Source organism: Bacillus rossius, chromosome 11 (genome assembly GCF_032445375.1).
Source record: "Bacillus rossius redtenbacheri isolate Brsri chromosome 11, Brsri_v3, whole genome shotgun sequence".
NCBI classification, from domain to species: domain Eukaryota; kingdom Metazoa; phylum Arthropoda; class Insecta; order Phasmatodea; family Bacillidae; genus Bacillus; species Bacillus rossius.
The window spans coordinates 32,335,523-32,479,701 of record NC_086338.1 but is presented as its reverse complement, the minus strand read 5'-3'; the positions used below and the strand labels follow the sequence as shown (position 1 = coordinate 32,479,701).

Below are 144,179 nucleotides of genomic sequence, written 5' to 3'. Positions count from 1 at the left end.
ACGTTCCGTTTTCTGTGTGTACTGTGTGTATACGTTCCGTTTCCTGTGTGTACTGTGTGTACGTTTAGTTTCCTGTGTGTACTGTGTGTACGTTCCGTTTCCTGTGTGTACTGTGTGTACGTTCCGTTTCCTGTGTGTACTGTGTGTATACGTTCCGTTTCCTGTGTGTACTGTGTGTACGTTCCGTTTCCTGTGTGTACTGTGTGTACGTTCCGTTTCCTGTGTGTACTGTGTGTATACGTTCCGTTTCCTGTGTGTACTGTGTGTACGTTCCGTTTCTTGTGTGTACTGTGTGTACGTACCGTTTCCTGTGTGTACTGTGTGTACGTTCCGTTTTCTGTGTGTACTGTGTGTACATTCCGTTTTCTTGTGTTTACTGTGTGTACATTCCGGTTTCTTGTGTTTACTGTGTGTACATTCCGTTTTCCTGTGTGTACTGTGTGTTCATTCCGTTTTCCTGTGTGTACTGTGTGTATATTCCGTTTTCCTGTGTGTAAATTACGTTTTCCTGTGTGTACTGGGTGTACATTTCGTTTTTCTGTGTGTACTGTGTTCATGGACTATATGACTGACATTGTTCATGGCCCGGTCTTGCGGTCCGTGCCTTTTCGTTGACGATGCTTCCAAATGTGCTGTCTTTTCGAAAGCGGTACTTCCAAATGAGCTGCCTTTTCGTTGGCGGTGCTGACTTTTCGTGGTCGGTGCTTCCAAAATGTGGTGCCTTTTCGTTGTCGGTGCTTCCAAATGTTCTGTCTTTTCGTTGTCGCTGCTGTCTTTTCGTTGTCGGTGCTTCCAAATGTGCTGTATTTTCGTTGGCTGTGCTGCCTTTTCGTTGTCGTTGCTTCCAAATGTGCTGCCTTTTCGTTGGCGGAGCTGCCTTTTCGTTGGTGGTGCTGTCTTTTCGTTGATGGTGCTTCCTTTTTGTTGATTGCGCGTAGTACAAAATGTAGTGATTGAATATTTACTAGTTTATCACCTCTTGGTGTTACTAAAATATTTTTCAAGGTTACTTGCTCCTTTAGAATGTATAAAAATGTCACGATGGATTAATTGAATATAATTAGCTAACGACGAAGGTCATGTGGTCCTGAAATGACTAGCCTATACGTCTGATAATGACATGACTCGGTCTCATGGACTGAAGACAATTGTTCTTTATGTGCGGTTTTGTACATGAACGGCTTATAGGTTATTCAGATTATTCAAAAATTAGACTTTCATGATAGGCTTATCGTCACTGTATTAATTCTTTGGTTAGGTATATTGACTTATGATTAATAAACTCCGCGAAAGGTAACGGAAAAAAGAATTTAAAATTTATTTAATAATTAGTTACAACTGTCACTGGTCAAGAATCGAACCTTGGACATGGATCCATCGATTCAATTTGTAAATTAATAATTGATTTTTTCGGAGACTATTGGAATTTTTCCCGCATTTCTAACTAAATAATTACATGATTTCAACATGGCGGTCAAATTTCAAGATGGTGGGCACCTCAGCAATAATAAATTATTACTGCACTGTAGCATGTTATAATAGAATTTGCATGATGGTAAGACAAGTACACACAATATGGTGACCTCCAGCAGACGAAAACATGATGGTGGCAATGACCACTAGCATGTACTGAACATAAAATGACGGATCCGTGATGGACATCAAGGTCAAAGTCAAAGATCAATGTCGAGGTCAAATTTCAAGGTTAAGGTTAAATTTCAAGGTCAAGGTCAAATTTCAAGGTCAAGGTCAAATTTCAAGGTTAAGGTCAAAGGTCAAGGTCAAGGTCAAAGGTGTGGTGACGTCATACCAGCTGATGGTAAATACCTTGTTATTGGTGGAGGTAGGTCAGTCTGAAGGTGGCTTCTGTGGAGGAAGGATCTGTTGATTTTATATTTTTTGCCCTCGCCGGTTTCGAATCAAGGACGGGAATCGATATAAACAGAATTCTATTAAGTTAATTTTTTGATGAATTTTGAACTTTTTTTTCATTAAAATCGGATAATAAATAAAGATTTTCAAGATGGCGTCTAAATTTAAAGATGGCGACCATAACGATAATTGTAACATTAATAGGACCCAATATGGCGGTCTTAACGAAAAGTGTAAGAATGATATGGTACTCAACCAAGATGGCGGGTGTAACGAAATATGCAACATTTATATAATCCAAGATGTCGACCGTAACAATAACTGCAACAGTGGTTTTTAAGATTTTTATTTAATTCGATTATTTAATTTTTTTAATGATTTTTAAAATTTTTCCCGATTTTCTAACATAAAAAATTGCGGATTTTCAAGATGGCGATCGTAACGAAAATTGCAACGGTGACGTCACGATTCGAAGTTGGTGGAAATTACTAGAAATACAAAATGGCAAATGGATTAGCATTGATTAACATATGGATTAGCATAGATTGGCATATGGATTAGCATAGATTGGCATACAGGTTAGCATAGATTGGTATACGAATAAGCATAGATTGGCATACGGATTGGCATAGATTGACATGGATTAGCATAGATTGGCATGGATTAGGTTAGGTTAGCATAGATTAGCATATGGATTAGGTTAGGTTAGGTTAGCATAGATTAGCATATGGATTAGCATAGATTGGCATGGATTAGGTTAGGTTAGCATAGATTAGCATATGGATTAGGTTAGGTTAGGTTAGGTTAGCATAGATTAGCATATGGATTAGGTTAGGTTAGGTTAGGTTAGGTTTGGGTAGGGTAGGTTAGGTTAGGGTAGGTTTAGTTTAGTTTAGTTTAGTTTAGGTTAGGTTAGGTTAGCATAGATTAGCATATGGATTAGGTTAGGTTAGTTTAGTTTAGTTTAGTTTAGGTTAGGTTAGGTTAGGGTAGGTTAGGTTAGGTTAGGTTAGGTTAGGTTAGGTTAGGTTAGGTTAGGTTAGGTTATGTTAGGTTAGGTTTGGTTTAGTTTAGTTTAGTTTAGTTTAGTTTAGGTAAGGTTAGCATAGATTAGCATATGGATTAGGTTAAGGTTAGTTTAGTTTAGGTTAGGTTAGGTTAGGTTTGCATAGATTAGCATATGGATTAGGTTAGGTTAGGTTAGGTTAGGTTAGCATAGATTAGCATATGGATTAGGTTAGGTGTGGTTAGTTTAGTTTAGTTTAGTTTAGTTTAGGTTAGGTTAGGTTAGGTTAGCATAGATTAGCATATGGATTAGGTTAGGTGAGGGTAGTTTAGGTTAGGTTAGGTTAGGTTTGCATAGATTAGCATATGGATTAGGTTAGGTTAGGTTAGGTTAGGTTAGCATAGATTAGCATATGGATTAGGTTAGGTGTGGTGAGTTTAGTTTAGTTTAGTTTAGTTTAGGTTAGGTTAGGTTAGCATAGATTAGCATATGGATTAGGTTAGGTGAGGGTAGTTTAGGTTAGGTTAGGTTAGGTTAGGCGTGCGAAGGAAGTACCTACGGGCTCCGACCAACAGCGCTTCTCTGCTGTGAAGTATTAGGAGATCAGAACTTGAGAGGAGGTAGTAATAAAAACTTGCCGGTGCCGTTGCGCGTCGTGGAAGTAGAGCGCGCCAAAACACACGGTTGCCTGGCCGTATGTATCCGGCGTTCATAACACGTGTTGAAGTAGGCTTATATTCGTTACCTCCTGGCTGTTTATTACCGCCTAATACTTTTCATAGCGAGACGTCCTGGCGAGCTGGTCTGTCCGTCCTCCTCCGTTCGTTCGTTACGTAACGGGACATTTTTTCGTGCGTAGATGGCTGATGAACGTAACGGGACACTTTTTCATGTGTGTATGGTCGAAGGAAGTGACATAATCCAACATGGCTGATGAAGCGAAGCGTTAAGGTGGCTGGATCGGATCCCCGATCCCCCTCCCTCCTCCCCTGCCCCCATATGAACTATATATACCTACTGCACTACTCAAGCCACAGAGCCATCAAAAAGTTGCAATATTTAGTACCTACCTTAAAAGCCGCTATTAACTACAATGATTAGAGCACAATAATAAGAACAAGGAAAAGAGAACAGAAATGAGTAAGCTGTAAGACTGCACCATACAATCAAAACAACAACTCGCCTCACAATAAAGCTGTTCAGAGCAGTCCTCTACTCGGCGCTCACACTGTCTGGTGGTGGCCGACACGATGCCTCGTTCCAGCCCAAGTCCAGAACGGGCAACACACAGCTAACAGTGATTGGGTCACCCGGAGTTCCACCCACGGTAATCTTCCACTTTGTCGGCTAAGCCTAAGCGAAAAATAAGTGCCTTACAGCTCTTACGAAGCAATTAACACAAAGCAGAACACATATAGTTTATTTCCAGGACACCCAGATTTGCTGAACTGAATAAACAATCTGTCAATCTTTAATGGTAGCCTCTACGAAACATTTTCATAGAAAAAACTGCTCGGAAGCGAAAAGAAAGTCCCCTTACGTACACCTGACGTAAGCAATTATAAACATCTAAGTAAACTTTGAGGTACAGTTCTGGAATTTAAGAAAGTAGTTGGCACAGATGAAAGAACCTCAAATAATCATAGGCGAATTCCTTGCGTCACATAATGTAACCATCAAACGTAATTTATCTTATGTACCTTCCTTGTCCAATGTCACTGTATTTATTTTCCCGACTCCTCACCAACTCCAGCTCAACCCAGCGAATAAGGATTCTAGGTTTAAGTCCTTAGAACACTCGTCTGTCAGTCACTTCAACTAGAGATTACTTCACAGAAATCCTATCCCTCCACATTAACATAGTGACGGTAGCATACCAAGGGTCTTCGGCGGCGGTCTCGGCGGAAGCACGACGACGGACATAGTGATGCGGCGGTCTTCTGGTCGACGAGTCTCTCCGATGGCTTCCCTCCTCTCTCTCTTCTCGACAGCTCGCCAAAAAGCTCCTTCTTTCTTCCAGAACAATATAGAGACAGAACCATTTACGGGTCACATTTGTTGAGGTCTTGTAGGTGATCTACCTCCCAAGTATGACACTTAGCACAAAGCACTTTACAATTGATCGAGGGCACAGCAAAAGACAGAGATTACGTAAAATTAGGGGGAAGTTGTGCCCAAGAGGTCGAAATGCATTGGTGAATACAACGTTCTGGGGATTTGGAAGAAAATAATGCTGGTTCCAGATCATGCGACGGGACTCGAAACAGTGCAATGAACAGACATTAGAATAAGAGAAGAATGAACTCGTGATATAATTACAAAGAATATAAAATAAAACAGATAGTCAGGATCTCAATATAAAATCTTGACTGCTGGATACACTAAAAAATGATGCTAGAATGTTATACTTAATGCCTACTTGGATTAGATGCATGATGGCAAACAAAAGCGATACGAATAAATTAATAAAGGATCAACCAGAGAAAACTCACTGGTTCACCGAAACGTCCTCCGTGTTTCCCACTTTCCAAGAATACGGGTTAAGCCCTTATCACAAATTAGACGTTTCCTTCCATGACAGCACGTATGGATGGTTCTGTGGAAGAATTAGCAGAGTGCTGGCCGTTTTACTGGAAGTTTTTATAATCAGTGGTAGGCTATTCGAATTTCTGTGGAAGGTTTCGTAGAAAATGAAAATTTTATCCAATCAGAAAAAAATGGTATTGTGCCCCTAATGTTAAAAATTCTCATTTATTTTGAAGGAATTGAAGTTATCTCGATTATTGATTTGTACCTCGGTGAACTTGTGGTCTGCTGAAGAAGTTACAGCATTATGTTACAATTATGAGAAACATATACAATGCAAACTGTTGTATTTCGTAACGCACGAGTTCATAGGACATGCTAGAAGCAACAGAGAAAACCTAGAACCTAAAGTCAGTGGCGTAGCGTGGGTGGGGCGGAGAGGGCGGCCCGCCCCGGGCGGCAGCCCGTGGAGGCGGGTCGCCGGTGAAGCGGGTTGAGATCTGATCTATGATTCATTCATAACATGTGTCAGACACACTATAATGTTCCATTTTTATCTAAAATATTGCGCACCAACTATTTTTTAATATTTATTTAAAAGAAAAACTGCGAAATCACTGACAGAGCTCTTTATAACGTTTGTTTGTTTGTTTACATAAGAACGGCAACATCGCATCACGCCGCGCCGCCCGGCGCGCGCGAGCCGAGTTGAGCGGCACTCCTTATTATGTTAATTACTCATACAAAATCTTATGTTTCACGCGTCGGCCCGTGTCGATGCCTTTCTTTCGCACTCATTGAATTTAGTACTACGCATTGTACTGTAAAGTTTGACCTTAACCCAGGGCAAACCAAACAACTTCCGCAAACCGGGACACAGTAAAACTCCTATATTGCCCCGTACCGCGAGCGCAGGTAAACCCAAAAAAATATTAAAACCCAAACTAATAGCAGGCTTAAAAAATACTAATAAGGTTGCGAACAGTGAGAGGAGGCAGCAAGTTAAAAAGACACAAAATTTATATGACAACATTTAATAAATATATATATATATATATAATAAAATCGTTTCATCACAAATCGGCGCATCCATCATAAAATACATACCCTATTACTATTTATAAAAAATAGCTATATAATAATACTAAAAAAATACTTTAACAATTTCCCCAAAAAATTATAATTTGATCATATACTTCGGAGCTCCGAAAATTAAATATAATTACCAAAAAGGCATTAAAATATATAAGAACATATTAATACTAATACAAATATAGATACGCACCGGGCGTATCACCGCTGTAAATACCAATTAACTTAGGCGAAATCTAGCAAAAAATTGACACACCTTAACATGCAAATAAATATACCAAAAATTTAGCAAATTACAAATTATGGGTTTACAAGCCCTTCTCAGTTAAGTCATTTTCTAACGGTCGACGCCTTTTTTCTTCTAGGTCTGGCAGGGATTGGGTGAAACACGCTGAACGTAAAATCCCAGTTTCAGTTTTATTAGTCCGTTGATTTAAATCCCAAAAATCCACAAATTATAGTTTCGCACCAGGGGTCAACGGGGCAGTGGCACGGCTGGCACTTCCTTTTTGACGTCGTGATGTCCGGTCACCAAATACACTCGTTTGCTCACGAGTGTTTTTAATGGCAAACCCTTGCCATTATACGTTACCGTAGCTGCAGGTAATTGTACGGATATGACGAATCCTTCGCCATACCGTCTTGGAGTTTATTTCGGCGCACATAATTCATCCTTGGAAAATCCTCGCGATATTCACACACGCCTCACCAACCACTCGCGTTCATCGTACCAAAGCGTTCTAAATTATATAAATGAACCCCGTTCATATTCAAAAAGGAACACTCGTATACAGTTACTTCGTGGTGGAACCATCACCATGGCCAACCCGCGTTTTACTTCACGTGCGCGCCCGCCTGGGCCTACCAGGCGACTCCGCTCGCCCGTCTCACCTGACGTCACACAATCAGCTGTTCTGCTCGCGCGCCGTCTAGCGCAGCGATTACCAACATATTCGGTAGTGTCCTCGAACTTTCCAGACCAATTTAATAACTTAAAATCTTAAACTTAAAAATAATAAGACTAAACAAGAATTACAAATTTCTTTTTTAAAACAACATATAACAAACTGAAATCCAAAATAACTCGTATTACCAGGGCATCTGAAAGATTAATAAAATACGTTAACCATTTCTGCCAACATAAACATTATCAAAGGTAGCAGCTGTAGCACACATGCTACAGTACTGATCTTTGTTTTAGTGCATCGTGAAGTACCGTTACGCAATCACGCTTTACTCGTATGTTTGTTTCACGAGAGTTTCGAATACGGAACGAAAGTCATTTTGATTGTGTTTCGATCTTTTAAATACTGTTGAATCTTCTAAAACTAAACATTTAGAACTTGAGTCAAAGAAAGCGGCGCGGAATTCCGCAAAAAAAAAAAAAAAAAAAAGCTAAGAACGAAGCAGATGTGAAGAAGTCTCAAAGTGCATTACTGAAATATTTTAGTTCCAGTTCTGGTTTGAAAGCCATGTTAAGGTCTTCGGTGGCATCCTGCAGCAGCGGAAGTGATTCCAGTGTAAGTAGGTATATGATTCCTCCATCTAGAATCATGCATGGCCTAGAATTACTCCAGTTATTTATTATTATTATTTATTTATTGTTTACAAAAGTTACAATATTTCTTACATTAGTCTCGCAAAACCTATTCACCTAGGTTTGTCTGCGAGTACGGAGTCACACTCGTTCATTAAATCTTATTTTTTAATACACTTAAAATTGCTCTAATAGCTGTTTGAACATTGATTATTGTTTAAAAAGTATGGAGTATATTAACATAACTTACATTGAGTTAAGGTACATCTTTTTAAGTTTACGACTGAATTTTGTCCTGCTACTTGAATTTAAAACTTCAATAGGGGATGTTTTGTAAATCTAGTAGTAGTCAAGGAATATATATTTTTTTTGGATAACTTGATTATTTATGGTACCTGTCATACAAAGAAAACATAATTTTTCATTTAGCTCAAAAATGGCGCCAACGATTTTTATAAAATTTCTCGTCATTTTATCTTTTAATAACATCTATAACATGGCTTACTCAGTCAGTTTTTACCGGGAAACTCTAAAAAAGGTAGCTGCCATACAAAATCAGTTTTGTTTGTAAATTTTCCTATAAGCCCGGCAAACCGCGCGGTCACCAAAACCACTTTTGTTTTGTGATAGATAAAATACTTATTTGAAATTCGAACGTGTCCTCCGGCCAATATTCATGGGAATACATAACTTATTTAACAGGTACAAGAAGAAGACGTACCTGCCGTCGCAGTTGGAAGTAGTTCTGGTCCCACTACAGAGCAGGGTCAAGACGAAGTCGACTCATCAAAAGTACCTCAAGAATCTAGTCATAAGCCTGCAGAAAAAGTGATTGTTGCCAAAGAAGAAATAATTGAAATCGTGCATTCTGCTCCTGCCGAAATCGAAGATGTGAATCTCGACGATGTAGGTTGCTGGCCTTCTCCTATGACCGACGAAGTAAGAACGCTTCTAGTACGTCGCGGATCTGACTCAGTACAGCACATCGATTCCAAATTTGCCGATGTTGTTCGCTCAGGGACTTCAACGAAAGGTGGTACCCGAAAACTAACCAAAGAGTGGTTCTACAAACCATTATCTAATGGCGAAAAGGTTCTCCGAACATGGATGGTGTACTCGCCTTTGAAGCAATCCTTGTATTGTTTTTCTTGCAAGCTGTTTGGCAATTCCGGCTCTAACTTCGCATCTGAAGAAGGATTCAACAAATGGTGGAAGCTAAATCCAAGAATAGGAGACCATGAAAATCGCCTGGGCCATGAACAGAGCTTCTTGAAATGGAAGGAGTTGGAAGTTCGCCTGAACTGTAAAGCAACCATCGATCAGAAACAACAAGAAGTTTTCGAAAGTGAGGAGAAGAAGTGGAGGGATGTACTGTACAGGTTGCTGAATATTATCCAGTTCTTAGCCAAACAGAATCTGGCCTTCAGAGGACATCGAGAAGACATTCGAGGAGATGATAGTGCCAATCGCGGGAACTTTCTGGAGTTAGTGCACCTCCTAGCTAAATACGACCCTCTTCTAATGGAATACCTGACAAAGATAAAGCTGGGAACAAGAGTCTCAGTTTCGTATCTATCTCCAGAAACCCAGAATGAATTTATAAACTTACTGGGACAGCAAGTTCGATCCACCATCATCCGTCGTATTCAAGAAGCTAAATATTATTGCGTAATCTTCGACAGTACACCAGACATCTCCCACAATGACCAAATGAGCCAAGTTCTGCGATACATACACATCGAAGGAGAAAAAGTCGCCGTGGTAGAATCTTTCATTGACTTCTTCGAACCAAAAGGAAAAAAATGCAGAAGATCTCAGCAACGATATAATCGCGAAGATAACATCAGACGGACTGGACATACAGAATCTGAGAGGACAGGCTTATGACAATGCTGCCACAATGTCAGGGATCCACAATGGAGTTCAAGCCTGGATTAAAGCACTGAATTCGAAAGCTATATTCGTTGCATGCACAAACCACTCACTAAACTTGGCTGGGGTACACGCTGCTTCTGAATCAGTGGATTCCGTGACGGTTTTTGGAACTCTGGAGAAGCTGTTTGCCTTCTTTTCCGCATCAACTGTTCGATGGAACGCTTTGGTTGCCCTCACAGGTCGAGCAGTAAAACGAGTCACTGAAACGCGCTGGAGCGCTAGACATGTAGCTGTCAAGATGCTTAAAAATAAGTTTGAGGTAGTTCTTGAGGTACTGGAACAATTAACAGATTCATCTCAAACTTCCGAAACAAGATCGGAAGCCAGTCTTCTCCTGACAGCCATGCAGTCATTTAACTTCCTAACTTTTCTTGGCTTTTGGGCTGCAGTGCTACCTGAAGTAGATGATGCACAGATTTACCTGCAGCAACGAGGACTAAGTGTGGATAAGTGTGCTCAGAAACTCTGCGCTTAGAAACCCCTCTTATTGGAAAGTAGAGACCGTTTCGTGCAAGAAGCAATTGACTTTGCTAAGACTCTCTGCGAAAAACTCGGAATCGAACTCAAAACGAGAAGAATTCGCAGGAAAAAACGCATGCATGGCGATGAATCTTCTGAAGATGCAGCTTTGTCTCACGAACAGGAAATCCGTCGAGAGATTATCGCATCATTCGACAAGATCATTCAATAAATGACGACTCGATTCCAGCAAATTCAAGAAATATCGGACAAGTTCGGATTTTTGATGCCAGCGAAACTTTTGGACAGCAAGTTCGAGTGTGATCTTTCCCATGTATTTGAAGACATCGACAAGGACGAGTTTCAGATGGAGCGGAAGCGTCTTCAGCAGTTTGTTGTTGTTGCCTGTTCTGAATCAGAGGAAGATATAAGTGGTAAAGGACCACTGGAGCTCCTCCAGTTCATTCAAAAACTGAATCTCGGTTCCTAATATAGTCATCTTGATTCGTATATATTTGACTTTGGCGATTAGTGATGCAAGTTGTGAGAGAAGTTTTTCGAAGTTGAAGCTAATAAAAAATTACCTCAGATCTACTATGAGCTCCGCTAGACTATCAAACTTGGCTATATTGTCGATTGAACAAGAATTGGCTGCTAATATTGATTTTGACAAAGTTATTTCTGACTTCGCTGCTCATAAGGCCCGTAGAATCCGCTTGTAAAACCGCTCATCCTATTTTAACTTCAATAAAAGGTACCTCATTGCATGTGAAATTTAATTTTAACTAAGCACCTATAGAATGGGGGCGGCAAAATGGGTCTCCCGCCCCAGGCGCCGAGATGGCACGCTACGCCACTGCCTAAGGTTTAACAATGGTCAGTGCCAGTTCGAGCACAAGTTGGCACATTTCTTAAAATAATGTCAAGGCAGTGGCCACATTGACAGTTGAGTCCACAGTATGAGTGGGAATATACAAATTATGACTATGAAGAAATCACAGAATCTGTATGCCATTAATTTAAGTTTTAAGTTTAAACATATGAAGTACATACCCTGAAAATATGGATGATGAAAATGATGTCCAATATTGAAAGTGCATTTAAATACTCGTAAATGTCTGTATTATCATGCATGACAATTTATGTAGAATGGTTAACACAAAAGCATATCGACCCATTGGAATCATAGAAAAGGGATTGGAATGACCAGTTTTCAACTGGCAAAACCGAAAAAAAAAGAGTTGTTAGTGCGACAACGTTCCATCTGAATTCTGCTACAAGTAGAAGGTACTCGTGCTGCAATCTGTGGAGAAGTAGCCGAGTTACACGAACGCTGAAGTTCCAACTGATATCACATTGTTTGATTCGTTGGAAATACAAGGGTCTATTTGACAGATATAACTTTGTTTCTACACATCAATTTTAGTTATGAATGACAGTTTTCTAAGTAGTACTCAGTTCGAACCTTGTCATACGAACGTGCTCTAGTGAAAGATTTTAGAGCTATCGTTTCGGCCACTCGACATTGTTGTTATTATTCGTGAATTATTAAAGGCACTGCTGTTCTGGTTTATTGTTTGTGCAGTGAACATAGTAAATAATTATGGATTCGAATAATGATTGTATAGCAGAAAAATTGGAAGATTCCAGTTCCCATACAATTGAGAAAATTAAGAGTTCGAACAGCAAAAAAAAATTGAATTAGGTTTATATCTTTTTAAAATGTACTCTCTTTATCAAGATAAGTGTTCAGAAGAAGTTAAATCACTACCGAATTCCCACCGAATTCAATTTAGGATTCAATAAGAAAAATTCTGATCGGCATGACCTCTGTATTCTTCACAAAGTTTCTAAAACCTACAACTGACTCACTAAAAATTTGGAAGAAAAAAAGTACTGTAAACATATTAAAGAAAAAGAAGCAATGAGAAAATTGAGAGATGAGCACAGGAAACAGAAGTCTGTTCCTGTGCTTTGATTTGACCTGCAGAGTGTAATCTCATGTCCAAGAGCAGAAGTTAGTACATTTTTTTACTAAAGATGAATTAAATTTATATAATTTGACAGCTCATTTTTCAAGCAGTAATACTGTATATCGTGCTTTGTGGACAGAAGCATTGTCTGGCACATCTAGAAGTGAACTTTATAGTGCCACTAACTACCCGACCCGGCTTCGCACAGCTATACTAATAGAAAAAAATTAAGCCACATCTCCCATTTACAGTAATGGTAAATAAAAAAAATTCAGTGAAAATTTATTACAATGCTGTATAATGTACCGGAGAGAAAATGACTAGCACCGATGGTTTCCCGACTCGTGCACGCAACGCACAACTGATGTACCCGTACTTCGCTACGGCAGTCTACAGGCAGATCACTCTTGCGCCGCTCATTATACATACCCCTCCTTGTGGGTACGCCACTGCCGCGCGATGCCCGTTGCCATGGAGACGCAGAAGGCATAAACAATGCAAAATCCTGTTCTCATGCAGACAAAGTACCCACTGTTGCCTGGTTTCAACCACCCATGGGATCTAATTTTTGGAAAATGTCATCCTGCGTAACATAAGGAACATTACTGTGAAGTTTCAAGTCTGTAATATATATATATATACTTGAAAAAAGGGCAATTTTTGATATTTAAAGTACCCGCAAAATTTCAACGGTGATGAGGACTGCACTAACAATGAAATAGTCGTTGCCATAGAGACGAATGAAGCATCAACAAAGCAACAGCCATTGCCATGGTGATTTCCTATCAAAAACTGTAAATTTTGATATATTACGCCCCCGAAACTCCCCTTTAGATCGGCTTTCCGCATAATCCATTCTTAGTGAGCGTCTACATCACAAAATGAGTAACTATGCTAAATTTCAAGTCAATCGGGTGTATAGTTTTAGAGATCTCGTGATGAGTGAGTCAGTGAGTGGTATTTCGCTTATATATATTGACGCCTTCTGCCTTCTGCCAAGGTGATGTTGAGGGTGTGGAGTTGCTTCTGGGCGCCAACTAGCAATAATAGCTACGTTCTAGTGCGTAGCCGAGACTCTTGGCTCAGGGCGTGACGTCGCCACGTGGCCGGCAGGCTGTAAGGGTCGTTCCGTCAGAGTTACCCCCGGCTGTTTTAGCCACCAGGGACGCTATACTAAGGGCGTTGTAACAATACGCAGGGCTCAATTCAAAGTGATTTATTGTCAGGCACGCTATACATGCGCTGCGTCGTGCATGACCCGCTTACTGGGAGCCGCGCTCTACAGGACACGTTTCTGATGTGCTGAAAACTCACGCAATTCCGGGAGAGATGGCAAGGGCGGAGGTCGAGAGGCTCCGCGGGCGACTCGCGTCTCGTCTCCTTGGAGGGCGGTGATTAACTGGCGATGGCTGTGACGTCCGCACGACTCCCCAGCCTCGCTCCCGCGAAAACGTGTCGTGTGCAAAAGTAATCCCGGGCCATGCACGCCGCCTGATCGCGCTAAAGTCCAGAATTACAATTAATATTTAAGCATAGTCATTACTTAATTAATATTGTTTTTTAGAGTGCTGGATGTTAATTTCAAAGTCCAGGTAATCAGGTCACCTAACAGTACCCCCGTGGTCGACTTTCGCGCGGGCGACATTCGATTAGGCAGGGCGGCTTACGTTCAAAGCGTTGCACCACCCTGCACCCAGGTGCGTTCACGTCGCACACGCTCGGGGCGAGGCGGCGATGCGCCATAGCGGTCTGTGCGGATTCGAGGAGCACTAATGTTTGGCATAAATATATATATATATATATATATATATATATATATATATATATACAAGTCCTTGTCAGAATTGTAACAGGAGAGGAAAATTATTGATGGTCCGAAAAATGAAAATTAATTAAAAATAATAAAAATAATTCTAGTAAAAGAAAAAAACAAATCAAACGCAGAGAGAGGGAAAAAGACAATAGTTTAGGTTTGCGATTTAAAGTGATAAAAAGTATTTAAATACTAATTGAACTCTTATGAGTGTACTGATTGCTTCGTTGTTAATATCACACGGATGTTTTTTAAATGTATGGGAAAATTAAGAATGATAAGGCATCTAGTGTGTGGCAACAATGTTAATAGGCAATAGGAAATAAACTTCTAGCACCTGCGGCATTGTCAACACACACTTCGTATGTGTACTGCATGTTGTATCTAACCCCCTCAAACGCATTTGATTCTAAATTGGACTTTTAGTAAGGATCCCTAATGTTATTGATAAAATAATATAGCCTATAGCCTTCCTTGATAAATGTACTATCCAACACTGAAAGAATTTTTCAAATCGGACCAGTGGTTCCTGAGATTAGCGCTTTCAAACAAACAAACAAACAAACTCTTTAGCTTTATAATATTAGTATAGATTAGATCCATTATTAACAAGGTAAATGGTGAACATCATTATTTTACCATGCTGATAACAACAGCGATTTTTGCGTTCTGCAGAGCCGGAATTATTTTATTTTCTGTACTGTTGACGTCGTCCGACCGAAGGCCACCCTAAAGCCCGACCTGCAACCGCCAGTATTCAACCCTGCTAACGGAACGCGCCCCTAGCCATGGCCCACCCGAGTCAGGCGAGCCACCAGCAACCAAGGTAGAACCCGGCCCCCTAGTAAACAGACCGACATTACAGCCGACCACGTTGCAAAAACAAACACAGAATATTAAACAATATAACGTATAAATGTTAAGTTGATTAACGAAAGTGCGACGTAGGAGTGCCCGGGCACTCACATGTGTAAATACGTCGATACGTGTGTGAGTGTCCCCCTTGCGGCCTTCTGCCTAGATTAGTTAATTAACCATGTGACATAATTATTAACCCCTTGTGTTCGTTATTAACCCCCACCAGAGCAGTCCGGCAAGAGACGAACAGTCGCTGGTGTGACGTATAATTTAAAGGACATAATTCGTAAACATACTAACTCCAATTTGTAGAAGGGACGAGTGATGTTAATTTAACCTTTAATAATTAATGTAGGAATTTAGCGCCCTTAAAATCTCTTATTAACGTGTCACATTAGAAACTAACATAATGAGGTCAACCCTGGCGCGAGGACCACCGAGCCTCAGTGGGGCGCCATGACATCACGCCAGTACAGCGCGACTCGTGGACCGGGGCGGACGCACGTCCCACGGAGAGACATCATCCATTGTCTGCATTGAACTCACTTCTGGTAATTATAGTCACTTCCTCGAAACTTCTTTTATTAATCTCTCCGTGCGTACCCGGTCCAATTTTCGGTCCAGGACTTAATCCGGCCGCATAACTTTTAAAACCCCCTGCACCACACTTGGTCTGCGGGGTAGTTTCAGCATATGGCACGGGCCGCCTCCCGAATTACAGAACTTGAACTAAAACCAGTCGCTCCGGCGCTGACACCACCCCGTAAGGGAACTCGGACGAATTTAGCTGCGGCCCGCGCTCCACTACAGTGGACGCGAACACCGCCTCGAGACATTGATATACGGGATTGGCCGCCTCCAATCGCCCTCACCCCTCTTTTGAGTAACCAGGCTCAGAACCGCCTAGTGCCACGTTAACACATAACATTTAGTAATCTTTTGCGACGCCTTGAACCTGGAACGTTTTGTAGTAAACTTGTGCGACGCGCCGCCACGTAACATTCAGTAACTTGTGCAACACACCATCATTAACATTTTGTAAACTTGTGCCACGCTTTATTACGTAACTTTCCGGACTAACCTAGTGTAATTGTGTAACTTCTGTATTGTATGACGTCACCCTCTGTACGACGTGGTGTGTAATCGACGGTATTACACCAAACCCACAGTCGCATGAATAAACGACGCACGTCATTTGTTGCCTTACTTCGGTGCCTAATTAATTAGCCATACGACCCAATCACCACCAAGTAGGGAATTCCTCATATCCCACGCAACAACACCGACGGTCCTAGTGGGCCACGCAGGGCAACCGACCCCACGACCCACCTATCGACTAGGAACAGAGCTAGTCTGGCGCCCACCCGGAAACACTACACCGACAACAGCCATTCCCGCTAGGAGCCGCACCGGGACTCGAGCCCGAGACCCCAGGCGACGGCACTGTTTTGAATTTCCTAAATGAAAATCCTCACGAGAATAAAATTGCAATGGTTTATTTGGTGTCTGAACATTAATGCATTCAGGAAGTTGAAAGTGCACACAGTGCCATTGAAAAAGCCATTTTAAATATGAGTTCTTCTCTGCTGTTGGATTTGTAAGATTATTTAAAAGTATGAATCGAAATGGTTCAACCAATACATCTCTGGAACTCAGATTTTTATGGTTTTAGATTGGTGTCGAAGAATTTTAATTTTAAAGTTATCCAAATTTCACAAATAACAGCACTGAAATTTCCAAAAAACCTGGCACATACTTAATACCAAACAGTCCTCCCTCTCTTTTCTATGGTCTTCACTCAAAACAATGTGGAAAAGGTCAACTTGAAATTTCGCCGAGGATGTAAAAGATCAGAGGGCTCAACTTTCCCTTCTGAAGATAATGAATGTACAGAATTGGATGGACAGTTAATTAAACCAAAACATTGAATAATATTAAAACATTCCTATCAAAAGAAAAGAAGAAATATACAATTGACATGTTGAAGTACATGCCTCCTGTGGATCAAGAATATTATAAAACTAGCATGGGGATAAATTTCCATATGAAAAAAAAAAATGATACACAGGCTGACTTTATTGTATTGAAATATAAATGGACTTAAAGTGTTTTATTTTTCTTGTGGGTAACGATAAATCAAGTTGAATATTTCCATAACTATTTGTTTTCATTAATCAGATCTTATCATCATAACTTATTTAAACAAGGAAAATGTCTGCCATGTAAATTGTTTATTTTTGGAAGAAAAAATAATAAAATGACTGATGAAACAAGCCTAGAGATAAGTGACATACGAAAATAAGTAAACAAGGGTTCATTTCTTGAATATGTTACATTTGTACCCTAAGGGCCGTGTTCCAAAACACAAAAATAAGGGTTTAGGTGTTGAATATGCAATACCTGTACCCTAACCATATTCCAAATGCACGATAGGACACGGCCAGTCCCTTATTTTTAGGGCACTGATTTTTGGTGTCCTATCTGTTGCCGATTTGTTCCATAACTGTATGTATGTATGTATATATATATATATATATATATATATATATATATATATATATATATATATATATATATATATATATATATATATATATTCCTTTTTAATAAACTTTAACGGAATTTTTACGATTACAATTCCCCCCCCTCCTAATATTTTAAAAAACAGCAAACATAAATACAGCAAAAAATTCATGGTTTATTCTTGTACAACCAAAATTAAATATTTTATTTCACATTATAATTCCATAGTTTTAAAAAATAAGCTAAAATTACGATGGATTCCATGAAGTACAACTGTTTATAGCCTCGCACAAGTCCTCGTTTATTAAAACGGCTGCCGATCAGATACCTTACAGGGGTTCAGTTAGGACACGTTTTGGAATATGACCCGAGAATTAGGGTACGGCAGTTCCCCAACAAGGCAGTGCATATTCGCTACCTTACTCAAATGTCTTGGAATACCGCCCTAAGGGGCCGTATTCCAAAACACAAAAATAAGGGTTTAGGTGTTGAATATACGATACCTGTACCCTAACCATATTCCAAGTGCACGATAGGACACGGCGAGTACCTTATTTAGGGCACTGATTTTTGGTGTCCTATCTGTTGCCGTTTCGTTGCCAAAATCACGCGCATGCGCAGAGCTCACTTTTTCGTTGATTTCTCCCAGATGGCTGAATCGCATCTGGCGCCATCAACTCATATATAGTCATTTTAATTATAATCAGGGGATGTATAATGTGTTTTAGTGTGTCAAATAAAACTTTATAATAGCAAAAACTATTCTGAAATATATTTGATTACTTTAATGGTCATAAAAACAAATAATCAACAACTTTAAAATTACCTAGTGTGTCAAATAAAACTTTATAATAGCAAAACCTATTCTGGAATATATTTGAATAGTTAAATGGTCATAAAAACAAATAATCAACAACTTTAAAATTACCTGAGAAAATTAAAATTACGCCAATTAATTCGCACGATAGTGCTGCTATCTGTAGGATTTTGGCGTAGCAAATCCATTGATGGTTGCCAAACATCCGCTAGAATGCATTGAAATCAGTTTCTAGCCTCGTACAGGGCACAGTTTATTAAAACAGTTGCTTTTTCGTTTCCTAACAGGAATTGGGTTGGGACGCGTTCTGGAATACAGTCTGCGAGATAGGTTACACTTGTATCCCAACAAGGTAGTGCTTATTCGCTACCTTACCTGAATGTTTTGGAATACCGCCCTAGATGCGGTTCATTCATCTGGACGAAATAAAAAAAAAATGAGAACTCTGCGTTTACACGTGATAGGACACAAAAATTCTTTGCCTAAAAATTAGGGACTGTCTGAGTCCTATCTTGCACTAGTAATATGGTTAGAGAACATTTCTATCATATTTATCAATAATTATCCCCTTACTTTTTGTCTTGGAATACCGATCTAAGCTCTTTTATGTTTTCCAGTACTTTCACTAATTACTAACGTCTTTTACTTATGTATCTATGGTCTTTACATTTTTACCGTAGAGTAAATCACTGAACAACATGTTACCCAGCGGGGTGTAACTCAAATGGGAGAATTGTGTAGGACATTGTGATCGATTATGATTCCTTGAGTGACAACTTGGAGCGCTAGCGATGAAGACAAACGAAGTGAAATGTTGATAGTTTTTTTTTATTTTGCAAAATGGAAAACTGGAATTCAGATTTTGATTTATGGCAGTGAGCGACTAAAATAAAATATTATTATTGCTTCTCATGGTCGTGTAAAAATTCTCATAATATTTAGCAAAAATGAATCGTAATTATTTAACGGGGAAGAAATGTGCAGCCTTATGGTGCTCGTCAAATTCGAAGGAGGTGAAATTTTTTCGTTTTCCGAGGAATTCAAAAGAAAGGTAAGTTATGTAAAAACTATTTGTGTGCACATATTTTTTTATCACTTGAATACAATAAATATATGCGATCGTGTCCCTTAAAAATTTTCGTGGACCCTGAGAATATGTTGCGAAGGCTCTCTCATAACGTGATGCAAGGTTAGCAACGAACGCACGACACGTTCTTATTTAACTGATCTGATTTCTTCGGGTTTCTTGTTTGCTTATTGCAAAATTTTGTTGGTATCGCGAAACAAAATAGACAGGGTGGGCTCATTTTAGCTTCGTGATACCATTAAAATACATTTCCGAAACAACACATGTTATAAACATTTTACTACGTGAAAAACAAAATATAACTATAATGCTACTTATCATCCACTCACCATTCGTCTTTTAATTTTCCCTTCCCACGTTAATTCATACTCCGACCATAGTTTCTCTTGTTACTACCTCACTTATTTAGTTGCTTTTACATTCATTCTTCTACACAATATTATCTTTCCTAAAGTATGGGAGCTATACTAACCTAACAAACGAACCATAAATTTTTGTTTTTTTTACTGTAGCTGTTGCTACACTGACCTAACAAACCATTAGTAATCTCTTTACGTTTTTTTAATTAAGCTATACTAACATAACAAACCATCCTTTAAGTTTTTAGTTTTTTACTTTAGCTATACTAACCTAACAAACTATTCATAAAGTTTTTTACCACACGAGCTAGTCATATGAAGCCACACATACCCACTAACCTTTCTTAACTTAACAGAACTCAAAATATACTGATATCAATTCCTCTTATAAAACAAAAACTTTGTGTCTTTTCACTTATTATAAATCGCAATACACGTAACGTCGATTTCCTATTCACCACTACGAATGCAAAATTTTTTTCTCTATTCAACAAAATGTCCTCATCACAACACATTTCTTTATTTACTTGTTAATACACGTTAACTTCACATTCACTGAAAGTAATTTATTCAGTTCTCTCCGTTTTTCAACCGCCGCCACGTCTCCTACTTACACCACAATCGTATTTTTCTATACTAATTAATTTCATTGGCTTACGTCCATGACGTCATACATTTCCCCTCCATTTAAATTAAATTATTTACAGGACTGTTGTCTTGGAATCTGATTTAGTATTATTACGGTAGTGTAATTGATTCTGCTGGTCTCCTGTTTAAACTCCACTCTTAGTCCGTATTACAATTTATTGGCCTACTATGAATTCACAAAAATTAATGGAATGTTCTTTTTTTTTTTTTTTTTTTTCAGATACAAGAAATGGTCTGATATAGCAAAAAACCCAAAGTTAGATGTTGACCTGATGACGTCTTCTTATCTATGTGCAAATCACTTTGAAAGTAACCAGTTTCGTGACAGTAGCAAGACTACCTTAATTTTTGGAGCGGTTCCAGTAGCAGAGCCCAGTTCTGATCAGCAAATAGAAGAGCCACTACCAACAGGAAATGACAGTGTTATTTCTGAAACATTTGTTCATTCTACTCCCAAATATAGACACAGTTGTGCAACAAAACTTGTATTTACAGAGAACATTGAAGAAACATCAATTAGTGAAACATTGTGTAGTAGTCTTCAAATGCAAATTTCAGACACTTTGCCAAATGTGGATAGTCTCTTAGAGTCTCCTAATGTAAGTGAAGATGCAGATTCCATTAAGAAGAAGAAGAAAACAGTAATGAAAGACATTAATTGTTCACGTTTTAAATACTTGACACCCAGGAAAAAACTGTTGGTTCGAAGATGCCAGAAAAAGGAAAGGTCATTGAAATTGCTGCAAAAGAAGTACAAGGATAAGAAAATTACTTTGGAACAGATGTGTGCTGTAGATAGTGATACAGTTAAACTTGCTGAATATCTTTCAAAATCAGTTTCATTGACAACAGCCCGGTTTATTGCATCTCAGGTTCGGTGTTCCAATGTTAAGTCGCAGGGCAGAAGATGGAGTGACAATGATAAATTACTAGCATTGGTCATTTACAAGAGGTCACCTAAAGCATATGCCTTTTTGAGAACGATATTTGTACTTCCTAGCAAGAGAACGTTGATCAAATTGTTGAATAAAATTCCTTTTTGTGCTGGTATTGATCAACGCATATTTGCATCACTCAAAAGTAAACTGTGCACTGCTGATGCCAGTGATCGTACAGTTGTGTTGACATTTGATGAGATTTCTATTCGAGAACATCTTCAGTACGATGCCACTACAGATAGGATAATCGGATATGAAGATTTAGGGAGTTTGGGCCGAACAGAAAGAGTGGCAAACCATGCTCTTGTGTTTATGTTGAAAGGGTTGAAAGGTAATTGGAAACAACCAGTGGCATATTTTTTCACAAGAGATGGAATGCCAGCTGCAAAGTTAGTAGTGATGATTAAGGATGTTATCGCAGCATGTCATGAAGTTGGTCTGCTTGTTGCAGCAACTGTTTGCGATATGGCTAGTAGCAATGTCAGTGCCCTGAAAAGTATGGGTGTTACAACTGAAAGGCCATATTTTATTTTTAATGACTTAAAAATTGTGACAATTTTTGACCCTCCACACCTGCTGAAATGTCTTCGTAACATGTTGTTCAAACATAATGTTCAAGTTAAAGTGAGAATTGGTGGACAGATGTCAAGTGGGACTGCAAAGTGGCAGCATATTTTAAATGCTTACGAGATTGATAAAAAGCAGACATTCTTCAATCTCCTATACAAATTGACGAAAGAACATTTAAATCCTACTGGCTTCAAAGCGATGAAAGTTTCACTAGCTGCACAACTTTTAAGCCATACAGTTGCTGCGACTATAGAGTGCTTGGTTGCAAATGGTAAGTGCTTTTCATGTTTTCACTGTGTTAGCTGTTGATATCAGTATGTTATGCAGGACATTAAGTTGTAAAGCTGGTAGGCCTTTTAAATAAATAGCATGTGTTGACGTCGCTGCTGCATTAGCAACTTTCAGCTTGAAAATTAGTGCTGATTAAATTACCATACATATTGTGGATAGGCCACTGTTTAGGACAGTTAAATGAACACAATAGTTACCTAAGTGAGTAAATTATTCTTCACCATGTAAGATTTAAAAAAAAAGTTCAGCATATCTAGAAAATGCTGTGTTTTATTTTCAATATATGCATAAATGTGTGATGGCCATTGCATATGCACAGCTAGTATGTTATACATTATGTTTGTGAATATATATGTCTAAATATAAATATTTTTGTGTTGTAGGTGCTATGTCTTCTGAAGCAATCTTTACTGCACATTTTGTCGGCTTCACAAACAAGTTGTTTGATAGTGTAAATGGAAGCAGTATGAAACCATCAGGAGCCCAGGGTTTGAAGTGTCAGTTGAGAAAAGAAAGGGAAAATCTTCATCTCAGTTTTTGGGATGCTGCAGTTGAAGAGGTAGACAGTTGGCAATTTGAAAGATTGAATGCCTACAAGCGTTCATGTAGTAATGACTCCAAATCTGCACAGTATTTTCGTCCGCCTTGTCAAGATGGCTGGATTATCACTCTTCGTGGTTTGAAGGAACTGTGGAGTAACCTTAACGAACAAAACTTTCTGTCTCTTAAGGTAAGATCTGTTAATCAAGATTCTCTTGAACATTTGTTTGGGTTAGTTCGTCTCCAGTGTGGGTCAAACAATAACCCAACAGTGCCACAGTTTGAAGCTGCCCTCAAATCTTGTATTGTAAATGGTTTGGCAACTGAAAAGTTGAAAGGTCACAACTGTGAAGCAAGTGTCACTTCATTTGAAGTTCTTTTAGATAATTTGCATAGCTTTCTTTCCGATACGTGCAGTACGTCGGATGTACCTGTACAAATAGCTGAATCTAATTCCAAACTAGTTGTCCCGAGTAAAGATGTTGATAATGGTATGAGTGTTTTATCAGTTTCATATGTTAGTGGTTTTGTTGCCAGTAAAGTTTTGGATGGAAACACCTGTTGTAACTGTAGGAATGCTCTCTCCACAACAGACCCTCAGGAATACATACACTCAGCAATAATGTTTAGGGAATATTCTGTACAGAAACATGGTTTAACATACCCAACCGAGAAATTTGTTACAACTATTGGCAAAGTAGCAAATTTGTTTGATGATGTTTTGCCATCTGTAGCTTCTAAAGATGGTGTGAGAGAGACCTTTACTAAGGTCATTAAAGAGTGTGTAAACTTCAGGTGGCTGCAGGAAATATGTGAAGTCCACTATGAAGAACTGTGTGAGAAAATATGTTATTCAGTGTGTAGAGTATCACTGCCCTGGTGGTGCAAAAAGAAGAATAGAGAAATTGCAAGAAGAGTAAGTGACAGGAAAACTAAAGATAGGAAACTCAAAATATTACAGCACACATGAACCTTGTTGACACATAGGAGTAGAACATTTCCTAATTGTAAGTATTGGAAGTTGTTTGGAAAAAAAAGGTTCTGTTTATAAAGTGTCCATATTTTTTGCCAAACATCACTTGTCACATTACCAAAATTTGTTGTGGTAGCTTCAGTTCTATCAGAATTACTAACAATTTTTGCAAAACCTTGTGTTCTGAATAAAGGTGCTACTGCAATATTTTTAAAGCAGCTTAAATCTATAAATGTCTAAAATCCGAGATAATTACAGTACACAAGTCAGACTACTGACAGTAATTGATAATACGAGGTTAAACTTCTGAAAACATTTAGTTTATTTAAATACCTACTACGTATTTTTGTCTATCATTAGAGGTTGTTATGACCATTTTCAATCCAGTTAAATATTAAAACAAGATATTCAAATAGTGAAGCATCAAGTGAGAAGATAGTGTACAGGCTGTATATTTATACAATTTAGTGGGTAGTGCCACATATCTGTTATCTGGAGATCAGGATTTTTTTTAACATAAATATTATGTCAATAATATATTTAGCCTGTATTTGAGTGCTTTAACTAGCTGAACTAATGAAGATACTTCGGTGATATAATGAAGTGTAAGTGTTAAATAGGCCTATATCATATTAAACAATTTATTGTTTTTTTTTATGTGTGTGTGTGTGTATGTGTGTATAAGTAATTAGGCCCTGCTGATATTTTTCTTTGGATTATATTAACAAGTAACATAATGCCACTTGTAACTGATTGTCGTCACCTGGGCTGCCTCTGCTTCTGTAGATGATGATGATGATGATACTGGAAGTGATGTGCCTGGCGCCAAATAGCGTTGCAAACGTGCGCTAGTTCACGTAGCTCAGGGGTGTCCGTGCCACGTGGCACAGAGGCAGAGTGTGAATTAAGTTTGACTGAGAGAAATGAGAAGTCCGGCAAATGCGTTTTCGGTTGTTTATTGAAAATTCAGACAAAAACGTAGTCAGACCCGCAGCAGAATCGTTCTGGAGCGGAACTCGCCTGTACCCATGTACTTGATACGGTGGGGTGTGGGGCCCTTTTACGATCTTACACTGAAGTCTGTGTGTCCAGCGTGCGCATACATAACTACCCTAACAATTACACTACACAAACAGTTACCCTATACAGATGTACTTCGTCACAGTAGCGCGGACAACCCGCCACGGTTACGTCGGGGCTGAAGGCCCCTACAGTCCCGGTCAAGGTCTGGACAGAGTCCACCTCCAGACGCGGAAGAAAGTTTAATTGAGAGAGTTTACATGTTTAGCTCGTAAGCAACCCAGTGCGGGGTTAGCTGTGATGCACTGAGGCGCCGCGTGGTCAAGATGTTAGCAAAGAAACACAATTTACGTATTACGTGAAACGTCCCACGAGGGGCGCAACATTATTAGGTTACGAGGTCCCCGGGTTATGATGTACTCGGATGGGGTCAGCCACGGAGCCGATGAAAAGCGATTCAGAAGTACTTACACTATTGCAGCTACATGGAAGGTGATAAAATGCGGGAAGACTCCGTGCTGTGCGAGCGGCATCCGACCCCTTGATCCGCTGCCCGACACTACACCCGGCGCGTTTCTTACGCACACTCAGCATCCATGGCCATAACGGGCTATGCGAGCAAGGGGGAGCACCGGCTGCGGCGTCATGATATCACACCTTTTGCCAATGTAATCTTCCAGTTTTAAAAAATTCAATGGAATAACTTAACAAAATTGGTATGGAAAACTCGAAAAGTTAAAAAATATAGTTTCTGTGCCAACCAAAATGATTATTTCCTTTTTATAGGAAGGAACAGTATGTGATGCAGTTATTTGGGAAGGGTAAACACAAGTACTCAAAGATATGTACTACTTGTATAAAGTAAACGCACACACAATTTGGATGACACATATTTCCAAACTGTGTGTGTGTATTTACTTCCTACAAGTACAAATCTGTGAGTACTTGTGTTTCTGTCTTTTTATTATGTAATAAGTTGCCTAGCGGCCTTTGTCACGCCATGATATGAAAATGTAATCATCATTTCATTTGCTACCTGATTATGTATATACTATGACTAAATTGTACTCTTGTACATTCTTGTACATTCTTGTACACAACACTAAATTAAGGTGCAGTAACAATTAACATTTAATTTGAGAAGTGAACACAGCAAAGTTGCATTTTTCATGGATGTTTTACTATGTAACTTAGTTGTATGGTTGAATACTGTATAACTATTATTCATCATAACTAGTTATACAAAATTGAATTTACTTACATATCTTAATTTCATTTGTAAGTAATGGGTGAAAAAAATATGACCACAGATATAGTCCATGGATTGCATATATATAAAATAAATGTAATTAATCATTAAATGTGAACGATAAGAACACACTATTAATTGAAGTAATAATATAGTGTTACATGACAAATAGGCGTAAAACATGAAGCTGTGGAAATGTTTCTTCCTTGTTACCTACCAGACATCATACATAAAATAAAGGACAGCAATTATTTACAAGTTTGTTTTAAAGGTCTAATGTATGCTCAAATTATTGTACATATGTAATTAAATAATAAACTTAAGAAAGTAGTGTGATGTTTTTATCCTTGCAGCAAAATTGATATTGCCAGACTTCGAGTGCTTGCAGATATGGCAAAACTCTACAAATACATCCTATGTCACTATTTAATGTAAATAGACTCTATTGAATTTACTTTGACATTGCCTTTTCTTTTACATGCCAATTTACTTGTGTAATCACAATGCAAATTAATTATATTTTTGTGATCATGATGCTTAAATATGTTGGTAGGAAAATTGTACAGTGTAAGGCATATTTTCATTGCATTTTGAGGTATAAGAAATGTGCTGAACTTATTTTAATATCAAATTGTGTACTGGTTAGTGCTACACGTCCACATTTATAGGCCAAACAAAAGTGTAAGGACTGTCAAAACATTTTCTTATTTTTCATAAAATTCATGAAGAACAATGTAAGTGTAAGTTAGGCTATGTAGGTTATATTAAGGTTTACTTTTTATTATATCTGTCCATCTGTTCTGTTAAATTGGATTTAGCAATTCTTGTGTATGGTTGTATCAAAAGATATGAATATATTCATAGAAGTACTGTCTGAAAATTAAATGATGACAATTGTGTACTCTATTTGTTTAATTATTTTTGTTATATACTCCCTGCATTTTGTTTGATATAATTTTGCAACATTTTTTCTTATGTGTTTCGAAATACATTTGTGCACTGGAACCCAACGAAGGTAGTCAGAATTTCTAATTATAATGGCCGAATGACAATATAAAAACAATTAGGTTAACTTAAAACTCGACATGGCTATGATCACCAACGTTAAATTTTCTATCCCGCAATTCTCCTACATATTTGGCGAGAAGCCACCGATTGCGCCCTCGTGGTGCAGTGATCGACAGACTGGTGAATTCATGCCACTGTTTCCTCCACGCAGAGAGGAGAAGTCACATGACCTCACCGACCAATCACACGCACGCTTTATTCACACTACACATCACAAGCCAATAAGAATACACGACACAGCTTGAAAACAGTTTTCTACACATAGAGCCAGGGACTTTACATTCTCTCTCTCACACACACCGTGAGACAGTAGCTATCACTCAGTTCCAACGACCAGTGGGGAATCCCAGCTTTTGTCTCTGTTGGCAGGGAATCACAGTTTCTATCTCACTTGCACTTACAGGCCTCTTATGACTCTTTCTTTCTTCACATCACCTCAGACACAGTGCCTTGTTCTAGAACCTTATGTAACAGCAATCATAATACAAAATTAAACTTATTTAGAAAAACCTGAAAAAGTAGGCCAAAATAGGTAAAATTCCAGTACAACGACTTATTTGTGAATAATTACATAAAAAACAGTAATGATTAAAAATGTCTGTTAAAATACAAAGCACATTCTTAAAACACATAGCATGTGTAATATCAACCATTAAATATATAAAAATGGGAAAAGTATTTTTATTGAGACTTTTTAAGAATTGTTTACATTCATGAAAATAGTTAGAAGAATATTTAGCTAGGAGGGCAGAGGCAATGTTACATACTTCAGACAGTGGTATGGTGAAATTTCCTTAAAGTCGTGACTCGAGGAACTCCGCAATAGGTAGATTAGTATAAATCTACCTAAAATTAGATAAGTGTGTTTAAAAATTCAATTGGTAATGAGTAATCACAAATGACTGCATGAACCCCAAGAAAAACTGTTTACATCAATAAAATGTATATTCGAGTAATGGTACTTCAGCCATAAAATACTACAGTGTAATTAAATTTTCAGAATATATATTTAATATAAAAAATATATAATAATTATATATATAATATAATAAATATATATAATATAATAAAAATATATATTATTTACAAGCACTTGTATGCTTGTAATTTTTATGTATATATAAAAAAAGATTCACTTAAATATAGATATAAATATATATATGTATATATATATGTGTATATATATATATAAATTTGTAAGTTAATCTGTTTTACATATACATAAAAATTTAAAGTATATGAGAGTTTGTAAATAATTAATATGTTACATTTAAATTTATGAATAAAGCATAATTTGGAATAAATAGTAATTTGAATTTCCCGCCGCCAGTGCCGTTTTTTTTTGTTAGTAGCGCGAGTGACAACTTGGAGCGCTAGTGTCGAACATAGCGCACAGAAAATAGCATTGAGTTTCCCATCTTTCCGTATAGGTGGATAATCCTTGATGTTACCTATGGTTAGCCATTCGGGTGTTTTGAGTGATGTGTCAGTTCAACTCGTGTCGTTAGGTATCAAATAACTGACAATGATAAATGTTTATGTGACTATTGTAACGTTATAAAATATCGTATTTCTACTTTATGACAATTTAGGTACGTTTTTGTAATCAACCAAAGCAGGTTCAACTTTTTAGGTTAACTTATACTGTTTGGATTTACTTCTTGGTCAGTAGAATGTGTTGGCAAAGTAACTTAGTGTAGTTTTAGAACGAGAAGGGTTGGGTTTTATTATTCTGTGAGCTTTTACATACCTTTATTTTATTTTATTTATTTTATTTTTTTCATGATTCTGTTCAAAGACCCTTTAGCTATTTTTGGTTTTGTTTATTTCAGGCAATTGTCAACTGTTTTCCACATGAGGTGCTGGATATCATGGGTTTTTGCTGTGGTATTGTTGTCTGGTGGTGCACATTCGTGGGACAATGATGACTTAGAAATATTTGATTTAGTAGAAGAAATCAATACCAATTTCTACAGTCTTCTGGGTGTAGAGCAGGTTAGTGCCCCATCTAATATACAATTAATAGAAGGCAGTTTTGCATAATCATGAGCCTTTTTTATTTAATATGTTACAATACAATTTGGTTAATAGTAAATTTTTTTCATAAAAATATTTGGTAGCCCTAATTGTTTTTGCAAGGGTGCTACTCTAAACAAAAGAAAACACCCAAAAATGGATTCATGGTAAAATTCGTACATTGCTGCTTTTTTTGATAATAAACTAATATTCTGAAAATATTGTTTCTCAGTTCTACAGATGTTTCTTTAGTTTTTAATTTTCTTTTTCTTTTGTTGTGGCTTTTCCATATAAAAATTATAAAATCCCCACTGGTTTTTTATAAATTGCCTTTTGTAGGTCACATAGATAGCCTATGCAGTGAAGCGGCCGTTGCCATGTTGTGCTTTAATTGCTTTGCTGGATCTGTGGTTTTCCATGTGTAAGAATGTGTATATTTTGCATTTGTATATCGTAATGCAATGGAACATAAATAAGAACTTAAAAAAAAAAAAAATACATGTTTCTCTACTGTGCATCCAGTTCCAAACATCAACTCTTGACAGGGATTTTTTAGCAGTATGGAGGCTGAAGCGCCGACTTGTTACATGTAATAGCACATAACCTCACGTGTGAAAAGGAATTCTTACATTTGATGCACATAATGACATATACTACTAAAATAAATCCCTGTGAAGGGTTGACGCTTGGATTTAAATGGACAGTAGGGATACAGGGAATTTTTTTTTTCAAAGTTATTATTTACATTCTATTGCGTTACAATATCCAAATGCAAATATGCACATTCTTACCCATGGAAACCACAGGATTGGCAACACAAGCATAACATGGTGATGGCCGCTTAACTGCATAGGCTATTTAATGTGACCTATAAACTGTTAATTTCTCATAAACCAGTAAGAATTAAGAAACGTTTACAGGGTAAATAAAGGAGCGCCCTTAGTAATCAAAAAAAGTATTTTCGGGATTTTGTTGTTAATTTGTGGAAAAGCAGTGACGTAAAAATATTACTGGTAGCCGGTACAGTGACGCGGCCACGCTTTTGCTTTTGCATAGCTCCTTGGGAAACCTAAGATTTACAAGTCCATTCTGAGATCCGAACAGTTTTGAAGCTCAGCGAAGTTTGCCGCTCACTAAAATATTTGTGAAATATTATTTTTAATTTTCTGAGTAGTTCTGTTATATAGACATGCTTAATAATAATGACTTAATAAATTGTATAAGTGCATTTTATGTCAGTCCAAATAAGATTATATTAGCGAAATGAGTATTGAGAAATATTTTATATATTATACAATATTTTTATGAACAAAGTTCATGTATAAAAATAAAGATAATAACACAGAAATCTCGTATTTTAAAAACCTAATTGGCCTAATACTAAAACCATTAAATCTTATCCCTAGTTATTAGCCTAGAGCTATCCTAGTGTATTTGCCACCCACACCTCACCGCTGGAGCTGTGGTTTTCTCGATGCCTCTCGGGGCCTGCTTCAGCATGCAAATTACAGTCGGCGATCAGAATAAGACTTCATGTTGTGTGCGTGCCATTCACTGCCTTGCTTCTTTCTTCTCTTCCAGGATGCTGATGCTTCAGAAATCCGCCGAGCGTACAGACGCTTGTCTCTCGTCATACATCCAGATAAAAGTGATGCTCCAGATGCGGACGTTAAGTTTAGACAGGTAAAACTATGATATTATTGATGGTTTTAATGTGTTTTTAATTTCCTGGTTTTGGGTCTTCCATATATCCAGATCCTTGCATTAAGTGTTTTAATAAATTACTGCGTGTTGGTATTTCACATGTAATGGTTTTAAATAATCAAACCAACTATGAAAAAAAAATTAGCTTTCAAATTTTGGGAGATTACTTTTTTTTATTCAGTGGTTACAAACAGTATGTTGTTTGCTTGTTTGAAAGTTTGTTTTAACTTATCCAAAAATGTCCACTGTTTATCTCCCAGTCTAATTTCATCAGTTTTGCTGTTCACTGTGTAAGTGTCGAAATAAACTCTCAGTATTTATATCACGCCAATTAATATATATTTAAATTGGGATTATACATTTATTTTGTTCAGCAATTAAGCTTATCCTCAAATTTATATGAAACAGTTTCACTGAACTGTGAATACAAACAAATATTCACTGAACTGTGAATACAAACAAATAATTGTTATTTCAAAGTATGAGGATCTGAAATTGAATCAAAGACAAATAATTCATTTGATTTGATATTTGTAGTTAGAATAGCCTATTCACATTGGCCAATTTTCTAATACTTGGTTGGTCCTATTTCTTCTTGAATGTGCATTGTTCTTACTTCAGAAAACTGACTATATCAGGTTTGAATGTATGATTGTATATGATGTTTGTGTTTGTTTCATGTTGGTAATACAAACTTGTTAAAATGTACTTTGGCCAAAGTGTTGTCTAGTAAGCAGCAGGGACATAGCCAGGGGGAATGTCTGTGGGGCAGAACCCCTTCCTTCCTGGATTGAAAAAAAAAAGCAGACAGAATAATAAAATTTACAGCAACTTAGCCACATAAGGTTACAGAGAGATAATTTTGAAAGGACTATAATCCTTAGTGGGCTGCAGTAATGTATTTCCTCTCCATTAAAGACCAACATGCCTTGTACACGAAAGCCACAGGAATTGTTTTCCCACGTAGTTTGTATTTAATGCCGATTTGCACACGTTTTACTGAAAGCATGCTCTTCATACAAATTTGACATGCATGTTTGATGTATTTAATAACATTAATATATGTATTTATTACTTATTTTGAACAAAATCATCAAACATTTCACTTAAGGACAAAATATTAAAAATAATTAAATACAAAACAAATTTAAAATGTTCAGTTTTCCTTTTTCAAGCAAAATCATTACTTAAATTTTTATGTGTAAATGTAGGAATTCTAAAAGTATACTATTCCCTGTGATTTTAGTGTTATATACAATTTTCTTTGAAAATTCAGTTACAAAGAACACTTACTTATAAAAAATTATATAATGGATATACTGGACTCCCTCCTTCACAAAATCCTGGCTAGGTACCTGTGGGATGTAGGTTAAATTAAAATAAAATAAAGACTTGTTTATTATTTAAAAAAAACTTTAACAAACAATTAAATAGGGTTGAAATATGAATTTATTTTAAATTATGTGCAAAAACACAAAACATTAAAAGCATAATCATTTAGAATATTACCACCTTAAAAGAGCATTCACACTTTACACTTACTCATCAAACCTTAGAATTTCACAATTAATAAGTTGACATTGAAATATTTCTTGTAACAATTGAAGAGTGACAATTGGAAAGGTTTCACAGTTGAAGTCAATCCTGGAAGTTATGATCGGATCCTGAAACACCAATGGCTCCACAAGGAAATCAATTTGCTGAATGATTTGTCAACTTCAGGAAATTTGTTAAATTGTGTTCAATGCCTTAAAAAGGGAAAATATTTTTGTAAACAAACCGCATTGAATTGTTTTAACAAAAGGTTTTTGATCCGAAATGGTATTTATTTTTAGTGTCCCGTGTTAATGCTGAGTTGTGTATTGAAGGTTAACTGTGATCAAAATATTTTTAGTAGAATTTTAAGGTCTCACGAAGATGCACTGTGGGAGGTAACAGAATTCCTCTGTTGGTGGCAGCCGAGTTAGATTCCCGGAAGGTTACAAGTCCAATATGGATTTTCCTTCAAGTGGGAAATGTGTTGGATGTTGTCATGAACCAATGGGTTTTCTCGGGGTATAACGGTTTCCTCCACCCATCCATTCTCATACCACCACCTCTGGTGACCTGGTCGTCGAGATGCTAACCTCAGACTGACTCGCTCGCCCAGCTGGCTGCCGTGTACGACGTCCTGCGAGATGGCACCAAGCGCATGCGCTACAACGAGGTGCTCAGGAACGGCCTGCCCGACTGGCGGCAGGCCGTGTTCTACTACCGGCGCGTCCGCAAGATGGGGCTGGCCGAGATGCTGGTCATCCTCAGCGTCCTGCTGACCGTGGGCCAGTACGGGGTGGCCTGGGCGTCCTACGTCGAGAAGAAGTACAACGCCGTGAGTGTTCTGCTGCACTGGCACCGCTTCCGTCTGCCTCATTTCAGTTTTAAATGGTTTCCTGATTGCTTCCACCCTGATCCCTGATTAGCATTTTGTTTTCATTCACGCAATTGGGGGTGGCCATGTCTGCATGATTACATTGTAACTGACTGAAGCCTGTTTTTCTCTCCAGGTAATCTCCTGCATATTGCAATTTTTTGCATTTTGGAAACAAGTTTCAAATTACTGTAGGCTTGTGACTGTGTTTTATGACTTGAGATTCCAATTCAAACTTACTTACTCCAATCAGACGTTGTCGAGCACTATTTCCGCAACGTTGCGGGTTGAACAATATCTATGTATTTCTTTTATTTGTACGTGCCTACAGATGTTTTAAAACTTAATAAGTGAGTAGGCATAACATAAAGGCAAAAAAAAACAACATAAAACAGCTAGAAGGTACCTTAGTTGCATTTAAGTGGCATCATGCTGGACATGTGATCCTTACCCAGCCGGTAATGATCAAATATATTTCAAGTATTGGATTCAAAAAAAAATTACTTGACTTTAATAAAAATCTGTGTGCCAGTTGATTACCAATGAAGCTACTAGGGAATCTTTTTTTATTTTATAGTTTGTTTGACAAAACATTTTTTTGTATATTAAATTAATTAAAGTGAAGAAAATAGCAGAATAATACAGTTTAAATAAAATATTTCGTATATTACTTTTTGATGTGGCTGTTGAAACAAAGTTTTAAAATAGCTCTGGGCTGAAAATCCGTTTAATTTGTGGTTGGTTTCTAGGCAGTTTTTTTTGCAAGTGTAGTTAAGTTTGTGAGGTATTTACCCAACTGTGGTTTTTTTATTGAGTAATTGTGTTTTTCGTAGCAGAGACAGTTTATGGTGTTTTGGTCTATCAAGTACAGCTTGTAAATTAGTGCATACCCGAACACTTAGGAATTATATGTGATAATGATTTGTTAATGAAACTAATCGTTGTTTTCCAAGATGAGGTGACGGTGAATAATTTAGGTTATGAATATGTTAGAGCTATAAATAAATAAAAATGTTTATTAGTATAATTAAAATATACTTAATGGTAATATGAATGAGCATGGTTTTGTTTTTGTGATTTAAGTTCAACTACAATTATGGTTTGAAAACAGTTGAGCACGACGTGTTTCAACATTCACATTAAGACGTAATGATTATAATTCAGTTTCACAAAATACTGAAAATTTCTACTTTTTTTTAAAATCAGGTGAACATGGAAAAGGCAGGGAATTTTGAAGTTGAAGTTGTTTATCAACTGTTGAAAAGGAGCAATAAACTTTCTTACTGGGGATAGACTGTCAATATAAGTAGTGTATGTTAATATTTAATGAAAAGTTATGTAGTATGACAGATCCAGGAAGTTGAGTATTTCTCTCCGTAATACCCTTGTGATTTGATCATGTATATTGTCGGAGGAGCTTCGCCATTGTAACAAGAGGTTGTATTCACAACTAGGAAATCCTGTGAAAGGGAGCTTTTGCTTTGCTTCGCTAGTTTCTGTTTTTGTGGAATTGTGCAGGTGAAAACTGTTCATCTCTGCTGAAGTTGGTTGTTCTGCTCCGATTCATCCGACTGTGAAATTGATTGAAAGAGAAAGTTGCGGTGTCTGCATTCGCATTCGAAAGATGTTTACCTTTCCTCCGTGGTTTGATGCTTTACTTCCTTTAAAAAAAAGAACATTGCTTCGTTTTAGACCTGTCATTTCTGTGCGTACATTGAATTCTATGATTTCCTCATAGGTGGGCTCTGGGTGTGGACTAAACCAGGGTGTCTGGGAAGTTGGAATTGGTCAGGGAAGTTTAGCAAATTTACTTGAAATTCTGGAAAAGTAGTGGAAATTCTCCAGGGATAGTAGTTTGAGGGGAAAATGCCGTGCCCCAGTTGCCTTACCTAAACTGTGAAATCATATTATTTCAGATGGTGTTTTTATTGCATAGTTGTACACACTATAAAATGATTTACACTAGGTCCTATTTGAACTAGGCAGCTATGAAAATGATGAAGTCGGGATTTTCTTTAATTGTTTCAGAAAATTCCACACTAATTTATTATTGAAAAAAAAAAAATTAACTAGCCAATGATATTGTAAATTTGGTTCAGGTAATGTCACAGAATTTGTATTAAAGATATGTGTATACACCATGTTAGTGTGTCTGTCAAAAAGTCCTTTAATACTTCAACTATTTAATGAATTATAAAAACATTGTAATTATCACTTAGAGTATATTTTATCGCTTTGCCATATTTTGTTTTCAAATGATTTGTGATGGTGATTGTTAGTGTATTTAGAACATTTATGATAAGGTTATGTAACTTATATAAAGTGATGTACAGTAAGCCTTTCAAAGAATGGGCTGTGGAATAAAAGAAAATAAACACGTGCATGCCTAAACACAAATGCAAACAATATTTGACCAAAGATAAAATATTCCTCACAGAGAGACATGGTAATTAAATAAGGTAATAATTTTAATTAATATTATTAAAATGTCATTTTGGTATCTACCTCAAGTAGAATGGAATTAGGATTTGCATGAGGTGAAAATAACGTACAAAATACATTTTCATGGTTACAATTATAAAAATTGGTACTAAGTTCATTTAGTTGTGTGGTTGAATTGCCTGGCTCTCTTGCAAGAAGTTGCAGGTCCAATCCCATTAAGCTGTGTTAGTATTGGTCGTATGGGTTATCCTATCCCCATGACAGGCTGACGTTTGTATTTTTCACGTGTTCCCAAGTATCAAGTTGATTTTTTGCAATTTGGGATTTTTTACACTCACATCATTGTTTTAGTTTTTTTTTTTCCAGGCCTTTTGATACCAGTACAGTGGCGTGAGTTATTACTTATTACAGGTCCTTATTTTTTTCCTTTACTTTTTGTTCTGGCAGGAGCAGTATTTAAGCATGAAGTTAAAGAGATTACAGAAGAAAGTTAAGAAAGGCAAATACGATGGACCACCTCTTCCAGAGACCATCGAATTGGATATTCCTTCACCCAGGTAAAGCTTAATGTGCAGTTTTTTTTGTTAACGTAAATTTATTATTAATGGGTCATATCCCAATTTTCTCGAATCTGAATCTCGAATTTGAATCCCAGAGATTACCTCGAGTATACCCTTCTATTAGGTTTTGAGGGTCAAAAATAAAATAATCAAGAAATGAAAAATATAGACTATGGTGTAGAGACATTTAACCCCTAAATGCTCTCCTGTAATGCAGCGTCTAGGAGGCCGGTTGAGGCAGATGAATGGTAGGTATATTAAAAGTGTTGTCACTCTTCGGTGAAGTCGATGCTTGGAGTTCAGGGTTCTGTGTTTCGGAAATACCGGCATTGATTCCCAAATACTAAGGCCCTGACAATACCCCAGGGGTTCAGTTCCCGAGGGATTAAATGTTTGTTTCAAAAACTGAGTTTTCATAATCAAAACATATTGTAATTATAATTTATATAATTACAGTTGACTCCAGATTATCTGGGGTTTTACTGGAAAGGGGTCAATGGAAAACAGAAAAACACAGTTAAAACAATGTAAAAAAAAATTGATTAAAATCTTTTATCTCGGCTATATAGGCAAACACTGTAACACCCGCCCCTTCAAGTAACACCCTAATTTGTTCCAGTTAAACAGAGCGCTAATCAAAACAGAGCTAGTCAAACAAGTTGTTTTTCCCATAAGAGAGTATTTAATCAAAATAATTTGTTTTCCTATCGAGTAAGTGTCTTGCTAACTACCATTTTAATCAAGACACTACTCCCATTAAAATTAATTTACAGTACTTATATACATATTTCTAAATACATTTGAAGTACATTTAAATAAATATTGAATAACATTTTGAGATTAAAAAACCTAAAATTTAATTTAAAAATTCACGCATCACATTGTTTACATAATAGGGCCTTGGCATAACATTCCTATGTAGGTGCTACCAACATTTCTGAGTTAAAAAATAATGTTTCTGATATAGGAGATACATTTCAGTTATGATAATAATTTAAAAAGCAGAAACTTAATGTTTTCCATTATTAGAAATATTATTTAACCTGTTACTGTAATTCCTGACTTTGTTGTTTAATAAATGCGTGTCTGCCATGGTTTGTCACTAGCGTATCCTAGTACGCATGAGGTAAACTAGCCCTGAAAGCTTCTAGCTTTACTCTCCAGAGCTGCTGCTGACATGCTTGAAATATAAACTTTGACTGAACACTTGCATCATCAGAAATAAATAGGTATCCAATGAAGGAAGCGAGCTATTGAGAAAACAGCAAATTATTGTTCGTTTATTCGTCACATAATTAGTTCTTTGCATTACTAATTCATTGCTTTGTATTTAATGCTGCACAAGTGCCGTTGCCATTGTGCGCACACGGAAATCAAAAATTATTTTTGTGTTTATAGTTCATGGAAGTGAAATATGGCACGTTTAACCCGCAAACCGGATAACCTGTACCCGGGTAGTTGGGAGTCTACTGTACATGTTAAAAGTACACTATCTTGGGGAATGGTAAAAGTATAAGTATGAAGGAAAAAATTGACCTAGTAAACTTCAGAGGTTATCAGTGTTGAATTTTTAAATTTATTTCATTTCCTGTGGTACTTTTCTTTGAATCTTATTCCTTGAATCTTTTTTCTCTAATATCAAATCCCTCGAATATTAAAAATTTGATGGTATTTTAAGTATTTGATTGGTCCGTCCCTATAATTTATTCTTTAGACCTGTGCAGATGTTCGAATTTTACAACAAATAATTAATTATTTGTATTTGCTTCAGATTCTTACTCTTCAGAATAATGAATATTCGTTTGTATTTGAAGTGTAGTGAAGCAATTGCTTGATGGTCTATTGTAACAACTATCCAGAGATTATCTCACCATGGGCTCAGTAAAAACAGAACACCCGAATTTCCGACTGAAGGAAAATCTGTAGTCCAGAAATTTTTTAACTGTGTGAAATATTTGTAACCGTGCAAGAATTTTTTAAAACTGTAACTTGAAAACTATTACAAAGAATGATGGGAAAAGAATTTCCCCTATTTTTGTATTAAAATATTATTTTAATGCATTTAAGAATATTTGACATTTGTATTCAAATTAAATTTTAACTAAAATACTATTGTAGCCATGTTTGCCATTCCAGTTCCAACCTACATTTATGTTGGCAGCTGTACACCATGTTATATTATGGTTCCAGCCATTGAGGTTTCAAGCCCAGGCAAGACTTGGTGATAAAGTTCCTGTGGGTAGGTCAAGCCTAGCTTAGTACATATTTTAGTTTTACACTCCAGTTAATAAAATATATTAAAGTAGAGATGTTGATGAGCACTAATAATAATAATAATAATTCTAATGAAAGTTTGATAGTTAACAACAACTGGAACTCTGTCGCATGCTTACATTGCAGTGCAGAGCAAATGGGACCCACTGTGGCCAGAATGATAGCACCTGATTTGTTATTATTGTAAATATTATTTTGTATGCTATAAATAATTGTAATAAGTTTTCAAATATTTTTAGTTTTTCATTTTGTTTAATTTATGTAAGACCATAAAAAAGTGTCTTTTATTGATAGTATTACCATATTCACCCGAAAAATTATGCAACTCTGGGTGTGATGCCACCCCAAACTTTTTAATAATGAGTTTATGGAAATTACTTTATGGGATAAAAATCACAATTCAAAAAACACAAAAATTAAAAATGATTTAAATTAATGAATTTATACCATATTTACCAACAGCTTTCTGGGTGCCTCATTCTGTCAATAGAGTGATTTACATGGCATTTTTTGAAACAGCAATTGGCAATTAGAAGGAAAAAAAAAGAGCTTTATGGCTGTAGTTCATAAGCCATTCATCAGAAAGCAAAGAATGCTGGATGGGTTGAAGTGGGGGGAAGGGGGCAGGCACCCCTCCCTGGTTAGCATTTAAAAGTGTTATCCTGTCTCATCTGTCATGCTTACTGATATCCACCCCCCACCCCCACCCAGATATATTACGTATATAATTATGAGTTAAAAGTACACTACCTTGGGGAATAGTAACATAATAAAAATCCAGAAAAAAAATTGACCTTGTATACTTAAGAGGTTATCACCGTTATCAGTGTTGACTTTTTAAATTGGTTTTATTTCCTCTAATATTTTTCTTCGAATCTTTTCCCTCAAATATAAAATCCTTCAAATACTAAGGATTTGATGGTATTTGAGGATTGGATTTGCCCGTCCCTAATCAAAAGTTATGAATTCTTTTCCTTTGTGGAAATATTGATTGCAACTGCTTTCAGTGTGTGGAACACGTTGCCGTTCCAGCTGCCTCGCTTTGCGTGGTTCTGCATCACCATGTTCCCGCAGAGCGTCCGACTGTTGCGCCAGTATCTGGCCGAGAGGAACCAGCGGAGAGAGGAGGAGACGTGAGTCCACTCTTGCATAATAGTCGTGGTTAGAGTATCAGTCGTGGGAATGGTACTGACACAGTTCAGGTTTTTTTTAAAAATAAGTTTTAGAAGGGGCTGGGTGGCCACTACCATTAAAGTGTGACTTGCGGCATCAAAGTTTTTCGAAGGTGGGTCGTGTGACTTATCGCTAGGGACTGGAAAAATTTGCGGATTCAATGACCTCCAGGATAGACTACACGATCCTGTGCATACTCTGGCAAACTTCACCTGTTCATTGGCTACTGACTTGTGAGGCGTCTCAATTGGGGGGACTCGTGATTCGATATTGCTTTGACTGAGGCTCTATAATTGGCCCACAGTCCTCCATATTAACAGTGAACCAATAGCAGAAGTTGCATAAAATTATAATTATTTGCATTTTAGCATATCGCGAAATGAATCCGCGAATTCTTCCGGTCTCTACTAATCACTCACCTCTCACCAAGGTGACCCGGAGTAAATCCCAGATTTTTGTTCATCTGTTCAGTAGTGCACTGATAGATGACGAATATAAGAATATAAGGTTGAATCCCAAATTAAATAACGAGTCAATTTGACAGTATAATGTTTCTGTTGGTTAGAGCATCGACACAAGATGTACTGCCTTCAAATCTGTCAGAACTAGAATCTTGCAGTTTAGGTTAAATCTAATTTGATAAGTGTTTTATGGCTGAATGCTAGTTGAGTTGAATAGACTCAACTGTAATTTTTAGTACACTGAGCAGTTTATCTTGGGAGATTATTTTTAATGTATCATTTTCAAGTTCAGTATAAATAAATAAGAAAAAAAAATTGTTGAACATGGTTATTTATCTGCTGATTATCACCTTTTATCACCTCACAATGACTGGGGATTTTTTTAAATGTAATATGAGAGTTGACTGGTGTTACTTCACAAAACTGGTTTTATATATGCTAATCTACCTTATGACTATTGAGACCTGAAAAAAAATTGTGACTCATGGATTTGCAAAAAAATTATTTAACACTATAAACAGTGGGGAATAATGCCGGCGTATCGCTGTTCTATGGCAGAAGCCGTCCTTCGAGCAAGAAGGAAAGATAACCAAGTATCTTGGAGGCCCATACTGATACAGCTCTCAAAACAAACCTTCCTTTGTTCTGTCCACTTGCCTTCGCTCCCAAGCCTTCAAGGGCACGGCAAAGTCCGAGTTGATGATAGTTAGTTCCCTCTGCTCTCTCATTCCTCCAGTCTGGCCAGTGGAGTTTTATGATCCCTTCCTGCGCCCTTCTTGACTCATATTGTTCAAGCTAGTCTCTGCAGTTCTACCGCAGTGAACTACATTTTCCAGCCACAGATTTCTAAACAAAACAATCCTATGACAATAATAATTTCAGGATTCCAATGGGTAAGGGAAGAGAGAGGGGAAGGTTTGCAAAACCAAAAACCTTTCATAATCTCTTGGATGTAAATAAAAATATCTACTTGCTTTTATGAAATAAGTATTAAATTTAGCTTCCCTGATAATATTTAGTTGTAAGTAGAATATAAGTGAGATTAATATAGTTCAATTTTATTTATTACGTTAAATTCACACGGATCTTGGTTTGGTGTTCATGTCTTTTCCAATAAGAAATTTACTATTTACTCAAGACTGTTTCCAATTTTACCCAATAGTTTTGGTCCCTGCCACTCTAGAAATTTCCGGGTCTCTGCTTTGTGTGTGGCTAGGATGGTTGTGTGACTAGATCACTCACCTTTCACCAAGGCGACCCAGGGTCAATCCCAGATTTTTGGCAAGTGTGAAATGTGTGTTTCTAACGCTGGACTTACAGTGGTCCATCTCATCTGTCCATCAGTCACGTGACCTACAGCAAATCAAATGGCCCAGAAAATTCAGTCCTTCAAAACCTGACCAAGCTTCAACGTTCGACGGGCGAATGAAATTATATCTCCAAAATGTCTGAAATGCATTGCCTTTATTTTAGGAAGTTTTAAAATTTATTTATTTAGCTGCTTCCATATTATGTTTTTAGCTTGCATTTGAACATATTTAGAACTTTGATATTTGAAAAATGAATTTGCACAAATTAGATTGAAAAAAAATGTAGTTTAATGAATTTGGAAAGCATGGAAACTCAGTGGATTGATAAAAAGGTGTATTCAGAACCTGGATAACTCAGGAAATCTGATGATATCCTAGTTACAAAACAGTGTCAGTAATTTTTCATATCATGTAGTATCTTAATGTCTTAAAACCTTGTATGAATTTTGATCCTAAATTTGTGTGCCCCTAATAATCCATATCTGATTTTTAATATAATTAAATAAAATAAGGGATAGAAACCAGAGAAGCCCAATCAAATATCTAGTCTTTCGCAGCCAATAATGTATTGTTTCAAAGTTTGATCAACAGTTTTATTTGTTTTCTTTTTTCAAATGGCAGCGATGGTTATAATTTGTTGATGGAAATTATAATGGTGGAAACAGTATAATTTTATGGAAAGCTTTTTACAGACCTTTCTGCGTGTTATGTATGTTTGTTAAAATGTGTTAAGGTGATAATGTTTATTGTAATATGTTTGTTATATTGCTAGATAAACCGATGGATGAGATGGAAAAATGTATGTTAGGTGGGAAATTGGCTGATGCTATTTGTTTGCATGCAAAACCAGTACATTTAATAGATATAGACATGCAAAATTCGCGTATTCATTTCGCGATAGACTAGCATCAAAACAACCACATATACCTTCGTACCGCTTCTGCGATCGGCCCACATTTTATCCGGGGGAACTGTGAGCCAATGGGAAACGCTAAACCAAGAAAGTGGCGAATTACGGACAGCCTAGTTGAGACGTCTCAAGCGTCAGTAGCCAATGGACAGGTGTCGTTTCCGAAAGTATTTAAAGGACCGTGGAGTCCATCCTAGAGGTGAATGAATCCGCGAATTTTGCAGGTCTCTGTTAATAGATGGTATAGTTTAGTCGTCAACCCTGCCGGGTGTGCAGATCCTCGGAGGAGGAAGTGGAGGTGGAAGTGCGGCCCGCCCGCCGTCGCAAGGGCAAGTTTGCCCCCCCCGAGCTGGGCGCAGCAGCCCCGGACCCGGCCAGCAGCCCCCCGGGCCCCGGTAGGCGGGACCAGGCGGCCGAGGACGAGCCCCCGCCCGTCGTCTCCGGGGGCCTGTGGACCGACGACGACATCGTGGAGCTGATTCGGCTGGTGAAGAAGTTCCCCCAGGGGATAGCCGGCCGCTGGGAGAAAATCGCAGCTGCCATGTGCAGGTGACAGCTCCGCGCACTCTGGTGCTGGGGGGAGGGTTCGAGACAGAATGCTACCGTTTTGGATTTTATTTTATTTATTTATTTATAATTGTAACATGCCAACTAACAGGACAAAGCCTTTAATGGTAGGCACACAATTAGACACAAATACACACATCGTAATTACAATTTCATGTTCCTTTTAATGAAAGTTTCTTTTCATATTAAGGCATTGCACTTTAATTTAATTTAATGCTACAAATTGACAGTAATTAACATTGACTGCATCATTAAATATTTCCTTCAGTATATTCGTTGGCTTTCTGAACTGAATTTTTTTTAAGAATGACTGCAAAACTGTTGAATGCTACATGGCGTCTTTCAGAGTGTTCTTCCTCGCTCCTTCTTACAAAATTAACCCCGCTTGCCCCGATGGAAGGTTACTTGAAAGCTTGCACGGCTATTAGTATGGAATGCTCTGTGAAATGTTGATCACATCCTCCCCGGGTCTTTTCGTGGTTTCGTAATCATGGTTATTTTCTGTTAAATGCTTTCTTCAAGGGGGGAAATCTTAGCCAGTTAACTGGAGGGGGTTGTAGGATGCCATACAGTGGTACAAAGCTGAGGCTAGAGTGGTCATCAGTATGTTTTCTATTACCACCCAAATGTTATGTTGAAAAGTGAAAACTAGGCCTTTGCGAATGTTCAAAAAAAAAGTTATTCTGTCATTTACGAATATGGCTGTGTGTGATCTTGAAAGTCTGGTAAATATTTTGGAATCACAAGATTTTCTCATCAGGTGGGATGACAATATTTTCACAGAATATTCGTAGTGTTTTAGGGTTATTTAGGTGGAATTTTTTTTCTACATCTATAATCACGTAAATTTTGAGAACACTAATACAGTAAAGCCAGATTTAACACAGTAATTCAGAACCATTGCCAACATCCATATCATCAGCTAAAGTACTTTACAGAGAATAGTGTCTTGGCAGGTTGTTAAAAATAGATTACAACTGACAGCATACTGAGAAGGATAAATATGTACCCACAAAAATCCAAAACACTGTGCGGGTGAAAGTTGGCAGTTTATAGATCAGAGAGTAGAAACATGGCTCTGTTATTAGTTTCGTTCAGAATTTTTGTAAAAGACACCACTGTGATATCTTAATAAACAGTTTTTAATCAGGTGGTTTTTTCTGAAGCTCTGCATACCATGTGGGCAGGTATGTAGGGCCCTTAATTACAGACTTCCTCCGGTGACCCTTCTGTGTGTTGGTGACATGCTGACGTGTGAGGGGGTGTTTCGCTAGACCGAGGTGATATACGTAAATAACCAGGAAGGTTAAGTAGGACGGCTCCCGCGTGTTCTGTCAAAGCCTGTGTGAATATCAGTTTTTTATTTTGAATCAAATCCTGAATATGAATACCAAATTATTCTCGAATAGAAATATTGAATTAAAATAATAAGAATGAGATATTTGGACTCCCATAAATTTGTTTTTCTTTTCTTTTTGTCACACCACATTACAACTAAACTTATTATTATATATTTAGTGATACAATTGATGTAGAATTATAACATTTTTAGCATTAAAAATTTAAAGGTTATTCAATTTTTTTATTATTTATATATAATTAAAAATGTCTGTCATCACTTCATATCAGCTAATTATAATTTTTGTGGAGTAACACACGCCGCTCTACATTTTTGGGGGTGGAGACACTTCTGCAAGTCACATACTTGTTCGGCAGGTATAGGCAAGTTATTTCTTGCTACCCAGTGTGTGTGTGCTTGGGTAAAAGAGACTTTTTTCACCCTGCCTAGATGGACTTTTTTTTTGGGTCATACAGGACAAGCCTCAGCTGTAATTATGCTAGGAGAGTGAGTGTAGGCCTGTATCCGGTCGTCTTTGCTTTGAATATGTGGCTAGATGTTTTCCATTATATCTATATACAAGTTTCTTTCTATTCTCTTCCATGTTCTGAACGAAATTTATCACAGAGCTGGCATGTTGTGTTTCTACCCTCTGATCTTCTTAAAACCTCTCAAATTTAACACCCTCGTTGTGTGATTTTTAGTGACATGTATTTATCCTTATCAGTTGCGTGATAGTGATAGTTTTAATCCATTTTTAACAACCTGGCGAACTCTCTTCTCTGTAAAATATGTTAGCTGATAACATGGGTTTTTAGTAATGGTTCCAAATTACTGTGTTAAATCCAGCTTTACTGTATTAGTCTTCTCAAAATGTACGTGGCCGAATGTAGTCCTTAAAACATTACGAAAATACATTGGAAATTTTTTTTACCTGCTCGACGAGAAAAAACCTCCGTGCTCCAGAAATTTTTCTCGATTCTCGAGATTCTTCTGCACAGCCCAATTCGTGAACGACTGAATATTCGTTTTTTTTTTTCGAGATGTTAGTATTCGAAATCAAATCTAATATGAATAATAAGTAGAGACCGGAAAAGTTCGCGGATTCATTTCGCGGTAGGCAAGACTCCAAACTCGTTCACCTTCATTCTGAGTCGGTGATTGGACCACCGTTTACCCGAAGGACTCTTTAAACCAGTGAAAAACCTTCAACAAAAGAAGTATCAAATTACAAGCGCATCCCAGGCAACACGTGTGTCACGAGTCATTGTCCAATGAGCAGGTGCAATTTGTCCCAGTACATAAGAGGATCTTGGAGTCTGTCCCAGAGGTAATTGAAACCGCGAATTTTTCCCGGTCTCTAGTAATAAAGTATTGGTTTTGGTGGTGGAAAAGGGGAATGCGCGTGATGCACCGGCAGGCCGGTGGGCGAGGTGACGCACATGGCCCGGAAGGTGAAGGAGGACGGCTACCGCGTGGGGCGGCCCGAGGACCCGGCGGGGGAACAGCCCCCCGAGGAGCCGCGCAAGGTGAAGACGAAGGGGGGCAAGCTGGGGGTGGCGGGGGGCGGCGGCGGACGAGGACGCCGGCTGGACGCAGCAGCAGCAGAAGGCTCTGGAGGCGGCCCTGGTCAGGTTCCCCAAGGGAGGCGCGCTCGACCGCTGGGAGAAGATAGCCAAGTGCGTGCCGGGGAAGACCAGGGTGAGCTCAAGCTACACGCCGCAGCATCTCTCGTCCTTACTTCCAGATGTGTCTGTGAATGGGCATTTACCGTATATACCCGAATCTAAGACGACCCCCAAACTACAGCCTCATGTTTTCAGGAAAAAAAAAATTTTATTGTATTAAACACATGCCAACAAATTAGATATAAAATTGAAAATATGAATGTTACAAAGGATTTCAACCACCACTTTTGAAATACTGTTTAACAGTTTATGTACAAACAGAAATAAATACCTATATGGCTGGCAGGGGCGCAACAACTAAATTTCCAAAGGGGGGGGGGGGGGGGGGGGGGCAATATACCTTTTTATAAAGAATCATCGATCCCCCCTATTGAACCGGGGGGTCCGGGGGTCCTCCCCCGGGAAAATTTGTTTTTCAAGGTGGAAAATGGTGCTATTTAAGCAGTTTTATTATCGAAAAATCGATCACACAGCACTTTCTTTGCCCCGTTTGCCCCCACTTAAAGGTTTCAGAGGGGTGGCAAAATACCCTTGCCCCCCCCCCCCCCCTCCGTTTGTTGCACCCCTGATGGCTGGTACTGTAACTGTTGGAAACTTTTAAGAGTTTCATTAAACTGAAGAAGAAACTAGTCGATAAGATGGGCGCCATCATGTGCTATAGAACATTCCAAAAACATCGGTCGTAACATTTGCAGCCAGTAACTACTGCACAACCCAAAAATATTGACCCAAAATGGGTATATTTACCTTAAAATCAGTGTATCTGAATCTAAGGTGACCCCTTTGTTTTGAATTATAAATTATGGTAAAAAAATGTCATCTTAGATTCGGGTATATACGGTACTTTCTCTTTTCAATGCACCATTCTGCCATTAGCGCTGTCCTTATCTTGGTATATGCCATAGAGCACAACATATTTAGACTCAACTTTATAGTCTAAGGATAATTTTTTTTAATGTGTCTGAAAAATTGTATTTTGTAAACGAAAATTTGGAATCAAAAATTTGAAAATGCATTTTCTTGTTGTATTTCATCAAGAGCATCATCTAATTATATTCAACTTTTAATTCTAATAATATTCTAAAAGCTGCCTTCTTAGTTTCAACTGTTACTGTCGACAAATTTTTTTAAAATCATTAAATATTAAAAATTGTGCCTCACTTAAAGCATAGCACATAATTTACTGGCATATCTTGTTATTAATGGTAGTTACCGACTGCTACATAGAGTTTCTGCTGTAAAATGCTAATCGATTTGAGTTGAGACGCTATGAGAAAACATTTGGAGAATTGAAACAAAGTTCAAACTTTGGATTATTAGTAATGGTTCGACTGTGAGTAAAGATAATTCAAGCAAGATTCTTGAATGATGAATATGGAAATGAATTGTGATTTTAACCATCCAATATTAGGATACAGGGTGTGGGTGGATTGTGGGGGAAGTGTGTGGGTGGGGGGTAGGGTAAGTTTATGGGGAGGGTGGGGGGTGGGTGGGTGGATATCATAGCATCAGTACCCAACCACATATTATAGTTATACAGGATTTTTTCACTGTACACTATTTATACTTTTGTTTATAAATAGGGGTGTGCGAATAGTGGATTTTGATGGTCGAATATTTTCGAAATGGATAGTAAAATTTTCTAATAGAATGCGAATAGTTTAGAAGTCAAATAGTTGTAATATATATTTTTTTTAATATGTTACCACACTGAACAATGGCGGATTTTCATATATTTAGTTTATACAAGATATTTTCTGTGAATGAAACCACAAAAAAAAATTTCACTTAGTATTTTTAAGAGTTATTGAGGACATGAATTCTTATTTCATTAAACATAATAATATTTAATAATTGTTATCTATTGTTTTTCCTTTTGGTTACCACAATGGAAAAATTTGGATTAAAAAAATGAGTAGCATGGGAAATTAATTTCATCGTACTTCAAACATATATGACCGGAAAAACTCAGTGATTAACGTCAATACTCAAAATGAGTATGTATATAAAAAGGTTATCATTGAATAATATATTTGAAACAGTTAATTTTAACGGTTTTGTAAACAATTGCAACCGTTCATCAAAAATACGGTAGTCGTTGGCATTCCTGCTAACTATATTTGTATGAAAAGGTTTAGTGTTTACGTTTACCGACTGTCTTTTGAAACAAGTTGGTTTAATGTAGGATGATTTTGGTTTAGTTTTTTTCTTGAAATAATCCTTTTAAAAATACATTGCGGTTATGTAAGTAAGAATGTATAAATACTTTGGAAATTACTTTAGAAACTGGTAAAAACAGAAGCTCTTGGAACCACGAGAAATAAAGAACAGCCATGTAAATACCGTAGTGGTCCGAATATAAGGCGACCATTTTTACATAAATGAGAGATGAGAAAATAGGAAGTCGCCTTATTTTCGCACCCAAGACATCAGCACAGCAAACATTAGTTCCAAGCTGAAAGCTACAGTAGAAACATTGTTAAACAATGTTCACGACTTTTTATATTAACTAAAACTTTGTTACCTCACACGGGGAAAACGATAAATCCACCCAATATTGCAGTAATTCACAATTGTTTAGTTAAATAATTTGTTCTTAAGTAAAAATGTGAATGTTGAAGCATCTCAAAATGGCAACCTTTTATTACACAATTCATATGTGTACTTTGTGTACAATCGCGTGTTAACATTGACAGTAATTTAATTTCTGAATTTTAACGGAAATATTTGTACTAAAATATCACAGCTATTTTCAGATCGATTGTTTACGTTTACAAACAGAAAATGTTAAGAACATTTTGGATGTAATGTTTGGAAATTCACAGCTGCCAACTGTCTTTCCACAATATTTCTTTGTTGTAAAACGAACATTGCCGAACACACACGAAGACGCCATATTTACAGAAATTTGGTACGTTGCTTCAAAAGCTATTTTAATAATTTCACAGTAATCCACTCATTATTTATGTAAAAACCTTTCAAACAACACAATTATCATAGATTATTCTTTAAAATTCATAGGACTGAGACACTCTTGTCAGAGAGTAATATGGATAAATATTCGCATTCACGTCACCGAAGTTATTCATGGCCGTATGCTTTACCATGGCAGCTAGCCACTTGTTTTGTTCTGGCAAGCTGCATTCTTTGTTTTCTTTGTTATGTTTAGCACACTACTAAATAGTAATATGTAGCTTAAGTGAAACGGAAAGTTAAATGCGCTATACATAAATGCAAAAAGGATTTATCAACACAAAATGTATGTCTAATGAATTTTTATGTTAATTTATACCAAAATTATTTTTACATTTGTTTGGCCTCCTGAAACTGCAGGTCGCCTTATATTTGGGCCAATACAGTATTCACAATTTTAAATTTTGCTATTCGACTTACGAATGTGAATAGTTTGTCAGTTACTATTCGCAACTATTCGTATTTACGAATATTTGCACACCCCTATTTATAAAGTAACAAACAACTACACATGTGTGTGTATTAGAATAATACTTAATAAACATACACACATTTTTATGCATGCACCACAGACAACACTCTGCTAATTGTGTGGTTTAAATACTAGTATAGCAACATCAACCAGTTCAATATAGAAGCAAGGTTTTTATGATTATAATTTTTAAGCCAATTTCATTTTCCAAACAGGAGGTTTTGGTGTTATTGTTTTTACTTTCATAAATTCTTTTTGTTCATAAAAGTATAGATTTAAAGACAGTGAGTATGACACGTAAATATTTCTTGATACTCATTTTACCAAGCAGTGCCTTAATATTTGATACAGTACTTTTACAACAAGATAATGTTTAATAAGCATGTGTAAAGTAGTAGTACTTTTCAGGATTTAAAAAAAATCACCAAATGTCTGTGTCAGAAAAATGTAGCAATGCCAGGAATGTAAAAATAAGTTACCAATAACAATAAGAGATGCAAATTGAAGCAAAGTAAAAATTTTTTCCCCAATACATTTAGATAGTTAGATGTTACAGTTTGGTACAAACTTCATGCTAATAATTTACAGTTAATTCAATATATTACAAGAATACAATTTTTGTGATTTGAGTTAAGTCTTGTTAAATTGCTGATTGATTTGGTAATTTTATTTGCATTTCGGTTGTTTGATAGTAATATAGTGTTTTGACATGCTTCTTGGCTTAATTAATTTTTTGTAGCAATTCTTACAAGTCCCGGCAGAGTAAAAACTCAGTAATAGTGTAATTGAAGCACAGTGACAGTTGCTGTTGTCGTGACCAGGAGGAGTGCATCTTGAGGTACAAGCACCTGGCAGACGTGGTCAAGAAGAGGAAAGAGAACGGCGACGCGACGGAGACGGCGAGCCTCTAGAGATGTGTGCCTGCAAGCGACTACTTAACGGTACGAGCGCCGACGTGTGCCGTGCGCACGGGACTCATCCCTGCCCACTTTTTTAAATATACTATTTATGAAAAAAAAAAAATATATGTTGTTTTATTTTATTCTCTGTACAATGTGAGTTGGCCAATAAAGAACAAAGTTTATTACTAACTTGGGATTTTTTTATTGCAAAACTTATTTTTTGATGGTTTAAGCATCACCATTATTTTATCTTGAGTGAAGGAAAATGTACATAATTACAGTGGAGTGCCGCTAATCCAAACCAATTGCTGTAATGCGACAGTGTGTAGTAAAATAAATATCTATAAGCATTACATTATTTTTGAACACAGCCTATAAAAAATTTTACAAGCACAAAATCACTAAAAATGTTGATAAAGTGGGTAATATAACAAAAATAGTTTTGAAAGCAAAAAAAAAGAATTATTTTTGAAACACTTATTTTACCAAAAGCTTGTTTGAATTAGTGGTAAAGTAAAAAATCACTGCTATAAAATATTGAGTTTCTTTTACTAACTGTGACTAGACTGGCTTGTTTGACCACAGCAACAGGAAAATTCCATATTCTTAGTCCTGCTTGTATTTATGTCATTCATACTCAAAAGTGATCAACATTACAAAAAAACATATATTCAGGAACATGGGATTAGTTTTTGTTTGCAGCCAGTTCACACTATCACCTGCATATAAATGCACAATGCATGAAATTGTGTACTTCTGAAGTAATTAAATATTACCCTGGAAGTTCTGTGACTATTACATTATAAGTCCCGTAAACGTTTTCTTAACCCAAGCCATCTTTGTGTTGTTTAATACTTATCTGTGGTCATTGAGGTCATAAGAGATGAAAAAGTGGTGGAAACATGACATGGAATGCAATTTGTTGGATATTGCCAAGTTTTACTCATAGTAATAGTATTTTCTGTTCATGCACTAATGCTCAAATTTTTCTTGACCGCAGTCATATTTGACTGCAGTAAAACTTGATTGGATCATGAAAAATGGTGTTTTTCCTGGAGTTAAATATTAATAATAAATAGAGGTATGTATGTAAAAATAGCGGTTGTTGTAAATTCTAAGTTAATGATAATATTTTGTTAAATGATAAAATAATAATAATAATAATAAATATATGCTTAATTTGGACACACAAAATTCACAGAAATGTTAGATTTCTTCAGTATTATATAGAACCTCATCCAAAACCACTTCATTCCAGAACATTGGAAATGTTGCTAAGCTCAAGTATTTAGTTTCATATGTAGCCAAATAGTGGATATACATTATAGATTTATTATATTACTAGCTGCCCGGCCCAACTTTGCACAGCTATACTAATGGAAAAAAATTAAACCACATCTCCCGTTTACAGTATGTAATGGTAAATAAAAAAAAATTCAGTGAAAATTTATTACAATGCTGTATAATGTACCGGAGAGAAAATGAATAGCTCCGATGGTTTCCCGACTCGTGCATGCAACGTACAACTGATGTACCCGTACTTCGCTACGGCAGTCTACAGGCAGATCACTCTTGCGCCGCTCATTATACATGCCCCTCCTTGTGGGTACGCCACTGCCGCGCGATGCCCATTGCCATGGAGACGCAGATGGCATGAACAATGCAAAATCCTGTTCTCATGCAGACAAAGTACCCACTGTTGCCTGGTTATAACCAACCATGGGATCTCATTTTCGGAAAATGTCATCCTGTGTAACATAAGGAACATTACTGTGAAGTTTCAAGTCTGTAAAATATATATTGTCGCGGGTTGAAATTTTGCAGGGTTGTTGAAATCAAATTTAGGGACTTTACTGACGGGACTCTGGGCTGGCTGCTCTGTTCACTCGTCAGCGCAAGTGGCGTGACCATGTAATTGGGGCACGGGGCCGGCGCGGCGCGCTGCGGGCTTGCAGAATTTTGTTTGTTTGTTTGGCCGCGCGCTGGCGCAGCCACGGGCCGCAGTTACTGGGGCGCGCTGTCGTAACAAGCCGCGCGGTGTGGCCTGCACATTGGGGTAGAGGGGGGGTAGTCTTCCCAGATGTTCTAGTTAGTTGTTTAGTAAATTTGACTTCAATAACGAGCTTTTGTTATGGTAGGCGCGGCAGGGCGCGCGAATTTAAGCGCAAGTGATTGGTGACTCGGGGCTCACTCAGGCGGAGGCTATGCGTCTCACCTGTGGTCACGAGTTGTTAGTTCGTTCGTGATGTAGGAATTCAAGCTTTCGGGCGGAAGCTATGGCCGACGCCAGAGGCCACGAGTCGTTTAATTTAAGTTAGGTCATAATGTAGTCGTCAAGCTTTCGGGCGGAGGCTATGGCCCTCGTCAGGGGTCACGCGTCATAGTTTTTAAAATGTAATGTTCGTTCGGGATTTCAAGGGCAGGAGAGGCCCCTACGTTATTTTTTTAAAGTAATCGATCAAGAAAGGCTTTTCGGAAAATGTGAGTATGGACTTATCTTTGTTTTAATTTTAAGTATTAATTATGATTTGAGGTATTCGGAAGGACTAGGGAAGTGTTTAGTGAAGTTCTCTCATTCTCTCTCTTGTAAGGTCGTTCAATCGTTAAGGAAGTAAAGAGATTATTGTTTTAAATTGTAATCCCGCTATTTAAATGTTCTTTAAAATGATGTTGAGTATTTGACTTTAAGAATAAAATAATTTTAATTAAGTATTATGTTATTTTGCAAAATCTCCTTAGTTCAGCTCTCACCAGACATCCTGTACGGGATGACGAACCTATGATCCTAGGTACAGTAAAGTATTTTATGAAGTTAAGACTAGTTGATGCCAAGCGAGTTGTTTCTATGTAAAGAGCTACGATTCTCTCCCCCCTCTGAAAGTGAGACGTGACAGAAATGGCGGTGGCACCGGCTAGGTGCACGTGACAGAAATGGTAGAGTTCGCCGGATAGGTTCTATTTCTGGAGAGAGAGAGAGGTAGATTTTTATGTTTATTATTAAGTTAGTTTCAGCTTCTGATAGCAGGTTATTAAGAGTTTACTTGAGGAGAGGATTACGGAATTTTAGTCTATAATGGAGGAAGTCTTTGAGATTTTTTTTTTTGACGTAACAGATGTTTATTTGAGGATACTTGTAAGGATAAAGTTTATAGTGATAAGTTGTTTTAAGTCGTTGAATTTATTGTAGATTTATATCGGGGATTATTACGTGAGGAGAATACGTTATAAGTTAAATGCTTATTAGAGATAATGCAAGTGGTTTAATTTAATTGAAGTTCATTTTAAGATTGTAGGTTAAGAGAATTATAATTTAAAATAAAGTTTTTTGTCGTAAATAGGAATTATTTTCAAGTGAAGTTTGTTTTGCTGTCGTGCGCGTAGGAGACGAGACGTACGAATTAAATCAGTCGAGGGAAGGATAAACGTTAGAAAGGAATTAAAGAGAAAACGAGAGTTTATGTAAAAGAGAGTTATAGAATTTATAGTGATGTTTTGTTTTAATTAGAAAAATGTTGAGAGTTGTTTCAGAACGACACGTCAGTGGACGTGGCAGAGTGAACACGTGACGGGGAGGTGCTGAGACCTAGCGGAGAACGGAGGAACCGCAAGCGAGGGTTGGCGCACCTGATGGAATTCGGTGACGTCACGGGCTCATACGGAGACGTGGACGGCCGTGACCTTGTTTTGATCAGCTGTACGGTAACTTAGCGATAAGAAAATAGACTATTGGTTAAATAAATTTAAATTTAAGTGTGTTTTAGAAGAAGAGGAACTTTCAGTATGTAAGTAATTTATTTTAAGAAGTGTATGATGTATAGGCTAGAAGTGTTTCGTTGTAAGTTGTTTATGTTTTTGTTAGTTAAATTCTACCTCGGTTTTAAAAATATTTTTTTGGGATTTGTAAACATTATTAAGGAGGTACACTATAAAATCGATAAGCATTGAGAAAACTGGGAAGGCTAGATTTTGTGTGTAGAGGGAATTTACTCCAAAAGAACAGAGAGACAAAATTAATGTTTTCATTAGGGCGAGGGACCCTAAGGTGAGGCGTTGTGTCCCTGGGAAGAAAGGGAATTGTAGCGCAGACCATAGGAGATGGGCTGACTACGGAATTAAGGGTCAGGAGAATCCTGAGAGTTGTGAGTAGTTTGGGTCAGGAGTTCCCCATGGTAGTACCGAAGTGGCTATCCTGTATGGGATAGGGTACCATTTCAATGAAGTTTGTTGGTGGGGTTAGAGCCCCCTGTGTAGTGGGCCTATAGCAGATAGGCACTACAGTGAAATTTTTGGTTATTTTGTGAGGTAAATTCCCTGGAGGTTAAGTAAGATTGGATTCAGTTAGGAAGGAGGGAAATGAGAAACATTGCTGTAGAGAGTTAGTGTACTTGCCTAATGTGAAATTGAATTTTACTAAATTAATTTAGGAGAAAGTTTTGTTCGGTAAATAAATAATAATGGAAGATAGCTAGATAATTAATTAATTTTTTTGAGTAAGGTGTTTTAAGTAATGAAATAAAATAAGGTGAAGTAATTTGAATAATTGGGGAGGAGTTTCTTTAAGAGTTTAGATAATTGTTTTTGAATTTATTGAGATATTCAGCCAGTGGAGTTTGAGTATGAGAGATACAGTGAGATTTCAAGGAAATTGGTTGTTTATTAATTAGGACGAATGAGATTTTATGATTTAGAGTCAGTAAGCATAGTTAAATTTACGACATAATATTTGTTGACAGTTTACAGTTATTAAGGAGAAAACAGAGTAATCTATTTATTTTTATTTTAAGGGTTTGAAGATAAGATTATGAATTTTTTTTTGAAAGTTTCTTGGGCATGTTTGAATAATTTTTATTTGGATTTTAAGAAATTACAGAGAAAATTTAATTGATTTACATTAGTTTGGAAGTATGGAGGTTTAGTGTTCGATTAGCCCTAACTTGATGGTCGGATCCCAAAAGAATGCCGTAAAACCGATAGCCAATTGAGAGGAATGCGGTAGGCGCTTGTGTAGAGAGGGGTTGTGGGAAAGCTCCTTGGGACTGATGGCAGATCAGGGGCCCTAAATAGTGTGTGATGCTGTAAAACCAGTGCAGAGAAAGCCTGGTATGCTTAAATTTTTGGGCACAGGTTATGTAAACCTGGGGTTCCATGGGATTTAGTCATGTTAGCTGCTGTGAGACATTAAGATTTCCAGGCTCCATAGTAAATTCAATGTAAATTTTTGTTTTCTTAAAATAATAAATTTGTTTTTAATTTTTTTGAGATATTTGATTTGTAACAGTGAATACAGACCCCGAGGAATAAGAGTTGTCATGATGTGAGAGGAGAAGGTGGTAGGCCTAAAAGGGTACAGGCACCACAGAGGTTATGTGCATTGCATAATTTAAATATAAGGAAACTTGAGAATTTGAAATTTTGTTGTTGGTTTGTACACCCATAAGAAGAGTATAGGCAGAATTTTTATTGTTATGAGATGTCTAATTTAATTGAAAAGAAGAAAGTTTAAAGATGCAAGGTAACATTATTATTGTAATAATTGAAAGAGATTAAGAGGTAGAGAGAAATAGGCAGTTTTTGTTTGTAAGTACTAAAGTTTACATATAGAAATTTAGTAACTAAGAATGAATAATAAGTTAAGTCTAGTGTAAAAGTTTTTTTTAAGTTTGTTAAGTTAAGAGTCACAAGTAAATTTTTTTTTTAGAGAGAATGTCTTTGATAGGAAGTATTAGAAACTTATGGGAATTTTAGGGTAACATAAATAATGTAGGTAATGAATAATAAATAGATGGTAGGTCTTAAGTTAGGATTAACATTTGAAGCAGAATTTAATTAAGAAGAAGGAAAATAAATAGGCCTAATGAAAAGAACAAAAAAGGATTTTATGGTAAAGCATTTTTTTTAAGTAATAAACAATGAATAATAATGTTGTTTCAGGGTAATGTGTACTAATAATACAATTTTTTTTTAGGACCAAAGAACAGGAATTATGTAATTTAAATTAACATGTATTTTTGAAACTGTTACAGATTCCTTAAGATGAGCTGAGCAGCAGTCCAGTTTACAAGATGACAAGAGTTCGAGAGACAAGATACAAGATCACTGAAACAAGAGCCAAGACTGAAGATTCAAGAGAAGAGAAAGCTGGCAGCCATGGACTTACAAGTGGAGATTAATAAGGTCATGTAAAGTTTTATTTTTTTTTATGGAAGACAGTAACTGGAGTTTTTTTTTGTTATAAACATTATTTACAGAACTTTTTAGGTTATAGTAATGTAATGGAACTAGTGAGTTGTGGTAGCTGTCAAAAAGAACTAATACCTTAAGTTTAATTTTTAAAGTTAATTTTCTTAATTTACAGAGGGATTAGTAGTTTTTTTTAAAACCTTATTTAGGTTGGAATTTCAATACAATAGCTTATTATAAATGTGTACGAACAGTTCAAGTTCACAGTACTGATAGGTAGGTCAGATGATCTTATTGATTTTGATGATTTGTTGTTTTGAGTTGATTTTTAAGTGTTGTGAATTAGACAATGAAATAGTTCTGAAAACTTAAATTATTTCAAGCTAAGAAATAGTAAATTTAATTGTAACTCAAAGGACACCAGAATTTAATTTTTTTTTGAATTAGTAATGTTTGAAAATTTTATACTTTACAAGAAAGGTTATAAACAAACAGATCGGATGGAACAAGGATGCAGTAAATCACAATTTCATTTAGAATTATTGATTAGCTTTTGAGGTTATGAAGTAAAAGTAATTATAGTTTAAAAGTTTGAATAAAAAAAAAAATGTTTTTTTATTATTTGTTTGAAATAGAAAGTTTAAAAGTTAATTAGTCATGATCTAGGTGGGTGATGGGGTGGGAATTGGCCACTCTTTTTCCCTATAACCTCCCTAACATGGCCTTCTATTACAACTAACAGAAATAAAGAAGAAGAAAAATGAAGAATTATTAGTTAGAATGTTTCTTTCATGAAGATACCTGATGAACTTTTACTGTTTGGAAGAATAGAAGCAAGGTTAGTCAGATATTTTTACTCAGAAGAAGAAGAAGATAAAGCAGTTTTATGACTCGACAAGCCAGAGATTGGTGTTTCCCCTCTGCGCTTCTATTGACTACGTTGTTTACTCTCATGGGATAGCTGGTTCGGCACCATGGAGAGAGATTGGTGGGCATTGTGGTTGCCCCAGAAGAAAAGAAGAGTAGAAGAGGTTATGGGTGGGTCATGTGAACTGACCTTCAACCCAGTTACTTCGTGGGGACTATTTGCTGTATAGAGAAGATCAAGACTCAAGAGTTAGGGAAAATCATTGGAGGTCATGTTTCCCTTCCTTAAGTTTTTCCTATCAAATTATTTGCCTGATTAGATTATGCTAAGGGTGGGATACTTTATGTTAGCAGTTGAATTAATTAATTTTATTTTTTGTGTGTTTGCATCCTTGCCCATCGATTGCAGTTTAGTAGTTAGTTTTGTATTTGTCAGGCGTGATGGTAATGCCTGTTGATGATGTTTCAGAATTGTAATCTGTTCGTGATGAGGATGGCACAACTCCGAAGCAGATGTGGGGAGAAGTTGTGAGCTGCCCTGGAAGCCAGTCCAGTAGCTGTTGGAGTTGAGTGGTGTTTGCTGATGGCCAGCCCAGGGAGCTACTCTTCTCGACAACACTGACTTCGAGGAGTTGCACCAACCTTCACGAGATAAGAGTTTAATTAATTTGAAACACTGATAATTTTGTAAGGACACTTAATTTTTTTTGAAGAACGAAAGAAGTATGGTAATAAACGGAAACCGAAAAAAAAATAATAATAATAATTATCAAGAATTTGCACATTGTTTAACGAATACTGAGAAACTAAGAACAGTAATTTAATTTGTAAAGAGAGCTTCACTAACAGAACAATTTTTTTAGAATTGAGAACTCGAGCCTCTGAAGGTTCCTGTGAGAACAAACCAGATAAAAGTTTTACATTTAATTTTATGAATACTTGTTGTTTTAAAATAAATCTTATGCAGAATCTAGATGTATGTTCAGACAGCAAGGAACTAAGAAAATTATTATTTTTGTGAAATGAGGAATTTATAGTTATGGTTTAATGGAAAAAGACAATTTGTAATTTTGAGGTAGCTCGATGGGGCTCGAGCTCTGTGAGGGGAGGGTTATGTCGCGGGTTGAAATTTTGCAGGGTTGTTGAAATCAAATTTAGGGACTTTACTGACGGGACTCTGGGCTGGCTGCTCTGTTCACTCGTCAGCGCAAGTGGCGTGACCATGTAATTGGGGCACGGGGCCGGCGCGGCGCGCTGCGGGCTTGCAGAATTTTGTTTGTTTGTTTGGCCGCGCGCTGGCGCAGCCACGGGCCGCAGTTACTGGGGCGCGCTGTCGTAACAAGCCGCGCGGTGTGGCCTGCACATTGGGGTAGAGGGGGGGTAGTCTTCCCAGATGTTCTAGTTAGTTGTTTAGTAAATTTGACTTCAATAACGAGCTTTTGTTATGGTAGGCGCGGCAGGGCGCGCGAATTTAAGCGCAAGTGATTGGTGACTCGGGGCTCACTCAGGCGGAGGCTATGCGTCTCACCTGTGGTCACGAGTTGTTAGTTCGTTCGTGATGTAGGAATTCAGGCTCACTCAGGCGGAGGCTATGCGTCTCACCTGTGGTCACGAGTTGTTAGTTCGTTCGTGATGTAGGAATTCAAGCTTTCGGGCGGAAGCTATGGCCGACGCCAGAGGCCACGAGTCGTTTAATTTAAGTTAGGTCATAATGTAGTCGTCAAGCTTTCGGGCGGAGGCTATGGCCCTCGTCAGGGGTCACGCGTCATAGTTTTTAAAATGTAATGTTCGTTCGGGATTTCAAGGGCAGGAGAGGCCCCTACGTTATTTTTTTAAAGTAATCGATCAAGAAAGGCTTTTCGGAAAATGTGAGTATGGACTTATCTTTGTTTTAATTTTAAGTATTAATTATGATTTGAGGTATTCGGAAGGACTAGGGAAGTGTTTAGTGAAGTTCTCTCATTCTCTCTCTTGTAAGGTCGTTCAATCGTTAAGGAAGTAAAGAGATTATTGTTTTAAATTGTAATCCCGCTATTTAAATGTTCTTTAAAATGATGTTGAGTATTTGACTTTAAGAATAAAATAATTTTAATTAAGTATTATGTTATTTTGCAAAATCTCCTTAGTTCAGCTCTCACCAGACATCCTGTACGGGATGACGAACCTATGATCCTAGGTACAGTAAAGTATTTTATGAAGTTAAGACTAGTTGATGCCAAGCGAGTTGTTTCTATGTAAAGAGCTACGATTCTCGCCCCCCCCTCTGAAGGTGGATCGTGACAATATACTTGAAAAAAAGGGCAATAAAAAAACAAATTAAACACAGAGAGAGGAAAAAAAAACAATATTTTAGGTTTGCGATTTAAAGTGATAAAAAGTATTTAAATACTAATTGAACTCTTATGAGGGAACTGATTGCTTCGTTGTTAATATCACATGGGTGTTTTTTACTTGTATGGGAAAATTAAGAATGATAAGGCATCTAGTGCGTGGCAACAATGTTAATAAGCAATAGGAAATAAACTTCTAGTGCCTGCGGCATTTTCAACACACACTTTGTACGTGTATTGCATGTTGTATCTAACCCCCTCCAACGCATTTGATTCTAAATTGGACTTTTGGTAAGGATCCCTAATGTTATTGATAATATAATATAGCCTATAGCCTTCCTCGATAAATGTACTATCCAACACTGAAAGAATTTTTCAAATCAGACCAGTGGTTCCTGAGGTTAGCGTGTTCAAACAAACAAACAAACTCTTCAGCTTTATAATATTAGTATAGATAGTAGGAGGATGCAAAATAACTGTCGGATCCAGTGCAATTAATTCAAACTTCCAAAATGTTGTGTGCTCAAGTATGACCTACCAATGTTTATGTCGCTCGTAGTATCGCTCACCAAGGTGTCACTCACCCTCTTCACTTCACTGTGCTCGCAGGTCAGCCTGTCCGTCAATATACCAGCCAAGTCCTGGCCTGTAAAGGTCTCGTAGTTCTCCGAAGTGTCATATTTTCAGAATCCATAAGCTGCGAGAACAATGGCATGAATACCTTAGAAAAGAGTCACTACCAACATCCTGGCCAAAGGAACAGTTGTTTATTATTATTATTATTATTTTATTTTTTTGCATTTTAATACATGAGCAAACACATTCCCCAACAAATTACAGTAAATTAGAAATTAGAGCGTGCAACGAATGTCGAGATAAGGAAAAGTAACTGAATTACTTCAGGTAAGAATTTTCAACTTTTACGTACGGTTACGCACAGTCTGAATTTGTTTCGTTAGAGGCCCTTTAGTCTCATCCAACCTAAACAGGTTGGCAAAGTTGTTTCACAATGACATCTCTTCTACATTAGTCTCCGATTGGCTGTTAAGAGTATAAAGATTCCTTTGCGAAAAACGTAAGATCGAGAATGTTGTTGGCACAAGTTTGTGTAACATTTTACCGACTGCAAAAAACAAAAAAGATTAACTGGTTGATATTTTATGGTTTTAAAATTGGTGTCGACGGTAATTCTCTAAATGAGAAAAAAAAAGGATCCATAACACAATCATTTTGGTGACCATATAATCGATCTCGGAGTTGAGCATACTTTATACCTACCAACTGACGTGTGACCGTACACATTCGCGTTTGTTCACCTGATGTAGTTCCGTGAAATCGCTCCAAGGGGCCCGCCTCGTCAGGGGTGTATGTGTGTGTGTGTTCGTGAGGTGGGATGATAAGCGCGATGCTCGCCGGTGCTTCTAGCAACGGGCGCGCGGGCTTAACGTCGTCACATGAAGCGGTGACCGTAACATTATAATTACAGAGGTGCCCCCCCCCCCCCCCCAAACACTATGACTCACCCCCCCCCCCCCAACATAATGATGCGCCCCCCCCCCCTCGAAACTTTTTTTGCCATTTTCTCAATGATTTACTCAATTATTTTATAATATTATACTTTTTTGGTAGTATTATATTTTATCATATTTGGAATTAATTAAAACTGATATTCTAATAATAATTTTGGTCATATCAGGTAATATTTCCATCCTGAACCGACAGATGCCAAACTGCTTTTGTTGAGGAAAGTGCGGGGTTGCCAATTTGATTTACAAGATCCCTTTCAATTATCAAAGCACCAGAAACGTATTTTCACATTAGAAGCTATAATTATGTAAATAATATATACATTTTTCTCGTCTTTTAACCCCCCCCCCCCCTGAAATTTTAATGACGCAGTCTGCGTCGTTATCCCCCTTGTGGGCACCCCTGATAATTATGTCATGGAAATGAAGATAAAAAAGGTGCAGTGCAAGTCACTTAAGTGCTTTCAAGGATCTGTTACTTGTCTTACTCCGAACCATTTTCACTCTTCTGGAAACTTAATACGAAATCAAAAGTACTTTTCGGTCCTCGACGAATTCTGAAATGCTTTTCCGCAAACGGACACCCCGACTAAGACATATAGAGTAGTTTTGGAATCACGTTGTTTTCCCTGAAGCTCTGCGCGCCGTGTTTGTGGGGAAGCCTAAAGATGCCCATCAAGTTCTGTCCCTGCCCGAACACACCCGAATATTCACCTTCGGCCAACCTCGGGTTTATTTATATATATTTATATTTCTCTGTTTATTTTAATGTAGCTATACTAACATAACTAACCGTCCATAGTGTTTTAATGTAGCTAACCTAACCGACCACTTTTAATATTTGAATTCATTTTTCCTGCGCAAAAAATAAAACAAATCCCGAAGTTGGCCGAAGGTGAATTGTTCGGGTGTAATAGGGAATGGCAGAACTTGTACATCTTAGGTCTCCGGTGTTTGCGTGGGGAAGCCTACAACTCACGTAGTTTCGGTTCCCTGCAAGAATTTCCGAAGTTTTGCTTTTTTGGTATTAACGCCACTTCGGCCGCTCAATCAGAAGTTTCCAATGAAAACAAGCATGTTGTAACTGACCTAACCTAACCTAACCCTTCGATATTTTTTTTTAAATTTCAATTTTTGAGAGAAATACGAACTTGCACGAACGTGGTAGCTTTGAATATATATACTGTATAGAAGTCGCCAGCCCAGGTTAAAATTTTTAATACGGTTTTGAGGTAGTTGGTTAATTCACCGCCGCAATCGCCACCATCTCTAGGGCATCGACTTGTGGTGGTCCCTAGCGGACAAGTGTCCAACTCTTCAGACACCCCTTCCCCCTCCTGTTGAACGACGTTGAGCTGCAGTGAATGATTTATGAGGGGTGCGGGGAATGACAGCGGGCGACAGTGCTGCGCTCTAACGTATAAATAACAACTAAGACGATACAGGGCGTCACGGCAGCGCACTGCAGCGGTGAAGTTCCCAAGCTGCTCATCATACGCTTCTGAAAAACGTAGAGTAAATCCTATCCACTCGCGACTTCTATACAGTATATATATTCAAAGGTGGTAGGGAACCGAAACAATGCGAGTTGTAGGCTTCCCGTTTGCGTGCCAGGGCGGGCGGGGGACCTTGAAGCCGACGCGCGGATGACCTTTGGCGCGAGTGTCCCCGCCGTCTCGGCGGTTCGAAGCATCGGTCACGGCAGGGCCGCCTCCGGGCGCGGGAGAGGACATTGCGTGATCGCGCTCCTGCTCTCCCACGGCCAGGTAACGCAGTAACGAGGTAATGGGAGTGGGCGATCTCGCGTTGCAGCCGGCGCACAAGGCCGGCGCACCCTGTGTCGCGGGCTGCGAGGAGAATGCGCGGTCGGAGCAGACCGCCATAAACCTTAAAACAGTTTTTTTTTTACAGAGAAGTCAGCGTAGTCTGTATAAATAAAAAAAAGTTGGCTGTCTGTAAAGTCGGTTTACGGACGATAGTTTAACGTGACAACGTCATAATAAAACATTGATGAAATTATTGCATACTTTTATGAATACAATTGAATCATTTTTATTGAATGATCACTATTTTTAATAGATACAAAGGAGTGAAATGAAATCTACAATTTAATTGATAAACTTACTTTTATTTGCACTCATTAATTAAAATATGTTTATTACTTTAACGAAGAGATTATTTTAACAATAACTTTTATACATGTTTGCTATTCAACTTCTTCCAATCTGTGTTATTCTGTTAAGGATAGGACGATGAAAGTAGGAAAAGTAGGAAACAAATGGGAATGTTTCAAGTTTAATGTGCCTCGAAAAAGTCAAATCGATGGTTGTTCCAATCGAGTGGAAGAGAGATATATGCGGCGCAAGCGTACAATGAGTGTAACGGGACAAAGCGTAACGGGACAGTGAGTCATCCTTTTTTCGTGCGTGCAGCCGGCGTTCATCGATTTATTAGACGTCGTCACGTCAATAAAAATTGCCAAATATATAATTAAAATAAAGCATAATAGGAGCCCCGCCACATTGTTTAAACGATTGTTGTGAAGGGGAATTTTGATTCAATACAATTTTTTGGATATACACCATTACAGTTTTGCATTTTTTTTATCGTTGAAAAAATTACGCAATAAAAATGAAACATAAACCCACAAAAGACAAGCCCAAATCAGCTGTTTCAAACAGATGAACCCAACCATGTACCTAAACAAGTATTATGGACAACACAATGAATACAGCACAGACGAGCACATTCAAACTAAAATATCAGACATCACAAGGATTCCGTGGAAGTATTTTAGCCATGAAAGAAATAACAGCACAGGCGAACACAGTGGGCTAACAACTAAAATTTTGACGTGACAACGTCCAATAAATCGATGAACGCCGGCTGCACGAAAAAAGTGTCCCGTTACGCACCTTGTCCCGTTACGCTAATTGTACGCTTGCGCCGCACCTATCTCTCTTCTACTCGATTGGAACAACCATCGATTTGACTTTTTCGAGGCACATTAAACTTCAAACACTCCCATTCGTTTCCTACTTTTCCTATCATCGTCCTATCCTTAACAGAATAACACAGATTGGAAGTAGTTAAATAGTAAACATGTATAAAAGGTATAGTTAAAATAATCTCTTCGTTAAAGTAATAAATATATATGAATTAATGAGTGCAAATTAAAGTAAATTTATCAATTAAAATGTATATTTCATTTCACTCCTTCTTTGTATCCATACAAAATAGTGATAATTCAAAAATATGATTCAATTTTATTCATAAAATTATGCAATCATTTCATCAATGTTTTGTTATGACGTTGTCACGTTAAATTATCGTCCGTAAACCGACTTTACAGGCAATCAATTTTTTATTTGTTTAAAAAAAAGTATTTAGATCATTGATATTAGACTACCATCGCGAGTCGGATACAACCAGCAGTAATTTTTATGATCTTCACCTTTCAAATACGGTAACTCAAAATTCCTAAAAATGTTTTATAATTTACCATTTTCAAAAGAAATATTACCGTTTAGAAGGAAATTTTTTTTAAATTTTGTTTCCCAAAACTATCGGTGGCTCAAAAAGTCCGTAATGCAGCTTTCTCCATCCGCTCAACCTTGGCGTCAGCTGATATTTGACACACCAGGCGAAATTTAACATCTCTATTATACTAAAACAAATTATTTAAAAGTTATTAAAAGATTTAATGAAAAACGCACTTAAACCATATAATTCGTAGTTCACTATTCGAACCAGTTGAGAGCAAAATTTAATTATTTAATAACAATTTTACGTAATATCCGAGAAATTTTATTATAATTTTTAAAATGTCCATGAAAATTACGTCTAGGACTTCGTAATACTCAGTTCGAATCCTGCATAAGAAGTTGGAGTCCTAGGTTAGAAACCCATACAAAAACAAAATAAGTGTTAATATTTAGCAAAAATTGTACATTATCGTTTTGACGAGCATAGTAATATAGTTTGGTTCCTCCTGGCACACGGGTTCTGGGTGTGGTGCCGGGTGCCGACCGCCATCTTGGATATGTGACGTCACGGCGGCCATCTTGGATGACGACCTTGGCGGCCATCTTGGATGACCTTAACCTTTGACGTTCAAAGTTTGCAAAAAAAATCCTTAAAATTTGCCATTTTTTAAAAGAAAATCTAAAAAAAAAAACCTCAATTCAAAAATTAGTATTTTGAAAACGTCAAATATTTTTTTTTGCCTTAGAAAAAACCCAAATTCCTAAAAACGGCTTAAGCATCCATGTCTAAAGCCTCCGATAAGACATTTCTAGGAATTAGGATACCATGACCGCCATTTTTAATTATGACATCACCTTTGCATTTTCCGTTACAGCTGCCATCTTGAAAATCCGTAATTTTTATGTTATAAAATCGGGAAAATTTTTAAAAATTATAAAAAAAAATTAAATAATCTAATTTAATAATAAAAATTTAATAAAAAATTATTTAAAAAAAATTATATGTACACTTACCGCCATGGAGCTCGGAGTCCTCGGTTCAAACCCGGCGAGGTAAAAAAAAAAAAAAGAATGGTTCTTCCTCCACGGAAGCCACCGGCAGACTAACCTCCAACCACTAATACCAAGGTATATATATATATACATATGTATCGTCAGCGAGTATGACGTCATGTCCGCCATCTTGGAAATCTTTATTTATTATCCGATTTTAATGGAAAAAGTTTTAAAATGTATAAAATAAATAAATAATTTTTAATAAAAAATATTTTAAAAAACCATTGCATGTTTCATTACGACCACCATCTTGAAAATCCGTAATTCTAATGCTAGAAATTCCAAAAATATTCCAAAAATTATTTAAAAAATTGCCTACTTCAAATGTTTAGTTTTTTAAACGATTTCGGTCCTCGGTTCGATTCCCGACGAGAGTAAACCAGTAATTTATTAATATATTTAAAAAATTCTCAATAAAAAGTAATAAAAACGTCCTATGGCACACTCGAATTTTGAATTATGCCACCACTGTATCAATTATCGTTATGGATGCCATCTTGAAAATCTTTATTTATTATCCGATTTTAATGAAAAAAGTTAAAAATTCATTAAAAATTAACTTATTAAAATACTGATTGATTAGATCGATTCACATCATTGGTTCGAAACCGGTAAGAGCAAAAAATAAAAAATCGACAGATCATACATCCACGGAAGCCACTTAGACTGACCTACCACCACCAATAACAAGGTATATATCGTCAGGTGGTATAATGTCATGTCCGCCATCTTGCCTTCGTATACTGGAGGCCACCATCTTGTTTTCGTCTGCTAGAGTGTGCTGATGCCATGTTAGTATGATTTTCTGTTCACCATACCTTTGACTTCGACTGTTGGCATTTAACTTTGACCTTAAACCTTGACCTTTAAATTTAACTTTGACCTTGAAATTTGAGCTTGGCCTTGAAATTTGACCTTGACCTTTGAAATTTGAACTTGACCTTGGATTTTGTCCTTGACCCTGAAATTTAACCATGACCTTAACATCCATCTTAATTACGTCATTTTGTGTTCAGTACATGCTACCAGTAGCTACCACCTGCTAGAGGACATTGCCACCATCTTGCTTTCGTCTGCTGGAGTACCCCATCTTGTTTGTGTACTCGTCTTATAGAGTGCATTATCATCATGCTAGTTTTATTCTAACCTGCTAGAGTGCAGTAATCATTTATTATTACTGAGGTGTCCACTATCTGGATATTTGGGCGCCATATTGGAATCGTGTAATTATTTAGCTAGAGATTCGGGAAAAAATCCAAAATTCATCAAAAAATTCACTAATTAAAGTAATGATTGATTCGAAACTTGGTTCGATCCCTGGACGATATAAAATTAATGTAATATAACACATATTTCGCTTAATAGTGGCAGGTTCGATAAATATACACATCAATTTCTTTTACAAACATAATATGTATTACTTAATTTCTATTCTACTATAGGATCACCCTGTGAAGGTTAGCAATCTTATAAAAATTTAGGTCTACATACTGTGAAATGACTAATTCTTAGCTCCAATCGGTTTATACTAGACAGAGACCAGCCAGAACGTTTACTGACATAGTCCTCTTCTTGACAGAGTTTCTGGACACCAGTAGCGTAGCTAGGATTTGTGTATGGGGGGGGGGTGGTTTAAGAAGCATGCCCCCCCCCCCTATTAAAGCGGGGGGTCGGAAAATTTTGGATTTTAAGGTGTAAAATAGTGCTATTTGAGCAGTTTTCGGTACTTAACTTTAAATATTGTAATGGTAAAAATATTATTAATTTTTTAATAAAAAAATTGTTTGAGTGATGAAGCAAGAAATTAATTAAAGATGTTTTAATCAATCCAATTGCCTTGTCCACGTCCACTCAAAATCATAAATCATGCTCGAAGCTCGACAATACAAAAAAAAAAGGAATAAAAATTGTTGGGTTTCAGCAGAACTGGCCTATTCCAGAAAACAATTAACTTTAGCTTGAAGAGTTACCCAGTCACCACCAGCTTATAGTTGCCGCGCTGGTTAAATACAATAGGTGTAAGATATTTGAAAACTTGGGACCCGTCACTGCGTCACAACCTTATAGCTTCTGCTCGTGACAGGGGTAGGGGAAGGGAAGGAGAATCGGTAGGGATCGCTTACTCTTCCCCTCCAGTGCAGTGGCCGGTGATAGCAGGAAGACACCCAGGCTTTTAGCTAACCTGCTTTCAGATAAGAAAACAAAATGGTACTAATGGGGGAAGGGGGTTAGAACCCCTAACCACCCCCGCATGGCTACGCCCCTGCTGGACACCATGTTTAACAGTCTGCTTCACGACGTCAGAACTGTAAATTACTGCAGCCAATGTCTTGAATGCACACTTCTTCACTTTTTCATCGAACATATATGACTTTCCATAAATAGAGTCCAGCCACATGTTATACTTTAAAGGAACGTTTGTTGCTACATCATCAGTAAGCTGATTTAATATATTCCGCCTGATAACTCCAAGGAAAATAAAAAGCTCCAAAGCTCCAACAGCTCCATAGCTCCAACGGCTCCAAAGCTCCAACAGCTCCAAAGATCCAACAGCTCCAAAGATCCAACAGCTCCAAAGCTCCAACAGCTCCATAGCTCCAACGGCTCCAAAGCTCCATAGCTCCAACAACTCTATAGCTCCAACGGCTCCAAAGCTCCAACAGCTCCAAAGATCCAACAGCTCCAAAGATCCAACAGCTCCATAGCTCCAACGGCTCCAAAGCTCCAACAGCTCCATAGCTCCAAGGGCTCCAAAGCTCCAATAGCTCCATAGCTCCAACGGCTCCAAAGCTCCAACAGCTCCATAGCTCCAACGGCTCCAAATCTCCAACAGCTCCATAGCTCCAACAGCTCCAAAGCTCCAACAGCTCCAAAGATCTAACAGCTCCATAGCTCCAACGGCTCCAAAGCTCCAACAGCTCCATAGCTCAAACGGCTCCAAAGCTCCAACAGCTCCATAGCTCCAATGGCTCCAAAGCTCCAACAGCTCCATAGCTCCAACTGCTCCAAAGCTCCAACAGCTCCAAAGCTCCAACAGCTCCATAGCTCAAACGGCTCCAAAGCTCCAACAGCTCCATAGCTCCAACGGCTCCAAAGCTCCAATAGCTCCATAGCTCCAACGGCTCCAAAGCTCCAATAGCTCCATAGCTCCAACGGCTCCAAATCTCCAACAGCTCCATAGCTCCAACAGCTCCAAATCTCCAACAGCTTTAAAGCTCCAAAGCTCCAACAGCTCCAAAGCTCCAACACGTAATGTTCACGCAATTGACACGCGATGTACGTGCAATAAACGGAATGAACACACAGTACACTCAGGGAACGGAATGAACACAAAGTACACACCGTAAACGGAAGGAACACGCAATGTTCACGCAGTTGACGCACAATACACGCAATGTAAACGCAATTTACATAGTGTACACGCAATGACTACGCAACGTTCACGTAGGTCAAGCATTTAATGAAAAGGAAGCACATTTTGGCGGACATTCTACAAAACGGAAGCGCATTTAACGTAAAGGAGGTGCATTCTCACGTACATTTAACTCGGTAGGATGCGATCGTCAATGTTAATTTAGGATATAATGTCTCCAACAGTTTATGAATCCAACAGTTTTTTGTTACAAAAGTCATTGGCTTCAATAGTCATTGGCTCCATTAGTCTATAAATCCAACAGTCATTTGGCTCCATCAGTCATTTGCTTCAACAGTCAAAATAATAAAGTAGAAAAATTAAACAATTAAAAAAATTGATAAAAAATTACAAAAAAAATCTGTCAGCTTGTGAACTTCTCATTTGTAGAACAAGGATAGAGTTCTAGTACAAGCCAGAACTTTTTTGTAATTTTTTTATCATTTATTCAATTTTTTTACTTTATTATTTTTAATGATATTTTTTCCTCTCATTTTTCTGACATCAAAGAAAATGTGTGACGGTTTTCTCCGTGTGCTTCTGATTATTCTCGTCAATATTATGATGGTTTTTCTGTGTGCTCCTGATTATTTCTGAGAAACTGATCTCTGCATGAACTCTTGTTTACTTAATGAGTCATATAATTTTATTCAAGGTTACATTTAATAAGTGAATTTCTGCTACTAAATCAGCACTTGCAATATTTTTATCAGATGGAATTGAAACAAAATAACAGGAAGGACAAACTTCCTTCTCCTTGGTGTGTAGCGAAGCCATCCTTCTTTTGCGATCGTTAGTGAGCATCCCGCATCCCACATAAAAGATCTAATAATTATTAATTGCAAGCAGCACGTGGCGTCATCTGTTGACAAGAATCGGGACTACTTACAACAGGTTATTTTGCATGAGATAAATTAACTCTCACCACTGAATGGTGCTATTGTAGTCAGTAAGAGCCATGCAGTCTCTTAGCCACGTAACCTTGTGTCCTAGATGCCTCGTAGTCCTGTAACCACGCAATCATGTAACCTTGTGTTCTGGAAGCTTCGTAGTCATGTAGCCTCGCAGTCTCGTAACTTGTAGACGCGTAATCTCGTAGGTTCGTAACGTAATGGCTGGTAGTCGCGTAACCTTGTAGACTCGTAGTCTCGTAACCTTATGAGTCTTAGTCGCGTAGTCTTGATGCCTTGGAGCCTCGTAGACTTGTAGCTACGTAACAAAGTAGCCTTGTAACCTTATAACATAACGCTTAATATAACTTATTACAAGCATATCGACCAACAAACTAAGCATTTTTACACTTAATATCGGACCAAGAATCCTTGAAATGTGTTTTACTCTTACTACAAGACCAAAAGGTACTGAACCATTAAATCTTCAGTCCTGACTACAAAATTGACTACACACATTCATCTAGGACATACATTTGGGCGCATTTTCAACAAGTAGGACGTATATTTGTCATATAGGACACACATTCGTCATTTAGGACAAACATTTGGACGCTAATTCATAATCTAGTACACACATTTGGACACATATTCGTCATCTAGGACACACATTTTGACACACATTCGTCATCTAGGACACACATTTTGACACACATTCGTCATCTAGGACACACATTTTGACACACATTCGTCACCTGTTAAACACATTTGGCCGAAGACGTCGTCGCCTATGTCTCAACGAAGTAGCCATATCGTCGAGAATAACGCCGATAAGATCAGTTGGATCTCTGTGTTCCTGAGTCTCAGGCCATCAGGCCACAGAACCAGTGACATCAGAAGGCGATGAAGCCGTAACTGGAGTCGATGAGGCAGTCCGTGCAGCGTTGAAGACTCTGCTTACCAAAGTTTTAAATGTCTTAACTTAGTGTGTAGTGAAAGTTCCGCTTATTTTTAAATCCTTACGATTGGCAAACCAAAACTGAGCACGCCACTAAACAGTAGTCCGGTACGAAATGCTAATGCATGGTCCCAGAATCGGCCAATACCTACTATGTACTTCCTTCAATCCGAGTTTTTGTTCTACCGTGGGGATCATTGCCAGCTGCCAAAACCTGCACGAAAGAAGTTAGGAGCGAATGCCAAAATTCATTTCGTTTTTAAAAGGTGTTGGGGGGGGGGGGGGGGGGGGTATATAACCACTTTGCCCCAGATTTACTTTCATATTATTTCAATTTGTTGGTGGAAATTATAAAATGTGTAGGATTCCCGGTTGCACGTATAAACCTCCTTATCCCCTCCCCCCTTCCTTGTACGCCTTTTAAATAAAGTGTGGAATGCGAAAACTTATGTTAATCAGAGACATCTCATTTCAACTTTAAACTTAAAGCAGCTAATTAATTTTTTTTAATATGTTTGGAGCAGGTACAACACTTTTCAATTGAAATGCTACTTATTTTAGTTGTTTCCAATAGTTTATTTTTTGTAATTTACAAGCCTGCACGTCCAGAAGATGAGTTAAAGGGTTTAAACTTATTTTCTGCTTCTTGCGCATTGTTATACATAATATTTCCGTCAGTAGCCTAAATGTGAATGAACTCTCTCCAAAATGAATGTATTTTGGGAGTACCTATTATAAAGCAAAATTATAACTACAGGAAGTGAATCAAATTTTCATTAGTTTTGTTATTTTCATCAAAGAAAAGTTACAAGTTTATGCTGCTGTGCTTAAGATCTTGGAGTTACGTCTGACTATAGCATATTTCACATTTCCGCAACAAAACTATAAAAGTTGTTGCACACCATTTTAAGCAAATTATATTCCGATCAACCTTGCCTGTGGAGAATTAGTTTTAAGTTCGATTAGTTAAACAACAAAAAAAATTGCGTAAGACGTTCGACGTTATAATTGAGGCGAAAACACGCTCATTGCATTTCCTCTTTGTGTGTTGTAAGTGTTACGCAGTTTCGCACTGCGTAACTATACGACTACCAGACAGCGCCCCTGGCTATCTGATGGATACCACCCGCAGCACAGGGGCGCGCAATGTTCGATTTCTGCGCGCCGGACGGCAATACATCGGGGCCGCTCGGGCCGCTTCGACTCCGCCCGGCTTCGCGGGCTTCGTCCGGAACAACCAATATCTTTTTTCTGTTTTAGTTTCTTAGTTTTTTAGGTGCTGACTGGCGGCGGAGTGAGTGGTCAGTGCAACCACTCACCACCAGGGGCGCTTGCGTCCCTGGTCACTAAATCCAGTCCTGGATAAAAAGCAAAGCGGACTACGAGTCCAAGTTCCCAACCCCCGCATGGTAGACTCTTTTCTACTCTGTCCAACACTTCATCCAGACCATCCTCTGTCTCCTGTAAACTCCTACACGTAATGCATGCCAATTTGCATCCCGCATGAATGTGCCCAGGGTTTTCCCTGTGTCTATGCAGGTTTTACCTGGGCCCAACCTATCTCTAGTTATAGTCTAGATTTAAAAGTGAGGGGAGTTAAGTCATGGCGCCAATCGCTGCCATGGCTGGCCAATCCCCTTCTAGCACATGATGCATGCGACCCTCTCCTTGCATGGCTAATCCCAGCATGACTAGGCGTATAGGCTTCGGCCTGAGACGCACCTAGGTCCCTCCCTAACCCGGACCCCTCCAAAATACACTTAGTTTTAGTTAGGTTAGAAAAAAAAAATCGGAACAACCAACGATGACGTACTTCCGCCGGCGGGTATCCAGACTGTTCCTCGGTCGGGCCCCGGCGGACAATATAAACCGGCCCAGCCAACGCTAGAGCCGTCGTCAGAATCTGAGTCCCTAAGGGACTCTGAAAAATTTTCAACCCAGTAGAAATATTACAAGTCCACGAGGGACTTAGAATAAATTCAAGCCGCAGTAGTTTGGACTTAGAATTTTCGCAGAGTGAGGAAATAGAAAATTTGCCTCGTCTGTAGAATGAAGGGAACTGTCTCGTAAAGGTTACGGGATAAGTAAAGTAAATGTTTGACTGGTGTTGAAAGTAAAACGGCAGTGGGGCAGCGTGGCAAGAGACGGAGGAGAGGTCAAATACCGCATAACGTAAAGTGTACCAACTTGCAATACGTTGAGGCTTACCGTAACGTAACCAACGTAGTTTTACGTAACGGATTCGACTGAACTGTTATAAGTTCCCGGACTACACGATCAATATAACGAGCACTCCTGATAGAACCTCAAAACGCAGCTACTTTGAGAAAAATGTAAACGACTGACGAGCCGAGTAATGATAAAGACTGTTCGCCGCAATATTGGCGGGGCGTCACGGCATACCGCTGTCAGTAACCAGGATACTTTTGAATACGACTCGCTGAGTGTAAGAACGTGTGTGTAAGAACGTGAAAATTTTAAGTATCATAAATTTGGTATTGATACTTACACCAGAAACACAGTTGAACTTTAAAGAATCAGACCACGATGAATGAGAATGTAAACTAGTTACGTATAATATAAACTGTACTATAAGAGATTTCATGTCAGTTCTCCTTAATTATTTTCTTTCACCTGTCTTATTCTCAAATCGTAATTTGATATGTTTGGCAAATGTTAAAGTCATGTTAGTACAGTTACTTAACGTAATATTGAATGACTTGATGTAAGTTTTTGGACATACGCCATTGCTAAGAACTTTTTCTGTTTGAAGAAAAACTAATAAATAAAATAAATAAATAAAAATACTCAAAAAAAGACAAAAAACACACAAAATTAAGCAAACAATTGCTGTTGTCAACAAGGATATGAACACCACAAAATATTCCGAAACAGGAATATGGTCAGCAAACAAACAAAGAAAAACAAAGAAAAATGTACTAAGAGAACGAAAAAATCCCCACAAATGATGACAACACAAAAATATTGAAACCCAAAATAATTCAGCACAACAGTTGAAACGACGTTTCGGGAACTGCTATCTGCTCCCGTCCTCAGGCAGAGACGCACATGGTACGGAAACACAGGTGCGACTCAACCTGTGTTTCCGTACCATGTGCGTCTCTGCCTGAGGACGGGAGCAGATAGCAGTTCCCGAAACGTCGCTTGTTTCTGTTTAGGTAAAACTATTGTATTTGTTTGTCTTTTCGTTTTGTCATGTTTTTTGTCTCGTTTCAACTGTTGTGCTGAATTATTTTGGGTTTCAATATTTTTGTGTTGTCATCATTTGTGGGGATTTTTTCGTTCTCTTAGTACATTTTTCTTTGTTTTTCTTTGTTTGTTTGCTGACCATATTCCTGTTTCGGAATATTTTGTGGTGTTCATATCCTTGTTGACAACAGCAATTGTTTGCTTAATTTTGTGTGTTTTTTGTCTTTTTTTGAGTATTTTTATTTATTTATTTTATTTATTAGTTTTTCTTCAAACAGAAAAAGTTCTTAGCAATGGCGTATGTCCAAAAACTTACATCAAGTCATGCACTCCCATTGCACAAATCTTTTAAAGATAACGTAATATTGAATGTGCCAAAAACCAGTTGATTTGATGTTCATATTTTCTGCTAACGTAAATTGCTGTTTGCTTTATAATAAGGCGTTAATTTAATGTGTGTGAAATATAGATGTGATCCAATATTGTTAATTATATTTTTCTATTCACAGACATCGTGGGCACTTGCTGTAATCGTCAAAATAAGAAATCAGAAGGTTGTCATATCTGAGCATGCGTGTATTGAAGGATGTTATGTTGTTATTACAAGTTTTATTAATAAAAGCACTTTTGTTTCACGAACTTTAGAACCACTTTCTGAGATTCTAACCCTTGTCCTCCCGCCCTTCCGGACTGGAGGTAACATAAGAAAACGGGTTGAGTTATTATTTCCTAGCAGAATAATTATGCATAAAAATAGAATAGTAGAATAATCATCCTGAAAAAAAATCCTTATTATGCACTTCGTGAGAATGACAGCCAGCACCTTGGAAGTTAATGATACTCGTTTGCGCCTGTAAACGCGTGTTTAAAAAATGAATAAATAAAACAATAGAAGGACACAAAAAGTTGGAAGAAGAAACTAGGAACATCATGTCTTCTAGAACTTTCCGTGACCAACAGCCATAAGATCCGTAGGTGTCTGCTTCAACCATCATCTTAAGAACACAATGCCACTAAAGGAATTTGAAAACCAGCCTTTAAAATGTGCAACAGGTTTCTTTTGTTTTTATTTTTCTACTCTTCGACAAAAGGTCACTACAAACGCTGTGAAAATCACGAGAGTTTGTGTAAGTAATCGAATCGGTATTGGACCACTTAAGGAACCGTCCCTCCATTTACCTGGAGTGATTTCGGTAAACTAAGAAAGACAGAAATCAGGACGAGCAATGACCCGGGTACACACACGGTGTGCAGAAATTCAGAAAAAACTACGCGATTTTAAAACTGTTCAACATATCCGAGTGGTTTCTGTTCACGAAACGCCGAAGACGAATGATTAGATCTGTTTCTGTATTTCGTTTTTAAAAACTGTATTTTTAGAAGTTGGAAAATGGTTGTAATGCATGTTTTCAAAGAAAATATATATATTTAGGCATGAAACACAAATTACAGATTTTGAAAGCACTCGAAGGACTTGAATTACGCCTTCATATTCATTTCTCCGACGTATAATGTTATGTTTTGCCGCTCCAATGTCTTAGTTGCCCTACGCACGACGAGAAGACTGCGCGCCAGTCCACAGCATTGCGCTTAAAGGCGATATCTCTGCTAGAATCACCAGCAGGCGTCGCACTTATCATCCCGCTTCACCAACACAAATACACCCCTCGCTAGGTGGACTCCTGAAGAACAATGCAGAACTCGGCACAAAACCTCGCGAAGTCTCAAGGCTAGCAGGAATCCGTCCTGTTCTGCAGGCGAGACGCCAACTGAAACACGCGGCCAAAAATGTGGAGTTTGTGCGACTGTGGAACACGCCCTCGGGCGCACTGAAAAGGGAGAGTATTTTTGTTGTGTTGCGCCGAGAAGACGAAACAACTTCCAGCCCCAAAGGAAGATTTCCCGACGCGTAAAACATCCCCTACCCGAGCGAGAGTCGCTACCAAGCACCCTCGACTCAGGTGCCATCAGCTCTGACCGCCGCGGCGTCGACTGAGTGTCTGCTTGTGCGCAGAGGCGGGCTTGGCTTGTTTGTGGCGGAGACGCTGTTTCCTCCCCCACTCTTCTGCACAAGCCCACATGCCACCTTGAGCACTCCAGTGTGGGGGAGCCATTGGTCACTCGCATCGCCCTCCCATTGGACGGACCGCGAGCTGCCGACGCGACGCCCTTCTCGACTGTTCGGGCGTCGGGTCGGCCCGGGATGACGTGACTGGCCCCAACTACGCTCGTCGGTTCTGGAAAGGGCGCCGGACCCTATTTAAGCCTCGACGCCGACCTCCGCAGCAGTTCCGGGCGAGGCGTCGAGCGGGAAACCTCGGCGAAGGGAAGTGCGACGGCGGCGGCGGAGTCCCGCGGCGGAGGTCCACGAGGGGTGCTGCGGCGAGAGTTGCGCCAGAGGTGCGGCCCTGCGAGGGGTGCGGTGTGTAGAAACCGAGTGACTGGGGAGTAAACATTTTTTTTAATTGCGAGAAATTGGTGATTAAGCATTTTTTTAGCAAGATTACTTATTAGTGTTGTAAATATTAGTAATCAATAAAACTGTGTAATAAAAACTTAATTTGGCTATCCATTACGAACCCAGTTCTCGCCACATTAATAAAATCGTAATAATATTTTAGAAAACAAATAAAATATACAATTAAAGATTAATTTATTATGACTTTTATTTAATAGGATTCTTACACACCTACATTAAATGTTTTTGTGTCTAAAACATCCATGGACTCTACATATAACTAGCACACCTGGTTCTTCGAGTTAAAAAAAAGTATATATACATATATATTACAGATTAAACCTGATTCTGCAAAATGAATACTCGAAAAAATAAATGCTGGTCATGTTATCAAATATATGTCCTGCTTGAAATTGTTGTGAAATAAAGATTGTAAGATTTTGAGGATACTGTGAACTATGAGATTTGGTTATGGAAGTTTGTGTTGGTTGGATACTCTGCTCGGAAGAGATTAGTGGGATGCAATGATAGACTTACTGTTGGGATACACTTCTTGGCGACGAGAGAAGATAGGATTGGTTTGGTTCAGTGTGACGTGTAGAGGAAAGGAACTTGGGATATTCTGCTTGGTCGGGATCTGCAGGCTACAGTGATGGAAGGATCGGCGAGGTAATGACGGGGTATGGATAGGTGGAGCATTATGGGATACGATTGATGAGACGCGACTGATTGGCTACGACGGTGCGTGATGACAGATTCAGTGGCATTCTGACTAATGTGGTTGGTGAATGCTTTAAGGTTCGGAGACTCTTGGTCCTATAAGTAACTCCGCACGGCAGGCCGTCCGCTTCGGAAACTCTCCATCTAGGTGTTCTACCGTTTGACAGGGATGGAAAGTGGGGAGGGGCTGCCCTGGGTGATGGGTTAGAGGGATGTGCAGATTAATTTTTTGTAGACTACACAAAAGTGTGAGATATAAGGTATACAATATGTACTATACATACTTTTTTTTCTTCACTATCAATAAAAGCTTTTTAAATAGAGATCTTTATTACTCAGTTTCTAGAGAATGTGACTTAAAATTGAGTCGTGTATTTCCAAAAGGTTTTGTTCTAGAAAATAAAATTGCATGGTAACCCACAGTGAATAAGGAGCAGTTTATTACAAAAGTTGCCATATTCATTTTAATAAACCGTCTTGGAACGCCACATCGTAGAATTTGAGCAAACCGTTTTCCTCGATTTCTCGCAAAACTGTTCTGAGGGAGATGGCCAGTTTTTGGAAAATACACGACCCGATTGTGGGTACAACGTGCACGTATGAAACGCAGACTTTTCCTCGTACGATTAGTGTTTTTTTTTTTTTTTTTTTTTTAAATTTCTTTCCCGCCCGTGGCGAAGAAAAGCCGGTGTGACCTCGGCCCGGTGGAACTCCGCAGACCGGGACTGCAGGGAGGGAGGAGGGAGAGTGTGTTTCTGCGGCGGCGACCGGCTAGGCGTCACACGGCGTCATGACGCCGCTGCTGCTGCTGCTGCTGTTCGCCGGGACGCGAGGCCTACTGCAGCGCGCCGTGCGGGCGTCCAGGGAACTAGCCGACCCGCGCTGCCGGGCAGACGTGCTGGAGTACCTCGCCGAGCTGCAAGACTTCCGCCTGTGGGCCGTGCGCAGTGAGTCCGTCGCCAATCAACACCCTCCACTGCTTCCTCTGACGACCTACATAAACAATTTTTAGTCAAATCGTGAAAGTGATACTAAAATTTTGAGATTTTCCGGTCTTTTTTAGGCACCCAACCAATTTGGGTCATTCTCCATTTACTGGACTTTAGTTAATTGGTACAAGTTGATGCATATAACTACAAAGGAGCATTGTAGCAACCTTTATTTGACTTAGAAAATGGTTAATTACGAGAAAGGAAACTTTTTTTTATATGAACCTGTCCATATAGGCGAACTAGGCAACCGCCTAGGGCGCCAAGTAGCTGGGGGCGGCGCAGCACGACACACAACAGCTGATATAATATGTTTAACGATTATTGAAACTAGATGAAAATGGATTTTTGTAACAGTTTGGAATGTTTATATTGATATAAGTAATTATTTAAAGTCCACGGTGACCTGTTTATGATTTGTAATAAGTAAGTAAAAAAGTAAAAAAAGTAAAAAAACACAAGCCTGCTTACATTTGATTGTTGACAAAATCTTAGGCTTACATGATGTATTTTGAGGCATGGAAAAAATTTTTTTGGGGTGTCCGGTGGGGGGGGGGGGGGGGGGAGGTACATTAAGGTTTTTCGCCTAGGGCGCCAATTTACCTTGCCCCGGCCTTGCCTGACGAGATGGGGCTGCAGTTTTCAAAACTTCGATCGCACGAGGGGAATATTTAGGCACGTGGTGGAGGAACCGTGAACTTCCGAGTAACAGATAATGATAAAGTCTGTGGAAGAAGGAAAAAAAAAAAAAAGGAATGGCAAAGATACGGTATACCTCAAACATGCTGTCCTTATTAGCCAGAGGCACATTAATAATAACATTACAGCTTGGAGCGAGCTGAGACCGTAGAACATTATATAGAGTGCGTCAGCGGCGACGCCACTCCAACGCATGCGCTAGCTGTCGAATGGGATGACGGAAAGGGTGGGGGAATAGGTACCTACATAGCGGAGCACGCTATATGCTAGTTGTAAATACCAGAAGGAGAGACGGCAAAGGAGAGGTAAGAAATGACGCAGCAGTGATGCTATGGAATTATCGTAACTCTGCTTGCGTTTTTCTACGCCAATTTTTTTAAATTTTTTTTTAATTTGATATCATAACCGCATCCTTAATATTCTCAATAATTATTTCTTGTTCATTAAAAAAAATACTAATAATTTACCTGTATCTGTACCTAATAAGCTAGAAGTTTCACTTCCGTCATTCGTGGACTGCACTCACTCTTTTTTTATATATATAATGTTTTAGTGTTCTTTTACGTTCACACACCAATATAGTATGTTAAAACAAAATACTATAGTAGAGATCTCCTATTTTAACAAAGTTAGTCAAAGCTGTTGTGTGCCTTTTTAAAATCACTATCAACTAAAACCACACAATTTCAGCAGTGACATTCAATTGAAGTAAATTATATAAAAAAAAAAAACACTAAACTCTTTTTGGTGAAGATATTTATGAGCTACAGATTTGACTATTTCAGAAGAACTCATTAATTTAACAAGCTGAGCTTTAAAAAATAAGTGTTTTCCCTGTGCGTTAGAACACTGCGAAAGTATAAATAAAAAATTCAATTACTGATATAAAAGTATTATTTTAAATAGTAAATTTCACATAGTAAAACAATAAATGTGTCAAGTGTAAAAATTGCAATTCTGATATTTGTTGTCTTCTAGACTGCAAAGAGGATGCCTAAAATCAAAGACGTTTTCAACACCTAAGTAGAGTTTTGCCTTTTTTTTTTCTTTTAATTTTTTTTTTTGTTAGTTCAGTGTTTATATTTTGAGTTCATTTATGTATGCGTGGACATATAGAAAAATTGTCTAAATAATGTCATAGGAAATAACAATCTGTAGTACTTTATTTTTCTTCAGATCTAGTACTATTTTCCTGCCTGAATTGTTAAAAAATATTTTTTGCTTAGTGAAGACCCATGACGCCAATAGCTGGTCAGTAGGGGCGTAGCAAGGGATTGCTGGGAAATATCTGGTACAGTTTGCGCTCTTTAATCCGGCATTGGTCGGTTCGGCACATCGAACCGCTCGCTTTCGGATTTTTTTTTTTCGCGTGGCATCGGGCGTTTGTTGGTCAGAAACTTAAAAAAAAAAAAAAAAATTAAAAAAAGTGACGCTAATAAGAAAGTTTTCTTGTCAAAGAGCAGCTTATTAGGCTACAACTTGTTTTAAACGCCATTGAATACGTTGAGATAGCTACGTCTGCACGAGTAGATGATAACTGCGTTAGCTCGTGGTCTGAGCCATGTTGGTCAGACGCTCCGAACATTCGCTGAAGCGTTGCGCCTACGTCGTGAAAACAGTTTTAAATAACTGTGTTTTATTGAAGTAATTGTGTTTTAACGACAGAGATTCGAATTCATGCTGTTACGAGTGGGAAAACCGGTAGAAAAGAAAAGCCAAATTAATTAAATACAGGTTCGTTCATTAACTACTACTTACTATTAAATAAATTACAACAATTAAAATGTATGTCAACTAATAAATCACTTGTTCGTTTAGTCCACAGTCTACTCTTCTCACTGGAGCTTCACTTGACAGATGCTCTTTCTATTGCTCGACTCTTACCGCGGATATCTATCCCATAACATTGCCTCGTCCCGATGCACCAGTCTCCGCACAACCAAGCTCGTCGCTCGTCGTTTGTTTCCGCTCATCAAGGGATCGCCTTTCTGCCTTGTAGGCTGGCGTCACCGTGGTTATACTCCTCAGCCTCCTTCTGGAATGGTTTCACATCCCTTTGACGTGTGGCGTCATTAGGGTCGACTTGACACCCGAAGCTCCCAGAACATCGGCGTCCTAGTTACGTCACATCACGCAGGTGGGGCTCTGGAAACGTGCCGAACCCTCCAGAGCCGCTGAGAGTTCTCTGGGAAAGCGGCGAGAGGGGTTGTGGCGGGGAGAGGGGTTGCTAATCCGATTAGGCGTGTCGCACTGATGGACCGCTCCGCACCCGTTGGCTAGCCGGCCCTCCGGCCTGCCTTGTGGTCCCGCCTCTAGTATGCTCGGATCAATACTTAACCAATCATCATCAGCCGTGGTCGAGCACCATTTACGCAATGATATGGGCATTACAATATGGCGATGGAAAGTAAAAAAAAAAAAAATAAGCGACTTCAACTACGTCACGGCATGCCGTCTCCTTAGAGTTCCTAACTCTATGATTGCATGTTAATTTTTTTTTGTTTTGAAATATTCTCGTTATAACAATACTGACGTTCGGTAATTCGGGGGGGAAAAAAAATATCGCTTAAACCGGGTCGACCGTGGTCCGCGAACGTTGCGGTTTAAGAGAGCTTTTGACCGCAGCAATGCACACGCGCGCGATGCCCGGAGACAGAGGGCCTACGCCGAGGTCACAGAGGTCCTCGAGCAACTCCGGAGCTCCGCAGACGCCAGACAGCGCCGCGGTGGTGGCAGCCAATAGCTGCCGAGAGTTCCCGAACGTCCTTGTGGCCAGGGCCGCCACGAGGGAGGAAAAAAAAAATCGGTTGTCTGTGAAGTCGGTTTACGGACGGTAGTTTAACGTGACAACGTCATAACGAAACATTGATGAAATGATTGCATACTTTTATAAATAAAATTGAATCATTTTTATTTTAATAAAAAATAATAAATACTTGAAATTATTCTAGTAATCAGATTTTTAAAATGCGAGAATAATTAACCTTTATTGCCGAAATTGTTGTTGTAATAAGCAATGAGAACCACATTAACTTTTCGTTTAAATATAATTATGAACAAGTTTTCATATAAATAAACTGTAATCAAATATCTAACATAACCTATTATTACTGCACTCGCAGACAGATGCTACTTTTATTTAATAATAAAAGAATTAATACATCGTAACGGGACAATGTGCGTAACGGGACACAGCGCAACGGAATAATGTGCGTAACGGGACGTCTTTTCGTGCGTGCAGCCGGCGTTCATCGATTTATTAGACTTTGTCACGTCAAAAAATATGTTTTTGGGGGGGGGGGGGGAGGGGAACCTTGGCACAAGGAGGAAAAGGCACCCGCTTGAGCTTCAAAGATTTGGTTTACGATGATAAGATAGAAAATCACAAGTTATGGCCATAATAGTTAGTTGTCGTTAGAGAAGTTGCGCAATAGATAATAGGCAGGAGGTTCGACAGAGTTATTTATTAGCGTCGCGGATGGCCCTGCTCTTGGCAGGGTGATCCCGCAGTGGTTCGTCGTTGCCTTCCCGCACCACGCGGGAGCTAGGGAGTCAAACATAATAGATGATAAATAACTTCTCTATTCAAGATTTTCTTTTTTTTCTTCTCTCAATTAAATAGTGCTCACATTCACCAACCAGCAAGGCGTTTTTCGCTACTTCAGAACAAACGCTTCCAGGACAAACGACGCGCCCCCCCCCCCTTTTTTTTCTTCTCCCGTGGGCGAGTACACACTTCTCGCTGCAAGACAAGGAGACTTTGCGGTCCTGGGCCATTTGCTTTTAAGGGGGCGTCAGTTATTTTTTTCCCAACAGGGACCTTACCTTGGTCCTCCTCTGAAATAAATGATAAATAATGTCTTACATTTTTTTATTTTTAGCCAACCAGGAACTTAAATTCAACCGATGTTTTTGCTGATTTATTTTAAGAAATTGTATTATTATTAAAAGTTGAATAAATTACGTTTACATTAAATATTGAAAAAAGGTATTGAAAAAGGGTATAAGTACGATTGAATGACGAACTGTTTAGGCATGTTGCCTGGCCTTTGGTTCCTTTCTTGGCCACTAGATTCCAAAGGGAATATTTTGTGAAAGAACAGATGTGTTTATTGTCCCCCGCTCGGGCGATGAGACGACCGGGCCCCGAGTGAGTGTTGACGAGGAATGACGTCATCCCGTCGTTTCCCGTCGTTTCCCGTCGTTTCCCGTCCCCTCGAGACGCCACGCTTCCCTACGTCGAGAAATCGACACCACTTACTTCCTTAAAAGCGGTCCGTTTCGACATCGACTGCACGCACGGTCGTCTCTCTCTTCCCGTCGTCGGTACTGTTTTATTGTTGACGTGTGAACGTCTTAGCTCTCGGTATGAGGACACGGCATTTGGTAGAAGTAATTTCGCGAACATGGAACGGAAGTCGATGAAACGGAAATGTGGATAAAAAATGGTGGACCCACGTGTAGCAACGTAAACCCGTACACAGTAGCCATAGTAAAATAAAAGTAGTCCCAATTTTGAAAATACATTATAAAAATTAAATTACACGTAGATAATAAATATTCTCAATTTTGATGCTTAAGAAGTTTCAGTAGCTAGAGATAACCTTAAGGTTATCGAATCGTGTCAATGGCCAATTCTTCTCATTGAATGTCTATGATTTTAATTTAAAAAGATTTTTATGGACATAATGCCATTGCTGGTTTTAACTGTATGTCACATAGTAACCTCAAGAATGAACACGAAAGATAAATACACAAACACAAGCCAAAATCAGCCGATGTGAAATGTCAAACACATTTATACAGCACAGAGATGATTCCGTGGAATCAGTCAGAAAAATAAAATTGTCACATCACAGATAAACAGTGTGCTGACAACAACGAGGCAGTTACGACAAGGACAAAAAAATGTAGACAAGCCAACATCAGTTATCAGGGCACACCGATCTTTGGGCCGGGGAAGGTGGGGGGGGGGGAGGGGTGTTTTGCCCATTGTTCTTTCCCCTCACCCTCCTCCGTTATCCCACCTGTTGTCCCGGCGCGGGAAACAAGCGAGAGTAGAAGAGATTTCCCCGACAAGCAACACACGTGGGAGGACGACGTAACCTAGCAGATGACCGGAGAGAAGTGCAGATAACATAATCTACAATTAAGGCTCAGTCCTACACACGGAATGTTCGTTATTTCATTTCATTGTCATCGCTGTTTCTGAGGGATCTATTTACCTGTAAATTCACTACGGAAGCTCTCTTGCTTTTTAAGTTTCTTCTCAAAATTTCTCAACAGATACACTCAGCAGCAAATAAAAACGGTCTCTCTGATTTTCCCCCTCCCCTCATAATTCTAGTAAAATCAATTTTTTTTTTAAATTATGGTAGGAATTAGTTTCTTTATAGGCTATTTAAACAAATACTATCATAAATAAAAAATGATAATACTCTACAGAAAATTAAAAAAGGATAAAAATAGGATTAATCTTTCATTAAAAACTTATAATTCTTCATTTTCTGACAAGGGATGGCCTCCTAATGAGGGGAGTTAGCTCCTGTTGCACGGTGAAGGGTCCTAGCCCTGTCAGGCTTAGAAGAAATTACATTTCGAACGTACTCCACCGGCACAGCAACACATTCTTCACGAAAAGCTATTCGAAGCTGATTTAAGTGACTAGGAGAGAGGATTGCGATGCCTAGCACGTCTCATCACATTATTCCACCAATGAGAACGTGCAGGCCGGTCCGAAGCTGTAGTCCTCACGTGCGACAATTCTCGCGTGCGATAAACTCTTGCGGTATGCGGGTCGTCTCCACACACACACCCACACACACACACACACACACACACTCTCTCTCTCTCTCTCTCTCTCTCTCTCTCTCTCTCTCTCTCTCTCTCTCTCTCTCTCTCGATCGTCTGAACGGCACAGACCGAGCCGAGACTCTGTGAACTCACCCGCGCCTTCCTAAAGGCAATCAGTTCGGCTCTCAATGAGCTTGTTTCCATCGACTACGAGGCTCTGACCGCCCAGAAGTGCATTGGGTGTCTAGTGATCCCATCTGCTCCATTTAGGTATTGGTGAACGGTTCATTTTGATTCAAGGCAAGGGCGTCGCCAGCCGATGGCCTGGGGGGGGGGGGGCAAGTTATGGGAAAAGTATGTTTTTATTTTTGCATTTGGCTACACTCTAGGGCTCTAGGGGGGGCAACTGCCACCCCTAACCCCCCCCCCCTCTGGCAACGCCCTTGATGCAAGATAATGACCACCCGCATACCGCAAGAATGACCAGTTTCAAAAATGGTAAATTTCTTATTTTTACCCTTTATAATTTATTTGTACAGTAGTATTAATAAATTGAATTTTTATGTTAAACTGTGTTTAAATAACCTATAAAACCCACAAATTAAAAAAAAATAGCTTTTACTAGAATTATGGGAAAAATCAAATTTTACGTTTCTTTTTTTGCTGCTAAGTGTATTTACGATATATTATCTAATAGCATTAAAAAAAATCACGCCTGTGTTCATAATTATGATCGTTTGTGCGACATTTAACAGTTCGAAAACAACGTTTAATGGAATGTCTGGCAAGAAAATCGGTTATCCAACAACAAATGTAAGAGCATTATGGGGATAAATTAACATAAACATCCTTTAATTTATGTTAATGGCAGGAAAATGACATAACGAACTCGGCGTGTGGCCCAAGCCTCAACAGCACTAGCATATCTCTCGGTTTGTCCTAACAACACTGTCCTTGAAATGGTATTCTCAAAACACTGTTGTTGACGAAATACAAGCCAGAGCGAGAAGACTTGGGTGGCACAGCATTTTGGCCACCTTGACACACAACTTTTGCATGTAAACAACTGAAGTTTTTCAAACATGCCGGTATCAAACAAATAATTAGTTTTTTTTTTCTCCATTCTCGGGAACATTGGATCACACGCATTTATAATTTTATTTTTCCTTAGCTCAATTAAAAACCACTAATGCTTTGAAACACTGCCGCGAACTTTTGTAATGCTGGTCACTAGGTAATGAGTAAAAGAGAAGAATTCGGAGGTTTTTTCAAGTCCTGAAATCACTAAGCATTGGACTTTACAGTTTTCTTGCTAGAAATCTTGTAAATGAATAAATACAAACTACATTATTGACACACAAAAAATAAAATAATCGTATTTATAAATATAGTTTAATACACAATAATGCATCAGTTAAAATTAACCATATTTTAAAGTATAAATATTTCTGGGAAATGTCCCAATAGTTACTGTATAATGTAACCTAGGTGAGCTTAAAAGTGATTATATGTAATAAAACCATATGATTAATTTTTTATAATTTTTAACTTATTATTTTAATAATCTGTTTTGAAATTTAAACTGTTCGAAAAATATTTTCAACTCATTAAATTTGTTTTAGAATTATTTTCTCTTGAAGTTTGTATTTCGCGTCTTATTTCTTCATAATTTTTGTGCATTTTATTTCTCCTTTCCACCATTTAAACTCTGTAGTAAATGTCAGTAATGATCTAACGCCACCTTTGCCCAGCTATTAGATTATGACAGTAGGAAGCGCAATGACAAGGTGACCAGAGCACAGTGAATCGCTCAGAAAACACTTGACAACGGTAGCACGTCTACTGACCTTAACTTCGAAATGAGTGCACCTTAAAAGGTTAGTGAACAGACTCCCAGACATGTGACAGCTTTCAGTTCGCGCGCTCTTTGCAAAAAAAAAAAATCAGCCAAGCAGCGGCCGACTTCCATTAAAGTGATGAGTTGTCGTTCGTCCAGGATTTTTTTTTTTTATCATTTCGTACATCACTTTGCAGATGAAATATTAAAACCAGAAGCTAAGCGCGGCGTACAGGATTCTCCGACGCAGGAATGACAATGAAATACAGTGAAAATACTGTCGTTTTGATGGTCCTACACGTGATCATACGCATCAGGGTCTGCGCAAGGGGGGGATGGGTAGTACATAATCCCCCCCTCCCTTAGAAATCCTAAAAATTCTATCATCCCCCACCAACAAATGGAAAGAATTTGAAATCAAACAGCTGGCAAAGTGGTTTTATTCCCTTTCCCCCCCCCCCCCCCCAAACCCTTTTTTATACATCTCACCAGAATTAAATTCAGCATACGCTCCTGGGCATACCTGAGTTGCCGACATGATTACAGATACGAGTGGGAAAAAAAAATTGGTTGTCTGTAAAGTCGGTTTACGGACGATAGTTTAACGTGACAACGTCATAACAAAACATTGATGAAATGATTGATCCAGAAGAAAAGGAAATATCATATTCGGCCTGAGACTGAGCCGTAATAAGTTATTGCAACCAAACCATTTAGGCATTAAAAATATTATATTCTTTGAGGAAGAATTTTTTTTTAAATTTTTCAATCTTTTGCATGATAAAATCTACCTCTGCATACTTTTATGAATAAAATTGAATCATTTTTATTGAATTATCACTATTTTGTATGGATACAAAGGAGTGAAATGAAATGTGCAATTGAATTAATAAATTTACTTTTATTTGCATTCATTAATTCAAATATATTTATTACTTTTGAAATGTTGCGTGCGCCATATTTATTTTTACAAGTACGAAAAAATTTCACTGCTGCCAGGTTTCGAACCGACAACCGTTAGATTAAGAGTTAAGTACGCTAACCACACGCCCACGAGGCCATACCAAGGTAATGTAGTTTCAAATGTTATATATATATATTTATAAAAACTTTGTTCACGGTAGGGGTATAATATTAACACGATTTTATAACAAATACGCATCCCAAATACACCAAACTTATTTATAATATGTTACAATATTTTTTAAAACATTCTGCAAAAGATCCCGGGTGTAATTTGAATTATTATGTGTAACTGTAAAAAACCATTGTTGGTTCAAAACGTATTTGAATCTTCAACAATTACTTTTAAATAACCGTACCGATTGTGCTGAAAATCGGTGGACGATCGTTAAATTACATAATATTAATAATTCATACGACGAAAATATGATTGAAAAGTCAAATCGATGGTTGTTCCAATCGAGTGGAAGAGAGATGCCACCCATGCGTACAATGGGCATGAAGAGAGATGCCACGCATGCGTACAATGAGCAAACAGAACACATCCGTAGTGGGACACTTTTTCTTGCGTGCAGCCGGCGTTCATCGATTTATTAGACGTTGTCACGTCAAAAAAACCTCCAAGCAGGAAATGACCGATCATATAATGAGGATAAACAGCGAGTGCAGGCCTTAGGACACTCGTGGAACGACTTCCTGGTATCGGCAAGTACAGGTGTTCCTTCGAGCTGGCGTTCAAGGGCAGGCGCTCACGTGGCGTGGTGTGTCGTGAAGGCACAGCTCGTAGCTCACCTCAACACTATGTCGCACTGTCGCTGGCTGAGGCGGAGGAGGGGCAATGGGATGGAACATGAAGGGATGGTTTGCAAGGAGGGGGTTGGGGGGGTTGTTTCCCCTGGTTTGACACTGGACATGGTTCGTTATCTCGCCTCCTTGAGGCATGTTACAGTCGAGGGACTGTCGTATGACCGTGGTAGCTCAATTTGAAAGTTTATTTTTATGTGATCTCATGTTTTTGTATTAATACTATACTAATCTGCACCGTATGTTTTCAGCATTTGAACCCTTAAATACTTTTTTAGTGTTTTGAAACCAGAATAATAACACATAATAATGTTAGCAGGCTTTCACGGCCATTGTCTGAAGTAGCTTGGCTTCTGGGTTGTGGCCGTGTCCTTGGCGAATAATTCACCGATGATGGCGACTGCAATTTCGATCGAAACGTCGGTGAATTATTCGCCAAGGACACGGCTACAACCCAAAAGCCAAGCTATTTTAATAACACATAGTCAAATTTAATGTGAAATATTTAACACATTGCTCTTGTTATTTTATCATACCTGAGGGCATGTAGCTTTATTTCATTGTGTGTGAGCTTTGCAACTAACGTCCTAGTTTTTGTTCAGTCTCGCTTGTACCTTAACACTCTCGTACCTAAATGTTTTTCAGAGTATTTCGTAAAGTTTAGTCTGCCTTGAACTCCTTTTCTTGTTAAAAGTCTGTTAACTAATTATTCTTTGTGTGATGTGAGAATGGTAAGGGACATTAAATTGTGATCCCTGAATGATAAGATGTTTTGTGATACAAATCAGTTTTCCCTTTCTGCTCCCTAGTATAGCAAAGGGTAACTTGTGTAATCGTTCTTTTGGCTCCTGTTTAATTTTGGCATAATTTTTAAGGTATTGCGATCGGGTTACGAACCAAATACTGTGCCTTTCAGCACATACTACAGGTGCAAGTAGATTCCGAAGTACTTATTTCTTTTGGGACGTTCGATTAACTTCTAGAAACTAGTGGAACATTTTGAAAACTTTTAGTATATAACATCCTATATGTGTTCCAATATTCCAAATTTATACAGTTCACATTTTCTCATATACCAAGCAGTGTAAATATTTCGAATGTTCTTCAATCCAGCATAGAAGATCTTAAAACGAATTTCAAACAATGTCTACTAAGGTAGTTATGAATTCGTTTACCTTTAAAAACTATATTTAATTCCTTGCACTAATAAGTAGTCATATATAAATTTGATTTGGACCAAGAATTTGAGATAATTTTAAAGTGTTTAACAATAAGTTAGAACTAATTTGTTATTTTACGTAGTGAGGAAGTTTTTTTTTTATAATTCACCCCTGTTTTTCATCCCCCTGCAGTAATAGTTATTCTCATCAAAAATTAATTCAGCCAACATTATAATTCATGTTTAGGATTTTAACAATTAATTTTATCGGATTTGACAGTATACTTACTAAAGGAGATTTTCCCCCCCTTCTACCGTTGTTATTTCCACCCCTTGCATAAATGGTTGGTCGTATCAAAATTTATTTTAGACAATTTTTAGAATATTCGAAATAAACAAGAACGGAGTTGATAGTATGGAAGACAAAATTTTAGATAATATTAATGAGGTTAACAAAAAATTCAAACGGATTTGATTGTGTGCCTACTAAGGGAGTTTTAAATTATTTTGTCCTCCAACCCATGTTTATTCCACCCCTCACAGTTATGTTTGATCGTATCAAAACATGTAATTATGGCTATAACGAGATACTGTAACTTCATACGGATGAGATAATTGTCATACTAAGGCTACTATCGCAATTTTTCAGTTTTTTAAAATTCTTCCCAATTTCCACTCATTTTGGTCGGATTTTGCCCATTAACGAACTCGACCGAGATTATATAAATAAATAATATATATATAAACACACTTTTGAGTTGAAGATAGTTTTGGGGTTATGTACCATGAAACGAAAAAATTATGTACAATTGTGAATCCACCCTTATTACTAACGAGACTGGAACACAAGAAACTTGAAACGTTAGCACGAGTGAAGAACAAAGTGATTGGGCACACGATATTTTGGCACACTTTATAAATCTTTCTTGTAATTAAGACAATCTTTCTGCAACCCATAAGTCTTGTCTTCATTACAGGTACTTTATGTCTGACATGGCAACTCTGTGAACACACAACATGGCATTAATCAAGGGCTTTAATACGGGCGGTCAAAACGTCCTTACCCATACGCTGGGGCGTGACTCGAAACTAGGAGTGTTCTCAAGACAGCAAGGCACACTGTTAAAAACAAACTAAACTAACAAGAATATTAAGTGTCCGAGATACCATTTAAAAGATATTTGAAACCAAGGGCAAATATGAATAATTAAAGCTTAAGTGTCTCAACTAACATTAGATTATTATATTGGCAACACAATCCAAAGTAAATATATTATTACTGCCAACTATACATGAAACAACGAGGCTGATAACATTAAAATATAAAAAAAGGCTATTATATAATTGGTACCGTTAAAAATTGTAAAACGTCTGCCGAAATGCAGATTCAATATTATTTGTAATAGTTATCAGAATTCACATGCATCCGCGAAATTGCGGAGAGAATATTACAGTCTTACAAAAAGCTGGTTTTCTGGGCGGGGACCATGCCTTGGATGCGCGTGTCAGCAGTTGTGGAAATAATCCCCCACCGATGAGCAAGGGCGTAGTGTTCGCTCGTATTAAGGCCCTTGTATTTATGCCACGTTGTTGTGCGTTCACAGTGTTGCCTTGTCAGACATGAAGTACCTGTAATGAAGACGAGACTTAACGGGTTGCGGAACTTGATGCAGTCTGAGCTCGCCTTTTCTCGCCAGTACGTAATGTAACTCGTTTCCACTGGTGTACTACTTCCCACCCCGACTCACTCGGGTCTCCAACCTCAAGGCTAACCACTAGGTGTGGCACTCGTTCCGCGGCGTCCAGGGAGCAGTGTCTAGACCGCGACCCCAACAGCACCCCACGGGCTCGTTCAGACAAGTCGTGACACGTCCAGCTCCGATGGCGAAGGCGTCATCCGGCAACGACCGCTGCAACTCGTGGTTCACCGCAAGGCAGTTCGAGGCCAAAACACTAGCTGTTCCACACATTGGAGACTCGTTCGTTCGCGGACTCCACTCGCTTCTTTGCTTCTCGTCCGTCTCCAGTAGCCCGGCGTATCTGCATTACATCTGCCGGCGTTGCTACTTATTCACAACTCCTACCCGGGAAAAAAAAATATTCCCACCACCGCAGGAAAAATGTTAGTGTCAGTTTAACCGCGGGTGTACTCAGACTTCCTTGTCTTCTTGTCTTCGTACCCTATGTCCTAGCTGCCGCCACTACGCACTTCTGTTTTCTCACTCGCTTTCTTGAACGCTCAGCACCGAATACTTCAGACCGACTCTCAATTACCACTCGGCTGTCAACCGTTTTATTCAATCTTGACAAGTTAAGACCAGAGTCTAGTGCATTTATATAAAAAAAAATGCGTGGCTCACCGGATTGCAACTTCCAACTCATCTTAGCGATTCCTGGGCGCAGCTTTGCGGTGTGGCTTTGCCTTATCGGTTGTCCCTCGTTGTGCTTTTCTCTCTCCCTCTCTCTCTCTTTCTCTCTCTCCCTATCTCTCTGATTGAAGGGGGAGTATTCATAACCAATTGTCCAACGAGAAGCCTAAGATGTTCATTAAGTTCTGTCCCTGCCCGAACACGCCGGAATATTCACCTTCGGCCAACCTCGGGATTTGTTTTATTTTTGCGCAGAAAAAATGAATTCAAATATTATAAGTGGTCGGTTAGGTTAGCTACATTAAAACACTTTAAAACACCATGCACGGTGAGTTAGGTTAGTATAGCTACATTAAAATAAACAGAGAAATATAAATAAACCCGAGGTTGGCCGAAGGTGAATATTCGGGCGTGTTCGGGCAGGGACAAAACTTGATGAACATCTTAGGCTTCCCTTGTCCAACGGCCCAAACGGCCGACAACTCTCCAGTCGTCCCTAGCTGCTAGTGGAGGAAAAACATGGCGGACTTCCGACGATGACCGATGACCTCCGAAGTCAGCCCGAAGCACTAACCCGCGCGGATGTACAGCGCGCGGCGTCACGGGTGTTGCGGGCGGTATCACAGTAGAAATTAGGCGCAGAGATCTTAAGCACTCGCGGGTACATGAGTACCAGCTTTGAATATATATACTGTATAGAAGTCGCGAGTGGATAGGATTTACTCTACGTTTTTCAGAAGCGCATGATGAGCAGCTTGGGAACTTCACCGCTGCAGTGCGCTGCCGTAACGCCCTGTATCGTCTTAGTTGTTATTTACACGTTAGAGCGCAGCGCTGTCGCCCGCTGTCATTCCCCGCACCCCCCACCCATCATTCACTGCAGCTCAAGGTTTTCCAGCAGGAGGGGGAAGGGGTGTTTGAAGAGTTCGACACTTGTCCGCTAGGGACCACCACAAGTCGATGCCCTAGAGATGGTGGCGATTGCGGCGGTGAATTAACCAACTACCTCAAAACCGTATTAGAAATTTTAACCTGGGCTGGCGACTTCTATACAGTATATACATTCAAAGGTACCAGTTGCAAATTATTTCTGGAAGTCACGCCATGGTAACGCTACGAAAGGTAGTCGTTCTTCGAAATCGTCCTAAGAACCACTTTTAAAATAAAATTTTCAGCAAGGGGAGAGTAGTATATAATAGTTCCTCCGAGGACAGGCTGCAGGCTGTGTATTGTGGATGGGTTCAATGACCGAGTGCTCTGACGTCACAGTGGCCGTCTTGGATGACCTTGACTTTGACCCCGGCGGCCATCTTGGATCCGCCATATTGATTTCTAGAACTTACCGCCATCTATCACCACACCCCCTTATGTTGCAATTCTCGTTACGATAAAAGTCCAAGGTTAAAGGTCATAGTCAATGTCAAAGGTCAAGGTCAGGTTTCAATGACGTCAGAGCAATCGGCCATTGAATCCATTCACAATCCACAGCCTGCAGTCTGTCCTCGGAGGAACTATTATACACTACTGGGGAGCTTTCGCCAGTTAGTTAATATTGTTTGAATCTGTTATATAATTTTGTGGTTACCGAACAAATCTCATGGTCGCCCTACGCACGACGAGAAGACTGCGTGCCGGGCCACAGCCTTGCGCTTAGAGGCGATGCCAGGCCAGAAGCACCAGCGAGCGTCGCACTTATCATCCCGCCTCACAAACAAAAATACACCTCTGGCTAGGTGGACTCCTTGGAATGTCTCCCACTGTCGGGTGCCGTGTATTCAGAACGCCGCGAGAATAACTACTGCAACTGCTGCCCCGATTACAAGTTGGGATTGTGTACGTCAGATAACTGAAGTGACATAATGCGGATGCCTAAATTAATGTTATCCTACAGTGAACTGTTAACTGTGTATGTAAGATATTCTAGTAGTATCTGAGAATCTTTGCACTTGCAGTGTTCGACTCGTCGGCCAAATTTCCCGACAGCATCACGTCCGGCGCGATTTACCATCTGGGCAACTTCGACGCGTGTCTGGACGTCGACAATGGGAACGGCATTCGAGGTCGCTATTGTCTGGCCAGGGTCCAGTTCCAGCCGAAAAACCCGGTCGTCGGGGCAGGATCAGCTTGGGACAAGCTCAAGGTAACTCGAGTGGTTCATCTTAGAAGGAAAAGGGGAGCACAGCAATCCGTGTAGCGGTCTGTATGTCTGTGATGTTCGGTGTCACTAGTTTGAGCTGAACTAGTTTGAGTGAATATGTGTAGGTAACCATATTTTAAAACGTTTATTTGATTAAGAATAAAAAAAATCTTGCCAGATTACGCGGGATTATATTGTTAACAGCTTGAATCGAGCGCAATTATTATGTTTTTCTGTGGGTGTCTACTGGGATAATTCTTCAATTGTATGCTTAGGTAACACCAAACTATAATTCTGCAATAGCATTCGCATGCACAAAACAAATCAATTCATGCATTGATCTTAGATCTCGGTACACAGCATTTGGTAGGAGAAATTTCGTGAATGTAACGGAAGTCGCATGGAATGGAACGTTGCTGCCATCTGCAGCGGATGGCGTGAACTAAAGTTCACAATCCAAAGGAAAACTTTATATTATTAACTATTTGATGAATTTTAACAAGATTGGTAGTGTTTCAATGTAATTCCTTATCGAAAATTGGGTTTCAAAGCCAGGGTATACTATTTTTATCGAAGTATTTTTTCGCTTTTATTGGAGCCGTTTCGTTATATAGTTCAACATTTCTCTTTGCAAATCGAATGACTCGATAGTTGACGCAGCTGCTCCGGCAGCGAATTGTAGTGGCGGGTGCGGAAACTATGTTGGATTCGCGTCAAATACATTTAGTTGAAAACTCAATTTGCGTATATTTGGGCTCAGAACTATTTTGAAAAAATTGTAAGTTTAATTTCGTGTCTGGATTTAGTATTGTTTACACACTCGCCATTAGAATTCGCTGCCGGAGCAGCAGATCATTCGATTTGCTGATTGAAATGATAAAACTACGTAACGAAACGAATCCGATAAAAAGGGCGAAATACTTGAAACAATTCTGAACCACGGATTTGTACCTGATTTTCCGACAGTGAATTTTTCTTTCATTACTTCCCGTCTTGTTAAAAATTCATAAAACAGATGATACTATAAGGTTTTCCTTTGGCTTTGTGAACTTTGGTTTCGTGCCATCCGACACAGTCGTTGCAGTCAGTTACTTGTATGATGTGATTAGGGCCGGCGCGTCCATATAGGCGAACCAGGCAACCGCCTAGGGCGCCAAGTAGCTAGGGGCGGCGCAGCACGACACATAACAGCTGATATAATATGTTTAACGATTATTGAAAATAGATGAAAATGGATTTTTGTAACAGTTTGGAATGTTTATATTGATATAGGTAATTATTTAAAGTCCACGGTGACCTGTTTATGATTTGTAATAAGTAAAAAAGTAAAAAAAAAAAAACACAAGCCTGCTTACATTTGATTGTTGATGTATTTTGAGGCAAGGAAAAATTTTTTTTTGGGTGTCCGTTGGTGGGGGGGGGGGGGAATTAAGGTTTTTCGCCTAGGGCGCCTATTTACCTTGCACCGGCCCTGGATTTGATGCATAGGCGTGCCTACAGGGGGGGGGGGGGCAGGTGGGCCATGCCCCCCCCCCCCCCCCTAATGTAATCACTCAGATCGGGATTTTCTCTAATGCGTTCGTTAATATTCGTATATTCCTAGCACTGTGACACTCAAACTGTGTTTCAGTGTTGCAGCATGCTAATTAACAATATTTTAAAACATTTTATCGTTCTGGAAATACAGCCGCCTTAGTTTATTTAAAACATGAGGTCCCTTAAAATGGCCAAATAAAAAAAAATATATATATATAAGAGGTTTGTTAAATTTCTGTTGTCTGAATTGCTGTGTTTGCATTCACTAAAAAGAAGTTCATTTCAAGGTAGATCTGGACCAAGCTATTGGAAATTCGAGGGGGGGGGGGGGGGGGGGGGGGAAATGTGTAAGTACACTTTAAACATTGTCTATGGAAAAAAAAAACATTTTCAAGATTGTTAAAATTATATTGATATAAATATATAACTAGTAAACATATCTCATTGATACTGCACAAAAAAAAAATATCAAGTCAACGAGTGAATGTATTTAGGCTATTTAACATTCTAAATTCAGCTTCTGATTTAAAAAGTTAGCAGCCCCCCCCCCCCCCCCTCCCTAATGGAAATGTCTGGGCGCACCTATGATTGCCATGTCCTGTGATGGCAGGCGCCGAGCAGCAGGCTGCAGGTGCGGAGGGACGTGTTCCGCGCGGCCGTGTGCGTGCCTGCGGCGTGCGGCGCGCCGGGCACGGCCTCCTGGCTGCGCGCACTGCTCGCCGCGGCGCCGGAGCTGAACAGGCACGTGGAGGTCCAGGTGGCCGTGCCCGAGGCCGCCTGCTGCTCCCAGGAGGAGGTCGACACTGGCGTCCCAGCGCCCGCCGCCGCCTGGTGAGTCCAGGGCCCCCACACGGCCGGTGCTACCGTTGCCCACGGGTCTAGGGGCCTGCGAAAGGAAAGAAAAAAAAACTTAAAACATAAAAAAAAAAAGTAGACAATTTTAAATAAATAATAAAAAAAACAATTAAACAGTAAGGCCTAAATTTAGTTACCGATGAAATATTACACCAGAGTAATACTTATTATTCGGAATATGCTGTGCCTGTGCGTACAGAACGTGCATGAGTCTACAACTAACTGTGAGTAACAAAACCACCACCAATTGACGTGACACCATGCAGAACACTTACGCTCATTTATTTGCCATTATTCGAAATAAATTTACGTTGACAATCGAAACACTGGCATAAAACTAGTTTTAATGTGTTTTAAAAATAATTGTGAAAAGGTTAAAAGAGATATATATAACTAAAACAATGTACATAAAGGAAAAAAAAAACATTTATTTTATTTCTGTTAGAAAAAAAAAGGGGGTGGGGGGCATCATGACTTCTAGCAACGGGGCCCACAGAATGATGTGGGGGGTCTGGGTGAGTTTGGCTTAGTAACGAATGGCTTGTTTAATGAAACTAAAGGATTCAAAGGACACCTTTCAAATAAACGTAAGTCTGTAAATGCACGAAACTACACAGTCTTAATCTATTTTTTTTAATATTGCTTCCTATTAAAACACAATATATAGCACGGAGCGGGAGGGGGTGCTGTCTTCCCCCCCCCCCCCAACCAGGGCTCAGGAAGCGTTTTGCTCACGTGGCCGTTAAACAGGGTTGGTAAACGTAAACGTCAAGACTATGTTTCATGGAAAACATTTTCTGTACATATATTTTTTTAAGTTTTCTGCTTATAGTATGCACGTAGGCCAAACTGAAAACAGTGTAGAACATACAAGCACTCTGTCGGGAGATGACTTGTATCGGATAAAACCCACGCGCATAATCACCCTCTTGTGAATCCTACAGATTTGCGTCCATGGTCAGCTCCATCGAGCATTCCATCCCCCCTCCCCACCGTGTATCTTGGATTTCTCCTGCTTCACCACACCACCTATCCCATAGTGAGGTATTGTGATGTGACAGCTGTGGTCTGGGTTGGCACCAGTAGCTTCCCCTCAGACTTCATTACTGTCAGCCGACACAATGCTCACCCCGCTAACACCTGCTCGCGATTGAAGGTGAAAGTGCAGGCCACTGCCAGTTTCCTCCACACACAACTGAAAGTATGTTTACGGTCGTAGCCGCGGTGATTATGATGATGACATAATCACTAGTCCATCATCACCTGTGTTTTCGAACCATGTGCGTCTCTGCCTGAGGACAGGAGCAGATAGCAGTTCCCGAAACATCACTTGTTTCTGTTTTGGAAAACTATTGTGTTTGTTTCGTCTTTTCGTTTTGTCGTGTTTTTGTCTCGTTTCAACTGTTGTGCAGAATTTTTTTTGGGTACAATATTTTTGTGCTGTCATCATTTGTGGGGTTTTTTTTCGTTCTGTTAGTCCATTTTTCTTTGTTTTTCTTTGTTTGTTGACCATATTCCTGTTATGGAATATTATGTGGTGTTTATATCCTATTGACAACAGCAATTTTTTGCTTAATTTGTGTTTTTGTCTTTTGGGTTCTTTGTAGTTTTCTTCTACAGACATACATGTGCTTAGCAATGGCGTATGTCTAAAAGCTTACATCAAGTCATCAACTTTTGAATACCATCGTCGAAGTATCAGAGCAGAACGGTTCAGATGCAGCCAATGATTTTCACACGAAACATTATGTCTTGTAGAAACATTTCGAATAAGGTATTTTGATATCACGATGACTGGGGACTAGTATTTTTCAACGTTTTGAAGATTTCGTAAACAAATTTCACGTAAATTTGGCCGGTTCATTTGCATTACGTATGTTCGTCGAACTTTGTAATCTTTTTGGAAACTATTAATGTTTTCATGACTTGCTATTACAGCTCTTTGTCGGCTATGTAATTTCGGCAAAAGGACCCTTCATTGAAAAAACAACCTTGCAATAATCCACTGGCTAAATAATATTAATCTTCTAGGTTCACAGCAGACATGACTGTTATATATGCTTGAGTATATTAATCACCATTAACTACATATGTTTCTTACAGCAACCTAATAATGAAGCCTATATTCTTACAGGATTGCTGTCATCGTTCTGCTGTCGATAATAGCGTTGTCTACAGCTTACGACAACATGAGCCCTAAGCTTGATGTGCACAGTAAGTAAAACCACTGAATGTATCAACTTGCAAGTACAAATACCTACCTCTTGTGACCCATTTCACAAAAACAAGACAAACTGAATTTTTCAAAATTCAAACTATGATATGATGAGCACATTGTCTCCAATACATTGTAAAAAAAACGTATCTTGATCAAAGGTCTCCTCTTCCGGGCCATGGTTGAACGGACCCTAATAATTACTGTGTAGACCTTAAAGCATAATAGGCCGACGTATTCTAGGCGATGAACTGTTTTCGCACACAAGTAAACGCTAGTAAATAATGTTCGCAGGCTTTCATGGCCGTTGTCTGATGTAGCTTGGCTTCTGGGTTGTAGCCGCGTCCTTTGGCGAATAATTCACCAACGTTTCGGTCGACATTGCAGTCGCCATCATCAGGGAGCAGTTACCTACTCAACTGGTAACTGCTCCCTGATGATGGCGACTGCAATGTCGACCGAAAAGTTGGTGAATTATTCGCCAAAGGACGCCGCTACAACCCAGAAACCAAGCTACTTTGAACGCTAGTAAATTGTTATTACAGTGATTATATTTAGGCTATGTGTGTATGTGTGTGTGTGTAATCAGTAGCCGCATGAACTGATTTCTGGTTGAAGTATAGTTCAGGAACATACAGGGGCGCAACACCAGGGGGGGGAAGGGTATTTTGCCACCCCCCCCCCCCTTTCTGAAACATTGAAGTGGTAGAAAACAGGGGCAAAGAAAGTGCTGTGTAATCAATTTTTAGATAATAAAACTGCTTAAATAGGACCATTTTCCACCTTGAAATACAAATTTTTCCCCGGGCGAGGACCCCCGGACTCCCCACTTCAATAAGGGGGATCGATGATTCTTTAAAAAATGGTATATTCCCCCCCGCCCTTTGGAAATTGAGTTGTTGCGCCCCTGGACGTAGTGCACGCCCTGCCACCAGACGGGCAGGGAGGAAGAACAGGCGTGGGCTGGAGAACGAGCTTCTCGCTGACGCGCCACTGGGGGACGCTATCAGAGCCGCCCACGAGAGACGCGCACCTGCACCTCGCGTGCCTGGACGGGCTGCGCGTCGCGGCGCTGCTAGTCGTCGTGGTGGGGCACCGCGGCGCAGAGACCATGACCGGGCCCGTCCTCAACGGCGACGCCATAGAGCAGGTCAGGACACGTCCACGACAATCAGGACCCCAGCTAGCAGGAGGAGTGGGGGGGGGGGGGGGGGGGGCGCTAGTCCTTGGGATATGGTGTATTTTTATCATTTTTTAAGACGAATGGCGACTTGATGAAGTCATAAAAGAAAGTTCCAGTTTTAGTGTTGAACCACTTCTACGTTTTACCAAATTTTAAATCAATTTTCTTGAAATAAATACACCTAACTAAACACTTTTTTTTCTCTCTCCTGAGATTTAGATGATGGTTTTTGCTTGTTCTCGGGCGTGGCCCGTCTACTATTTCAATGTCCTCAATTGTTGTTCGACGTAAACTGATCGCTGTATTATGGTCCATGGGTGGTGTGGGCTATGGTCGGAATCTCCCTGGTCCAAATAAATTGGAAAACTTTAACATCTTTTTCCCCGTTATGTGTCATTTGGTAGCATAGAAGCAGATCACCAATGACATTTGCTGTTTCCGATTCCTGTTTCAAAACAGGGATAAGCAGAAGATAACGGCAAATGCTGTCGGGTTGCAACCGGCGCTTTTCGAAGGCCGAACACACAAATTCATTTTTGTATGTTTAATTATAACATTTAGTATAATTATAATTTTAACTGTTAGAGTAATTAATATTTTTTTGCCTTACCGAATAACTGAATTTTATTGAACTCCCACAGGATTCACTATTCCAAACATCTGCGTACTCATTATTTACAACTGATGAAAATACTAAACAAAATTAATAATAAAACTTAGTTTCGCGCTATAAATTTACTGCGCTCCAATGATATATTTTTATATATCAGTGGAATCTGACATCGGACATCACAATTTTAGACATGACAGTTTTTCGTGCGGCAATGTGACGTTATTCGCGTTAGGATAAGGTCATTGACCGCCCACATGTTCGGCCTTTTGTAGACGGGCCTATAAAGTAGTCACCAGAGCGCAGTAAATATAGAGCACACCAAATTAAAGGAAGCCTACAGTCAACAGGGATGAGAGTCACACCCAAACAGTTTCGAAGTTCTCCAAATTATTATTAATTATTAATCGTGAAAATGCACCTTTTTGTAAGGATTTATATATTTTACGGCCATAGAGTAATATTGCTAACCTTACCTAACTAATTTTTCATTTTAAATAAATATCTCAATTCTAGGTCCATAAATGGACGGTGTCGTCTCTCTACCATCATACTGCAGATGGCAAAGTGAAACCATCGCAGTATCATCTCGCGTTGTACGCTTCCCAGGGGTCCTACGCTGGCCTTTATTTTTTACTGATTCACCTTTTTCATGTAAAATTTTTGTCATTAAATTTTTGGCCCCTGTTCATTATCTAACGTTGACTTAATTTATTCAAATTTTAATAATTTTAAAACCAAGTTTTTGTTATTATTTATTTGTTATAATTTTAAAGTATTAATTAATAAAACCATTAAAGTTCCTAGTTAGTTTAAAAACTTAATTTTTTAAGGATTGTATTTTTAAAAATTTCCAGAGGAGATAACCCCCCCCCCCCCCAAATGTCCCTCTTCTAAGAGGACTATTGCATACCCAGAACCCTCGGTGACTCTTCTCCAAAACATTACACAGAACAACCTTTTCCGTACTTTTACAAAAGATTATTTTGGACTACAGTTGCCAAGAAATAGTTTGTAATGCCCCAAGAAGGATATTATACCATTTGTACAACTCATGGATCTGGTTATTTTCGCATAAATTAAACACGTTTTCGAGATAAAACTGAGTATTTCTCACCAAAATTGGTGTATAATTTTATATTTTAATTGACGTTTCATTCAAGCGTATAATTTTTTTAAACCATGCTGTATTGTGTTTTTTTATGCTTATTAATGTGCTCAGTTGATACTGAAATGCTCTTCAGTGAATTTTTAACTGTTGTAGGTACTAGGACAACTCAAAGAATAAATGCCCCGGGTAAAAATCCGAGACCTGTATTACTGCAAACAACATTGTTATAATATATACAAACAAATATTACATATCAATTAGATACATAAATCAGATTGCAGTCTTTCGCAGTCATTGCCTAATAAACTGTCCTCACTTTATAATTTTGTAGTGACACAGTTGTTTTCATGTAGATATACAAAGCTATATATAAAAATATATATATTTGTGTGTGTATAATTTTACACGTACAAAATTACAGTGCATGGTTCTAACCAGCCTCCGAACGCATCAACCCATCACGTCATATTATTTATTTTTTTTGTCATGTTCCCGTCCCGGAGTCACGCGCGCCTGTGTCGTTCCCAGCACTTCGAGAACTTCGGGCAGGCGCTCATCATGAACGGCCACCTGGTGGTCGACACGTTCTTCACCATCAGCGGCTACCTGCTGTGCTGGGCCTGCCTCAACGCCGGGCGTCGCGACGCCGGTCTCCTGCTCGCGTGCGCCAACCGCTACGTGAGGTGCGAGGGTCGCCTCCCCTACCGCCCCTCCCCAGGGGTCGCCTCCCCTACCGCCCCTCCCCAAGGGTCGCCTCCCCTACCGCCCCTCCCCAGGGGTCGCCTCCCCTACCGCCCCTCCCCAAGGGTCACCTCCCCTACCGCCCCTCCCCAGGGGTCACCTCCCCTACCGCCCCTCCCCAGGGGTCGCCTCCCCTACCGCCCCTCCCCAAGGGTCGCCTCCCCTACCGCCCCTCCCCAGGGGTCGCCTCCCCTACCGCCCCTCCCCAAGGGTCGCCTCCCCTACCGCCCCTCCCCAGGGGTCGCCTCCCCTACCGCCCCTCCCCAGGGGTCGCCTCCCCTACCGCCCCTCCCCAAGGGTCGCCTCCCCTACCGCCCCTCCCCAAGGGTCGCCTCCCCTACCGCCCCTCCCCAAGGGTCGCCTCCCCTACCGCCCCTCCCCAGGGGTCGCCTCCCCTACCGCCCCTCCCCAAGGGTCGCCTCCCCTACCGCCCCTCCCCAAGGGTCGCCTCCCCTACCGCCCCTCCCCAGGGGTCGCCTCCCCTACCGCCCCTCCCCAGGGGTCGCCTCCCCTACCGCCCCTCCCCAAGGGTCGCCTCCCCTACCGCCCCTCCCCAAGGGTCGCCTCCCCTACCGCCCCTCCCCAGGGGTCGCCTCCCCTACCGCCCCTCCCCAGGGGTCGCCTCCCCTACCGCCCCTCCCCAGGGGTCGCCTCCCCTACCGCCCCTCCACAGGGGTCGCCTCCCCTACCGCCCCTCCCCAAGGGTCGCCTCCCCTACCGCCCCTCCCCAGGGGTCGCCTCCCCTACCGCCGAACAGGAAAAAATAGGGGTTCGCACCACAACGCCGAAATGCCAAATTGACCACAACGCCGACAGCTAGAAAACTGCTGTGTACCACAACGCTGACAGCTAGAAAACTGCTGTGTACCACAACGCTGACAGCTAGAAAACTGCTGTGTACCACAACGCTGACAGCTAAAAAACTGCTGTGTACCACAACGCTGACAGCTAGAAAACTGCTGTGTACCACAACGCTGACAGCTAAAAAACTGCTGTGTACCACAACGCTGACAGCTAGAAAACTGCTGTGTACCACAACGCTGACAGCTAGAAAACTGCTGTGTACCACAACGCTGACAGCTAGAAAACTGCTGTGTACCACAACGCCGAAAAATGTCATTGCAGGACTGCCACAAAAGTTAGGTTAGGTTAGACTAGGTTACGTTAGACTAGGTATGGTTACACTAGGTTAGGTTAGACTAGGTTAGGTTAGACTAGGTTAGGTTAGACTAGGTTAGGTTAGGTTAGGATAGGCTAGGTTAAGTTAGGTTAGGTTATATTACGCTAGGTTAGGTTAGGTTAGGTTTGATTGTGGTATTTCGGCGTTAAGGTGCATCTAAGAAACACACACAAATTCATTCAGTTGTTATTTCGGAGTTGTGGTACACAGCAGTTTTCTAGCTGTCGGCGTTGGGGTCAATTTTGACATTCGGCGTTATGGTATTTCGGCGTTGTGGTAACGACCCGAAAAAATAGTGGGCGCGTGTGCTTACGTACGCGCATTAGTAGTTACACTTACATGACGTGGCAAAAAAAAAAAACTTTAATTTTGCATGCAAATGGTTAATAGAAATAAAAAATAAAAAGATCGATTGATATTATAAAAATGGTTGGGATATTTTACATTCAGTCAAATTTGAAGAAGAAAAAAACTAACTAAATAGTCAGTATAAAATATTGGTATAAACACGTGTTTGAAATTAATTATTTAATTTAATGAAATAATGAGATAAATTTCAATTAGTAATGAAAATAAAAATAGACTGATTATAAATTCTAATTTATTAAAAAAATAATGAAATAAGTTATTATTTATAACGAAAATAAATTATAGATACGGGAACATAGTGTCATTTATATAAATACACTTTAAAAAGTACATAAACACAATTGATATCACTAATATTCAAATAAATAAAATGTTTTAATAATATTGACCAGAATTCAATATCAATCACTAAATTATAAGATTTAAATGTGTATATATATAATTTTATTCTGATTTGCAGTAGAACTTTTCTTTTTTATCCTGTGAAAATGTCGTTGAATGGTGAACACGCATCGTAAAAATTCATTCTCATAATTAATTTTGTAAGACGCCTTAAGAAGTTTAACTTGAAGAAAAATATGTAATTTTCACTAACCAAAAGAAAGCAAACAGCGAGCAAAGTGCTTCATTCCCCCTACCCCTCTTACTCTTCAACGAGATGAAATTCTGCGTACCCTCTGGTGAACTGCCTTCACTTGGAACTTGTGTGACGTAAAAAAATATTTTGTAGCGATACACACTATTTTTTATATTTATATATTAAATACCTGGACGTGGGTATAATAAGTATATTAGTTTTAAAAATTATTCTTGTTTATTTCTATCTTAAGTACATGTTTAAAGTATTCGAACGATTCGAAGAAAAAGATACGCGGGCTGCCTATCCGCTCAGAGATGCCTCTGCATGATGCGCGGGCTGCCTATCCGCTAAGGGATGCCTCTGCATGATGCGTGTGCTGCCTATCCGCTCAGGGATACCTCTACATGATGCGTGTGCTGCCTATCCGCTCAGGGATGCCTCTGCAAGATGCGTGTGCTGCCTATCCGCTCAGGGATGCCTCTGCATGATGCGCGGGCTGCCTATCCGCTCAGGGATGCCTCTGCATGATGCACGGGCTGCCTATCCGCACAGGGATGCTTCTGCATGATGCGCGGGCTGCCTATCCGCTCAGGGATGCCTCAGCATGATGCGCGGGCTGCCTATCCGCTCAGGGATGCTTCTGCATGATGCACGGGCTGCCTATCCGCTCAGGGATGCCTCTGTATGATGCGCGGGCTGCCTATCCGCTCAGGGATGCCTCTACATGATGCGCGGGCTGCCTACCCGCTCAGAGTTTCCTCTGCATGATTCGCGGGCTGCCTATCCGCTCAGGGATGCCTCTGCATGATGCGCGGGCTGCCTATCCGCTCAGGGATGCCACTGCATGATGCGCGGGCTGCCTATCCGCTCAGGGATGCCTCTGCATGATGCGCGGGCTGCCTATCCGCTCATGGGATGCCTCTGCATGATGCGCGGGCTGCCTATCCGCTCAGGGATGCCTTTGCATGATGCGCGGGCTGCCTATCCGCTCAGGGATGCCTCTGCATGATGCGCGGGCTGCCTATCCGCTCAGGGATGCCTCTGCATGATTCGCGGGCTGCCTATCCGCTCAGGGATGCTTCTGCATGATGCGCGGGCTGCCTATCCGCTCAGGGATGCCTCTGCATGATGCGCGGGCTGCCTATCCGCTCAGGGATGCCTCTGCATGATGCGCAGGCTGCCTATCCGCTAAGGGATGCTTCTGCATGATGCGCGGGCTGCCTATCCGCTCAGGGATGCCTCTGCATGATGCGCGGGCTGCCTATCCGCTCAGGGATGCCTCTGCTTGATGCGCGGGCTGCCTATCCGCTCAGGGATGCCTCTGCATGATGCGCGGGCTGCCTATACGCTCAGGGATGCCTCTGCATGATGCGCGGGCTGCCTAACGCTCAGGGATGCCTCTGCATGATGCGCGGGCTGTTTATCCGCTCAGGGATGCCTCTGAATGATGCGCGGGCTGCCTATCCGCTCAGGGATGCTTCTGCATGATGCGCGGGCTGCCTATCCGCTCAGGGATGCCTCTGCATGATGCGCGGGCTGCCTATCCGCTCAGGGATGCCTCTGCATGATGCGAGGGCTGCCTATCCGCTCAGGGATGCCTCTGCATGAAGCGCGGGCTGCCTATCCGCTCAGGGATGCTTCTTCATGATGCGCGGGCTGCCTATCCGCTCAGGGATGCCTCTGCATGATGCGCGGGCTGCCTATCCACTCAGGGATGCGTCACGCTCCCGCTCACCTCTTCGGCATCCACAAGTCTCTGCAACTGGTAACTTAACGTGGTACTTGAATTAACACACGACATTTTTATAATTTTTAAATTAAATATATTTTTATTTGGTTTTGTGATAAAACGGGAATCGAGTTGTCAAATTACACTTGACGTGTCACATTTCATGAATGTGGATAGAGGTTTGCGTCCAACACTTTAGAGGCTTAAATTTGAGTTTATTTTTTTTTTAGGTAGGGTTAACCTTTTTCATAATTTTGTAAGATTTCGGAATTTTTGTGAATAAAAACGGGAAAATTTCCTTCAACACTTATTTTTCTCTCGAAATAGGTACATATTCAGTCAGTTTGAATATTTTTGAGTAACGTTTCAGGACCTTTTTGAAAATTCCGGCCGCCGTGCCGCCTTCAAATCCAATATGGCTGTCGGTGTTCCGCTCTCTCCACGCTCCGATCCTTATAATCTGCGTCAACAAACTCCACTATTTCTCGCTACCGTGAAATTCTGAAATAAATAAATATGTATTCTTAATTGATTATTTAATTTTTTTTTGTTTTATATCGTGCGTGTGTATGTGTGTGTTGTTGCTTTCAGACTCATTCCAGCACTGATGACAGTCGTGGCGTTTGAAGCATTCTTCTTGTTTAACTTGTACTCTGGGCCTTTGTGGAAGGAGAGCATTGGCAGCGAGGTGGAGAACTGTCGGAGCAACTGGTGGACGAACGCACTGCTCGTCAACAACTACGTTCACCAACAGTCACCCGTGAGAAAACAACGAATATATATATATATATATATATATATATATATATATATATATATATATAATTGGTTGTCTGTAAAGTCGGTTTACGGACGATAGTTTAACGTGACAACGTCATGACAAAACATTGATGAAATGATTGCATACTTTTATGAATAAAATTGAATCATTTTTATTTTGATAATAAAAAGAATAAATACTTGAAATTATACTAGTAATCAAATTTTTAAAATGCAAGAATAATTAACCTTTATTGCCGAAATTGTTTTTGTAATAAGCAATGAAAACCGCTTTAACTTTTCACTTCACTTTATAAACAGTCGACGAAAAGGTTCACGTGTAAATGACATAATTAATTTTAAAAACTGGCGTTTAGCTATAAAGTTTAAATATAATTATGAACAAGTTTTCATATAAATAAACTGTAATCAAATATCTATCATCAATTATATGAATCACCATAATATTTTAGTCAATTGTAACATAACCTATTATTACTGCACTCGCCGACAGCGTAACGGAACACAGCGTAACGTAAAAATGAGCGTAACGGGATAATGTGCGTAACGGGACACTTTTTAGTGTGTGCAGCCGGCGTTCATCAATTTATTAGACGTTGTCACGTCAAAAAAAAAAAAAACAATTTCATCGAGTCATTCAGTGCTCGCTTGAGATGTGTAACATCTAACCTCGGTGACGAGCAAAATTCATGTGTTCCCGTGTTGCAAATGAACTTGCAGCACAAACATTGATCACGAAATTAAACAGAGAATTCTTTAAAATAATGCCGAACATGATAAATATTTGCAAATTGTTGTTTTAAACTAGATTTCTGGACGCGAGTGACGCGTAGTTTCCCCAGCCACCGGAGCAGCTACGTCGACTATCGAATCATTCGAACTTGCAGACCAAACATTAAAATTAAACGGATACGATAAGAGCTTTAGAAAAATGGTTGTCTGTAAAGTCGGTTTACGGACGATAGTTTAACGTGACAACGTCATAACAAAACATTGATGAAATGATTGCATACTTTTATGAAAAAAAAATGAATAATTTTTATTGAATTATCGCTATTTTGTACGGATACAAAGAAGGAGTGAAATGAATTCTACAATTTAATTGATAAATTTACTTTTATTTGCGCCCATTAATTCAAATATGTTTATTACTATAACGAAGAGATTATTTTAACTATAAATTTTATACATGTTTGCTTTTTAACTTCTTCCAATCTGTGTTATTCTGTTAAGGATAGGACGATGATAGGAAAAGTAGGAAACGAATGGGAGTGTTTCAAGTTTAATGTGCCTCGAAAAAGTCAAATCGATGGTTGTTCCAATCGAGTGGAAGAGAGATAGATGCGGCGCAAGCGTACAATGAGCGTAACGGGACACAGCGTAACGGGATAATGTGCGTAACGGGACACTTTTTTCGTGCGTGCAGCCGGCGTTCATCGATTTATTAGACGTTGTCACGTTAAAAAATACTTGAAGATAAACTAAACCTTGGCTTTCAACCTGAATTTAAAAAATCTACTACTTATCTTGTTAAAACTCATTAAACAGTTAATACTATAAAGTTTACCTTTGGCTTTGTAAACTTTGGTTCTCGCCATCCCCACAGATGGCAGCACCATGGTTACACATTTCCGTTCCATGCGACTTCCGTTCCATTCTTTCAATAAATTACTCATACCAAATGCCTTATACCGAGAGCTTAGATGTTGTACATCAACAATCATAGTTGTAACTGAACTGCAATAACATATACTTACTTAGTTAACGTTATAAATGAAGCAATTACTGGCAATGTTCTGATTATCAACCGGGAACGCGACTAAAAACCAGGGTGTGCTTAGTGTCTTCAAACGGGGCTGTTAAGTCAAGTTTATAAACTACGTAATGGACGCAACGTTGCAACAACGCAACACATGACAACACAACAAAATCACGGTCGTTTAAAAATCCCGAAAGTCACGTGACGTCACAAACAGTAGAAAAAGTACATAAATTATTCTTCTTTATGTGTATTTTATTTATTAATGTTTATCATGAAACAATATGTAATTGACAATAATTTTATTTATTATTGTTATTTGCTTTCACTGCACAAAAATGTAACAATTGAAAACTTGATTATGCCATGAAAACATCGTGACCTGCACGTAACGACTGCGTTTTTAAGTTTTCGCAACAATTCACGTAAAATATGGAAGTCGCAAACGCAAGCTGAAACGCAAGAAGTTGATAGTTGGCCGATGCTTGTTTTGCGTTTTTTGCGTCTTGTGTAGTTTATGAACTGGTATTTGTGAAAACGTCGTTTTGGGACTTTTTGCGCCTTGATTTTCTTGCTTTCTTGCGTTTCTTGTGTAGGTTATAAATCCAGCCTTAAAGTAGGTGGCCGATTTCTCTCCATATTTCCCTGGATTGCGTTAGTGGACGACCCCTCTACCTTCCTAGAGATAGCATCACCCTCCCTACATCCAGATTTTTTTCCTTCAATTATAATGCTCCTCATTAACCAGTTTAAAATATTCAATAATGGCTTCATTTATGGCCGCTGAATATGAAAAATCACAGAAAACTCATATTTAAACATGTATTTTGATATAATAAACATCATTGGCAATTCTTGTCTAGAAATTTCAGGTTTTTAAAAAGAAATTAAAGGTCGTCAGGCAGCTTAAAATGTATCTTCAAGTATCGCCGTTTTAAAACAAAAAATTCCGGGGAAGGACCCCAGGTTCCACAACCCCCAATTCTTCCCCAAACCCAAACTCCAGAAGAAAAAACCTATCCAAAATATATTGTTAGCTTCCTTAACCAACCTTCCACCCCCCTCCCCCCAAACCTTACACAAATTCTGTCAACAACCATGTTTGATGTTAAAAAATAAAAAATAAAAAACCAGGGCCGATATTCCGAAACACAAAAATAAGGGTTTATGTGTTGAACATGCTACACCTGTGCCCTAACCGTATTCCTGGTGAGCGATAGGACACGGCCAGTCTCTTATTTGAAAGGAAAGGATTTTGGTGTCCTATCTATGACCGATTTGTTACCCAAATTTCGCGCATGCGCAGAGCTCACTTTTTCGTTGATTTCGTCCAGATGGCAGACCCGCGTCTGGCGCCATTAACTCGCATATAGTCACTTTTGTGATCATCGGGGGACTTACCAAGCGTGTTGGTGTGCCAAATGAAACTCTATGATATCGAAACTATCCGGGAATACATTTTGTATACTTTAATGGTCATTAACAAGAAATAATCGCAACTTAATAAGTACTTGAGAGAATCAGAAAGGCGGGTTATATTTTTGTGCGATGGTGCTGGTATCTCTAGTAATTTTGCCGCAACAATTGTATCGATGGTTGCGAAACATTCCGCTAGAAATCCGTTGAAACAAGTTTAAAGACCTCGCGCAGGGCACCGTTTATTAAAACTGTTGCCGATTTGTTTCCTTGCTGGTGTTCTGTTTGGACACGTCTTGTAATACGGCCCTGGAGCAGGACCGGATTTAGGGGAGGGCAACCGGGGCGAAAGCCCCGGGGCCTCCACAAACGGAGGGCCACCACAAATCCTTTGATATTCTTTTTTCGCTGTTTTACCTTTACCTACAGTACTTTGCACATACATAATTATATTATTGTTAAATATTAACAGAAATATTCATTAAAATTAAAATTTAATTTCATATAATTCTTGTCTCCGATTATATTTATGTATGTTTTTTTAAATACTAAGAGAATCTACTTGATTTCACGATAAATTATTTATTGGAAAACTCCACTGAAAAAAATTGTTCATTTTATTTGTAAAATAATTTGGGGCCAGGGGGCCTCCGCTCCTCTGTTGCCCCGAGGCCTCCAGACCTCTAAATCCGGCCCTGCCCTGGAGTTAGGTTACGGTTGTGTCACAACAAGGCAGTGCTTACCCGAACGTCTTGGAACACCGTCCTAAGAAGAGGAAAGAGGCACGCCGCTCTCGTAGAAAGACAGGCCTGATAGGTGTAGCCCGAGGAAGGGGATGAGGATAGTTGAGGATGGGAAATGCAAAGGAAAAGAAGGGCCGAGGAAGGGCGGGGAGATCCAGAATAAATCCCGCTCTCTCACGTTCTCCGCTGTTTCCCGAACTGCCGCCGGTGATTGATCTCAGATTGCCGAGGTCTGACCACTTAGTTATCCTTTATGTGAATACCAACAATTTGAAAATATCAGTATGGGCGGGAAAAAAGAGCAAATGCAATGAAAACTTATGATAAAAATCACAGAATTTTATTAAATGCTTTTAAAGTATAATTTTAAATAAGCGTTGGTAAAAAAATTTTAAATAATTAATTTTGATAAAATATTTAGTTTTTTCAGCGAATGTACATGTGAGTGAAAATAATTAAATATTCACTTATTTGAAACTGAAGTTTGTGTTCCGTATTTTAGAGTTCTTTAATCGGTAAGTAAATATAATTTCAGATCTGCAAAAAAACAACCTTTTGTAGTTCTTTGTTTCAGTGTTTAAGTAAATATTCCATTAAATTTATTTTACAATACGTATTTTTATATGGATTTATGATGATGAATGTATAAATATTTCAGGATTGGATGATTTTGAAATTTTTTAATATAGGCTAGCCTTAGATGTAAAGCACATGTGCAGTTGCATGCATGGAGTTTGTGTCAGTGTGTTGATACAGCGTGGTACGTGGCTTGCGATTTCCAATTGTTCATCGTTTCGTGCGCGCTGCTCAAGTTCGTGAAGAGGATGAAGGAGTACGGTTTTATGTTACTTCTGGGAGCCGTCGTATGCTCCGTAGCAGTGACCGCAACACTGACCTACGTACGGGACCTGGATCCCACCATGATTCCAGATCAGTCGTAAGTGCATTGTACAGTCGAAGCATGCTATCATTCAGCATCACATTCCAGCACGATCAATTCTCCGAGTTTCAATTTCCGTGCAAATACATTTCAAAATGTCATAAGGAAAAGCTTGTATAAAAAAAAAAGTCGGTTTACGGACGATAGTTTAACTTGACAACGTCATAACAAAACATTGATGAAATGATTGCATACTTTTATGAATAAAATTGAATCATTTTTATTGAATTATCACTATTTTGTATGGATACAAAGAAGGAGTGAAATGAAATTTACAATTTAATTGATAAATTTACTTTTATTTGCACTCATTCATTCAAATAGGTTTATTACTTTAACGAAGAGATTATTTTAACTATAACTTTTATACATGTTTGCTATTTAACTTCTTCCAATCTGTGTTATTCTGTTAAGGATAGGACGATGATGATAGGAAAAGTAGGAAACGAATGGGTGTGTTTCAAGGATGATGTGAAGGAAAATGGCTTACCCAACACCAAGATGCAGTCAAAAATAATATATTTGCGCCACGGACTCTGCAGTAATGCTAGGAGGAACGGGTTAGCAAAGAGCAATGAAAATGTTATATTGTAATGCATGAAAACAGAATTACGCCACGGACTCGGTCGCAATGCTAGGAGGTTCAGGTTAGCAAGGAGCAATATAAAATGAGCGTAACGGGACACAGCGAGACGGGACAATGTGCGTAACGGGACAATGAGTCATCGTGCGTGCAGCCGGCGTTCGTCGATTTATTAGACGTTGTCACGTCAAAAAAACTTTCATGCAAGGTCGAACAGCTTATTACGTGGACACATTAGGTCGAAATACACTAACAGCGTGGGCATTTGTGTGACGAAAATCCGCGAAACTACACCTTCACTCTTTTCGTAGTGGACCAGAGAAAGGAATGAAATTTAACAAGCGAAGCAGCTGATTGAGGCCCGAGTTCAAGGTTATTGATTATGGTCCTGGGTTCTCAAAATAGGCACCCGCGGGTGATAGATATTCAGAAATTTCAGATGGAGCCCTGGTCTGTGTGACTGTGTGGACACTGCGTGAAACCACTATTTTTTGTCCATCTGATGGTCTGCACCACATTTACGCGACACCAAAAAAAAAAAAAAAAAGTTGAGTCGGAGGTGAGGGAGCTGGTACTCCATGTTTGGATCGATAATGCGCTGGCCTTGTTGACTTTTCTCCTCGTTAGGCCCGTTATACGATGGCACGGGAATTAGAAACGGATCACGTAGACTGAGACGGATCTCACGTAACAGACAGAGTTTCCACAATAGCACGCAGACGGAGACGGACCCGTACGGATGAGCTCGCAACTCTACCGTTTACGTTGCTCCGTGTGACCAATAGAAGCCGAGTACTTGAAGTGCGGCGGCAGCCATGTTTGTTTATGTTCTAAATACGTTAAAAGTGGTTTCTCATACAAGAATATCTAGTGTTCTATTGTTACTTTGGCGTTTATTTTTATTGTGTATGTAAATTATTTCCTTGCCAAGATATCGAAGCATTTTTTTTAATTAAGTTAATATTATGTAACCTTGAAATTGAAACTCGTCGGTTGCCGTTTGTTACGTTTTCGTGCATTGTGGAAGCAGCAGACGCCATATTGAAAGGTCCCGGGAGATCCGTCTCCATTTACGTGTCATTGTAGAACGGACCCTTAAAGGGGTGCCTCTCATTTCAGGTCAAGATTTTATATTCACAGTAATTACAGATAAACTTGTAGACGTTTTCAATTATTTAACTTTCACGACATGAAAAATATATAAAGCGCATACTTTTTGCATAATTAGCTGCGAAAGTTACATTTTTAACGTTTTTGGGTTGTTCAAATAAGGAGAATTTAATTTATTGCAGACCTGAAACTTTTTAAATTTAACTGCAATCTCACTGGCTACTTCAAGAAATGGTTTAAATTTCTTTCAGAAAATATTAATTAATTTTACCTGGAATTTCAAAATTCTTGATTTTGACAGCCAAGAAACATGAAATGAGTTTTTTGTGATAGAAATGCAAACCATATCATGAAGTAGCCAGTGGCATTGCAGTTAAACCTAAAAATTTAACCAAATTTTAAAGCTCAGATTCCAAAGAAAAATGCAATAAAAGGGAGTGGGGCGTTAGATGACGAAAAGGAAAAGGAGCTGAGGAGTGGGGCTCTCGATTGTATGTTTGAATTATAGCACACTCATAAATTGCGCACTTGCATACTTTCCACAACTGAAATATTTGAATACTTGCATACTTGTATACTTGAGTACTATCATTCTTGCACACTCGCGTACTTTCTTACTGCATACTTGCACACAATTGTATTATTATTACACCTCTATCTGAGAAGTTTCACTAATAATGTGCGTGATGACCACGCACCCATGTGAGTATTTTTTTTCTTCATAACTTCATTATTTGTTTCAGTATTCTTGAGCACAATTACAATGATACCTACTTAACAACATACATAACAGCATACTGCAGGAGTGGGCCCTATTTTGTTGGCATGCTCTTCGCCTATTGGTTGTTTGTCATGAAGACCAAGAAACTTGAAATTCACAAGGTAATAAATAATATTCAGTATTTTTTTTTATTCAACATATTATTGTCGCATATATTCGTGTCTTGGAATTGAATATCTAAATAAGTTATTTTGAGTAAAATACGTGTAGCTTGTGATGATTTTTTTTTTCAGGTGGTGGTTCGTTTGGGTTGGATTATATGTCCTTTAGTGGCTGTACTAGTAATCGCAGCAGGAATTTTGTTCTACCTCCCGATAAATATCAACAAATTACTTATCGCTACATATGCTGGTCTACACAGACCCCTTTTTGGAATGTGCATTGCTTTTATCATCACTGCATGTGCCATGGGAAACGGAGGTAATTATATATTACTTTATTTATATCAAAATGTGTATGTAGTATGTGTGTGTGATACAGGATACTATTTGCATTCATGATATATATTGCAACTACTATCTAGTTTAACCAACAAATTTCAGATAAATTCCATTACTACTAATGGTTTAATAATATTGCAACACGTACTATTGAATATCTTTTTCCAAAATATGTTTACATACAATTTATCAGAACACATAAGATGAAACAAAAAAAATTGTATAAATTGTTTGGTTGACCAAAGATCACAACTATAGTTGGTAATATTATCTTCCTTCATTGATAAAATGGCGTTTTCCAGATTAGTACCGCATAATATTTGCTACTGTGAGGTTCTGTCATTTTGAAATTATTTTTACTTATTAAATTAGCATGCGATATGAAAAGTTACGAAAAAGTTAACTATGGTATAACTACCAAGCCTAGTATTTTCCGTCTTAACCATATGTTTAATTTGCAGATGCTTATAGAAATGCCTCCTACTATTCGCTATTCTAAAACTATGAAATAGTTGTGTGTTTTGGTTTTCAACTCCCATTTGCCACAATATATATTTTGTAAAATATAATAATGCTAAAATTCAAACTGTGCGTGCGCACTTTAGGCAGTAACACACTACCCAAATATCACGTAAGCTTGGGGCAAGCTTGGCACTGACTTTTGGCTTGACATGACAAGCGTACAGCTTTCAGGAAGGTTGATTCAAGATAACTAGTTTACACATGGCAAGCTTGCAGGAAGCCTACCTCGACAAGCTTGTAACCACTTGTTGAAGTAGTGGAAGAGTCTCAATCGTGTAAGCTGCAATGAAACATATGTAAAATAAAACTAGTTTGTGAAATTAGATAGGCCACACACATTCATATTATCATATGAATACGTATTTTGTTAGTCTGTCAAGTTATTCGTGTAGTGTCATATTAATTGTTTCTCTGAGTGAAGGTAGGACGAGTGTCTTAGACCAAACCTCTTTGCCGGGTCACGTGGCAGACAACGGCGTGACGTCACACGTACTGTTTCTGTCAACAAACTAAGGAGCTGGACGGATGTAGCCAGCCCGGGAGGAATGTCTTCCTCCAACTCCTCCTCCAAGTTTGTGGCAGACAGGGGTTCGGGCTCAGTCTCCATATTCAAACTTTAAAAATGTCGCAAAATTCGAGTGTCCATTCACAACACACTAGACGGGTCAGGGCGTATAATTTGAAATTTGCATTGTTTTAAGCGGTTTGAAAAACAGGATAGCTACTGTTAAAAGTTACTAAAATATGTTAGCTGCTGCTAAAATTAAAAATTAAAAGTTTAAATTTTTTTTTAAATGGGGGACTCCCCCAGGGGGTCCGCCCCGCCAAAAAATGAGCTCTTTATTTTAAAAAAGGCGAGTACAAATACAATCATGGAGGAGAAAAATTGATTACAAGAAAAATATATTTACAATATTATACATTACATGGCACTGGGCCTCCCAACAATAGAGTCCTTGGGGGCTGGTGATTGGTGATTGGTGAGGTGTTTCTTTACATGTGAATTCGATGATGATGTTATTAAACTGGTACTACAGAATTTAGTAAAACACTTAAGCTGTTGCGAGCAGTTACAATTTAATGAAACGAGAAGCTTTAGCGGACAAAAAAAAAATTAAAATGGATTTAATTAATTTTAACAAGATGGACGGTATATTGGTAATCATTTCTTGTCGAAAATTAGGTCAAAAGCTGGCGTAAACAATTTTTTCAAGCCTTTTTCACTTTGTTGGAGCAGTTTCTAATAGTTTGAAATTTCCGTTTGTTTCATGCTGCCATCTTGCGGTTGATGATTGCAAACAACGTACCTACACGATTCAGGCAGCGAATTATAGCGGCGGGAGCAGAAAGTAAACGTAGGATTCGGGTCTAGAAATTTTGTATGTAGGTACTTTTCAAACGAATATTTTATTGATCAGTAAATTTAAAAGGTTCTGCTTTAAATTTGATGTCCGAGTTACATTTTATATGTTTATTTGCAACATGAACAACATGAAAACACATGAATTTGTTTTTTTTTTTTTTTACAAATTATGTGCGTATGTTTGATGTGTAATTATCTGTACCTGAGAACTAACTTGAGAATATTTGAAGGGATTTAGATTTTTGTTTAGTAGCATGTGTGGGGCAAAGTTGTCACCAGTAGGATAAAGTAGCTACACCCAATGAAATATGTACGTAAAACATTTAATGTAGGAAAAGAAAAATTTCAAACTCATACTAACAACGAGATATATTATTTATAATCATAAAATAATTAATATGAACTAGATAAATTAAACAATATTACCATTTCTATGATATCACCTCAGAAAAACAAACAATCCCCGAAATTAGGAATGCAGATGGGAAAAAAGCTGTCGATCAGTATGAATGAAGCTTAAACATATCATAAAATTAAGGTAATTCCCTCGCGGATACGAGCTATAATGCCTTGCAACAGTACCTGATACTCTCACATATACCGTATATCAAAGCAAATAGAAATAAGACTGAGTTAGCTTGTAACACGCTATTTCCAAAATGTTTCCACCAACATATTTGGAACAAACTGAACTCATTTTACAGTTAAAATGTATATCCTGCATTGAATAGCAAAAAGGAATGTTTATTAATGTAACTAATAACCCTTTGAAAACATTAACCAATTTAATTTAAATTCATTACTGTGAAAGTAATTCAATCGAAGCTTCTTGAATTCTAAAAAACATTATAATAAGTATAAAGAGGTAGACAACGTTGGAAATGAATGTGAAAAAATAAATTGTATTCCTTAGCAAGAATTTCCTCTAACCTTCACCAAGATTAGTCTGAAAATAACCGGTGAAAAATACAGCTCACATTTATCAAGCAAAGTAAGGCGAAGTATTGAGAAGGCACTGCACTGGAATACCGGTACCAGAAAACATGGGTTTGGTACTCTATCCAGTCACATATGATTCCCAAAGAAACTCCAAGCAAAAAAAAAAACCCACACACGAACACCACTTACCATACTGAAGAGAAGACCACACACAGAGGCGAATGAGTAGGTACCAAAAACACATTTAAATATCGCCCTTTACTGACAAGTTAATCCCAAGCAAAAAATAAATACATTTTTACGTTAAACAAACTTGGATAGGTCAGCTTTATTTATTTTATAATCAAAAAACGAGTGTATTCCCCAGATATAGTCTAGCAAACCATACTGCAAGATAAGCATAATATAAATATCAAATATTTTAACAATAAAGTTATAGCATTTAAGAACAATCTACAAGAAGAAAACAAACATTTTTTATGGTATCTTCATATATTTTTAATTTACTTCAAACCTTTAGGGAGTGTAACTAAAATATGACATACCTAATTTATAATTAAATGATAGACACACACTCTCAGAATTTATACTTAAGAAGTTTGTATGGAAAATAATGTTTGGTAATAATAATTGAAAACCGAGAGAAAAAAAAACAAAGTAAATAGTACAAATATTGCCTAACCATTCCATCGATTAGTTAAAAAAAAATTAAAATATAATAACAATTTCCCAAGAAAAGCGAGGTGAAATAGTGAGAAAACACTAAAATTTATTCCAGAGAACATCCTGCAAACATTCTTCAATATTAATTTGAAATAGAAAACCAATTAGGGTGGAAAACAGTCTAGACCCTGTTAATAACGATATAACATATACTTACATCAAAGTCCCTGTCGTTTTGAAAACAATCTCGGATACACTTTATTCCTAAGGATATGCGGAGTATCACCTTTGAATATATATACTGTATAGAAGTCGCCAGCCCAGGTTAAAATTTCTAATACAGTTTGAGGTAGTTGGTTAATTCACCGCCGCAATCGTCACCATCTCTAGGGCATCGACTTGTGGTGGTCCCTAGCGGACAATTGTCGAACTCTTCAAACACCCCTTCCCCCTCCCGTTGAACGACCTTGAGCTGCAGTGAATGATTGGTGGGGGTGCGGGGAATGAGCGGGCGACAGTGCTGCGCTCTAACGTGTAAATAACAACCTAAGACGATACAGGGCGTTACGGCAGCGCCCTGCAGCAGTTCCCAGGCTGCTCATCATACGCTCCTGAAAAACGTAGAGTAAATCCTATCCACTCGCGACTTCTATACAGTATATATATTCAAAGGTATCACAGGATCAATTTGCGCTGCTACCATTAGTATGCAGAATATTGGCTTTCTTTTCATACATATAATTTGATGGTATTGATTCATGTATGTATTGGCTGAGGTTGGTAAGTATACAGAGACCTACTACCCACCCACCAGTATGGAACTTCCACCAACAAAAAGTAACATCTCTGTGTCGCTTTTCTTGCTCTGTGATTTGGGTAGAGGAAACCAACAATGGTCTGTGGTCAAGGAGTTAGCTATTGTCAGAAGGCGGCATGCTGTGACGTAATTGAAGTAATGTTCTAACTTCACCATCGCCATATTGTTCCGCACAAAACATTATGATAATTGTGCTTGGTAATGTCTGATCATGGTTTTAAAGTAAGAATTATAATCTCCATTATTAAAAACACTCTTTTATATGAAGGAAAAAAGTTATTTGAAACAGTTTCCACAGTGCAAATACTAGAATTAAGCCACTATTTTGGGTGTCTAACCAAAGTAGTGCAACAATAAGCTGAAGGAGAAAAGGATACACACATACTTACCATGTGATCGTGCAGATGTGGTCATCCCCTGCATGTGGTTAAGGAAATCATCTAGAACAGCTGTTCCTAAACGGTAAGTCGCGACCCACTAGTGGGTCACGGAAGGGTTACAGGCGGGTCGCGACACGATCCTAAAACTATAAGAAACCATCGAATAAATCATCAGAAAAGATAAGAAAAATTTAAGAAAAAAATCGAATTGTGTTTTGATTGTTTTCTTAGTTCTTGATTTTTGGCATCTGGAGCAGAAAACAGAACCACTACATCCCTCCCAGATGACTCACACAGTCACACAGGTTGTGCACACTCTGGCAACGCCGCTCCCCCTTCAGTTCTACCGCCACGCTGTCGAAGGTCAAGCCATGTCAGCACTATTGTTTACTAACCTCAGTCACTCAGTCTTACTGTGGACATCGTGCAGTGAGTTACATATTTGGTGCAGCTAGTTGTACAGCGTATTGGTGTTTGCTTTAAATTTTCGCTTTGTGGTTGTGTTGTGGTTCAAAAAGTTTTGAAGATGGAAAAATGCTTGAAAACAGGATCTTTTGGTAAGAGGACAATTTCTCAAGTAGCTATTGATGAAGGTGAACTTGGCCCATCAAATACTAACTTATATCTATTATTAAACAAATAACTGTTTGTTACAAAGTGCTTATATTTTGGCAACCATTTTCAAATCAGATCACAAATTGTTCATCAATAATAAATCTGTTTCTTCAGAAATGCATGTATATTGCAATATTTGATGATAAATTATATATACATAACGAAGGGATACAATACAAATAAGGTTGTTTTTTTACTCCACCATGGACCGATGGACCGTGGAGGTATACCGATAAGGGAAGGTGGGTGACCAGCTGAAAAAGGTTGGGAACCACTGATATATTATTTTACTGGAGTGATTTCGAGAAACAGTGGACGACCGAATTCTATACAAGCGACTGCGAGTCCAGAAACACTGAAGCTAACTGGCCCCGAATCGCAAGCGCCGTGGTGCACGCCTGGCGTGTGTTGAAGGGGTCGTCGCCAAGGTGCTGGAGTGGAAGGCGTTCCGTCCGTTCAGCCGCCTCACGTACTGCGTCTACCTGGTCCACTACACCGTGCAGATGGTGCGAACCGCCAGCCTCAGGACACCCAAGTTCGTCAGCGATTTCGATGTGGTAAGTTCATGGCCAGGCAATGCTCACGCCTTCTTCGAAGTACAGTGGAGACCGCTTGCAGGTTGTGATGTATGCCTTTGGATCAAGTGAACAGGCTAAATACACTATTGATTTCACTAGTTTTTTTTATGGCATGACATTCGAAATTGGCTTTTTCCACTTAATTCAGAGTCCACACATTAAGCTATTTTCAAAGGACATGACATAGTTTCTACAGGCAGTATTATTTCAGTTATAATCAATCCAAAAAAAAAATACTAAACACCTGTGAACTCAAAGGGAAAACTATTTGTAGTAGCCAGGTTACATATAACTTCAGGCATTACCTATGTTTGAGGCCTTACTAGAGGCGCTCAGGGTTAAAGCCAAAAATCGCAGCCGGGTAAGAAGGGTAAATGCAGTGAAAAGTAGATCCCCTAAGCGGGAAAGGACGGCATGGAAAATATTTAATTGCATCACTGCCTGTTTGCTATTTAATTTTACGGTGTATACAGCTTGGTATTGGCTTGGTACATTAACTACAGAACAACTGACACAAATTTGCAGATCGCGATCTTGCATTTAAAAAAATACTCTAATGTAACTAATCATACAACTACATTTTACGCTTAATTTTGCAAACATTAAAGAAAGTTTAGATTTCCCCAAACAGCTCCGTTAAAAGTAATCGTGGATGACGTAGTTGTCTTTAAATGTTTTTTGCACATCCCCAATTCTCTTCGTCAAATCGGTCCCCAGTTGTGACGCTATAGTCCGTGCCTAACATTCCGCACCACACCATAAAAAACGTCTAAGTCTCACTTGCAGTAAATGTAGTTTTCTCACACAGCCCAACATGAAAAGCAAGAGAGTTTAGTTCGCGGCGTTAACGATTTCTGATATTAGCAAGGTCTCGGTTTGTGATCACTATAGTCGCTCTGTTTTCGTTCCACCGAAAGCTTAACCCGATGTCTGGTTGATAATACCAAGTGCGTCGAGGCTTACTTTTTGTCCATGCAGCGTGGTGAATGACAGCCCGGGCTGGGCACTGCTCGAGGCGTTGGTGAATGGGATACGTGCTTCCATTTTCTACAGCCCAAGACGCTTGCTCCCGCAAGCCGATGTGCACTCGACCAGCCGCCAGCACCGTCTGTGTGCTAGCCAGCCGCAGTAGTAGGCTCGTTCACGCCTTCCCATGACGTCACACCGCTCCGCGCGCGGCGCGGTGTTCACTCGTGGAAACACAAACGCAGAGCCGCTAATGTCCGTAATGTTTTTTACCATACTTCAGAGCGTGTTTGAGGCAAGACATATAATACAATATAAATCAAATCAATTTAAAAAGACGTTAATAATACAAAAAGACGTTAAAACTACAAATTAATTATAAAACTGAAACTAATGGAGGCGTGGCAAACGCCTCATGTTATGTTATAACCAGTGGCGGATAAGAAAAAAATCAAGGGGGGGGGGGGGGCCGCAGGAACACGTAAATTTGACACACGTATTTATCCCACCGCTTAAAGACATCATGAGCTATTGGAGTAAAACAAATCAAGTCACATGCAAAGCTTAATAAAACTTTATTCAAACTGTTTCCAAGACATGAAGTCGTTAAAGGTAAGTGTATGAATGTGTATTGTATAACATCGGTGGCCGGGTGCGCGCCCTCCCCTTGCCAAGAACCATGCTTGGTGCTGGGCTGCCCTGGTCAAGGGGGGGCGGCGTGCCCCCTGCGCCCCCCTCCCCCTATGAATCCGCCACTGGTTATTACTCTGCTTTAAAAAAACCAAATTTAAAAAAAAATTATTATGAATTATATAGTTATAGCCTAAAAATGGTTAAAACCAAGATGTGTGTTTCGGTTACTATCTCTCCTCCTTAAACAAATAATAAAGTGTTTTCTTAGATTAAGGTTACCTTCTTACCTGAACTATGTATATCAGTCTGTGTTATACCTATAGGCCTAAACTTGTTTACTATCTGTTTAAATTGGTCTTCTAAAAAACTATTTCAAACTTAATTTGGCTTTTATATATATTGACGTCGCCTACAATTATTCCTCCGGTCGGTTAGGCTCTTGTTGCCCATTGCAGTTCCTCTGGGGCTGCGCCCTCCACCCCCCCCCCCCCCCTCTTTTCATTCATAGGTGCAGTGCTACGAACGTGTGAAGTGCAGCGTAAAGAACGGCCCCGCAGGTAAAATATCGATATCCACCCTCGCGGCTATCACTTGACATTTTCGTGTTCCTCCGCGGAGACACAGTGTATTAATCCGCCAGATGTAAATTTAAGTAATTACTGAATTAAGTTTAAAGGATTTGGTACTGTTATTTAGTTTCATAAATCAAACAACTTATTATCCACTGCACGCTTTCATCAACGGAATTGGCCTGAAACTTCTTTTGTTTCCCATGCACTTTGCGCACGAACAGCGACCCCACGCGGGGCCAGCTCAGTCTTCGCTCTCTCGGCGCAGAGGCCGGACGTGTCTAGACACCTCCGGAACCTTCATAATCCTGTCATCACCTTCCATCGTAACTGCAAAAAGCTGTAAGTCATCTAGAACCATTTCATTAGCTCCGCGGGCGGCCTCCACTCAGCTTGTCCCACCTGGTCAGCCGCTCGACATAATTATATTTATTTAATCCCCGCGCGCCGGTACTAAGGTATCTCGTAGTTGAGGGGCCATGCCTCGTCGGTCTCCGGGGGCCTGCCTCAACATCTCCCGCACTGGGCTGCCTCCGGGGCTGAACGTGTGAATTATTATGTAGCTTTCAACTTGGGGCTTGGCAGGAGAGGTGTGTAGCATTATTACGGGTCGTGGACCTACACTGGCCATCCATCCAAGTATGACGTGTAACCAATACGCTCAGTGTAAATGGTGCACTCGGCACTGCGTGTCCACATGTAACAAGTTTCTTGCGTGAAATTATTCTCTCTCGTGTCCCCGATGCTGGGTACAACATCCATGTGCTTTTTTTTTATTAAGGGCCATGTCCTTTGAAGCGCCGTTCTTATTGTCCGATCTCCATCGCTTACGTCACTTTCAGAGCGATGCTCGCACCACTAATGGATGGTGTGTCGGAACACGCTTCGGCACTCGCACGTGAAATGTCAGTCCCGTAGATAGCACCGTGTACAGAGTTGCTGTGTGCAGTAAAACAAACATATTACAAACTGAGTTTACCGTTTTTTCTCACTGTCCCCTGTCCAACAGTAACGTTGCTCACACCCACCCCTTTAGAGACAGTGCATTAGTAGACAGCGCACGGGACTTGAACCTACGACTCGTCACCTATCACTGGGGGAATAGGCGGATAACATCACAAAATATATATTATTGATATCTACATCAATGAATATTTTTCCTCCATTTATAAATTATTTGAAATTTCTAAGGTCATGTGGCATAGATAAAAGTCGTTGAACAATTGTTACTTACTGGCATTAACAAAATCTCGGTGATGCCATTTGTGTGTCGACGTACAAACTATCAATAGCAAGCCAGTTCCATTAGCAAAAAGGAAGCTTGGTCTTTCTTGAAATACTGGTTCTTTAGTTGCATAATGTGTCATTTTTATTCATTTGTAGATAGATGCATGAGTTACTCGTGGAAAGATTCTGTGTTTTCTTGAGTGTTAACATGTGTAGCAATGTCTAAGTTTTGGGACTTTTTTGAGTTTTTTTCAGACACATGTGAAATTTTGGCACACGAATCACATCAATTTTGTGCTGAAGCAAATGCTATCTGATTGGCCTGGCCAAATAATTCAATGGCTTCTCTTGTAAACGACAGCCAGTTACAGTGAAGACACCACTGGCATGGCATACCTTATTACAATCTATCGAACATTTAGGTTTTCTACATAGAGTATTTACCAATACATAGGGTGCCGTCGCCCGGGTTCTCGTGTTCGAGATCCGGCGTAGTTCCTTGCGGGAAGGCTGGTTTATTACGTGAAACGTGTCCGGGAGGGAGCCAGGCTAACTCGGTGGTTAACCACGAGGTGGGTCGGTGGGTACGAAAGCCCCTGCGTGGCCCACTAGGAACGGCGGCAGTGGTCGTTGTGTAAGGGATCCCTAATTACTGATGCAATACTGTCCCTACACAGCATAGCATACTGATCCCTAACTGGATTGGGGAGATTCACAAATAATGTACACGAGTCTGGTTTGCTCTGTCGTATACATGTCGCGCACGGAGTGTGCGGAGTGGACGTTTAATTAACGTTGGCAATTACACATGCAGTTACAGGTACACTATTTTCCCTACACAATTACACTATGTTTACACTGGGCGCTCTGATGCGTCGTCACTAAGATTAAGCCCTCACGCCAGTCGAGGTTGAGGGGGAGAGTTCGATTGGAGTCGGCCAATCCCGTAAGTTGTGAACGGCAACGCTCTGGCCCACCTGTGTGGACCGCGGCTCGCTAAGAAAATTAGTTAAAAGTCTTTAACTAGATGTGGCCAGTGCCTGTGCACCTCGGCAATTAACGAAATATCTGTGGTGGCGGGAGTCGGCCCACACCGTATGCTGCACTGCCCCGCGTAAAGCGGGGTGCGGGGAGTGTTACGTTTAAGTGGCTGGGATAGGCCCTACACTGTAAAAGGACCGGGCACACACGGGGAGTTAATTAAAATAGGTTTTGGAACGTGACTATATTTACCAGAATGAATTCAGTGTAGACAATGGTTGAAGGCTCCCCATGGGACGCACGTCCGTCCCGGTCCGTAAGTCGCTCGGTACTGGCGTCTGGCCCTGGCACGAGGAAAGGGGTGAGCATCCTGTCGCGCCAGAGTTTCTAAAGTTACGTTATTCGTAAAATATTGACGTCGTACCGACCATGGCCGTTAAGCCCGTGCTCCGAACCGCCAGTACCGTATCCCGTTTTCGGAGCGCGCCCATTTGCCCAGCCGGAATGAGTCAGGCGAGCGTCTCGGGCGTGACCCCAATAGACATAATGAAACTTAAAGGTACGGAACCCCGGAGGCTCGAACCCATAATTCAATTAAGCTAAAACCATTAGTACGAAATTACTAATTACCCGAAATGTAATAAGTGCGTCGTAGCCACTCCGGGCGAGTACACCACGCACGGAGCAGACAACAAACCTCATTAATAGTCACTGCGGCCACTGGCCTTAATTAAAATGCCCGTGACTATGATCAAGTCAGACTAGGATAAATCCCTCTAAAACAATTCGCAGTGGGACAATATGTTAGTAAATTTACAGTCGCCAACTTGATGTCACAATTTGAATAATTAAATACATTAAAACCATTGTTAAGCCATAAGCACCCAATTACCAGATGCTACATTTTAATCAAGCACCTGGAGCATGTTTTTTACTCATCATGTAACCAATTAAATTATTATAAGTTTTTGGTGCTGACTCACAAAGAAGAGAAAGTTTCTCTTCCTTGCGAGGCGGCCATGTTCGGCAGTCTCCAACCACTCCGCGCCGGGAACAGACGTGTGTCCGTGGGCAGCATTCAAGTTTCTTTCATTGATTATTTTTACTCTGTACTACATCTTCAAATTTAAAACCTTTTGTTAATTCACTGCTGCCCACGTCGCCTCGGCGCGTATTTTGCGGAACCACGCCTATCCCGACCGTCTTCAGTGGGATACCGCGCTACGTATCATATAACAGAACGTACGGTACTGGCCGACTCCAGCGAAAGTGTTTTTAATTAAGGACGCCGTGCATATGCCTGCTGGCTGCACACACGTAAGTGTTTCTCCGAACTTAGGAGCCCGTTCATAGAGCCCCCCCTGCACCCGTTAACTTTCGGCACTGGCCGTCTCCAGCGAGCATCGACCCACGTCCCGCGAGACTGCCGCGGTAACCATTAGTTTCGCGTAGTGTTGTGGTTTTTTTTTGTGTTAATTGTGTAACCGCTAGACGTCGCCAAGTGTTGGTGTGAGTTTTTGTAGCGGGACTAAACTAAAGGTAATTCTCACCAACTCGTGTACAATAATTTTCCGTAGTCTCCCGTCCTCCACACGGCCGAGCGGCCTTCACAGTCAAGGGAGAACCGTTCAGGTAAGATTCAAGCCGTGTACCTGGCGGGGCAAGCGGGGGCAGAGTACTCACGACCCAACATGAACGGCCTAGCAGCCCGCTAGCCTGGCACCCCTCCGGACAACAAGAGCATCGCGACGCCCGTAGCGCCCGTCAGGTACCCCCTGGGCCTTTCACAGAGGTCGGGTGACGGCAAAATTAAATTAATAACAGAATGTAAGTGCCTCTAAATTCACACATTAAAATTTAACAAATAACCTAATACATATATACATTTTGGAATTTGGATTTAACAAGTTTACATGAAATTAGTTTGAATAATCTGAGTCACACTGGAGACTGTTCGTCGCTTGATGACTGCTCCACTGGCGAATGATACGTGACAATTTGGGGCGGTTTTAATTAAGTCACACTACGTTATTGAAATTAGGTTGAAGGCCGCAAGGGGAGCACTCACAAAGGTATTAATACAAATCCTCACGTGAGTGACCCGGGCAATCCTACGTCGCACTTTCTTTGCACGGGGCTTTTAATTAAAATTGATGTCATCATTAATGTAAATTAAATTTATAATGTACTGGAATCGTGTTGTCCGGTTGATTAAGGCATTGGCTTTGATTCTACCTTTGCTCCGCGGCGCTCGCCTGACTCGGGTGGGCCATGGCTAGGGGTGCGTTCCGTTAGCGGGGTCGGATACTGGCGGTTGCAGGTCGGGCTTTAGGGTGGCCTTCGGTCGGACGACGTGAAGGGTTTGTTGAGATGTCCACCTATACTGAAATTCTATTTTCTTTTAGCAATGCAGAAAAAAAAGGGATAAAAATATGCTGCAGTTATTAAATATTTACACTTTCTAACTGCTTACGTTGGATTTGTTTCAGATCTGTGATGCCATACCAGACATAGTATTGTCTTTATGTTTTGCTTTGCTTTTATTTTTGGCTGCAGAACAACCAGCAATTTCATTGTGGAATGAAATAATTTCTGCAAAGACATCTGGTAAGCTACATCATTTCCGTGAAATTTTTTATTGTGTAGAACATTTTTAGTGTTTGCTTAACCATGGTTATATTTTGTTGCAGATTCCGAACAGTCAGATGAATCTGTCCACCGATCTAGAAAAGCCAAGCGAGAGAACTATTTTGTTATTATTTCGGAATATTTTTCTGCAGTATTGCCAGGAACTTCAAATTATAGTGAAAAAGAAAAGTTAAAATAAAATAATTTCTTTTTAACATTTTTGTCGTAACAAAATTGCTAAACATGTATAAATGAAATAAGTATCAACACCTTTTTTTCCCTGTTACCTAACTTCCTTATGGGTTGTAATGCGAAGTTCATTGCCATGCACATTAAAATGTAATATGCCAGGCTGCCAGCAACACGAGAGCTTATATAGCATACCAGCCACAGCACACTCAAGTAGATTCCAATTTAAGTTTAGCTAACATACCAATGTTGCCCTTATATGCTAAGGTAGTTAGAGGGTATTAAAATTTTAATTTTGTTCCATTCATGTAATCCATCTTCTTTGATTGGACATTATTATATCAAAATACTTGTAACTTGTATGTTTAAAAAGCAATATATTCTTGCAATCAATTATATTATTACAAAAAGAATTGTAAATGAACATGTTCCAGTGCTCTTACTGACACTATAATTGACTTAGGTAACATTTTAAAATATATACAAAAAAAGAGGTAATGGTAAATAGAGAACTGACGAAACACATTAAGCATATTTTCAATACAAAGACAGATTTGTGTGTATATGTATAGGATAATACCAAGAATTTCATTTGTGGGGGATAGAACCTTGTTGCCCCCCCATCTTCTCCCCGCCCTTACAATCCATGCATATGTCACTGTATGTACCGGTACCTACCTGCTTAATGTTACATATTTTCAACTAAAATTTAATTAGCGAATAACCATTGTTACATAATTTCCAGAAATCTGCATAAATTTATGGATATATTGGTAAATTTACTGGTACTAGGCTGAACTACTATAACCCTCAGAATCATCTTCCATTATAAGGAAGATCTTTAACAACTTGCTATGTTTAAGATAAAATTCTATTTTATTTTCCCTTCCATATGCATGTTCAAGCTGTTTAAAACATATAATTACATTCGGAAGTTGGAATATGGAATAATTTCTATAAAGACCATTGTATCTGGAAACTTGAAGAACAATTCCTTATTTGAGGCGCATTCTTTGTTTGAAATTAAGTTAATTAACATTTAAACTATCATTTTTAACTGTGAATGTTTTCATTTAGATTATCGTAGTTACATGCATTCAAATAGACAAGACATTTTTTTCAAGCGAAGTTATGGACACCTAAAGAAGCTCACAAGTTAGAATTCGACCTCAGGCTATCGCAGCCCCATGGGTAAGTAAGCTGTCAGTACACGGTGTAGCAGAGAGCAAAGAGACTGACATTTCTGATACCATGTCCTAATTCACCTGATGTGTATACTTGTCCTCAAAAGTGACATTTCGAGGGCTGTCCAAACTGTTAAGTGAAGCAGGTAGTACGCCTGCCACCTTACACCGGTTGATGATTCACCTGGGGGCACCAACTAGTGTTCTTGGAGTGCCCATGCGCTAGTCCGCAGTTAGAGCAAGATTTGTCTCGGAGCGCAACCTTGTCACGTGCCTGGCAGGAAGCAGGTGTCGTGGCCCGACAGATATCCCCCCTGTAATTCTAGCCACCAGGGATGCTATACCAAGGACGACTAGTCAAATAAAGAGAGATAAGACTAGTAAGGGTGGTCTTCATTAAAATACCACTGCAAAAGCACTACTCGGACATTGCCTGTCCTGGTTCTGGGTTTTAGGCTCGTCACTGCACATACATAACATTATGAAATGGTGACGAATGATTACGGAACTTGTACTTCGGGTTGATACTATGTGGTTATGGAATGTATGGCCTTAGGTCCTCATAACATTGGGGTGACAGGGACAGACATCGACGATGAACTGCATTGAATTGTGATAATATGGAACACAAAAAAACTAAAGTGGATTGGCTGCTACAATGATGCGCAGCTTGGTTGAATAAGGAATACAAAAATACTGGAGTGTGGTGGCTGTCAACCCTATACCATCGCCATGCTAACATGAACAAACCGTAAATCAGAGGTGCCCACCCCCCCCCCCAAACACTATGACTCACCCCCCCCCCCTTCCTAACCTAATGATGGCCCCCCCCCCCCTCCGAAATTTTTTATGCCATTTTCTCAATGATTTACTCAATTATTTTATAATATTATACTTTTTTAGTATTATATTTTATCACATTTTGCATTAATTAAAACTGATTTTCTAATAATAATTTTAGTCATATCAGGTAATATTTCCATCCTGAACCGACAGATGCCAAACTGCTTTTGTTGAGGAAAGTGCGGGGTTGCCAATTTGATTTACAAGATCCCTTTCAATTATCAAAGCACCAGAAACGTATTTTCACATTAAAAGCTATAATTATGTAAATAATATATACATTTTTCTCGTCTTTTAACCACCCCCCCCCCCCTGAAATTTTAATGACGCAGTCTGCGTCGTTACCCCCCCTTGTGGGCACCCCTGCGTAAATACTGCATGCCTGCAGAACACTAGAGCACCACGGAATCTATTGGTATATAAAAACATAAAGACCGCACAGATTACTCTAAATGGCTATTAGTTATAAATTAAATAACTCTCTTGTGGGTCCCGAAAGTCCTCAGACTGTATTAAATTAAAGGAATGAATGTAGATTTGTTCAGCTGTGTGGGGGCTAGTCGTGAATCCGATGAAGGTTGACTGAAATACACTATTACTGATCATGATGATGATGATGATGTATTTGGTGAGGCGCTCCACGGAGTGTGAGCATGGCTAGCCCCAGTGGGGGATGATGGACAACTTACAGAGTTACGAAAGGCCACCTACTGTTAGGACCCGGTCTCCCGCCAAAATATGCAGTGAAATACGGATTGGATCAGGCCATATTTTGAGCGGAAACATGTTTAGTCAAAAGTTAAATACTTATTATGCAAAGAATGCTGCCAATAAAAAAAGTATTATAATTCATGGTCTAATGATATTGCAATAATTTGGATTAAGAAACCCTGACCGATTGCTACTAGGCAGACAAGCGATACATTAGCGGTGCTATCCGTTGGCGACATGGCACTGCAAAACAACTTTGCACTTAATAAGTGTTTTGGTCACGCTCACTTTCGCACGCACCCTAGGGAAACGACAATGCGACATAGCGGCCTTTGTAAACCCAGGGAGCACCAACAGAAGTCGACAAGGTATATGAGTAAACAAATCTGTGAACTAGTTTGTGTATTCGTCAAGTTAACGTAACCTCGCCATTTTGAAAATATTCTTGTAGGATATATTTGATTTAAACTTAAGTAATTAAAATACTCTTAAAATCATTTTTACTTTATATTTTTCAAGAATTTACGTATTATATTAGCTATATAGAATATTTGATCAGATTTATAAGGACATTCAAACATGCATACAAATATGTTCATAGTAGGTAACTCACGAAACAAAACTAGATACCTAGTGCCGTCACCCGACCTCTGTGAAAGGCCCGGGGGTTACCTGACGGGCGCTACGGGCGTCGCGATGCTCTTGTTGTCCGGAGGGGCGCCAGGCTAGCGGGCTGCTAGGCCATTAATGTTGGGTCGTGGGTACTCTGCCCCCGCGTGCCCCACCAGGTACACGGCTTGAATCTAACCTGAATGGTTCTCCCTTGGCTGTGAAGGCCACTCGGCCATGTGGAGGACGGGAGACTACGGAAAATGATTGTACATGAGTTGGTGAGAATTACATTTAATTTAAGAGCTTCACTGGGGGCCCACGTGGGTACACGGTACACTCTACAAGTCCACTCCGCGGTTCAGTCCCGCTACAAAAACTCTCTCTTTAACACTTGGCGATGTCTAGCGGTGACACATTTAACAAAAAAAAAACACAACACTATGCGATACTGAAATGGTTACCGCGGCAGTATCGCGGGACGTGGGTCGATGCTCGCTGGAGACGGCCAGCGCCGAAAGTTAACGGGTACAGGGGGAGCTCGATAAGCGGGCTCCTAAGTTCGGTAGAAACACTTACGTGAGTGCAGCCGGCAGGCATATGCACGGCGTCCTTAATTAAAAATACTCTCGCTGGAGTCGGCCAGTACCGTAAGTTCCGTGATACGATATGCAGCGCGGTATCACAATGAAGATGGTCGGGATAGGCCCGGTTCCGCAAAATAAACGCCGAGTCGACGTGGGCAGCGGTGAATTAATAAAAGGATTTAAATTTGAAGATGTAGTGCAGAATAAAAATAATCAATGAAACTAACTTGAATGCTGCCCATGGACACACGTCTGTTCCCGGCGCGGAGTGGTTGGAGACTGCCGAACATGGCCGCCTCGCAAAGAAGAGAAACTTTCTCTTCTTTGTGAGTCGGCACCAAAAACTTATAATAATTTAATTTGTTATATGATGAGTAAAAAACATACTCCAGGTGCTTGATTAAAACTTTGCACCTGGTTAATAGTTGCCTAAGGCTTAACAGTTGTTTTAATTGATTTATTAATTTAAAAAGCGGCACCAAGTTGGCGACTGTAAATTTAACTACAAATTGTCTCAATGATCACAATTTTGGTTTGAATTCTCTTAGTTTGGCTAGACCACTATCATAGGCCAATTAATCAAGGCCAGTACCCGCTGTGGCTAGTAACGACGATTGTTTTCTGTTCCGTGCATGCCGCGCACGCACGGAGTCTCTACTACGCACTTTCTCACTGCTTGTGATTAATTAATTTCGACCTAGTACCTCGTTTGGGAATTGTTTTCCGTAGTCGAGCCCCCGGGTTTTCGTGTCCTGATGTTTAATTCAGTTAATTGAGGTCACGCCCGGGGCACTCGCTTGACTCAATCCGGTTGGGCAAGGGGCACGCACCAAAAATGGGATAGGGTTCTGGCGGTGCTGAGCACGGGCTTAACGGCCATGGTCGGTACGACGTCACTAGGTACCGTAGTATAATAATTATAATTATAAATGTGTGTGTATAATTTCATAATGTTTAAACTTATTCTGCTTGGAGTAAAAACATATTATAAATATAATTATACAATTTATTTAAATGGTTAATAATATTTATATAGACCCTAAATTTTAAATGTCCAAAATGCTCTGGCACACCACAAAGGCAGGCTCAAAGGCAGGCACAAAGTGAGGCTCCTTGTGCACAAAAAATTAGCAGAAAGCTATTTAAAGTGAAAAAAGTACTCACTGAGAACCAGGTTTATTGTTTCTTTATTTGGAACCTCATAGAGCTACAGCTGTTTCACTTGTCCTTACACATAATAGAGTAAATTTTAACACATTACATTGTTCTTGGCTTCGGTCACAAAAGGTGTAGTGAGGTGTTTCGGTCCACGAAAATTAATAGTAAATCATTGTAGTCGACCGTTACTGTATATGCTTGCCCAACCGGGTGCCAATCTGCCAGACACAAGAGTTATTGATGCAGTGTTAGGCACATGCGAAGCTCCGAATGAAAGGATTGACATAAGCAAAATAAACTATTGATAAAAGTATTCTATGCAAAATATGATGGAGCCCCATGGAACAGCCTCTGTGACCAGCAGTGGCCAGCTATTGACCGAAGACTACACTACAATTTGCCACTGCTGCTGCCACAGCTGTAGTGACATCACAACAGACAACTGAATTAAAATATGCTTGTTATGTAGCTGTCTCGGCTCATGTTAAGTAAGCACATACACTAGAAAAAAGAAGAAGGCCTGGGAAGTACCTGACGGGTGCTACAGGCATCGTGGTGCTGCTGTTGTCTCGGGGGGGGGGGGGGGGGGTGGATACTACGCCGTTGGTGATGGGTCGCGGGTACTCTGCCCCTGCGTGCCCTGCCAGGTACGCGGCTGGAAATCTACCCTGAAACTCCCAACTTGTCTGTAAGGCCGCTTGGCCGTGTGAAGGACGGAATGGTGTGAAATAATCGTAGACGACACAGTTTATATTAAATTGGCTTTAATCCACGGACTTCTCTGGTGGTACGCATGGGTACTCTGTACTCCCTACACTGACGCCGCCCGTCGGTGCTCCCTCTGGTCGCACAGGCCGTTGTGTGTCCTCAACACCCATCTAGGACATGTGCAACGAACGCACCTGTGCGTGTCGTGTAGTGTGAGTTAGGGCAGTGCGCAAAACGCCTGGAAGTAATCCCGGCTTGCGGTGTTGTGTGACGCGCCCAGCCGGGTGTGGCATTGCGCTATCAAAACATAGTGCCCACGTAATTTTATGTCAGAACAAAAAACTCAAACTTTTTATATTCTTAAAACTTTAATTAATAAAGTAATCTTGATTCAGAAGTGTTTTCGTCATAATGCTGGCCATCACCATCTTCCCACGCTCCGTATCCTTCCACGGGAGGTCGAGCCCTCCTTGGCCGGGTCGCCAAGGAGCAGCAGTTGCAGTCAAGCACTCATTAGGGCCGGCAGCCCTGTGCGTGTGGAGCATTCATCCTCGCGCCAAAACTGACATGTAGTATTCAATAGGTAAATTTTCCTAATCAGTTTTCATCCGTTCCACGGCTGGCCCAAAACCGACTGTGCGAAGTTTCGCTCGTGTCTTAAATAATTGACTGTGGCTCAGACATGAGCATTTTCTTGTATTACGTAATTTCACTTTGTTAAGGGTACCACGCCGATGGGCCCGAGCTTCACGCTTTAGTAAATCCACTAGGAGTCTGGACTTTGCCCACGCGGGGCTGCTTAGTAGCTAAACGCTTTCAGCGATATTTATTAACTACTTAGTTTCTGGGATATGCAGCGGTCGCGTGTGAGTTGTCCGTGCCTCTGGTACCGCCGCGACCGCGCCCAGCCTTTCGTGTCCGCTACACCACAGTGAGGATGGAACTATGGTAACTATTTTCAATCCAACCTGACTGTACTTCTTTAATGAATTCACTTCGCTTCTCCAGAATGCTTCCATGTCAGGCTTTAGTCATATGGTGGTAATACTAGAGTTAGTGTCGGCCATCAGCATGTGCCAAGGGCGTGTCAAGTGTGGAATTTTCCGCCATGTGTACTTTGGAACCCCATAATTCTCTAAGTTAACTTATAGGCCTTTTAATTATTTAGTCTTGTGTATTAAACTGCTCCGCCGTCCGGCGAGTTCTTAACATTAGCCTCCCGACGCGTCACGCACCACCATCTTTCGTATTGCTAGTCTCAGGACAGCCTGCAACCCCTTGTTGGGTATTTCGCTGCTTTCCACAAGATGTTAATCAGTGTCGCCATTCGAGGGCTGCGTGTGCGGAGATTAAAAGGTAGACGATGATACGGCCAGTTGTGTGACGGCGCCATGTACCATGTGACATGTTAATAAATTCAGTTGTACTCAAGCGTTTTCTCTTAATCATCATGGCATCCTGGGTGGCCTATACAGCCCGGGGGGTCCTTTGTCGACGCGTCCCTGCCTGCAGCCATGAGGCAAAGAACCCCGCCCTCGAGTTGAAATTCCACATTCTAAATGCATTAATTCAGGAATCAGGCAGCGGGGATGGCGTCAACACATAAACTACGCAGTGGCAGAACCGCTACAAAAACTATGATAATGCACTATGTGGCGTCTGAGCCGTTGTACAATTACACTAACATACACTGATTACAAAACAAAACACGACACTTACATAACACTGTGAATTTGCCGCGGCAGTCTCGCGGGGAACTGATTACTAGTTCGCCGGAGACGGCCAGAGCCGAAAGTCTTAGGAGGGCTCAATGAGTGTGATCCTAAATTCTATTCTACACTTATGTGAGGTTGTAGCAGGCAGGCATATGCGTGGCGATCTTAACGAAAACGATTTGGCTGGAGTCAGCCAGTGCCGTAAATTGCGTGGTCCGCGACGCGGTGTGAAATCACCAAGGAAACGGTCGAGATAAGCCCGGGTCCGCGAAATACACGCCGAGTCTACGTGAGCAGCAATGAATTAAAAAGGTTTGGATATTAAATATAGTGCAGAGTGAACGATCGGTGGAACAAAATTGAAGGCTGCTCACGGACACACGTCTTGACCTGGCGCAGAGTGGTTGTAGACTGCCAAACATGGCCGCCTCGCAAGGGAGGGAAACTTTCACATCCTTTGTGAGTCGGCGCCAAAACCTTATATCAACTTAATTTGCTCTATTATAAGCTAAAAACACATTCCAGGTTCTCAGTTAAAGGGTAGCACCTGGTAATTGGGTGCTTAAGGCTTAACAACTGTTTTATAGTATTTAATTATTTGCATTGTGGCATCAAGTTGGAGACTGCAAATTTATTATTATTATTATTTATTATTATTGTCTCACTGTGAACTGTTTTTGTTGGATTTCTCCTAATCTGACTCGATCATTGTCACGGGCACAATAATTAAGGCCAGTGGCCGCGGTGACTGGTAATGAGGTTCGTTGTCTACTCCGTGCGTGTGGTGCTCGCGCGGAGTAGCTACGACGCACTTGCTTAATTACTGTGAATTAATAATTTATTGTGTCCTAATGTCTTGTTCCTTAATCGTTTTATGGGGTCGAGCCCCCGGGGTTTCGTGTCCTGAAGTTTATTTAAGTCTAGTGGGGTCACGCCCGAGGTGCTCGCCCTACCACTATTGTTACTCCAGGTAGTGTTGCCTAAGGGTGCACTCGGACATGCCAGCATAGTGAGGGCTGATCTTTGACCCGAATTTTTTGTCATGTTGGGAGTTAAAGATTACAGTTACGAATCGAGTTTAAGTAGCACAGATTTTACAGCTGAACAATTAAGGCCCACGGTCGTATTTGAGAGCTGACCCATCCTCGATTAAGGGGGTTGATTCACTTTCAGTATTGCACTTGTTACTACAGGCCTGGCAGCTAACTGTAAATCTCTTTGCCCTGCTAGCTTGTATTGATAAAATATTTGAATGCACAGTTAGTGAGTACATACATAGTTCCTTGACTCAGAGGTGGTGAGTGCACACGCTTTCCGCCAGTGGTATTTACTACTGGTGAGAAAGAAAACTTGTATAAACAATCAACTAGAGATTAGATGGCTCAAGTTAAAATCTTTTCCTAATGCGTACTTAATTTTTTTATTGTGTTTATGGTTTTACCTATGTTTACTGGTTTCTACGTTGGTCTCTTCAAAATTAATAAATAATTTACAAGAAAAAAAATACTTGCTTGATTTTATACACTTAACGTAAATAAAAAGAACTCAATACTAGTCATTAATGTGAATATATTTTTTTACAAAACGAAGTGAAATGCATTTCTGATATTTAATATTAACCCCGTCAGTAATACCGTATACAAATTCAAGTTATAGGACGAACAGTAGTGACATTTCATGATCGCCTCTGTTGGTACCAGTATTCCTCAGTGGGGGTTTGTGGGCGGAACGGAACGAATGGACGGGTAGCTAATGGATACTTTAGATTATTTTGGTGTATTTGTTTTACAATTTGAATTTGGGCAGTTCAGTTTCGGTGCTTGAATTATTCAAATAGAGAGATGTTATTAATGAACAATTATGTACCTTCCACCGTAACTTGGAAGATATGTGATGATGTAGTGCTTTTGTAAAGTGTATTGATTTCGTTAGTTATTTTTAAATGTATCAAAGCTGACAGCGCACAGACACAAGACTGTTTATGTAGTTTGAAAAGAAGGTAATATTAAATCAGGAACGCTCTGTGGGGAATGGAATCGATTGCAGCTATGAGTTAATATCGGTGAGTGTAATTTCTATTTTTTCATGTTAAGAATATTATTGTAGTCGGTTCATCAGTCCCTAGACAAGTGTCAACAAGGGATCCGTAGTAGTTGTGGATATTGTGTAGTAGTCGTTTGTAGGTATAGTTTGCAGTTGGATTTCGTGTGCTCTTACTAGGCTCGCCCAAGAAAGAAAACAAATAATGGAAGGGGTTAAGTTGTTTGGTGACCAAGGAATGACGTTTTTGTGCCATGTTTATTAATTAATATGAGGCCGAAATCTAAACAGTGAGAGGTACAGTGTTAATAATTTCGCCTAAGTTCAGGGTGTGTTTCGTGCTGCTTAGAATATTTTATAAGTAAATATATTTAAAATTTCTACCCTGGAGAAGGGGTGAGGGCAGGGTTTCATAGGGCAGCTTGCAGATACAGGTAAGTAAAAACTCAGCAATTGGATCAAATCAAGTCCTTTTGCCTCTAGTCAGGACTGCAAGCCAGCCCCACACTATTGATATCCCTGGAAGAAAATATATTGGTGGAAGAGCTTTTTAAGAATTATTAAAACTGTGTAGAAAAACCATTTGTTTCATTGCTATAGTGTGTGCCACATCGTTGGTAAATATGCCACATCCATACAACTATTTAATGAAAAAAAATCTGTCATGAAAGGAACTGGATTACAAATTATACAACAAGGTAGTAGTTTTTAATTATCTAATAAATGGGTGCTTGAAGAACAAAAAAAAAGATTTATTGTGTAGAAAACTTTTCAGATCATTCTGTGAACTAGCATTGATATTTTAATAAGTTTACTATTTAATTGTTTGGCTAGGTTATCTACATTAAAAATACTGTAAGGACATGGTTAGGTTGTCGGCTACATTATGTATCAATTACATATTTATTACGTAGTTGATACATTTTATTGATGTAGCGGATGTGGGCCCGAACCCAATAAACTGTTTTTTTTTTTGCCAGACTTGAAAACATATTTGGAAATCTAACCTTAGAAACATATCTTAATGAAATTAAAAAAAAATTTTTTTTACTAAATACAAAGAATTACTAACTCACCTTCACAACAACTTACAACTGTTCACCTTAATATTCCAAACAATGTGTGAATGTTTTGGCTCAAATTTTCGACGTGGAAGAAATTTATACTATCCATGAACCGGGACAATTCTAGATTGCAATACCATAACAATACTGAAGATGTCACTAAGACTTTCTCACGGGAAAAGTGCGACAATATGTGAGTTTTGGGCGGGAAACTATAAAATGTTATTTTTCATGCTTTTAATTTTTTGAATATTATATTTTCCCCACCTGCTCTATTTTATTTACCATACCATTTTTTCATTATCAATGACATGTCTATAGACGTTACAAATTATGGTGGTATCGGGAAAATTGAAAGTCTGCCCTATTTATTATAAAAAATCATTTTATTGAAAAATAAAAGATGTGTGAAAAGTGGTAAATTATGAGGAATAAATACTGGTATTGCAAAACAGAGTTGACCGGGTGGGACTGTATTCTAGTTTACCATACTGAAAATATATTACCTATATTGAAATATCTCTCTTTCCAAAAATTAAATACTAGTCTTGCAAAATATAATTCACCTAGTTGGACTGTAATCTAGTTCATGATACTGAGAAAATATTACATCAAAAAGTCTTCCTTTCAAAACGTTAAATACAGACAGTAAATAGACTATAGTCTACTTCACCTTACAATAAAAAATTTTATCGCGAAAATCCTCAAATTCAAAAAATTAAATGTTATCAAAACCCAAACTAAACTGGGTAGAATTTCAATCTTCATTATGATACCCAAAAATTAAAATTTATAATAAAAACCGTCTCACGTTAAACTGTTCCGTCCATATTAAATGAAAGTATTTATAATGTAGTAATGAAGCTGACCAAACCTAATCAACTATTCACTTCATTTTTTTAATTACCTGAACGACTGCTAACCTAATGTATTAAATTTCACATTTGACCTAACCATTACATCAACGCCTTCATTCAACATAAACGCTTAATTTTTCCATATCCAACTTCTTTTTATAAGTAATTTCGTCTCTACTTTATTCTCTTCAACCAGTGACTACATAGTTTATTAACAATTTAAACACATTCGTTGCCGACATTTCCTAATTTTCCATAACCTTTCTGTATCAAAACAATGAACATTGCACATCACACCAAGTGGGTAAATATTTACTTGGGCGGTATTTCCGAAAAAAAATGTTAAAAATCCGAAAATACCTTTATTTTATGCTCTTCAACTTCCTCTTTTCATTAAAAGTGGCGGAGGTAAGAAATTCCAAATACTTTAGGAGATATCGAATTTTTAAATTTCATCATATGTAGTTGAGCGGTATTTGCGAAAATAAATGTTAAAAATCCGAAAATACCTTTATCATATGCTCTTCAACTTCCTCTTTTCATTAAAAGCGGCGGAGATAAGAAATTCCAAATACTTTAGGAGATATCGAATTTTTTAATTTTGAAATACAAGACCTGTGGAACCATTCGAGCGGCGCCATTTTTGTTATTTTGCTGTGTTTTCGTGAATACGTGAATTGTGAATGCGTAATTAATAAACTGGTTGATTAGGTCAGGTCAGTTACATTATTAATACTTTCAAACTAAGCCGACATTAAAAATTATTTTGTGAATTAATTTTAATGGCTGTTTAGTTTTAAAATATTTATAATGTAACTGACCTGACCAAACAAACCCGGACAGAGGGTGAACAGTAAACTAAAATGGTCGATTAGGTCAGGTCAGTTACATTATAAATACTTTCAAACTAAGGTGATATTAAAAATAATGTGAATTAATTTTAATTATTCTTTAGTTTTAAATTATTTATAATGTAACTGACCTTACCTAACAAACCCGTAACAAAGGATGTACAGTAACAACTCACGTAAATTTTTTTGTTACTTATTACTTGCGCAACAATATCAGAATAACAAATAAGACTTTAAAATTAGAAACGTTAAAAACTCACCAAGTTGGAGGCGGTAATTAAACACCGTTTTAAACAATAATTGAACTAAATAATCACGTATTAGTTCATTTGAATTCTGGCCTATCACGAACAATCACGTGACATCATTATCCAATAAAAAAAATAGATACTCGTACGTAAACAAGAAACAATGGTGCACGCACGCCACAGGAATGCGCTGGTTTTGTGCTGAAATTTAAAAATTCGATATCTCCTAAAGTATTTGGAATTTCTAATCTCCGCCGCTTTTAATGAAAAGAGGAATTTGAAGAGCATTTAATAAAGGTATTTTCGGATTTTTAACATTTTTTTTCGCAAATACCGCTCAACTACATATGAAGAAATTTAAAAATTCGATATCTCCTAAAGTATTTGGAATTTCTAATCTCCACCGATTTTAATGAAAAGAGGAAGTTGAAGAGCATAAAATAAAGGTATTTTCGGATTTTTAACATTTTTTTTCGGAAATACCGCCCAAGTAAATATTTACCAAAAAATTTTTTTTAGCAATATTTTCAGTATCTGCCAGTGATATTTAACATTTAACCTCGGTAATGAGCAAATGAATGTGGTCTCATGTTCCAATTACACTTATAATACGAAGCTAACTACTTCCCAAACAATGAAACAACTACACATCAACATTGTCAACTCCAATGCTACCAAATCATAAAATCACACTCGGATCCTATATTATTGGCCTCCTATGATGTCATTATTTCCCATACTTTTTCCCCCTGTAATATGCTTCCTCGTTTTCTGGTATCACACATTAGAATTGAGCCCATGATCCTGCTAATGGGAAATAATTACCTATGACTCTTGGTAATGAAATAATATAATTATAGAATAACTTTGCCATTTTACAGACTGATTAAAAAAAAAGGGGAAAAAAATATTTTTGGATTAGTCCTATCTCTTTATTTGGATGTGACAGTGGAGGGGGAAATCCATTAATATTATGTTTGAGTATTACTATTGTTGCTTTAAAAATTGCAAATAATTTTTTTAAATTTTTCTCTGGATTATATATAAAAAAATCTAAAGTAGGGATTGATATGAAGTCCAGGGAAATCACGGGGTAAGAACTAGGAAATATGAATGAAAGAAACATTAAAATTGCTCTGAGAATTTAATTACAATGATTTAAATAAATTTCTTTGATTAATTGTGGGTTATTATTAAATGAAACTGCACAATTTTTCTGAATTTCAAAGTACATCACAAGTAGCAGGATCAAGGTATTACTTGGATATGTGATATAGAACTTTTACCTCACTTTTATATTTATAAATTGTTTATTAATATTTAACTAATAAATATAGTATGATATAAACTTAGTGGCTATCGTAAAGTATATTATAGACCTATCTATTCTAGTATAATCACTATACCAAAAATACATTGCATAACCACTCTTATAATTTTTGTTTTATTAATTTTTAACTGTGATTTAAATGTCCCGTGTATCGTTAAGTTTACTGCAGCCCTACCTATTCTAGTATAGAACACAATACTGACGATGTATTATTTTGCATATCATAATGTAATTTTCTCAAACAAATATTGTGTAAAACAGGCATTTAAAATTTTTCCATCCAAAGTGCATTACTGCACTTGTACCATAGCACTAATTATTTCAGCACCACCTTGTTTAAGACTTTATCGGTATTGCAACATATTGTGATGTAAACTTATAATTTTTTTTTAATGTAACTGAACCAACCTCACCAAACTTTTCGCTTTGCACGTATTTCTTCCATCTAGGAAAACAAGACATTTTGACATTACCTAACAAATTTTATGATTCACCAAACAAAAGTAGACAAATATTTTGCCAGGGTTGGCTGGTTTAAACCACAGTGGTGTAACCCATAGTTTAAACCATGGTTTAAACCAAGTAGTTTTTTTAAAAAACCTAGATGATTTTTTTAATGTTTTTTTAAATAGACTATCTTAACTTTTTTGATGAAAGGTCTGGTTCCACTAATAGCAACAAAAGTAAGCTAATTAATGTTTCTTGTGATTTATAGGAACAAAAAATTATATACTAATCAAGATCTTATGATTACCCAGCTAAATACTCCTGTAAAATTAAATTAATTAGTGAATTGTAGACAGTATTAAAAAGAGGAAATAAAAAAATGTATTATTAAAAAAACCGACTGAACTGTAAGTCCTTATTCTGTGGGAAACCCATTCTCTACAGAACACTCTTCCTGTATGGAAATACCCTTTCTGTGGTTAAGTCTCAGTCTGATGTACAGATTTGCTGGACTTCAGTTCTTGGATATAACTTTTCTGGTAAAACATGAGTGACAGAAAATGGGATGTTGAATGGCTTTCATTTGAACATTCTGAGAACCAAAGTAACTACTGTAATTTAATAAAAAAATCAGGTAGTTTGGTTGTTTTTTTTAAACCTGGTTTTTACCCAATCCTGTATTACACCTAACATTGCCAATGAAACAACACCCGTCACTTAACACAGCAAACAAAATGCACATAAAGCACTACTACAAATCACTACAACATTTAAAAACTATTAAAAACCACTTACCTTTTTTTTATGACAATCATCATCCACTGTCAATTTTAATTTTGTGTATATTAAATTTATGCCAAAAAAATTAGCCATTATTAAATTCAGTTAACATCATGAAACATGAACTGATGTCACTTCCCTCATTGGTATTACAGTTACAATCACACATTTTGTTTCTACTCTGTACCATTAAAATATTTCGACATTATGAAACTTGAAGAAACATTTCTTTCATGATTACTAAATTTATTAGCACACACACGCAATAAATTTCTTACCACCATACCAACTAAATACTTTTTGTGAAATACTTATTGGAGTTATACTTCTTATAAGAGGTTCTAGCATTTAACATTTGCGCTGGTATGTAATGCTGCCGTGAAGGGGGGAAAGAGAGAGATAGCCGGTAAGTGATTTCTCGATATTGCGATACACGAATATAGCTCGATGGCGCGGGTTATTAACGGCACCAACAGCGTATGATTTTGAATGCTTTCAAATACTTTTGTAAACGTTTACATATTTTTTGCCTACTTTCGCAACTCGTAATTCGCAACGCTAAAGTCTCAACTCTGAGGTTGGATCCGGTGTTCGCATTAAAATTGTGACAATATGTATAGAAATTTCCAATAGGGTTGTTAATAACAATTTTAGTTATCATAAACCAATTGATTCATTCTTAGATTCCATTGGAGACATGGTCAGATACTAGTAAAAGTATACTTTCTACACATTATTACGAGTGCCCTATCCCTCTCAAGTTTGCAGTTGCACTTCTGACGCGTGTGTAGGCCACATACCAAATTGTTTTTTATTAGAATTCAAAACTAATAAGGCACTCTTCTCAAATAATCATATTGCCATTATCTATATATATAAAAATTTAGCTTCCGTATGTATTTGGCCGCAAAACTCGGAAAGTATACGATGGTTTGGATTGAAATTTTTACAGAACATTGCATCTTAACAGAAGAGTGTTTATATGAAATAAAAGTTTGGGAAAATCCACCGGAAAAGTCGGAAAAAAAAGTTTCTATAACTAAATATCATGGTCACCCAACTTAGTTGTGACCACGCTCGACGATGCTGTACCATATTGTCGAAGTTCAAGCACATCAGGCT

General features: G+C 39.0%; 3 protein-coding genes across 8 annotated transcripts in view; all 3 read left to right on the top strand.

The window, feature by feature from the left end:
• The first annotated feature begins 28,596 nt into the window (after positions 1-28,596).
• LOC134536760 (dnaJ homolog subfamily C member 1-like) lies at positions 28,597-50,541 on the top strand. Its single transcript, XM_063376670.1, is given in 10 exon segments — positions 28,597-28,746; positions 28,987-29,149; positions 30,752-30,853; positions 33,024-33,242; positions 36,171-36,280; positions 39,565-39,690; positions 42,688-42,960; positions 45,738-45,879; positions 45,881-46,018; positions 50,272-50,541. Coding segments are annotated over 9 exon segments (1,341 nt in total). The 5' UTR covers positions 28,597-28,746; positions 28,987-29,008; the 3' UTR covers positions 50,362-50,541.
• A 27,693-nt stretch (positions 50,542-78,234) lies between these two features.
• On the top strand, positions 78,235-128,318 carry LOC134536446 (nose resistant to fluoxetine protein 6-like). Its single transcript, XM_063376161.1, has 13 exons — positions 78,235-78,391; positions 94,010-94,197; positions 96,341-96,561; positions 98,720-98,799; positions 99,736-99,950; positions 102,233-102,387; positions 106,895-107,063; positions 111,745-111,938; positions 114,378-114,516; positions 114,649-114,835; positions 120,569-120,711; positions 127,598-127,715; positions 127,799-128,318. The coding sequence occupies exons 1-13, from the start codon at positions 78,235-78,237 to the stop codon at positions 127,933-127,935; spliced, it is 2,103 nt and encodes a 700-aa protein (XP_063232231.1). The 3' UTR covers positions 127,936-128,318.
• Positions 128,319-137,106: 8,788 nt separating this feature from the next.
• LOC134536770 (Ca(2+)/calmodulin-responsive adenylate cyclase) overlaps positions 137,107-144,179 on the top strand; it is a 183,069-nt gene continuing 175,996 nt past the window's right edge. For 4 of the 6 annotated variants that reach the window (XM_063376687.1, XM_063376683.1, XM_063376684.1 and 1 more), the window contains exon 1: positions 137,160-137,502. The gene's annotated coding sequence lies outside the window, so the exon portion shown is untranslated. Of the gene's footprint in view, positions 137,503-144,179 lie in introns of all 6 variants that reach the window. The other 2 variants (XM_063376685.1, XM_063376686.1) reach the window with 2 other exon arrangements.

Bases quoted from the DNA above. Each gene is read 5' to 3' on its own strand.
- LOC134536446 (XM_063376161.1), top strand. From the start codon at position 78,235: ATGACGCCGCTGCTGCTGCTGCTGCTGTTCGCCGGGACGCGAGGCCTA. The intron at 111,939-114,377 runs GTAAGTGCATTG...TATTTGTTTCAG, and splicing joins ACCATGATTCCAGATCAGTC to TATTCTTGAGCACAATTACA. The intron at 114,836-120,568 runs GTAATTATATAT...CGTGTGTTGAAG, and splicing joins ATGTGCCATGGGAAACGGAG to GGGTCGTCGCCAAGGTGCTG.